Source organism: Trichomycterus rosablanca, chromosome 21 (genome assembly GCF_030014385.1).
Source record: "Trichomycterus rosablanca isolate fTriRos1 chromosome 21, fTriRos1.hap1, whole genome shotgun sequence".
NCBI lineage: Eukaryota > Metazoa > Chordata > Actinopteri > Siluriformes > Trichomycteridae > Trichomycterus > Trichomycterus rosablanca.
The window spans coordinates 17900140-18044318 of NC_086008.1; the positions used below are offsets into that span (position 1 = coordinate 17900140).

Consider the following 144179-nt stretch of genomic DNA (forward strand, 5'->3'; position numbering starts at 1 on the left):
ATACTTCAGCATACCAAGATATTTTGGATAATTGTATGCTTCCAACTTTGTGGGAACAGTTTGGGGAAGGCCTTTCATGTTCTAACATGCCCCTGTGTTGGGTACAGGCGTGGTTGGGTGAGTTTTGTATATAAGAACTTGACTGGTCCTGAGAGAGCCCTGACCTCATCTAATATCAATGTCTGACCTCACAAATGCTCTTCTGGATGAGTATGCCTTCTCAAAAGAGTGGAACCTGTTATAGCTGGAAAAAAAGTGGGCTGTAAATCCTTTTTAATACCTATGGATTTCGAATGAGATGTGTACGTGTCCCAATACTTTTGTTGACATAGTGTATGTTGCTTCATATCACAAAATGTACTTATATTATTAACTCTTCAAATTGCCGATAATATTTTGTCATACATAACTCCCAGCATTCCTAGCTAGATATAAAATCATATATACAAAGGAAACCAGATGTATTAAATCACTCTTGGACGGTGTAGGCATTCCTCCTCTCTGATATGTCCCCCTTTTTTTTCCTCATTGGCCTACGGGGTCCAAAATAACACCCTATTTGTGCTCCAATTTCACATTCCTCTAAGGCAGGTCTAGTTGGAAAAGACATTGTTTTGACTCTGGCCCCTATTGTGCACCTTTCCCTCCCCCCCCCTTTTTTTATAATTCTTCATCAAAGAGTCTTTCCGGTATGTGTACATGGCTGCAGCTGGCTGTGTGCTTTACTCCATTTATTATCTTTTGCAAAATATTATTGCAAATTCATAATCTAACGCTGTGGTATGAGTTTTACTGGTGGTGTGAGGATGCTAGCTCTGATGAATCAGCCTCTCCTGTTAGGACTGATAATTATACACCTGCAGCCCATGCAATATCTGATACCACTACTATTACAGTACAAGCATTAATACAGCTCTGTTTACATCTGTAGTTTTATTTATAAATTTAAATTTAAAATTGTGCTCCTATACAAGACCAAAAAAGTCCACTATCCTAAACAGATTTAACCCTATAACTGATTTGTTGAGTATTTGTGCTATGTAAAGAAGAATGCCCTTACTTTGTAGTTCTACCTGCTTTCACCCTGTTCTTTAATGGTCTGGACCCCCACAGGACCACCACAGAGCAGGTATTATTTGGGTGGTGGATCATTCTCAGCACTGCAGTGACACTGACATGGTGGTGGTGTGTTAGTGTGTGTTGTGCTGCTATGAGTGGATCAGACACAGCAGCGCTGCTGGAGTTTTTAAATACCGTGTCTACTCACTGTCCACTCTATTAGCCACTCCTACCTAGTCGGTCCACCTTGTAGATGTAAAGTCAGAGACGATCGCTCATCTATTGCTGCTGTTTGAGTCGGTCATCTTCTAGACCTTCATCAGTGGTCACAGGACGCTGCCCACGGGGCGCTGTTGGCTGGATATTTTTGGTTGGTGGACTATTCTCAGTCCAGCAGTGTCAGTGAGGTGTTTAAAAACTCCATCAGCGCTGCCGTGTCTGATCCACTCATACCAGCACAACACACACTAACACACCACCATCCATGTCAGGGTCACTGCAGTGCTGAGAATCATCCACCACCCAAATAATACCTAGTGGTCGTGTGGGGGTCCTGACCATTGAAGAACAGGGTGAAAGCAGGCTTAAAAGGTGTTTAAAGAAATAGATGGACTACAGTCAGTAATTGTAGAACTACAAAGTGCTTCTATATGGTAAGTGGAGCTGATAAAATGGACAGTGAGTGTAGAAACAAGGAGGTGGTTTTATTGTTATGGCTGATCAGTGTATACAGGTGTACAGTACAATGAAAATCTTTTTCCACATATCCCAGCTTGTTTGGAAGCTTTGAACCAACAATCTTTTGACACATTGCCCAAAGCTTTACCCACAAGGCTACCCCTCTCTCTAAAAGGGGGCTTATAAAAAAGTACTTGGAGGTTTTTGTTTGAATAGTGATGGTATTTGATTAGTTTGGGAACCAGTGGTGAGAAAATAAATGAGAAAGCTTGGTTTTTATTTTATAAATACAAGGGATGGAACTCATACCCTTGGCACCAATCATTGATCCCCAATCTGTGTCCATGGCACATGGAAGAGTGGCATGCACTTTTATAATATGGGCCTTCTAGTACCACCAGTAATGAATGTTTTAAGCATGTATGAGGCTTTTAAAGATTGTTGCTGCTTTATTGGCTCAGCTAACAAAAAGTTTAAAGTATGTCTCAGTTAGTCATTGTAAACCTTGAAATTAATTTAGAAAACATATAAAGAATGCCCAACACTAAGAAGAACAACTGGATCTGCATACGATTTTACTAAAATATCAATATACTGTATATAAATGACACTTTATAAATATGGAACTAATATACAGGTATATATATATATATATATATTTTATATATACATACAGTTGATATAACAGTTGATAATACAATACTTCAGCTGTCTGTATACTACCTACAGTTCTTCATATATGCTGTCACCTCACAGCAACAAGGTCCTCCGTGTGGAGTTTGCATGTTCTCCCCGTGTCTGCCTGGGTTTCCTCCGGGAGCTCCGGTTTCCTCCCACAGTCCAAAAACATGCAGTCAGGTTAATAGGAGACACTGAATTGCCCTATAGGTGAATGGGTGTGCCCCGTCCAGGGTGGTACTGTGTGCCCTGCGCCCATTGAAAAGCTGGGATAGTCTCCAGCAGGGCTCATTTATCTTCTAACATTTTGCGAATGATTGGCACATAATTGTGGAGTTTTGATAGCTTAGTCACCCTCAAGTTTCTGTAGCAAATACCCCTCAAGTTCAGTTTTAAATACTCAAACACTCCTATTTTTAAGTAACCGGGCACTCTGTTGAATTTGAAGCAGTGCAGGGTAATATTGTGTTGATGTTAATGTTTTTTCTTTTCTTTCTGGCATTTCAGTTAAAGGCCTGCTGGCTAGATAAGATCAGTAAATAGAGATGTTCACCCTGCGCTAGTTTGTTGTTTTTCCATTTATCTTGGTAGCCCTGCATGGCCCTATCAGGTAAGCTAAGTGGGCGCCCTTATAATGTGCTGGCAAGAGGGGGAAAAACGCATGGGGGAGGTTAAAAAAGGAGGGGGTAACAGCTGTTCCTTATACAGAAACTTTTTTAACCTCCATCACTTTGCTCAGGCGAGTCCAAAGTTAAAAGGGCCCCGCTGCCTCGGAGATGACTCTTGACCCTTTTTCCCTCCCCCACGTGCCCACTCCTTCTCAATTTCTCTGACTCTTGTCTCTTGTCCTGAATGGGTATTGGTTTACAGACTCAGATCAGGGCTTTCAAGCAGCAGATCTCCGGGCAAAAGCTCTCAGTCCTTCATTACAGCGCGCCGATGAAGGATGGCGCTGGAATCCGGTGCAATCACTCGGTCGATAACCTTCCTCAACGCACCTGATGAACGATTGGCCGGAAGACGAGGAATTTTAATCAGAGATTCTTGACATTCAGTTTGGGTTTTTGTAACAGAGTCCGAGCCAGGTGTGTGTGTGTGTGTGTGTGTGTGTGTGTGTGTGTGTGTATGTGTGTGTGTGTGTGTGTGTGTGTGTGGGTCTCACATCCTTGAATACTGGCAGTCCGTGCCAGTGTGGTTTTATTAGGCTGAATCAAGTTACCCATAGTCTAAACTGAAGTAAGCCCTAGCTAGAGCAGATGTTAAATATTTGGAACTGATGGTATCATTGTGAAATACAGTAAGCCAAGAAAGTCATGGGAAAAATTTTACATTCCAAGAACCTGCACAAATAGTTATCTGATTATTAACAAATTATATAAAAATAAACCATACATTTCTAAAATAAGCTCTATACCTGTAGCTGGGCTACATCACTGGCCTATAGCAAGAGTGGTGGGCTGCATAAATACAACAACAAATCAGAAAAAGTTGGGACAGGATGGAAAATGCAAAAAAAAAAAAAATATGCAGTGTTCCTTACATTTACTTTGACTTTTATTTGATTGCAGACAGGATGAACCTGAGATATTTCATGTTTTATCTGCTCAGCTTCATTTCATTTGTTAATAAACATCCATTCCTGCATTTCAGGCCTGCAACACATTCCAAAAAAAAGTTGGGATGGGGGCAATTTATGGCTAGTAATGAGGTGGAAAAAACTAAATAATGATGCGATTGTAAACCGGTGATGTCAACAGGTGATTGTAATCATGGTTAAGTACAAACGGGTTTGGTCTTTAAACAGCAAAGATTCACAGAGGATCTCCAGTTTGTCCACAAATGTGTGAGAAAATGATTGAGATGTTTAAAAACAATGTACAGTGCATAATATCATTAATCGATTCAAGGAATCAAAAGGAATTTCAGTGCATAAAGGCCAAGGGCGCAAACTGAAGCTGAACGCTTGTGATCTTCGATCCCTCAGACGGCACTGCATCAAGAACCGCCACTCAACGATAGCTGATATAACCACATGGGTGAGGGATTACTTTGGCAAACCTTTATCAAGCTCTACAATACAGAGTTACATGCACAAATACCACTTAATACTTTACTGTGCAAAAAAAGAAGCCTTATGTTAACCATGTCCAGTTCCCTGGGATGGGAGGCAGCTGGGATTGACAGTCACACAGTGGAAATGTGTATTGTGTTCAGACAAATCAGTATTCCAGATCTTTTTTGGGAAAAAAAGACAAAAAAACATCCAGACTGTTTTTAGCAACAAGTCCAAAATCCAGGGTCTGTCATGGTATGGCGCTGTGTCGGTGCCCTTGACGTCAAGACGTCGTCTTTTCCAGGGACGTCCGTGTATTTTTCAACAAGACGATGCAAAACCACATGCTGCACACATTACAGAGGCATGGCTGCGGAAGAAGAGGGTACGGGTACTGGACTGGCCCGCCTGCAGTCCTGACTTGTCCCCAATAGAGAATGTGTGGAGAATTTTGAAACGTAAAATTTGACAACGACGACCCCGTACTGTTGCACATCTTAAGACGTGTTTGCAGGAAGAATGGGACAAAATAAAAGCTGAAACACTAAATCGCTCGGTCTTCTCGGTGTCAAAACGTCTTTTAAAACGTGTGGTGAAAAGGAATGGCAACATTACAAAGTGGTAAATGCTTTACTGCTTTACTGTACAACTTTATTTGGAATGTGTTGCAGGTTTGAAATGCAGGAATGGATGTTTATTAACAAATTAAATGAAGTTGAGCAGATAAAACATGAAATATCTTGAGTTCAAACTGTCTGCAATCAAATAAAAGTCAAAGTAAATGTAAGGAACACTGCATTTTTTTTATTTGCATTTACCATACTGTCCCAGCTTTTTATGATTCGGGGGTTGTATCAAATGTAGCTTTAATGGCTTTACACCCACTAATAATCTGATAATTAATTGAACGCATACTAGCATGTGTCTTGGATATTATTATTAGCCCCACATCTGCAAAGTCACCTTTGTTGAATGAGTAATGATGTCATTTGGCAAAATCTGTGGTTATCAACTGAAAAGGGCAAGTGTGCAGACCTTGGAAGGTTTATATTAAAGCCAGTTGGCATTGCTCTGTCTGGCTCAGAGGACCAGCCAATTGGAAATGACTTTGGTAAGAACAACCCCAGCATTGTGTTACATCTTAACAGGAACCACACTGCCATGGATATTGCATTTTATCATTAGCCGGCTTGTGTTTTACCACAGTGTGAATTTTGCTCTGTATTTACGTGTCCACATACAAGCTGGTTTTAAAATCCTGATTCTTATTAAACCCTCACAGAAACCCTGACATCCACAACTCAACAGATACATTTGTAATTCGGATCTGCAGAGTGAAGCATCGAAAACTGAACACATTTTGAGGTTAGGTTGGCCTATCTGATTTCAAACAAGTGATTATAGCCTCTGGGGTAAGGAAATCATCATCAGTCTAACAGACTAATTACAGTGTTCGTTCTACATAGCCCATTTAAGAAGGAGAAGGTCTGTAAATCGTTTTGATATGGCGCGTGCACTTGTTTCGCTGTGGGAAAAACCACAACGCACATTCAGCTGTCTTCGGTTATTTGTTCAGTGGTCTGGGCAGGGAATGGCATGCCCATGGAAATCCTCAAGGAGAAGAAAAAAGTGTAGCTGTCATTCCTTACTCTGTAACTCGAAGAACAAATATGAAGACCATTTCCTTTTAGATGTCAATGTTTTTCCACTTTCCACTGAAACAACTACACAGATTATTGTGCATTCCTGTGTTCATCGTGTTTGTGCAGTACAGCTAAACCTCATGTTCTGTGTTTATTATGGTGAAGTACAACCAGTTAGCAGAACAACAGTGCACTGGATCAGTGCAAGGAAAGTTCACCATGGCTTTTGGTTTTCACTGACACATGAGAAGCCCGTGCGGTGTGTCGGGACGGAATCTCCTGCTTCTGGCAGAGATTCAGAGACTTCTAGGGCCGTGTAAGGAATTGTTAATGCTAAGCTTCACGACTGTGTTCCAAGGCGTCATTCTGATCTCAACCTGCTCTTGGGTAACTTTTAAAATCATGTGGGTTTAGCCATGCGTGAAAGTAGTATATAAAGCGGTTAAATTTAGAGACGACGTTGTTTCAGTCCTTCTGAAGGGGGTACCCATAAAGTTTCAGTGATGGAAGAACATGGAGTGCTCTTGACTTTATCCATATGCTAATCAAACAGGTCTTACGAGATAGGCCATAACATTAAAACCACCTCCTTGTTTCTACACTCACTGTCCATTTTATCAGCTCCAATTACCATATAGAAGCACTTTTGTTCTACAATTACTGACTGTAGTCCATCTGTTTCTCTACATACCTTTTAGCCCCCTTTCATCCTGTTCTTCAATAGTCAGGACCCCCACAGGACCACCACAGAGCAGGTATTATTTGGGTGGTGGATCATTCTCAGCACTGCAGTGACACTGACATGGTGGTGGTGTGTTAGTGTGTGTTGTGCTGCTATGAGTGGATCAGACACAGCAGCGCTGCTGGAGTTTTTAAACACCGTGTCCACTCACTGTCCACTCTATTAGACACTCCTACCTAGTTGGTCCACCTTGTAGATGTACAGTCAGAGACGATCGCTCATCTATTGCTGCCGTTTGAGTTGGTCATCTTCTAGACCTTCATCAGTGGTCACAGGACGCTGCCCACGGGGCGCTGTTGGCTGGATATGTTTTTTGTTAGTGGACTATTCTCAGTCCAGCAGTGACAGTGAGGTGTTTAAAAACTCCATCGGCATTGCTGTGTCTGATCCACTCATACCAGCACAACACACACTAACACACCACCACCATGTCAGTGTAACACTGCAGTGCTGAGAATGAAGCACCACCCAAATAATACCTGCTCTGTAGTGGTCCTGGGAGAGTCCTGACCATTGAAGAACAGCATGAAAGGGGGCTAACAAAGCATGCAGAGAAACAGATGGACTTCAGAGAACTTCTATATGGTAAGTGGAGCTGATAAAATGGACAGTGAGTGTAGAAACAAGGAGGTGGTTTTAATGTTAGGGCTGATCGGTGTATATATAAGATCTATATATACTAAAGTCCACTGTGGGCTGTGTTTCACTTCAAACATCATTCCAGAAGCACAACGAAATGCCCTTAATTCAATTGCCAGTGACTTAAAGAACTTAGAACCCCTTTCAGCCATACTTTAGCCCTTCTTTGTCCCTATTTCTAAACCAAACACAGCACCAAAAAGGGGGTCAAAGGGGAAACGGGGCCAATTCACTTCTTTACCTCTTTGATATCAACCCTCGTGTCAGACACCTGTTTTGCCGCCCCCCTCCTCCCCATTTTTTAAAATTTGTGTTTACTTTGGGATGTGTGTGTTTGCTTCAGGCATTTTGCAGCTCCGGTGAAGTTAGGGTGACCAGTAAGATCATTCACATTCTTAACCCTGTGGCCTGTGGCCTTTAAGCCAGAACGGGAACAGCTGAATGGGAAACGGTTGGGTGCGGGACTAGCCCAGCTCCTCCCCTAAACAAACTGTTTAATTAGTGATCACAGGCAGCCTGGAATACTTCCAGGTCGAACCTATGATGTCCTGTTATTGTTTTGATGTGTGGGGAAAGGGGTCTAGTTTGCGTGCTATCATTTGCCAACGATACGGAGCCTCGTCAAACAGTTCATGCCGTTTTAGTGAAGAAAAATCAGTGGAATGTTCGAGAACATCCGAGATGATTCGACTGTCAAGACCGCAAGCATCAAACCGTAGGATCAAAGCTGGCCGGCTGAGAGTTTCCCTTTTGTTCTTACACCATCACAGTGGGTCATCGCTCTGTTCTTCTTTTCATCTGCCCCTCAATGGAGGCCAAACCCCATGTGGCAACGATAGCCGAACTCTGTTCTCCAGCTGAGCAGAAAGTCAACATTCTTTCTTGGAGAACCAAAAGATGGGGATCATTTTTGCTTGATCGGACATAAGAAAACAATTTCTGGTGTTATGAATGTAATAGCAAGCGAGTCGTAGTCTATATGGGTTATAAATCTTGCTTGATCATATCACTTCCTGCAGTCTCTCTGTTCTATCTTAATTCTTAAATACACACACATACCAGCAGACTGAAAATTATGCAACCATGCAGGATAATTCCCTGAACTGCAATGTCAAAGAGCTAATCGTGTCAATACAAGCAGAAACAGCATGAGATTAAAGAAACTTAAACACCGTTACAAGAGTGAAAAGCTCGTACGGCTTCTGCTAAACCCGCCGTTTGTGTGAGCATTGTGTGATCGCACTTCATACACTTTGTGTATCAGCTTCCAAATCCCTCTCAAAACCGACAGGAATCTAGTTATTGACTAAAGTAATCCTTACTAAGACAGTGCAAATATCGACGCCTTGAGCTTAATCCTTTGCTAACAGTTTAATCTGTGGCAATTTGCGCTTGTATTTGGATCTGAGAAGTTTAATATTCATTGTTTAAAATGATCGGAGTATAAAAGCTTAGAAAAAATTTAATATTTTACGTCATGGTTAGGATCATGATCTATCAGCCAAAACATTAAAACCACCTCCTTGTTTTTACACTCGCTGTCCATTTTATCGGCTTTATTGGCGGGTCATTCTCAGCACTGCAGTGACACTGACATGGTGGTGGTGTGTTAGTGTGTGTTGTGCTGGTATGAGGTTTTTAAACACCTCACTGTCACTGCTGGACTGAGAATAGTCCACCAACCAAAAATATCCAATATGTGTGTTGTACATAGCGTCCTATGTGTTCATTTTCACTTGTTTGATCAGCGGAAGGGATCTGCCATATATCAGATCAGAGCTATTTTTCTTACTAAAAGGAGTGTTCATGTGGAGTGAGATGTGTCCCAGTGATGTAGTGAATAGCACATTTTGTGTTCGAGTTGTAATGAGTTACCATTTTCCTTGTGTGTTGTTCATAGTGACCTATGTGTTATTAAATTTCGCTTGTTTGATAAGTGGGAGGAATCTGCTATATATCAGATCTGGCCTTTTTTTGTGCCCCTGTAATTCACAAGAGCTCTTTTTCTTAATAACAGGGTTAATCTCTCAAAAGTAAATGAGTGTTATGTTTCCTTACGTCTTGCTGACGCTATAGTATTTTATTACTACTGAAAGTTGTAGTTTAAAGCAGCAGTCCCGAGCCTTTTTTTGCACCATGGACCGGTTTCATATAAGACATAATTTAACGGACCGGCAGCGGTGGGAGGATTTAAAATAAAATAACTATAGAATGGAAAATCAGTGGGATCTCTGAGCTTTTTTCAATGCAACGAGACGCTGCTCCCACCTAGTGGTGATTGGAGACAATAACACCCGAAGAGTTTCGGAAATTTAATTGCTCTTGTAGCAATCTGTAATTATTTATTCTTTCTGTGCTGATCCACGGATCGGTAACGGTCCGCAGCCTGGTGGTTGGGGACCACTGGTTTAAGGTATAACATTTTATAAACTTATAATTCATTGGGTTGTATGTGATCACAGAAACACTTTGTACCCCTGACATTAAGAAATATGCACAAACAACATGTAAATATGCATTTAAAACATGTAAATACTTTAAGATAAATATATTGTGTAATTGTCTTGTAAGGGATTTAATCATTATTGGTCCTTTCTGCCACATCATGTATTTACATAATTCAGTGAAACAGTACAGCAAAATATTCAAACACCTTTATTGTTAGGGTGTAATGGAGGTATTTTAAATGTGCATTATACAGGCATGTTGCGAATGCTTATTGACAGAACTGAACAACTGCTCTTAGACTTCCATTAAAGCTTTGTTAGCAGATTTTCAGCTTTTTTGTCCATTATTATCACCCATAGACAAAATACTTGCACTTATTCTTTTACAACCTCAAATCAGAAAAAGTTGGGACAGCATGGAAAATGCAAATAATAATAATAATAATAATAATAACAATAAAAACACATTCTTACATTTTCTTTGACTTTTATTTGATTGCAGACAGGATGAACCTGAGATATTTCATGTTTTGTCTGGTCAACTTCATTTCATTTATTAATAAACATCCATTCCTGCATTTCAGACCTGCAGCACATTCCAAAAAAAAAAGTTGGGACAGTAAAGCATTTACCACTTTTCACCACACTTAAAAGACGTTTTGGCACTGAGGATACCAAGCGGTTTAGTCAAAGTAAATGTAAGGAACACTGCGTTTTCCATACTGTCCCAACTTTTTTTGATTTGGGTTGTATAATATTTAAATATCCTGTTGCGAGCTCACTAAGAAAAGAAAATGAAACCACCTCAAACCATCTCAGTTTGATCTGGGCATGTAAACATTTTACAAATGTCAGAATTTGCATGTAGAATTTGTTAACAATATGTGTTACATTCTTGTTACCACAGAAACAGCTAAACCTTTTTGACCCATGTTCATTACACCCTGACATGAGCATGAGCTCATTGTCTAATGTCATATTTAATTAATTTCCAGCTTATTTTTATTTGTGGTCTATAGAGACTATGAAATATTGATGTTAGGTAATGGAGAGAGCTTTTTTTTAATGTCAGTTTGCAAAATTTCTGGCCAACTGAGGTTTGTTTTTACCCCAAGCCAGGATTTTTTAAATCTACAACAGAAAAATGACTTCTTTCCCTGACTTGAATGAAGTCCAAGTTAACTCAGTAGAGCTGGTTTGTTTCAAGATAATATAGATGGATCCCGACGAGGAAAGTTTTTCAGCTTTCAGCGATAGCTGACTGTCAGCACATTTTTTCCTTTTCATGATTCGTCTGGATAGATTCAAAATGAATGTCTTGCATCTTAAGTACACAATGTCAAAACATGATGCTTTTTTTAAATGAACTTTACAAGCACCCATTGCTATAAATGAATTATTAGAAATGCATTGTATGCTTTCAAGTTTGTGGCAGTTTGGAAAGGGTTTCAATGAAGGGTTGAAATGTGGTGTTGGCTTTATGGGACCCATAAGCCTAGTGGGAAGAGCTTTGGGCTATCAATTGGATGATTGCCGGTTCAAATCCAGACTATGCTATGACTGACTGTAGTCCATCTGTTTCTCTGTATGCTTTGTTAGCCCCCTTTCATGCTGTTCTTCAATGGTCAGGACTCTCCCAGGACCACTACAGAGCAGGTATTATTTAGGTGGTGGATCATTCTCAGCACTGCACTGACTCTGACATGGTGGTGGTGTGTTAGTGTGTGTTGTGCTGGTATGAGTGGATAAGACACAGCAGCGCCTACACACCAACCAAAAATATTCAGCTAACAGCGCCCCGTGGGCAGCGTCCTGTGACCACAGATGAAGGTCTAGAAGATGACCGACTCAAACAGCAGCAATAGATGAGCGATCGTCTCTGACTTTACATCTACAAGGTGGACCAACTACGTAGGAGAGTCTAATACAGTGGACAGTGAGTGGATACTGTATCAGCGCTGCTGTGTCTGATCCACTCATATCAGCACAACACACACTAACACACCACCACCATGTCAGTGTCACTGCAGTGCTGAGAATGATCCACCACCCAAATAATACCTGCTCTGTGGGGGTCCTGACCATTGAAGATCAGGGTGAAAGCAGGCTAAAAAAGTATGTAGAGAAATAGATGGACTACAGTCAGTAATTGTAGAACTACAAAGTGCTACTATATGGTAAGTGGAGCTAATAAAACGAAAGAAGTGCTTCCATAGTAAACATTACCTTACTCTAGTTTAAGTATACAAGATACAAATCTGCTAAAAACCCTGTTGTTTTTTTTTGGCACAAGAAATGAAGAAGAACGTTAGTAAGTAAGTACATGTCAGCTTAAGTGCTTAGTAAAGAGGTGATGAAGGTTTTTAATCGTCTTTTGAAGACAGTGACAGACTCAGATGTTCGGACAGACCAGGGAAGCTCGTTCCACCACTTGGGTGCCAGTACAGTCAAGAGCCTTGATGCTCGTCTTCCTTGAGTTCTGGGTGGAGGATCAAGTCAAGCGAGACTAGTGGCTCGGAGGTTGCGTGGTACCGAGCGAGGTTTTATTAGACCTCGAAGGTAGCTTGGTGCTGGTCCATTTTTTGGCTTTGCAGGAGAGCATCAGTGTTTAAAACTAAATGCGTGTAGCTACAGGAAGCCAGTGGAGGGAACACTGCAGTGGGGTGATGTGGCAGTGTTTAGATTGGTTAAAAACCAGGCGGAGTTGCAGTAGTCCAGCCGTGACATTACAAGCGACTTGCCAAGAATCTGAGTGGCTTCCATGGAGAAAAATGACCGAATCTTCCTGATGTTGTAGAGGAGGAACCGGCACGATCTTGTCATGTTGGCTACATGAGGAGAGAAGGTCAGCTGGTTATCCAGGACCACACCAAGGCTTCTTACATTATCAGATGGTCTGATCTGGGAGTCATGAGGAGAGATGACAAGGTCCTGGGTTGGAGATTGATCTCCAGGAATAAGTAACGGCTCTGTCTGGAAAGGTTCACCACTGTTCCAAGCTTTCACCATTTGTGGATAGTAGCTCTGTTCTGATAAGGGCACTGTGGTTCACTGGAGTCCTAGAGCCTTAGCAATGGCTTTGTAACACTTTCCAAACTGGTAGATTTCACTGACTGTTGGCATCTGTTTTGAGAGGTTCCAGCCTGCTTTACATTCAATGCCAGGCAGGTTCTATTTAAGTGATGTTTGGATTCAACAGGTCTGGCAGTAATCATGCCTGGGTGTGGGTAGTAAAATCAAACCCGACTGTCAATTTAATTTGGTTAACTGGTTGATTTAGTAGCTAAGTTACTTTTTCACATAGAGCCAGGTAGGGCTGAACAGTATTATCCATGTCTAACATTAAAAGTAGTTTGATGATCTGGAACACATAAGTGTAACAAATATCCAAATCTGAGAAGGGGGCAAATACTTTTTCACAGTACTCTACATAAAGTAAAGTAATATTACCAGTTGGTTTTACAGATAGCTTGTTTTGAATACCACAAGGGATTAAACGGGTGACTTTGTAGGCCAGGAAAGAACCACAGGCCTGTTAGCTTGAGGCTTGCGGCATGCTGAACCTCTCTAATATTATTACCATAGCCGACCCCTCAGATCCTCCACAGGAAACATCTGAATGAGAGTGAAGAAGGCGAGACTGGAAACAGCTGGCCAGGACTTCTCAGAGCAATACGGCCCTGCAAATTATATCCACAGTAAGGATCCTAACCGTATGCAGACACACCAGTGCTCTTACTAGACAACCTTAGGAAAGCAATCGGCATCAAACAGGATGTTGAACAAACAGGAAAGACATCTGCGGGAGAACCTGATGAGGTTGTAAAATCCTGGCGTTCGCTGTTGGGCCTTGAGCAAAATCAGCTGAAGGTTATGCACCATGGGCCCTTGAGAAAACTTGGCTTTTTCTGACTCTTGCGTCATCCCACAAAACCCCATCACTTCTTGGCTGACGTGCAGACCCATCTCATTAAAGTGGAAGGAAAATAGTTCTGAATGGTCGTCTGTGTAATGGTTAAAACCAAACAATGTTACAAACAGAAAGCTATGGGCTGTATTTAAAGATGGTAATTTATTAATCCATTCATTCATTGGTCTGGTTTACCACTGCTTTATCCTAGTCAGGGTTGAGGTGGGAGTAAAGATGGTAATTAAGGTGAGCAAATTAAATGCAGATATGTGGGAGTAATACATATGCCTGCACAAAACCTCAGGCTGGGCTGACTGTTCATCTTGCAACGTGGCAAACCTAAAGCATACAGCCTAAACAACACTGGAGTAGCTTCAGGGCAAGTCTATTGAATGTCCTTGAGTGGCCCAGCAATAGGCCATACTTAAACCATACCAAACATCTCAGATGCTTCATATGCAGTTTGACAGAGCTTATGAGAATCTGCCATGAAGAATGAGATAAATCACCTTAATCCAGGTGTGTAATTTTAGATTTTTAACCAAGAAGACTTTAAATAAAAGGTCTGAGTACTTTTGTGAATAGATTTCCAATAGATCACGATGGGTAATCAATTGTAGATCTAAAACAGAATTATATATGTATAAGAACAAACATAGCACCCGTTTTAGTGTGGTAGTGTGTGTTGTGCTGGTATGAGTGGATGGAGTTTTTAAACACCTCACTGTCACTGCTGGACTGAGAATAGTCCACCAACCAAAAACATCCAGCCAACAGCGCCCCATGGGCAGCGTCCTGTGACCACGGATGAAGGTCTAGAAGATGACCGACTCGAACAGCAGCAATAGATGAGCGACCGTCTCTGACTTTACATCTACAAGGTGGACCAGCTAGGTAGGAGTGTCTAATAGAGTGGACAGTGAGTGGACACAGTTCTTAAAACCTCCAGCAGCACTGCTGTGTCTGATCACACACCACCACCATGTCAGTGTCACTGCAGTGCTGAGAATGATCCACCACCTATGTAATACCTGCTCTGTGGTGGTCCTGTGGGGGTCCTGACTATTGAAGAACAGGGTGAAAGCAGGTAAAAAGGTATGTAGAGATACAGATGGACTACAGTCAGTAATTGTAGAACTACAAAGTGCTTCTATATGGTAAGTGGAGCTGATTAAATGGACAATGAGTGTAGGAGGTGGTTTTAATGTTATGGCTGATCAGTATCGATGTGACGAGGTGATTCTTGTCTAAGAAAAGAGCATTTTCTCATCAGATGACGATACATCTTGTACAAGGCTGCACCATTTTAAAGTTGCATCAGACACTAAGAAGAAAAAAACGTTTTTATTGGTCTTTTAAGGGAAATCTGACTAACAAGGAATGATATTGCTCAATAGAATTTTTTAGTTTATATGTTTATCCATTTTTTTATTTCGCAGCTTAGATACTGTGGAAGAAATAGGGGAGAAATATCTGGCCTGGAATAAGCCGGGTCAATTGCTAGAGGCATTTTTCCTCTTTTCTGCTTTGATGTTCTTCAAAGACAGGATAAATCGCTTTCAATAAAGACACTTCATATCTTTGAGGCTGGAGGCATTGAAAAATTCTTCATAACTGACAGTATTGGAATGGAATTAGCAAAGTTCCTTGAGAATGTAATCCATGACAAATTAATAATTCATATCTTCTTCGAAAACGTTTAGGACGTAGGCTTTACAAGATGCTTTTTGCTAAGTTAATGCGTATTAGACTTACAATTAGGTTAATCGTCTGCACTTTAATCAGATCCCGGTATTGCATTATTGATTTAGCACGGTACCCCAGGAGCTGGCTCCTTAGCCCAGTGCCATAAATCTCACAGTCTGAATTATAACTAATATCCCTTTTCTAAATCTACTAAGAAAGGCAAATAAAATCAGGTAAATAAAAATACAAGCCCAAATCAGAAAAAGTTGGGACAGCATGGAAAATGCAAATAATAAAAAAACAAGTTTCTTACATTCACTTTGACTTTTATTTCATTGCAGACAGGACCAACCTGAGATATTTCATGTTTTATCTGCTCAACTTCATTTCATTTATTAATTTATTAATAATCCATTCCTGCATTTCAGGTCTGCAACACATTACAACAAAAGTTGGGACAGTAAAGCATTTACCGCTTTGTAATGTTGCTGTTCCTTTTCACCACACTTAAAAGACGTTTCGGGCCGCTCATGTGGCGCAGCGGTAAAAACACGCGCTGGAACCAGAGCTGAGATCCCGAATACATCGCATTGAATCTCAGCTCTGACTGCCGGCTAAGGCTTAGAGGCCACATGAACAACGATTGGCCTGTTGTTCAGATATGGGTGGGATTAAGCCGGATAGGGTCTCTCTCTTATAACTAATGCAATTACGACTTCTGCTGGCTGATTGATGTCACATAAGGGTGTGTGTCTCCGTACACAGTGCTGAGCTGCACTGCACTCGTCAAAGTGTAGGTGATGAGATGCATACGGCATGCTGCCCACGTGTCGGAGGGGGCGTGGGTTAGCTTCATTCTCCTCAATCAGAGCAGGGATCGGCGTTGGTGAAGAGGAAGCCTTTTCGTTTTAAAATCCTCCACACATTCTTTATTGAGGACAGATTAGGACTGCAGGCAGGCCAGTCCAGTACCCGTACCCTCTTCTTCCGCAGCCATGCCTTTGTAATGTGTGCAGCAGGTGGTTTTGCATCATCTTGCTGGAAAAGACGACGTCTTGTAGGCAGCACATGTTGCTCTGAGATCTCAATGTACTTACAAAACTCTCTGTCTGCACTGTCTGCAGTCAAGAAAAAGTCAAAGTAAATGTAAGGAACACTGTGTTTTTATTTAATTTGCATTTTCCATACTGTCTCAACCTTTTTGGGGCTGTAGATATTATGATTAAGGCAGTTGTACTGTAGACTAGTGGTTAAGGTACTGGACTAGTAATCAGAAGATTGCTGGTTCAAGCCCTAACAACAACCAGGTTGCCACTGTTGAGCCCTTGAGCAAGCCCCTTAACCCTCAATTGCTTAGACTGTATACTGTATCAGTACTGTAAGTCGCTTTAGATAAAAAAAAAAAAAGCATCTGCTAAATGCTAAAAATGTAAATGTAGTAATTAAAATGTACAATTAGGCTGCTCAGGTGGCGCAGCGGTAAAGTACGCTAGCGCACCAGAGTTGGGTTTCTAGATACATCGTATCGAAACTCAGCTCCGCCTTTCCGCACAGGACTGATGAATGACATTGAAGGGGGTGTGACCCTCCGTGTCTCTCTGTGTATGAACTCGGCTCGTGCAGGTGAAAAATGCAGGCTGTACTGACTGCGTGCCGGAGGGGGCGCAAGTCAGTTGAGTGGCGTCCTCAGTCAGCGGCAAAAAGGGTCAAATCAGTACAGAGGAATCAGAGTAATTGGACACGATTAGAATGGGGATAAAAATTGGGGGAAAAAGTAGAATTAAGTAGAATTAAGTAGAATTAAAATGAAAATGCAATTGTCTTTTGGCATTGTTTTTCTAAAGATCTGCCCAGATATCCCATCAAAATAAAAAATTTTTGCAATTAAATTTTTAATTTGTAACATATAAAAATACATTAAAACCAGCTATTCATAATTTTTTATTTTCTAGTCATCTAGTTTAGTTTCTAGTCATATTTTATGGCCAAATACAAAATAAAAAAAGCTAATAGGGAAGAAAAATCAAGCTTGACTTTAACGTTGCCTTTTTATAAATATGTCATAATATGTGTGAAAGCTAAAATCAAAATGCATAGCAATATGTGGCATATCTGACAAAATGAAAATGCAAAATGGATAAATCAACAGCAAAGAGACAGTTTGCGATCCAGGTTTTGGCATGGACATGCTTGAAGTGTCAAAATAAACGGATAAGATAAACGGAAAGGAACACGGGCGCTGTCTGCTATTGATTTACTTTGTGTTTCTCAACCCAGTTCAGCAACATGTAAATGGAAACTATGGAACTGTCTGAAATGTCCAGTGGAATCTGCTCACAGCTTTTTGTTAGAAACAGCTTCTGAGATAACAAGGTTGCTGTATTGGCAGGACAAAGATTATATATTACTTATTCTGTAAGGTGGTAGAGGCAGCAGATCCGCAACTGACTTCATTATTGCCTAGACATGCAGAGAGGTGTGTGATTGGCCTTCGTTTCATGTTGGTGAACTCGAAAACGAGAAAGCGAAATGGGAAACAAAAATGAAATCACTAGTAGATGAAGCCAAGGTTTGTTGCTCGTTGGCTTTTTCTTTTGCTACTTAATCCCAGGAGACCCAAGCAATGAAAGTGTCTTCAATTTAACATACGTTTTTTTTCTGGGAGGGAGGGGGGGTATCTGGAGGGTTTAACAATCACGTCTGTACAGCAGGGTTAAGGGCCTTGCTCAGGTGCCAAACAGTGGCAACCTGGTAGTGGGAGGAGGGGGCTTGAACCAGCAACCTTCTGATTACTAGTCCAGCACATTCACTTTACCAATTAATGACTGATAAATTTCAGGCTTGGTTAAATCCAGTATAATGCTATAGTTGATGCAAGTCAGCTGTAAAGTTTGATGGAGGAAGTCCAGTGGTACCTTGAAACTCAACGTCAATTGGTTCTGGGAGTGGCGTTTTTATTTAAAAGGCGTTGAGTTTCGAGGTATTTTTTCCCCATAAAGATGTATGGGGAAACTTGTTAATGCGAAAGCTTAACGTGACTTGTACTGAAACGAGCGAGGAATTTCATTAGTGGAGAGAACTAATGAGTAATAATAATTAAGAGAGGTTTAAGGTTTAGTATTTCGTTCTTTTACTACATTAAGCTTTTTTGAATTCTAAGCATTTAAGACTCTCTGAAAAGCTGATTCTTACAATTTCTCAGCACCTCGAGCTCTAACACAAGTTTAAAAGTGAAACTACAGCTAAACACAGATACATGTGGGCGCTTTCAGAGTGGTGTTGACGGTTATTCATGTCATATTCACACTTTGATGACGTCTCACTGCACCGCTCAAGCCAAATGCTGAACAGAAGCACCTGTTCATTTGTTAATTTGAAATTAAATAAATCTTTTTTTTTTTTTTTTTTTTTTTTTTTTTTTTTTTTTTTTAAAGCTGAACGTGTCGAATTTAAGGTAAACATTAAGTTTAAATGTCTCGACGAAGGGCGTTGAGTTTCAAAGATTTTGAGTTTAGGGGTTGAGTTACAAGGTACCACTGTATACTAATTTGGGACTTTTTAATAGCTTATAGGGCAAAATTGTTCCAGCAAAAGAAAATCGTCTACTTTTTTCGTCCCCCCCTTCCTTTGCTCAATCAAATGTGGCTCGCCATATATTTACTACATTTTGTTGTCCGGGCTTTATGCAATTAATTAAACTTTAGTCATTGCCCCCTGATATTCCACAGCTGGTCAAGACCAGACATTCACAACCGTCACATTGAAATTATGATAAGGTAAGTCTGAGATCAAATATAAACACTACATACCATCAGCAACATGTATTTATAAAGCCTATATTATTTGGCTGTATGTTTCATCATTGTAGTCTGTGGCCTGTGTCCAGATATGTAATTATTAATCTGGCCCTCAGTGGGTAGAAGGTTCCCCACCCCTGCCCTACACCTTTTAGGATTAGTTAGAGGGCCAAACGTAAATAAATATGAGCGAATCCTTAGTCACGTTTCGCAATACAGCGGAAATTCCTTTTCAAAGAAGTAGATTTGGTTATAGCTGCAAACGAGTGACCAGTTTAATGTCCATATTTAAAAGTATCCATAGTGTATTAAGATATCCTTTATTTGTCATATATACATATACAGGTGTACAGTACAATGAAATTCTTTCTTCGCATATCCCAGCTTGTTTGGAAGCTAGGGTCAGAGCGCAGGGTCAGCCATCGTACGGCGCCCCTGGAGCAGACGGGGTTAAGGGCCTTGCTCAAGGACCCAACAGTGGTTGCATAGCAGAGCCTGGATTTGAACCGCCAATCTTCCGGTTGATAGCCCGAAGCTCTACACACTAGGCTACCACTGTCCCATTATTGCATTTGTGTGTGCTGTAAGGGTCCATTCCTAAAAATAGTGCACAATGCTATTTAAAGTCTTGTTTAACATTTAGTATTTGTCTGTTTATTTACTCTTCCCAGCTTCTCTTTGGTGATATCCATCAGTAAAGCATTATCTGACTGGTTATATATCTCGAATGGGCCCAGAGTGTTTCATTTTCGACTGAATGCCAATCTATGCTAAAGCTTTAGGGTCCACTGCATAGCAAACCGTGGTTTACACTGATGCCTGTCCTTTCAGTCTCTGGTAAAAAAGTAAAAAAACTGACTGAGCTAAAGACGCTCATGGCATGGCCTGGGGAGGGACTAAACAGGAGATGTAGAGATAAGAAGAGGTCTGTCGTAACTTGCATGTTGACTCTTCAGGGAGAAAAAAAAAGAGGCAAAACATGGCTAAAGGAATTCCTACAACATTTAAGAGGCGACTTAGAACATGGTTTTAAAACATACTGATTATTGTAGTACATCATTTATATAGCAAATATTTGTAGCCTACACATATCCCAACCTTCATGTCCTCATAATGGTATCTCATAATACTACTACAGCCAAGTACCTGCCAATAAACATGTAGCTTGTATGTCTCTATTTATTCTGTATGTATTTAGTCTTATTAACACCATTATGATGCCAGCAATGTATTTAATTGCATCAAATCTGGTCCTGTGGAATGGCCGCCCAGATCACCCGACCTCTCACCACTCGACTTTTATCTCTGGGGGTCAGCACTGCATCGTGGAGGCTTGTGACAGCATTTCTCCAGAGATTCTCATGCGGGTTCATGAAGATTGGATCCAGCGCCTTCAGCTCTGTGTTCAGCACCAGGGACAACACACTGAACACGTCAAATAGCTGTGCATCACGGGGGACGTTGCCGGTTGTTCTTGCAACTTTCTGTGTTGATAACTTTTGAACCACAAGAGATATTGCAAATCTGATTGCGGCGATCGATTTCTGAGGAAATTCTGGTCTTCTTTGATATGCTACATGACCACCTTCCTATTGGAAAAACTTGCCCTTGATCCAATATGGCGGCTTTCAAGATGGCGGCCATGTTCCGGACATAGCCTAAAAGATAGGCGACCTCACTCATTACTTGCTGGGGTATTCAGATATGTCATTTCCACTTTCGTTTCTGAAATAAAAGGGTGTCCTACGACTTTTGACTCACCCTGTATAATATGACTTTTGACATCCTTCCCAAACCATATGTGTCCTACTAAATATGACATAGCAGTGCACAATGATGTTATCAGTATTCTGACAGTATTTGGGGTTGTCTGATTCTCCTCTTCGTTTCCAAGAGGAGACAAATGGAGACTGCAGGCAGGCCAGTCAAGCATATGTACTCTGTGCCTTCAAAGCTACAGGTATGGCATGGTCTTGCTTAGATAACCATGGACATCTGGGAAGATTACGCCACCTTGATGGCAGCATTTGTCTCTCTAAAACAGTGGTCTCCAACCACCGGGTCGTGGACCGGTACCAGTCCGTGGGTCATTTATTACTGAGCCATGGACCAATACTGAAAACCCTGCTTCCATTTCAAACACATGGGTGTTTATCATCTCATATCACCCCCAGGTGGAAGCAGGGTCTCGTTAGTAGCCGATTATGTCTACTGCAGGGACTGCCAATTGTTGTTGCTAGCAGATCTGAGATTCGAACTCTCCCACTGCATCACCTGGTTGCCCATAAGCATCTATTTCTATTGTATATACACCAATCAGCCATAACATTAAAACCACCTCCTGGTTTTAACTGTGAACTGACTGTTCATTTTATCAGCTCAACTTACCATATAGGAGCACTTTGTAGTTCTACAATTGTTCTACAATTACTGACTGTAGTCCATTTATTTCTCTACATACCTTTTAAGCCTGCTTTCACCCTGTTCTTCAATGGTCAGGACTCCCACAGGACCACCACAGAGCAGGTATTATTTAGGTGGTGGATCATTCTCAGTACTGCAGTGACACTGACTTGGTGGTGGTGTGTTAGTGTGTGTTGTGCTGGTATGAGTGGATCAGACACAGCAGCGCTGCTGGAGTTTTTATATACCGTGTCCACTCACTGTCCACTCTATTAGACACTCCTACCTAGTTGGTCCACCTTGTAGAGACGATCGCTCATCTATCGCTGCTGTTCGAGTCGGTCATCTTCTAGACCTTCATCAGTGGTCACAGGACGCTGCCCACGTGGCGCTGTTGGCTGGATATTTTTGGTTGGTGGACTATTCTCAGTCCAGCAGTGCCAGTGAGGTGTTTAAAAACTCCATCAGACCAGCACAACACACACTAACACACCACCACCATGTCAGTGTCACTGCAGTAACTTTCCACATTCTGTTTTATTGTGTTTGCTAAAAAATTAAGCCTTATTTGCAATAATACTAGTTTTAATACTAATTTAATATTGACCAGTGTAGTTACAGAGGTCCTACAGATTTTTTGTAAATACTATAACCAAGAGTCAGGTTTGATAGATCAATTAACTATGAGTGAATGGAAAATTTAGCTCCAGTTTTGGGGTCAAGGTTTAAATTTGAGGATCTTTTCACCACCATAGCACCATATCATTTTCTCTTAGTGATGGTATCTAGTGTTTTTTTTTTTTTAACAAATTAAATTGAATTTGTGACTTTTAATTCAATGAATACTTCATAAATACTTAAATTTAGTCATAGCTTAATGAATTTTTTTAAGTTGACATCTCAGTCAATTTATCTAGATTAAAAACTCAGCATTCACATTAGTGGTGTGCGATACTGCAGAATTTGGTATCGATCCGATACCAAGTAAATACAGGGCCAGGATCGCCGATATCGATCCGATACCGATACTTTTTAATTATAAAGCGGCTTATTTATTTTCATGTAGGGAAGAGCAGTGTGTCATGATTTATGAGGTGAATGTATCATCAATAAGCTTTGACTAGTAAATGATTTTGTGTTCGTTTGTTAGTCATGTGCATGTGCAAACCCACTAAAGTTTAACTTTAATGAAGTCTGGGGTTTTTGTTGAGAAACAATTATTTACATTTTCAGCATTTAGCAGACGCTTTTATCCAAAGCGACTTACACAATGAGCTGAACACGATGAGCAATTGAGGGTTAAGGGCCTTGCTCAGGGACCCAACAGTGGCAACTTGGTAGTGGTGGGGCTTGAACCGGCAACCTTCTGTTTACTAGTACCTTAACCACTGAGCTATCACTGGCTTATAATTATATAAGAAAACATAATTCCCCCTCTCATTACACTCTGGCTTTTCGTAAAATAAAGTACAGAAAATATTAAAGAACGTCAATTCTTTTTCAGTAGAAGGTTTTTGTTCGTAAACAATGATATAATACTTATATAAGTATTATATAAATATAAGTACTTTCTGTGTCGCTTAGTCACATGACGGCATGACAATAAAACACAGCGGAGCAGGGAGGAGTAAAGTGTGTGTGTTAGATGTGAAGGAGCGCTGTTTGCACACATACACACAAGGACGGATTAAGGATAGTCTGGGCCCCTGGGATCCCCCAACCCCCCCTCCAAAAACATAAATGAATTAATACATTAAACAACCTGTCAATAACTAACCCTAACACAAGAATCTATTTTATATAAGTTTCTTTCTACTCTTCTTTCTTGCAAAGTCATCCACTAACTCATCAAAATTAAGCTGTCTGACCAAATCTGATTCAATGGCCAGAAGTGACAGTGAGTTCGGGCGGTTTTGGCGCATCCTAATCCTGAGTTCATTCTTAATACGAGCCAGTTTGGAGAATGAACGCTCCCCTTCACAATTTGTGATAGGCACAGTCAAAAAAAGTCTAAGTGCTATGTAGACATTTGGAAAGGTTGACTGTAAATTCAAATTGATCATGGTTTTGAGCATTTTACTAGGACATTTTTCTTTTTCTGTTATGAATGATTTGTATTGTATCAATTCATCTGTCAGGCTCATGTTCAGATCTGAAGGATATGCTGCAGCGAGTGAGTTAGCCTTTAAAGTGAGCTCACTGTTGGACATATTGTCAGGCATGAAAAGAACATCAAATAGCTCAGTTAAGTGTGTGTATGCATTCAAACTGCTTGAAATTGCTTGTCTTAAATTTAAATAATTGCAAAATTGCTAAATTAATTTGTGTCTCTGCGCTTAAGAAAAATTGAACATAATAATTTTGAAACAATACAAATTCAGAAACATTAAGTAAGGGCCTGAATCGCATATTTGCAACAAAACGTCTGAAATATGGTAGCTTGCCTGGCAATTTGTAGGTCCCTAGAAAGTCAAGGAGCCATGGTAAACGACTTCTATGGAAGTCAAGGGCCCCATAGCAGGGGCCCTCGTGATCAAGGGCCCTCTAATGGTATGCCCTGCTCTTCTCTAGGGCCCCCTGGTACGGGCTCTCATAACCAATATGCCCCCCTCTTTCCTAGGACCCCTAATAGCCAGAAGTCGAAGTCAGAGCAGTGCCACAACGCCTCATCCATTTTCATAAGGGGCCCAAAAGCAAGGCTAGGGCCCCCAAGAGGCCCTGGGGTCAAAGTCCCTAATAGTCAGAGGATCCTTAAAATGGAGGGCCCTCGGAAATAAAAATATATTGTATCATAAATGTTGATAGGCATCGCAAAATGTTTTGGGCCAGGGCCCCCCCTGGGCCCCCTGACCTCAAGGGCCCCTGGGCACTGGCCCGGTCAGTAATCCAGCCATGCATACACACACACACACACACACACACACACACGTCTACTTTTGGATAAAACGTGAGGAACGTACTGAATGTAGCGGAGAAAAAACTGAAACTAAAGTATCGATCCCATCATGTTAGAATCGATCCGATTCCGATACCAACGTTGGTATCGATAATATCGATATTTGGCTCGATCCGCCCACCACTAATTCACATGAGAGGCCCAAAATGCGTACCATTTTCTTGACCTAACCTTGCCTCTCTTGTGCAGGTTGCTATTTATTACCTATCCAGTCCAGCCTACGGGTTATTAGAAACCTCAGGATTTAAGCCTTAGCCAGGACCTCATAATGCTAATGTCATTTATTTTAGTATTTCAATTTCCTTTATCTAGCCTGAACCTGTTACTCTATTTTCAATTTCCCTTAGACATACCAAAGACGGGAGGTTTCTCATTCGCAGGGTTGGCGGACGGCCAGGACGGCCAACGACGGACCGAAACAATTATTTAGTGCAGATGTCGAATGTCCGTGAGAGAAAACAGACCCGGCTTGTGCTAAGATATTTGGGTTGGAAACGGTCGTGTCGCCATGACTGGTTTGACAATATGCTAAATGGCCAAAAGTATGTAGACACTGGAACATCACGTATACACCGATCAGCCATAACATTAAAACCACCTCTTTGTTTCTACACTCACTGTCCATTTTATCAGCTCCACTTACCACATAGAAGCACTTTGTAGTTCTACAATTACTGACTGTAGTCCATCTGTTTCTGTACATACCTTTTTAACCTGCTTTCACCCTGTTCTTCAATGGTCAGGACCCCCACAGGACCACCACAGAGCAGGTATTATTTAGGTAGTGGATCATTCTCAGCACTGCAGAGACAATGACATGGTGGTTTTGTGTTAGTGTGTGTTGTGCTGGTATGAGTGGGTCAGACACTAAAATCAGCATACACCGATCAGGCGTAACATTATGACCACTGACGGGTGAAGTGAATAACTCTGATTATCTCTTCATCACGGCACCTGTTAGTAGGTGGGACATATTAGGCAGCAAGTGAACATTTTATCCTCAGAGTTGATGTGTTAGAAGCAGGAAAAATGGGCGAGCGTGAGGATTTGAGTGAGTTTGACAAGGGCCAAATTGTGATGGCTAGACGACTGGGTCAGAGCATGTCCAAAACCGCATCTCTTGTGGGGGCTGCAGTGGTCAGTATCTATCAAAAGTGGTCCAAGGAAGGAACAGTGGTAAACCGGCGACAGGGTCATGGGCGGCCAAGGCTCACTGATGCATGTGGTCCGATCCAACAGACGAGCTACTGTAGCTCAAATTGCTGAAGAAGTTAATGCTGGTTCTGATAGAAAGGTGTCAGGATACACAGTGCATCGCAGTTGCAGGGCTGTTTTGGCAGCAAAAGGAGGACCAACACAATATTACGAAGCTGGTCATAATGTTATGCCTGATCGGTGTATGTTGCTTTAAAATCTTAAAGATTTTGAAACATAGCAGAGAAATAGTTTTCTCTCAGACACCTAAGTATGGCAATGCTAAAAACCTGTCTGTTTTAATGAGGGCTGACAGTTATTAAGGTATTCTGGGATTCTAGGCCCTTTGTTTGCGTGTGTGTGTGTGTGTGTGTGTGTCCCGCATTTTTAGGGGTCACCAGAGTAGATCATTCTGGTCCACATACCTGATTTGGCACAGTTTTATGCTGGATGCCCTCCTCCATTGTTGGGCCTCTGAGCAAGGCTTTTAAGCAGCCCTCAGTTGCTTGCACTGTAGTTGGCTATAATTGTAAGCTGCTTTGGATTAAAGCGTGTACTGGACGCCATTAATGTACAAAATACATGCAAACTTAAAACACTCAAGTAGTGCAGCGATCAAGCAAGCTAGCACATCAGAGCTGACATCTCGAACTCACTAGTTCCAATATCAGCTGGGCGACTATACAGACAATTAATTGGCTCGTCCGTCAGGTATAGATGCCGGAGGGGATTCTCATAACAGTTATGACCTCGATGATGCCCGCACAGAGACGGGGGATGAGGGGGATCGGTGTGTGACTCTCCATGTGCAAGACTGAGCCCTATTATTACCTATTAACTATAAATACAGTATTATACACTGATCAGCCATAACATTGAAATCATCTCCTTGTTTCTACACTCACTGTCCATTTTATCAGCTATACTTACCATATAGAAGCACTTTGTAGTTCTACAATTACTGACTGTAGTCCATCTGTTTCTCTGCATGCTTTGTTAGCCTCCTTTCATGCTGTTCTTCAATGGTCAGGACTCTCCCAGGACAGCAGCAATAGATGAGCGATCGTCTCTGACTTTGCATCTACAAGGTGGACCGACTAGGTAGGAGTGTCTAATAGAGTGGACAGTGAGTGGACACGGTATTTACAAAAACTCCAGCAGTGCTGCTGTGTCTGATCCACTCATACCAGCACAACACACACTAACACACCACCACCATGTCAGTGTCACTGCAGTGCTGAGAATGATCCACCACCTAAATAATACCTGCTCTGTGGTGGTTCTGATCATTGAAGAACAGGGTGAAAGCAGGCTAAAAAAAGTAGAGAAACAGATGGACTACAGTCAGTAATTGTAGAACTACAAAGTGCTTCTATGTGGTAAGTGCCATAGCCAGTTAGCCAGATTGTAAGGAACTGTATTTTTCTCTTCAAAGTCTGAGTGGTGTTGGATGTGGGTACTTATTTAGAAAATAAGATCTCCATCCTCATATAATTAGCAAGTGATTTATTTTTATTTCTTTAATACCTGTTTAACAACAATACTATGTTGATTCTATCACCCCCATATTGCCCCACAAATCAATGGTCATGATACTGCGAAATTAATTCAGTGACAAATAATATATAAACTTGTAACCTAGACTCTGGCTGTGTCCCAAATCACACTCTACTGCACTAAATAATATCATACATTTTACAGCAGGCTTGGAAATGACTGGGAATCTCAAAAGGATCTGTGCTTTAGAATAAAGGATTCTTTGTTGATCAGCTCAGCCTGCTGGCACCGAGATCCTAACCAGGAAATGAGGATATAAGATAAGACTTGAGTATAAGTACACCACAAATAGTGATATTTCAGCAGTATGCAGTTTGGAATTCAGGGTCTCTATTTCAGAACACTTCTTCTTGTGTACGCCCTTCGCCTGGAGCCTTTTCTATCACTTGTAACATTCCTTATTTAATTTAGTAGCACATTGTACAAAATATGTAGAAATCCATTTTAATTATTAAGTACAGAACAAATCAGTTATATTAAATACATGATATGCTTCCAACAATTTCCAACAAGTTTTATTATTATTATTATTATTATTATTATTACTATTATTATTATTATTGTTATTACTATTATTGTTATTACTATTCTTATTATTATTATTACTATTATTATTATTACTGTTATTGTTATTACTATTATTATTACTATTATTATTATTACTATTAATATTATTACTATTATTATTATTAACATTATTATTATTAATATTATTACTATTATTACTATTATTATTGCTATTATTGTTATTACTATTATTATTATTACTATTATTATTGCTATTACTATTATTATTACTATTATTATTATTATTGCTATTATTGTTTTACTATTATTATTATTATTATTATTATTGTTATTACTATTATTGTTATTAACATTATTATTATCATTATTATTATTATTACTATTATTGTTATTAACATTTATTATTATTATTACTATTATTATTGTTACTATAATTATTATTGTTATAATTATTGTTATTACTATTATTAACATTACTATTATTATTATTATTATTATTTATAATACTAATATTATTATTATTACTAATATTACTATTATTATTACTATTATTATCTATGCTTATTATTATTATTAAGCAGACGCTTTTATCCAAAGCAGCTTACAGTACAGTCACAGTATACAGTCTGAGCAATTGAGGGTTAAGGGCCTTGCTCAAGGGCCCAACAGAAGCAACCTGGCAGTGATGGGACTTGAACCAGCATCCTTCTGATTACTAGTCCAGTACCTTAACCACCTCTATATAACCGCTATATATCAGAGACAGTGGTAGAATAGTAGATAGAACTTTGGACTATCAATTAAAAGGTTATGGGTTTAAATCCCAGATCCTTAACCCTGTCAGCTCCTGGGTGCCATTTAACAGCTCTCTGTGCTCTAACCTCAGCTACCAAACAAGCTGGAATATCCTGTACTCAAGATACTCAAGCTGCAGGCGACCATGCGCACACAACTTTTACCAGATGTCTTTAGGAAACGCTTTCTTACACACAATAAACTTTCCATCAGTGTTCATTTTTGTCCATCTGGGCTTACATAAATACAGTAAGTGTTATTTCGCCACTGGGATTTGTGTATACATCTCAATGATGCATCGCATGTCTTCTTTTCCCAGCACACACATACAGTAGGCTTGTGTATACAGAAGGAAAGTGAGTGTGTAACACGAGCTGTGGCTGCAGCAGCAGTTTCCAGTTGTGTTTGTTTAGTGAAAATCCTCTTGGCTTGTGCGGTGTAAGCTAGAAACCAAAAGTGAGTGTAAGATTAGTGTCTGCTGTGCATTTAAACAGGAGTAAACTGTATTAAAAAAAGCGAAATTTAGTATTTAGAATAAAAGCAGATTTGAAAATAGCATTTATTTATTGTCTGTTTTACCACAGCTTTATTCACCAGTTCATTACAGGGCAAACACACACACACACACACTCTTTCACAGGCAGCTGTTACTGAATCTGGTCATTGGGAAACTAATTAAAAGTAGTAGTTATCCAACAATGTAAATGTGAATTGTTATGGGAATTATTGCTATAGTGCTAGTTATAGCCCTGACTAATATTAGGTAATATTACAGTGGTACCTTGTAACTCGACGTCCCCTAAACTCGGAATCTTGACGCATTTATGTGGAGATATTTGTACCCTTAAACTTAATGTGTTCATCTTTTTTGTTTATTTATTTATTTAATTTCAAATTAACAATGAACAACCACTTTGTTTAGCGCTCGGCTTGAGCGGTGCAGTAAGACATCATCAAAGTGTGCATATGAGTACGAATAACCATCAAATTCACTCTGAAAGCTTCACATGTATCTGAGTTCAGCTGGATTTATCTCCTGTTTCACTTTTAAACTTGTGTTATAGCTCGGGGTGCTGAGAAATTGTAAGAATCAGCTTTTCCGAGAGAGTCTAAAATGCTTATCATTAAAAAAGCTTAATGTGACTTAATGTATTAAAAGAATGTCACAGAAACACTAGACTCTTTTAATTATTACTGCTTGTAAGTTCTCTCCACTAATGAAATTCCTTGCTCGTTGTTTTAGTACAATAAGTCATGTTAACCTTTTGTGCACCGCCACACTCTATAAGAAATAACGGTACAGCAAGTGCAAAAGCTACTGTGCCGCTTCTCATGTGAATGCGCCTTTACTTAATGGAGTACGGTATTCCAAGATCAAGCATCTTTATTGTTAAGAAGCATAAGGAAACAATAAAGAAGTAAAGCTAAAGTGCAGGTTTTATTGTATTTTTATATTGATTTTTAATTGTATTTTAGTGTTTTTATATTATATTTGTGTTCTTTTTAGTTTATACGTGTCAAAACAAACCTTATTATTTTACAATAGCCTAAAATATATGCAGTACCACGAGACCATGGAACGCATTAACAGGTTTCCCATACATCCTTATGGGAAAAAATATCCTAAAACTCAATGCCTTTTAAACTAGGGCTGGCTCGATACCATTTTTATGTTCGATACCGATACCAATACACTCTCAAAAAACTAAGCAGTAATAATACGTCACAATGCACCATGGTTAAACTAGCTATCTAAATAACGATGCTCAGACTGTAAAACAAATATTCTAAAGGAATAAATACAGAACCTACAACATCACACTTATACAAAATTGCTGTTTTTATTATAACTTTTACACACAGAACATTTAGCAGCATTTTTGGCTTGTTTAACAGCACCGTACAAACATTTAAAATAAAATTTAAAGTGCAACTTTATCTGTATTTAACAAATAAATTATAATTTCAATATAAAATTCTAGATCTGTCAACTCTCAAGTCTACACCTTGAAGAGGCAGCGAAAAAATTATAAAATAAATAATAAAAAATATTATTTATAAACAATAAAAATGAAACAATTAAATAATAAAAAATAAACAAATCTTGTCCCGGCTCGGAGATCTAATCTAATCTGGATTTAATCTAAAAACGTGACGGAACTTTGACGGAAAATCTCAGCCAAACTCTGCGTCAGTTCTAATTGGTCCATCAGGTTTGATTGACATCCACATCTTCCAATTGTAGACACTTTGAATGACACGCCGTAAAACACGCCGTGTTTTAAAAAATACAAAAATGTGGCAGTAGTAGATGATTTTTTTTAATGCTAAAAGTTTAAGTAGATCAGTGTGTTTTAATTTCTGAATGGCCTTATTTACACTGAGTGTTATTTACATTAAGCAACAGTATCGGATCGGATTACATGTTTTTTTTCCTTCCGATATCCGATCATGTGATTTGGGCCAATATCGGACCGATACCGATACAGCCCTATTTTAAACTCAGCGCCAGTCCCAGAACCAATTGACATCAAGTTTCAAGGTACCACTGTATTGCTATAGTGCTAGTTATAGCCCTCACTTTATAATATTATTAACTAATATTAATCTTACTTGAACACATTACATGATTATTTGAATAAAACAATAAAATCAACATATGAAACATTCTTTTTCTACATGAAATGAACGTTGCATACAAGTAAAGGAAATGTCTAAGCCTACTAATCATTCCTATTAAAAACATACAAGGTTTCGCCCTGACCCTGCTGTCTAGTTGGAAAAAGGCTAGGCTCCGGGCGCTGCCCTTTCTCCATCTGCTTCTCATTTTGACTTCGAGTTGTCTAATGAAACCTGACCATTTTTAAAAGATCCAAAGTTATGGGCCCATCAGTAAATACCATATTCTGCCTTTGAAGTCAGCCAGTCTATGGAAAGTGCTAAGACGTCATGTGTTAAAGTTATGACCTGATTCATTAAAATTTATCTACTCTGCTTGACGTGGCTTGTTTTTAGTGCATGTGTGCCTTGATTTATTCTGACAAGCTGCAAGCCAGCACGTTTTTTTAGGCTTTGCTCAAATGACAATTTCTTTTTGTATTTTTTTTAGTGTTTTTAATGCCTTGTAATGTCAAAATACAGACTACAACATGCTTGTGTAGGTGTCAGTTGAGTCTTTTATGACTCTATTAAAGTAAACTAAAGACAATGGCATGAACTTCATCATGAAGTAGTCTTTGCTTAACATACTGAGCCTGATTTTGATTCACTTTTTTTTGCAAAAGTGAGGTTTAGTCTATTAAATCAACATAAAAAACACATAATATTGCTTTTTGATTATATATTACTGGGTTAAGTTACTGGGTTCAGTTATTCTATTTCAACAATCTGAAGAATGTGTCTCCCTAAAGGGCAATTTAACTGACCTGGCATCTGTCAGACATTCATTCATTCACTGTCTGTTTTACCACCGCTTTATCCTGGTCAGGGTCGCGTTGGGTGCAATTCACGTGCAATAAAAACCCTGGACAGGTCACCAATGCATCACAGGGAACACACACACTTATACCGAGGGCAATTTTGTATCTCCAGTTAACCTGACTGCATGCCTTTGGACTGTGGAAGGAAACCAGAGCACCTGGAGAAAATGCACACAAACCCCACCAGGACCCAGATCGCTCCAACTGGGAATCTAACCCAGGACCTACTTGCTGTGATATTTGCTTTAAATTAAAACTTTCTTAGCATTTTCCAATATCAGTCAATAAATGAACCTTTCTGTCTTAATGTGGTAAAGCACTCATGACCAAAATATCAAACATTAGAGCTGTTGTTAATAATAAAACATTTTCACTGTATATTTCAAGGCTTTTAATTTTAAAATTCCAAGCAGCAGCTTCAAAACTCTGTTATTTATATTACATTAGCATTATTTTATAAATGATAAATTATTTACTTGAATTCTGTAAATATGTAAATATATCTATTGAATATATCTATGTGTAAATACATAAGTAAATATAACTATTGAAATCTGAAGTCTAGGTGTGATTTAATGATCTGGTCTGGGGTTTACTTAAATGTATACAGTATATACAGTGTATCACAAAAGTGAGTACACCCCTCACATTTCTGCAGATATTTAAGTATATCTTTTCATGGGACAACACTGACAAAATGACACTTTGACACAATGAAAAGTAGTCTGTGTGCAGCTTATATAACAGTGTAAATTTATTCTTCCCTCAAAATAACTCAATATACAGCCATTAATGTCTAAACCACCGGCAACAAAAGTGAGTACACCCCTAAGTGAAAGTTCCTGAAGTGTCAATATTTTGTGTGGCCACCATTATTTCCCAGAACTGCCTTAACTCTCCTGGGCATGGAGTTTACCAGAGCTTCACAGGTTGCCACTGGAATGCTTTTCCACTCCTCCATGACGACATCACAAAGCTGGCGGATATTCGAGACTTTGCGCTCCTCCACCTTCTGCTTGAGGATGCCCCAAAGATGTTCTATTGGGTTTAGGTTTGGAGACATGCTTGGCCAGTCCATCACCTTTACCCTCAGCCTCTTCAATAAAGCAGTGGTCATCTTAGAGGCGTGTTTGGGGTCATTATCATGCTGGAACACTGCCCTGCGACACAGTTTCCGGAGGGAGGGGATCATGCTCTGCTTCAGTATTTCACAGTACATATTGGAGTTCATGTGTCCCTCAATGAAATGTAACTCCACAACACCTGCTGCACTCATGCAGCCCCAGACCATGGCATTCCCACCACCATGCTTGACTGTAGGCATGACACACTTATCTTTGTACTCCTCACATGATTGCCGCCACACATGCTTGAGACCATCTGAACCAAACAAATTAATCTTGGTCTCATCAGACCATAGGACATGGTTCCAGTAATCCATGTCCTTTGTTGACATGTCTTCAGCAAACTGTTTGCGGGCTTTCTTGTGTAGAGACTTCAGAAGAGGCTTCCTTCTGGGGTGACAGCCATGCAGACCAATTTGATGTAGTGTGCGGCGTATGGTCTGAGCTGACCCCCCACCTTTTCAATCTCTGCAGCAATGCTGACGGCACTCCTGCGCCTATCTTTCAAAGACAGCAGTTGGATGTGAGGCTGAGCACGTGCACTCAGCTTCTTTGGACGACCAACGCGAGGTCTGTTCTGAGTGGACCCTGCTCTTTTAAAACGCTGGATGATCTTGGCCACTGTGCTGCAGCTCAGTTTCAGGGTGTTGGCAATCTTCTTGTAGCCTTGGCCATCTTCATGTAGCGCAACAATTCGTCTTTTAAGATCCTCAGAGAGTTCTTTGCCATGAGGTGCCATGTTGGAACTTTCAGTGACCAGTATGAGAGAGTGTGAGAGCTGTACTACTAAATTGAACACACCTGCTCCCTATGCACACCTGAGACCTAGTAACACTAACAAATCACATGACATTTTGGAGGGAAAATGACAAGCAGTGCTCAATTTGGACATTTAGGGGTGTAGTCTCTTAGGGGTGTACTCACTTTTGTTGCCGGTGGTTTAGACATTAATGGCTGTATATTGAGTTATTTTGAGGGAAGAATAAATTTACACTGTTATATAAGCTGCACACAGACTACTTTTCATTGTGTCAAAGTGTCATTTTGTCAGTGTTGTCCCATGAAAAGATATACTTAAATATCTGCAGAAATGTGAGGGGTGTACTCACTTCTGTGATACACTGTATATATACACACACCAATCAGCCATAATATTAAAACCACCTCCTTGTTTCCACACTCATTGTCCTTTTTATCAGCTCCACTTACCATATTTGTAGACACTGACATGGTGGTGGTGTGTTAGTGTGTGTTGTGCTGGTATGAGTGGATCAGACACAGCAGCACTGCTGGAGTTTTTATATACCGTGTCCACTGACTGTCCACTCTATTAGACACTCCTACCTAGTTGGTCCACCTTGTAGATGTAAAGTCAGAGACGATCACACATCTATTGCTGCTGATTGCGTCGGTCATCTTTGAGATCTCCACCAGTGGTCACAGGACGCTGCCCACGGGGCGGATATTTGGCTGTTGGCTGGATATTTTTGGTTGGTGGACTATTCTCAGTCCGGCAGTGACAGTGAGGTGTTTAAAAACTCCAGCAGCGCTGCTGTGTCTGATCCGCTCATACCAGCACAACACACACTAACACACCACCACCAGGTTATTGTAACTACAGTGCTGAGAATGATCCACCACCTAAATAATACCTGCTCTGTGGTGGCCCTGTGGGGGTCCTGACCGTTAAAGAATAAGGTGAAAGCAGGTTAAAAAAAAGTATGCAGAGAAACAGATGGACTACAGATGGAAGTGGAGCTGATAAATGGACAGTGAGTGTAGAAACAAGGAGGTGTTTTGTTTGTACAGGTTTGAGTAATACTATAAAATGGTATACATGATCACAGTTTATACAATTAGGTTTAACACAGTTCAATTTAAGTAAACCCCACACCAGATCATTAAATCACACATAGAGGTAATCCAGCCAAAACACCTGCATTTTAATAATCAGGAGGGCTGAACTATTTGCATGTGCAATTTATAGCAGTTCCGAACTCACAAAGTAAATCAGTCTTAGCGTCAGAGTTTTTATTATCCCCTCGGACAGCTTTAGTTTACGCTCATGCTCTGCGAGTATGAGTACAAGCATGCATGGATACTTTACATGCACATCTGTTGATATAGAACTGGCACTGTAATTTAATATTACGACCGCAAGAATGATAAATGAGTAGACGAGCAGACAGTAAGAGAAACGGCTATTTTAGCACAGCCTGTCTTCCCTGACATCTGTATGTTTGACCCGAGCCTCACCTCAGCTGGGGCTTCTAGATTAAGATCTACGCTTAAAACCGGCCCTGTGACAGCTTGCAGTGATAAACTAGTGCTTCTCTCTGGTTATGAGCCTCCCAACTGTTTCGGATAATGAAGAACAGTAGTCATGCAATGCGGAGTGTGAGAAATGTCAGTCCATCCATTACACCGCGTACGTCATTAGGAGGGGGTTACATTAGTAAAGGGAAGACATGCAACACGGTACTTATGCCCATTAGGAACTACTCTGTGCTGCCAGGCAAACCTTTTTAATTTATGTTTCTGTAGCATAATGTACCATGTGATGTTTAAAAAAGTAGCTAAAAGTAGAGGAAACCGTTGATAAGTTGTTTTAGTGTAAATGTATGTTCTAAATTGTGTAGTTTTTTCCAAGTGGACAAACAATGTAATCATAAGTTCACCACGTAGCCACATATACCTCAATAAGCCAAAACATTATGACCACCCAGCTGATATTCTGTCAAAAAGCTTTGATTTGTCGAGACATGCACTATAAGATATACTATGTGCTCAAAATATTGAAACACCTCTTTTTTTTAGCTTAGTTAGTCTTGTTTAGCCTAGTTTAGCCTTGTTAGTCTAGTTTAGTGTAGTTTAGCCTTGTTTAGCCTAGTTTGTCCCGTCCTTTGTTATTAATAAATCTTTAGTTTTGTTATCTCTGCGTGTGTGTCCGCCCTTCCTGTCTCGTCTAGCCCCATCGTGACACTTATCCTTTAATGGATGACTGTTTGTGGGGCTGCCTGTTTCAAAGATACTAACCTAGTGATCTATCATAACTATATGGCCCTTATCAAAGTCACACAGGTCTTTATGCTGCCATACTTGCTGCTTTCAACGTGTGTACTGCGAGTAACCATCAGCCCACTAACCTGAGGTATACTTTTATTTTTTACATGTATGGTATTTAACAGACCCTTTTATCCAACGTGATTTATTAGTGTGATGGAATACTATCCAAGCAAGTGAGGGTTAAGGGTCTTGTTTAAAGCATGGCTTAACCGGGTACTTTCTGATTAGTAGATTAGTATGTTAACCACTGAGATACCACTGCCCTTATTTATTTATTTACTTATTAATACACTCATTTATTTATGTATCTTCATCTGGGCACAAGACGGGAATCTACCATAGGTACAGGGTACAGATGGATTCCTGTCTTATGCCAAGTGTTTTGGGCTGATCTAGAACCGCCACAAATGACCCGGATAAGGCAGTAGTTGTAAATAAATTATTTATGTATGATTAATTCAAAAGTGCTAAATATTTTATTGTGAAAGCTCTGTATAGTTGAACATCCACATAAGATCACACCAATGGTAAGATGCCTAATATTGTATGTGCTGTGGTTTCCCATTCCCAAATCACTTAGTTATACAGTGCAACCCAACCCGAAGCTGACGTTGAGATTACAGACCCACTAGCTCTTAGAAATCTTCAGAACAATGTACACTCGCTGGCTCTGAGAGGAAGAACCTTATAAAGTAACGGAAAGGACGAGGGGATTTGAGGCTCGATCTGCTCAGCCGCATTGCCTAGTAATATAAGCAGGTAGAGTTCTGAGAAGTAAGTGCATAAATGACAGTAACGAAGTCTGTAAAACTGAAGTGCTGTCCAACGGCGGGATGGATATAGAGTTACAGATGGATCTGCGTGGTATTATAATCAATCCTGTGCCAGCTGGCCCACTGTAGATCAGACCAACTTCTAATGTTACACTTTAATACTGTAATCACACCATTACCGGATTCTTTTCCCATTAATAACATGGAACAATGTGCCTTACTGTTTTTGTGCTTGAAACAAATGTAGCTCAGGAAATGCTGATGTATACTTACATTTGTTTTTACCTTGTTTTATTTATTAATTCTTGATTTGTTTGTTTTATAATTATGTCATTTAGCAGGCGCTTACAATTGTGACCAATACTATCCAAATAATTAACCTTTATTTAACCAGTAAAAGCTTTATGCCTGCCCACAGAATCCCAAAAAATTACCGAAAGGCAGTCTATAAATCAATACCCATCTAAAGTCATTTGTGGTGTCCCGCAGGGCTCTGTTCTAGGACCTCTCTTATTTATAATTTACCTTCTACCTGTTGGTTAAATATTTAGGAAACATAAAATCCAATTCCACTGTTATGCTGATGACACCCAACTATACTTATCCACTAAACCTAATGCTTTCCTCCCACCTTCTACCCTACCTGACTGCTTAAGCGAAACTAAAAACTGGTTCTCTAATATACTGTAGATAAAACTCTCCCTGTAGGAACTAAGACCACCCGCCAAAACCCAATCGTTTACTTTGAACTTTGAAAACTCATCTTTCTTTCAAAGCACACATCAATAACATTACACGATCTGCCTACTTCCACTTAAGAAATATCAACCGCCTACGCCCGTTCCTCAGTCAAACAAGTACTGCCATTCCCGTCCATGCGCTGGTAACATCCCGAATTGACTACTATAATTCAATCCTATTCGGCTTACCTCAGAAATCATTACAAAAACTCCAACTAGTCCAAAACTCATCTGCACGGATTATCTCTAGGCCACCCTCAACTGAACACATCACTCCAGTTCTCAGACAGCTTCACTGGCTCCCCGTAAATTATCGCATACACTTCAAGATCTTATTATACATTATACATTCAAAGCTCTACATGGTCTAGCACCCTCTTACATCTCCGATTTACTCCAAGTCTACAATCCCACCCGCACTCTTAGGTCGGTTTAACAGGAGCTGTTACCTGGTATGAGTATCCTGAAAAATCTTTTATATGTTTTATATCAAATAAAGACAATTACAACATGTAGACATGTCTTATGTTTTTACTGCCATTTTGACAAGTAGAAACACAGCATAATCAGACCTGTTATGCTTTTACAAAGCAGATGTCCCCGTAACTACCAGTCCATTGTGATCACTAAATACCTGCTGCTATTGTATCCTCCAGAGTCTAGGTTTGGCCTTTCATCATGGTGAACAGGAAAAGTGAGCCATGAGGCAATCTGATTACAGGGTAGAAGCAGTCACCTCAGAGTTTTAACGACTATAACTATATAGGACTGTGACTAGGACTATATGACCGTCCTGGGAACGAGCGCATGGGAAGAATAGCGTGTCTGTTACAAGCTGTTGCCTGAGGGCTTGGCTCAGATTAAAGCCTTTGTAAGAGGTTGGATCGATGGCTTCGGGTGAGGATGGCAGAAAGCCACATTTGCAAGTCTGTGCGACACCGTCGTACTTTGATTAGAGCGAAGGTTAATGTGAAGCCATATGCCAAAGGATGATGCCATGCTGATTTATGTCAGGAGGGTTTAGGTGTACACATTCTGTGATGCAGAGGAACCAAAGAGGTCATGTTTTTACACTGTTTTGTCTTATTCCAAGTCCATGGTATCACTCCATCAAAGCGTAACATTGCTAATGATGCTACATAATAAAATACGTTCATTTATTGTCTTTTTAACCATCACTTTATCCAGTTTAGGGATTGCAGTGAGTACAATTCATCGGGAAAAAGGTAGAACAGGTTGCCAGTCCACCACAGGGCAAACACACACACACACACGGGGCAATTTTTCCAATTAGTATCTCCAATTAACTTGACTGCATGTCTTTGGATTGTGGGAAGAAACCAGAGCATGCAAACTGGGAATCGAACCAGGACCATGCCGCCCTAACAAAATACACTCACTCACTCACTGTCTTAACCGTTTATCCAATTAGGGTCACGGAGGGAGCCTATCCCAGCTTTTCAATGGGCGCAAGGCACGCAGTAACACCCTGGACGGGGTGCAGTTTATTAAATGACAGCGTGCAGTATTTTGTGCGGTTTTCATCTGAAGTTGGATATCGAACCAAACTTTGTTCAGGAGTCCTCTTGGATGGTTGGGATTACATGTGTTAGATTCCCAGATCATTTTCTCATCTGCGGGTGAAATCGATGGATGATGGGTCGTTTTGTTTCTGCCTGCGCGTCTGATTGTTTTAATTGTTTTAAAGGCTTAAACTCAGGGTCATTCTTTAGACACCAGGAACGACTAAGTGGAGGTTCGTTAAGGTACCTGTTGAGCCCCGTGCGCAGTCCGAGATAACTGCTGCTACTATAGGGCTCACCTTTTGCGGCACGGATAGAGCCATAGAAGTGTCGAAGTATTAAGTTCAGCTCAGCCTTTTCAATTGTCGTTGAGTGGCGTCCTCAGTCAGCGGCAAAAGGGTCGAATCAGTATAGAGGACACAATCAGGGTAATTGGACATAACTAGAATAGGGATAAAAGTTGGGGGGGGAAAAATTGATAAAAAAAAAAAAAAAAAAAAAAAAAAAAAAAAAAAAACTTCCACTCGTGGACAGATGATCTTACATTTTTTAAATATTCATAGAGTATTTCCTGTGATAAAAAGCAAGATTCTGGTACAGCAATGTTAGTCTAATTTTTTGCTACTCTTTTACAAATCCCTGTTATGCGCAATGTCTTCTGTAATCGAGTTATTGACACGGAGCCTTAGTCGTCACTATAGGCGTCTGCAGTTCATTTGCTGTTTCTTAGCTTTTTGGAGAAGCTTTGGTAGACTAGACACTCTGGATAGGTTTACCAATTTAGAGATGATGGCTCTCGCTGTGGTTTGGTGGAATCCTAGAGCCTTAAAATAGCTTTGTAACCTATTCTCATTTCGGAAAGGACTTTTCATTTCCAGCTGTTCATTAGTAAGCATTACAAACTGCTGGGGATTGAGGGGCCCTCTATTAGCTGGAGGAATGTAATAAGTCAGCGGGAAAGTTTTATGATTATGTATTGTTGCACTTTTATAGTGTTTCCTGTTGATTTCCAGTAATTCAAAGAGTTAGCAAGACTACCCTTAAAATCCACACTTGTAGTATGGACAACTTTAAGCTATGACCCACCCCCACTCCCACCACCTACATTCTGTATTCATGTCCAACATCACAGTTCGTACTTGATAAAGAGTTTGCACTTCTAAGAGAGCTGTAATAGAGCCAAAATGCATATGGTGAACATCCTGTACAGTCCAGTGCATGTTAAAGCTCTTTGATTTAAACCATAAACAGATGTTAGTCAACTTTCTTGGATGTTTTAGAATAGAAAAACATGCTGAAATGAGTTTATTGTATGCCACTTAAAGTTGATATTAAAGTGCCGCTCAGGTGGCGCAGCGGTAAAAAGAAACGCGCTGCAACCAGGGCTGGATTCTGAGAAGCGTGGTATCGAATCCAGCCTTGCTTTACCGGTTCGAAGCTGAGTGGCTGTATGAGCAACGATTGGCCGGTTGCTCATGTGGGGGGTGGGACAAAGAACCGGATGTGGGTCTCTCTCTGTCAGAATGCGATTGCGTTCTCTGCCGGCTGATTGGAGGCGCTTACACAGAGATGGGAGGGGGTGCCCTTAGGGTGTGTCTCTCCGCATGCAACGCTAGGTGGCGCCAAACTCGTCAATGTGTGGGTGGCAAAGATGCATCTGGCTGCTGCTCGTGTTTCGGAGGGGATACTAGGGGTTAGCTTCGATCACCTCCGTCAGGGCAGGGTTCGGCATAGACAGAGAGGAAGCACGATGCTAATTGAACAATTGGATGCGCTAAAAGGGGAGAAAAAGGGGTAAAAAAAAAAATAATAATAATAATAATAATAATTTAAAAAAAAGTTGATATTAAAGTAACGAGGCATTTAAATTCATAAAGAAGACGTCTGGAGCACTGATGTCAGTAATGCGTTACTTAATAACGCGTTACTCTAATCTGACCACATTTTTCAGCAACAAGTAATCTAACGTGTTACTATTTCCAATCCAGTAATCAGATTAAAGTTACTTATCCAAGTTACTGTGCTTTACTATTTTTGCGTCTCGGAGAGTGACGTCTGGCCTATGCGACAATTAAGTCACGAGCTGCGTCCGGAATCGCATACTTACAGAGTATGCACTAGATTGGAGGAAGTATGCACTACTCGGCCGGTAAAGAAGTTCATACTTTCAGTACAGAAGTGTGCAGTATGCACACAACACCGCTACGTACTACACGTGGGGACGTGATGACGTGATGACGTAATATCACCATAGTTACAGACTCATTACAAACCCCACTCGCCAAAATGTTGGATATTTATCGTCTTTTTGTTATTTATTTGTCTCTAAAAATGTTATTTTATTTATCTTACTTACACCTGTGAACAGAGGACTTAGTTTTCCGCTATCTTTCTTGTTTCTTATTCCGCTTCAATCGCCTACGCAGCTCCAGTTGCTTTACGGCAGCTGCTGAATGTAACTAATAAAGTAACTTGTAATCTAACTTAGTTACTTTTAAAATTAAGTAATCAATAAAGTAACTTTTTAAAGGTAACTATGCCATCACTGGTCTGGAGAACACAACATACCATGACAGAGGGGGAACTGCTTTTAGCATGGACCGATTGCCAGCTGTAATAACTCAGTCTCTCGTATATTACTGGCCGCTAATGCATCACTCCCGGAATGTTTCTATTTCCAATAAGCTAAAACCCAGTATGTCGGGGTGGACCAGGGGAGCTGTATTTATGAGCTGGGTACCACGCTAAATTATGAGAAGTACGTTCGTTAAGCAAACTCCCAGTGACGCTAATCTGAAGAATGCTGACTCCCTTCTGAGGTCAGTAATTGGCTTTTCTCTCCTCTCTCGCACACACACTCCGTCTCTATCTCACTCGCTCGCTCGGTCCCGTCCCACACAGCAGGTTTGGACCTGTAACGCATGCACTTTGAAATACACCCCCCACCCTTAACATGCTCTCTCGGAAACTTTATACTCTCCCTGCTGTGCTACTCATGCTCCAAGCAACAGAGGTTCCGGTAAAGTCCTGCAATGATCATATGCACTGTGTGGCTGTATGTTGCCAATGCTAATGTTTTCTGCTGTGTTGCTTCATGTTATGAGAAAATACATACAATATTTGGCCATAGGTATGTGGATACCTGACCATGAGCTTGTTGGACAAAACATTTCCAACTTATTGGCCATTAATATGAGGACAACAGCCTCCACTTTTCTGCCAAGGATTTTCACAAGATTATGGAATGTCTCTGTGATTGTGCCGTTCTGTGACCAGGTTCTGATGTTGTACAATAAGGCCTGACTCGACTGCCGATCCAGTTCAACCCGAAGTTGTTTGTTAAGGTCAGTGAAGTTAGGGTCATGGCTCTGTGCAGGCCATTATGGTCATCATGGAACAGAAAGGGGCCATCATAAAATTACTGCCATAAAGTTGGAGAACCATATACAGTGGTACCTTGAAACTCAACGTCAGTTGGTTCTGGGAGTGGCGTTGAGTTTCAAGGTATTTTTTTTCATAAGGATGTATATGGTCCTGTGGAGCTGCATATATTTTAGGCTAATGTAAAATAATGAGGTTGTTTTTGACACTTATACACTGAAAACATTACAAGTATAATATAAAAACACTAAAATACAATTAAAAAATGGTTAGATACGATAAAACCTGCACTTTAGCTTTACTTCTTTATTGTTTCCTTATGCTTCTTAATCGTGGAGATGCTTGATCTTGGAATGACGCATTCCGTTCAGTAAGGGCGCATTCACATGATAAGAGGCAAAATAGCTTTTGTGCTGGCTGTGCCGTTATTTTGTAAGCAGTGTGCCATGCACAAAGCTTAACGTGGCTTATTATACTAAAACAAGCGAGAAATTTTATTATTTTTGAGCAGTAATAGTTTAGTTTAGTAGGTTTAAGTTTTCCTATGTCATTCATTTAATACTACATTAAGTCACATTAAGCTTTTGTTACGATAAGCGTTTTAGTCTCTCTGAAAAGCTGATTCTCACATCTTCTCAGCACCCTGAGCTGTAACACAAGTTTAAAAGTGAAACAGGAGGAAAAAATCCAGCTAAACACAAATACATGTGAACGCTTTCAGAGTGGATTTGACAGTTATTCCACACTACTTTGATGACGTTTTGCCACACCACAAACCAAGCGCTGAGCAAAGCAGCAGTCGTACATACATTGAGTTCAAAGGTACAAATTTCTTGATGAAAGGCGTCGAGTTTTAAAGATTTCGAGTTTAGGGGACGTCGAGTTGCAAGGGACCACTGAATTTATTTTATGTCATTGATTTTATACACCCATTAGCAGAGTGTATAAACATGACCAACATGAGTATCACAAACATGGGAAGAACATGCCAACTCTTTATAGTCAGTGACAGGAAGTAAGATTTTAACTCCAATCCTCATAACCCTGATGCTGAGTGACATTCACAATGTCTACTGTGCCACCAATGGACATGCTGTTCATTTAGTAGAATATTGCTTAATAAATTTATAAATTAATACATTTGTTTAACATTGCTTAATAACCGTAAAAAATCGTAGCATTTAATAACATCCAAAACAACACAAAAAATATTTAAAATAAATAAATAAATAGATCACTGGAAACAAAAAAAAATTCTAAAGTCTTTCATTTTCTTTTTTTGTTTAATCAGGGTTGCATTTTTTCCATTGATAGTCTGGAATTTTCTAGTAGTTTCAGTCACATCACAGACCCCCTAATATGTCCAAAAAAAAAAAAATATATATATATTTTATATAACACCACTGGAGAATCTGAAGAACTATTGGTGGCATTTATTTATTTATTTATTAGGATTTTAATGTCATGTTTACACACTTTGGTTACATTCATGACAGGACAGGTACTGTAGTTACTGGCTACACAAGCTTCATTAGTTCACAAGTTTAATGTCAAACACAGTTACGGATAATCTTGTATCTCCAATTCACATCACTTGCATGTCTTGGGACTGTGGGAGGAAACCGGAGCTCCTGGAGGAAACCCACACAGACACTGCGAGAACATGCATGGTGGCGTATTCACATTGTAAAGATTAGAATGTCAGAATGTCTACCTGTCTGCTCTTATTTTATGTGCAATACATTTCTTGAAGCAAAACATTCTGGTATAAGTTTATAATAAATTCTAATATAATAAAACAAATAAATAATGATACATACTTTATCCTGGTCAGGGTCCTGGCAGATCCGGTTGAACTATGTAACACTGGGTGAAGGGCAGTAATACCCTGAATAAGAAATCAATCCACCCCAGGGCATTAAAAAGGGTAAAGTTAGACTCCTGTTTTGATTTCTTAATTTTTATATACATTTTTTTGTGTGATTACATTCAGGGTTTCTAAAAAAAATGTATATATTTTTTAATGAGGGGTGTTTTCCATAACTTTCCAAAAGGACGTTTCATTTTAGTTACTTCATGTCTGATTTCTTTACAATTTTTAATTTAATTTCATGTTGGAAAACAAAAACCCCAAACAATTAATTTATATAAAGAGTTTATATCTGAAAAATGTAGTTGAATATTTTTAATTCTCAAAATCCCAAAGCAAATTGTGAAAACGACAAAACCCACACAGGAACAAAGCAACGAAGCCCATAAATGCCACAACATGACTTAACAAGAGCCCAAAGAATGTACTTTAGCCAAGGGGCAAAACTAATAGGAAGTTATCGCTAAATCAGCATTTATTAATTTTACCATTCACCTATAAATTGAAGTGGCAGCTGAACGCTCATAATTCTCTTATATTGCCGCTGTTGCAGTAAAAAAAAGCTGTTTAACCTGAGCTATTCACATGAACATATGTGCTTTTTAAAATCTGTGTGCAAGTTCAAGTCTGTGAACAATTTGGCTGTGCGACATCCAACCTCAGCGGGAATTATAAGCCCATTTAGCTCAGGCCTATCTGGCTCTCAGAGAAAACTCATGTTAATGGTCATTTTTGTAACAGCTGCATCTAAAAAAATCCTTTCACCAGGAACAACGGGGTCCAAGTTTTTTGGCAACGCTTTTAGAGCTGAGGCTATGTTCCAAATATTTCCCAACAACCCCCGTACCTCCCCCTGATGTCCCGTTCCTAATCCCCTCAAAGTCCCCAGCCAGGAAAGAAAAAAAAAGAGAATTGCAGAGCAAGAGAAGGGGAGGGAAAGAAAGCGAAAGCTTACTGCAATTAAAATTTATTTAGGGCTTACAAGAAATCCTTTCACTGGTGAATAAATCAGACTCGAAATGACATGGCTCAGGTGGAAGCGCTGTTTCTTCGGCGCTGTTCTGGCAGGGCTCTTGTCTGCCTTGTCTCCCTGTAATTATCCACTCCCACCTCCAGCTTTTTGGGGGCCTCGGTTTGGAGCAGGAACGCCCCTCGACTGGGCCCTGGAAAAATTCACCCCCTACATTTCTCAGTGTTTTATTTTTCTTTGCATGTAATCATGTCGTAAAAGCGAATGCCAGTGCGGCCCGGCAGTTCCGTTCGAACGGGGCTGATGCAACGTACCGCGAGTGCAGCAGATCTACGCCTCAGGCTCACACTCAGCTTGTACAGACGTCGTACAACAGAAGAACCTCCAATTAAACACTGTGTGTAGTTAATTAGATGCTAATTTGGATCTCGTGATCCCAGTCTTCCCCTGACAAAAGATACTAACAATTCTCAGAGCTATTTAAAAACTATATGTTCCGCTCCGAGTAGAATTAGTTTACTAGCTCATAACGTATGCTGACAAATGTAATTGGCTCAGGTTCCTGGCACCCACAGGCTTTGTCATCATTGCTGTGATTACCATGTCACCTGTAATTTAAACCTAAGCTCCGTAGGGGCCAGAGCAAGTGTAATGTTCTCCTCCAGTTTGCATGTCAACACATGGTGAGATTGTTGCTCAGCAGGTCAACCCAAGCCCCGGGCAAAAAAACCTCGCATGTATCAGGACCCAGCACTGCTTGTATTACCTGAAGATGTCAAAGAGGATTTTGTCCTCCAGCTCAGTTCTGGAAAATTCCTTCACAAGTTATTTCAATGATGACAGGATTTACTTAGACAACATGCAACACTTTTCTTGAAATAAAATCAATCAAAACAGGCATCAACTGCAAAACATTGTAAGAAAACACTATTAAAGAATTTTAAGAGTATACTTTCTGATGTGTGGTAATTTAAAATATTCTAAATTATTATTTTATAAAAATGATATTACATAATAAAAATGTTAAAATTATAAAAAAATTGCAGAAGTCTAAGGGAACAGATGAAGTTACTGTAAAACTTTCTCTTGAAATTTACAAAATAAAAAATAGAACTGACAAAATGATCTGCCCTTGCAAAATAAGTAAATACTTGTAAATAAATAAATAAGTAAGCAAGTAGGTAAGCAAACAAGTAAATATAAAATATATGAAATAAAATATAAATAATAAATATAAAATAAACATTTTAATTACATTGACTTTTAAAATGTTTTTAAATTACTTAATAAATAATTAAATTATTTATATTAAATTATATATATATATATATATATATATATATATATATATATATATATAAATATATATATATATATATATAAATATATATATATATATATATATATATATATATATATATATATATATATATATATATTATATATATATATTTTTTTTTTTTTTTTTTTTTTTTTATATTTTCTAATAAGAAATGCAAATGTCTTTTGAATTTACAAGATAAAAAATAGGACTGGCAAAATGATCAACCTGTGCAAAAATAAATAAATAAATTACATTGAGTTATAAATGTATTTAAATTACTTAATAAATAATTAAATTATTTAAATTATTTTTTTAATGAGAAATGCAAATGTCTTTTGAATTTACAAAATAAAAAATAGGACTGGCAAAATAATCAGCCTGCACAAAAAATATAATGTATAAATAAATTACATTGGTCATTGTATTTGTAAATATAAACACATTTAGAAGTTGAAGCCTACAACACACTCAGAAAAGTTGGGACAGAGGTGTGTTGACCACTGCGCTCCATCACCTTTCCTATTGATGAAATTTTTTAACGGTTTAGGAACCGAGGACACTAATTGTTGCAGTTTTGCAAGTAGATACTGACTTTATCTGCTCCACAGTCCATGGTCACCGTGGTCTGATTCTCTTCTTCATACTGCACCATACATTTTCAATAGGAGACACATTTGGACTGCAGACAAAAGAGGGGCATCGAACTAGGCATCGAACTAAGGTCTCAGTGGTTGTAAGCTAGCGTGATAGGCTACAGAAATTTGTTTTCATATTTTTACTGAAGAAAATTAACAAGCATTAATTGATCTTTAATAATTTTATATACAGTACATTGTGAAGTACTGTATTACAGACTAACGCACTTACTGACACACAAACACCTAAAGGCAATTTAGAGTAGCCAATCTAACGACCAGCACGTTTTAGGATGCAGAAAGGAATAAAAGGAACTGACACATGATTTTTTAATCTGAATTACAAGTTGTAATTAAGCACGTTTACTTTGCATTAAAAGCACATCAATCCATCGCATGAATTTTGGTGGCAGTGAGTAGGGGGATTGTGAGGGCTGCACATAAATCCATGGTTTTGGAATAAGACGTCCAACAAACTCATGGTCATCGTACTTTTGACCATATGGTCAAAATTAACTAACAGTATTTTTGGCTATTAGACACCTCGGAAGAAATGACATACGTCCACTCTTCTTAATAAACTGGAAAGTCCCTCATTTTCCATCATTTTTACATCATGGTTGTTAACACCACAACCAGACCTTTACATAAATTGGCTGCAATATTATTTGATTGCATCCGTCAGAATTGTATAAACAAGAAAGTAATAGAGCTTTGCGCCAACTCCGAGCAGGAAAACCTGACGACCAGAGGTGTTTTCTAAGGGCGCTAGAGAGTCGCAGCATGCGAAGAACAAAAGCCCCCTTTTTCTTGCCTCTGCACATCTGTCCAGAGCCACCGATGTAATTGCACGTGTTAGTCCTGGTAATTGACAGCATAAATACAAGACTGTCAAAACTCGACTGTTGGTGACATGCTTGAGTGTGATTCATTGCTCTTGCAGCTGGGAGAGAAAGTAAAAATGATTTCTTTTCTTCAGTCTCGAACCTCAAGAGACAGCTACGGCTAAGTGGACGAAGCCGCGTATACCTGGCAAGTTAATCATTACATCATTGCAAAACTGTGATGTAATAATACGCTCCATTGTTCTCAGTTTCAAAGCGTTAATGTCTATTGTCAAAACTGTGGGACTCAAAGTTCCACAGACGCACTTCAAAACATTGTGGAAAGCGTTCCTTGAGGGGTTTTAAGTTTTAGCAATCTTGACAGCTTGGCAAACACAATGGATGTTACTGCTAAGTTGAGAAATCTTTACAAGTTTAGCACATAAACCATTAGATCTAGAGATCTCTGCAGATCTTCAGCTATTAATCTGGGGTTTATTACACTTTATTAGAGAAGAAGTTAAACATCTCTCCCAGGACCACTACAGAGCAGGTATTATTTAGGTGGTGGATCATTCTCAGCACTGCAGTGACACTGACATGGTGGTGGTGTGTTAGTGTGTGTTGTGCTGGTATGAGTGGATAAAAAACTGCAATGCTGATGGAATTTTAAAACACCTCACTGTCACTGCTGGACTGAGAATAGTCCACCAACCAAAAATATCCAGCCAACAGCGCCCCCTGGGCAGCGTCCTGTGACCACTGATGAAGGTCTAGAAGATGACCGACTCAAACAGCAGCAATAGTTGAGCGATCGTCTCTGAATTTACATCTACGAGGTAGACCAACTAGGTAGGAGTGTCTAGGACATGGTATTTAAAAACTCCAGCAGCGCTGCTGTGCCTGATCCACTCATACCAGCACAACACACACTAACACACCACCACCACGTCAGTGTAACTGCAGTGCTGAGAATGATCCACCATCTAAATAATACCTGGTCTGTAGGGGTTCTGGGAGAGTCCTGACCATTGAAGAACAGGGTGAAAGCAGACTAATAAGGTATGTAGAGAAATAGATGGACTACAGTCAGTAATTGTAGAACTAGCAGCTGTACAAAGTGCTTCTATATGGTTAGTAGAGCTGATAAAATGAACAGTGAGTGTAGAAACAAGGAGGTGGTTTTAATTTTATGGCTGATCAGTAATATATATATATATACTGTATATATATATACAGTGTATCACAAAAGTGAGTACACCCCTCACATTTCTGCAAATATTTCATTATATCTTTTCATGGGACAACACTGTAGAACTAAAACTTGGATATAACTTAGAGTAGTCAGTGTACAACTTGTATAGCAGTGTAGATTTACTGTCTTCTGAAAATAACTCAACACACAGCCATTAATGTCTAAATGGCTGGCAACATAAGTGAGTACACCCCACAGTGAACATGTCCAAATTGTGCCCAAAGTGTCAATATTTTGTGTGACCACCATTATTATCCAGCACTGCCTTAACCCTCCTGGGCATGGAATTCACCAGAGCTGCACAGGTTGCTACTGGAATCCTCTTCCACTCCTCCATGATGACATCACGGAGCTGGTGGATGTTAGACACCTTGAACTCCTCCACCTTCCACTTGAGGATGTGCCACAGGTGCTCAATTGGGTTTAGTCCATCACCTTTACCTTCAGCTTCCTCAGCAAGGCAGTTGTCATCTTGGAGGTTGTGTTTGGGGTCGTTATCCTGTTGGAAAACTGCCATGAGGCCCAGTTTTCGAAGGGAGGGGATCATGCTCTGTTTCAGAATGTCACAGTACATGTTGGAATTCATGTTTCCCTCAACAAACTGCAGCTCCCCAGTGCCAGCAACACTCATGCAGCCCAAGACCATGATGCTACCACCACCATGCTTGACTGTAGGCAAGATACAGTTGTCTTGGTACTTCTCACCAGGGCGCCACCACACATGCTGGACACCATCTGAGTCAAACAAGTTTATCTTGGTCTCGTCAGACCACAGGGCATTCCAGTAATCCATGTTCTTGGACTGCTTGTCTTCAGCAAACTGTTTGCGGGCTTTCTTGTGCGTCAGCTTCCTTCTGGGATGACGACCATGCAGACCGAGTTGATGCAGTGTGCGGCGTATGGTCTGAGCACTGACAGGCTGACCTCCCACGTCTTCAACCTCTGCAGCAATGCTGGCAGCACTCGTGTCTATTTTTTAAAGCCAACCTCTGGATATGACGCCGAACACGTGGACTCAACTTCTTTGGTCGACCCTGGCGAAGCCTGTTCCGAGTGGAACCTGTCCTGGAAAACCGCTGTATGACCTTGGCCACCATGCTGTAGCTCAGTTTCAGGGTGTTAGCAATCTTCTTATAGCCTAGGTCATCTTTGTGGAGAGCAACAATTCTATTTCTCACATCCTCAGAGAGTTCTTTGCCATGAGGTGCCATGTTGAATATCCAGTGGCCAGTATGAGAGAATTGTACCCAAAACACCAAATTTAACAGCCCTGTTCCCCATTTACACCTGGGACCTTGACACATGACACCAGGGAGGGACAACGACACATTTGGGCACAATTTGGACATGTTCACTGTGGGGTGTACTCACTTATGTTGCCAGCTATTTAGACATTAATGGCTGTGTGTTGAGTTATTTTCAGAAGACAGTAAATCTACACTGCTATACAAGTTGTACACTGACTACTCTAAGTTATATCCAAGTTTCATGTCTATAGTGTTGTCCCATGAAAAGATATAATGAAATATTTGCAGAAATGTGAGGGGTGTACTCACTTTTGTGATACACTGTATATACAGTATATATATATATACATATAGACACATATTGCCCACCACAAGTATGCAAAGGTCATTCAGTTGTTGATGCAGACCCTGCTAAAGTAGACCAAGGTGAGAAAGCTCCCAGCACCAGTTTACCAGAAGTAAACCAACAACATTAACCAAAATTACCTTCATAGTGAATTTCTATCATAACCCCTGTCGAGGTGATTCCAGAGAAAAAATAAAAAGCTAAGAACCACTGATTTATTTCATAGTACCTCAACGCTCTGTTTACTATTTACATTTTCAGCCTAGACCTAATAGAATCACATTTGTCAAGTAAAGAATTGTGTTAGCTTAGCCACGCTTTGCTCTTTTGTCTTGTCATCAGTATCACGGCTAATTATGGGCCTTCAAACAGAAGCACATTTGCAGCTTCCAGGTGTTGAAAAAAAGCCAACTCAACTTCAATCATTTCAGAAACAAAACCGCAAATCAAGAGTCCTGCAAATCTCTCAGCATTCGACTTTCACACATAGGGCTTTTCCACCAAAAGAACCATGGTTCTTGAACCGGTTCTGTTCAGGTTTCTTAGAACCTTGGTGTTCTGTAGAGAACCGACGCGTGTTTCCACCAGTTTTTAAGAACCAAGTCTGCGCCATCATCGGTGGGCGTTACTTAATGAAAATTAAGTAGTAATATCATGGCGGAGCACGTAGATTATGTGTGAGCATTCGTGCTGCTGTTACAGATGTTCGTTGTTATGTAAAAAGCATCGATCGGCTGTTGGTGATAAGAGGACGTGACGTGTTTCTCTCAGTTGTTTTCTTTAGTTCATTGACGTGAGAAGCGTTTTGCGCTCCGGTTTCACCGCGACTCTCGACACAAATAGCAGATTTGCTTCGAAATAACCATCAAATCTACTCTAAAATACAACACATGTATCTGTGTTAGCTGATTTTACTTCACGTGTGGTGTTTATGCAGCTCGGGGTTCTGAATCTTCTCGGGAGAGTCGAAAAAGCCTAACGTAAAAAATAAAATATAGCCGCTCAGGTGGCGCAGCGGTAAAAAGACACGCTGCAACCAGAGCTGGATTCTGAGTACATCGTATCGAATCCAGCTCTGCCTCCCCGGTTCGAGGCTGAGTGGCTGTATGAGCAACGATTGGCCGGTTGCTCAGTTGGGGGGCGGGTCAAAGAACCGTATGTGGGTCTCTCTCTGTCAGAATGCGATTACGACCTCTGCCGGCTGATTAGTGGCGCCTGCACAGAGATGAGGAAGAGTGCCCTTAGGGTGTGTCTCTCCGCATGCAACGCTAGGTGGCGCCAAACTCATCGATGTGCGGGTGGCAAAAATGCATCCGGCTGCTGCCCATGTTTCGGAGGGGATATGGGGATATGGGTTAGCTTCGATCTCCTCGGTCATAGACAGAGAGGAAGCACGATGCAAAAATTGAACAATTGGATGCGCTAAAGGGGGAGAAAAAGGGGAAAGAAAAAAATTAAATAAAAATAAAAATAAATAAATAAATAAATAAAATAAAACATAACGTGGCAGAATGTACTAAAAATATGACGCAGAAACACTACTTTTCTCTCCGTTATTACTGGTTATAAGCGCTCTGTACTGCCCAAATACGTTTACCACGTCATATCACACAGTTCATCTTTTTTAAGACGCTTTCAAAAAATCTGAGGCAAACTGGATCAAAATCCAATCAGGTGAACTTTAAAAGATAAAAAATGCAGCAACAAGCTCCATACGAGACACCAGCATAGAGTTTTAGCAAAGCACCCAAACCTCGACACTCTGACACGCCCACAGATGGACGTCACGGTTCGCGCTGAAAAACCAAGTATTCTGTGGTGCCAGATTGGCCCGCTTGTTCGCTTTCTGGAACCTCTTTTTTTCAGTGGGAACCGGTTCAAAATCAAGCTCGCGAACCAGAACCGTTCCGCGTCGGTGGAAAAGGGGTCGACTAAGACTGGCACAAGACCTAAATAAACACTGCTGACAAGACTAAGTGCTGAGCATACAAAGGATTAGGAGGTGGATAAAAGCAGGAGGAAATGTGCCGAGCTATTGTTTGTGGCAAGCGAAGAGAAGTCAGGTAGTTTGCTTATGCTACTGTTCACTGTCTCTACAAAAGTATGTGGACAACCCTTAATTCTCTGTTCTACTGAATTCAGAACTCGGCTCTGCCATCCGGCAGGCTGGGCGCCCACACGAACAACGATTGGCTCTTGTTCGAGAAAGGCGCAGAAGGGGGATTCCTCATAACTGACGCTGGCTGATTGGCACCCGCACATAGACGAGGGATAACGCATTGATCGGGGTGTGGCTCTCCGTACACAAAGCTGATCCACGTGTGAACTCGCCTCGTGAAGGTAAAAAGATGCAGTCGGCTACTGCACACCTGTCGGAGGGGGCGTGTGTTAGTCACGGCTCTCCTCAGTCAGAGTGGGGGTCGACATCAGAAGAAAGGAAGCGTAATGCAATCAGGTAACTGGATACGACTAGATTGGGAAGAAAACTGGGGAAAATGCAGAAAAATTCCTACTGACACGCTCTAAATCAAAGGTTAAAGGATGCAGTCGGCTACTGCACATGTGTCGGAGGGGGTGTGTGTTAGTCACGGCTCTCCTCAGTCAGAGTGGGGGTCAACATCAGTAGAGAGGAAGCGTAATGCAATTGGGGAAAAAGCAAAAAAATAGGCACAAATTCCTACTGACATGCTCTAAATCAAAGACAGAATACAGCGCAAGTAATTGATGGTTAAGGGCATTGCTCAGGGACCCAACAGTTGTAGGCCTTGAATCAGCAACCTTCTGATTAACAGTTCAGTACCTTAAACTTTAAGCTGTCACTGTTTAAATGACCTTAACAGATCATTTTTATTTCCTTTTGCCCCTAATACAGTATAAAGGGTAGTGTAGATATTTCGGAGTCTACAAATCCCACACCCAAGTGATGTCTGTGCCATCCCTCGTACCCTCGCCTGCTGGGAGAGTGTCATCTTGAAGGCCGTACTCTCCGGCATGAATCGTGCCCCCCTACCGCCCCGTTGCTACTTGACCATGCCTGGCATCCTAAGCCCACAGCCTGTGGCGCTTTCGCACTGGCACCCCTGGCATTCTCCTGGCCAGGCATGGCATGCCTGCTAAGAAGTGTGACAGCAAGACCTGACAGCTCAGAGGCCGGGCCGAGAGACACGCTGTCACCGGGACACAAAAGAGATCGCCCGACGCATAAGGGGTCCTCGACGACGCACCGATCTCCCGCTGGTGGATTAGGCGGACCTGACCCGACAAAGGGGCATTCTGCGAGAAAGACTGTGTTAAATTGGGCATCAAATTTAACATTTGGTCACAGGGTCATAAGTATGCAAGGGTAGATTCTGGAAACAAAAGAGTTCATATCGATGGCTGAGAAATAAATGAGGGAATATTTTCGGCCTTTAGGGCAGGATGAAGCCCCCTATACATCCAATAACAAGACTTGCAATGCGTCTCATTCATTATCATTATAAAGGGCTGAATAGAACATGGTTTTGATCGAGCAGGGATTGAAGAATGCAGCTGTTCTGTATAGTTCTCGTATAAAGGACCGGTTGCTAAATCAATTTGGCATCTCGCCCAAATTACAAGAGCCTAATTAATCCCAGATTTGAGATGGACACATAGTTGGACTGGAGACATTGAGAGTCGATGGGGTTTCTAATCGCCCATGAGCTTTGCAGCAGATTTGGAAGCGACTAAAAGCGAAGCTTGTTCACAGAAGATCAAGTTCATTAAATGAAGACAGCAGGTGGATATGCTCGCTCCAAAAAAAAAAAAAAGTCAAGAGCTCAAACATTTAAGAACTAGTATTTCACCTAGGATTTTAGCTGTGGTTCTTCTGGTCAAGCTTACACTTGAGGTGTTTTTTTTTTTTTTTTGCTCTTTCTGACCAGTCGTGTTTTTACTTCATGTCAAAGCCTGCACTACAACCACACTAGCAAAACACCACAGAAACCCCTGCGTGAATTCTGCCGGGCTTCGGCTTGCAGCGAACACACCGTCGTTCTTAAAACTGCTCATACATTATACGAGCATAAGTTCTGAATAATGAATTTAGCTTCTGTATTTCAGCCAGACAGGTGCAGGTTTAGGATGAGTTCCACCTTTCCGAAAAGCCGTTTGCCAAAATTCGGCTCTGCAAGTAACTGTGTGTTTATTGTAGAGTGGAAAAGTTTCTACCCGGGAACCAACAGGCCACACAAACTCAATGAACTAAATTGCTGAAGTGCTGAAGTGGCAGTTCCTTACTTCCAGCACTTACTGTGGGGCATCAGATCGCCCCTAAAAACAACAAGGACTGTTTACATTTTGCATTTACAATTTTGGCATTCAGCAGATGTTTTTATCCAAAGCGACTTACAATTGAGACTGTGTACATTGCAAGCATTTGAGTGTTAAGGGTCTGGCTCAAGGGCCCAACAGCAGCAACCTGGCAGATGTGGGACTTGAACCAGCAACCTTCCGATTACTAGTCCGGTACCTTAACAGCTGAGCTCAACTGTCCTATAAGATTCTTTTATTTAAATTTACATTTTTGGCATTCAGCAGATGTTTTTATCCAACACGACTTACAATCGAGACTGTATACATTGCAAGCATTTGAGTGTTAAGGGTCTGGCTCAAGGGCCCAACAGTGGCAACCTGGCAGATGTGGGGCTTGAACCAGCAACCTTCCGATTACTAGTCCAGTACCTTAACCGCTGAGCTCAACTGTCCTATTAGATTCCTTTATTTTTGGCATTCAGCAGATGTTTTTATCCAACACGACTTACAATCGAGACTGTATACATTGCAAGCATTTGAGTGTTAAGGGTCTGGCTCAAGGGCCCAACAGTGGCAACCTGGCAGATGTGGGGCTTGAACCAGCAACCTTCCGATTACTAGTCCAGTACCTTAACAGCTGAGCTCAACTGTCCTATTTACATTTTCAGCATTTAGCAGACGCTTTTATCCAAAGCGACTTACACAATGAGCGGAACACAATGAGCAATTGAGGGTCAAGGGCCTTGCTCAAGGACCCAACAGTGGCAACTGTCCTATTAGGTTGGTGGACTATACTCAGTCCAGCAGTGACAGTGAGGTGTTTAAAAACTCAATTAGCATTGCTGTGTCTGATCCACTCATACCAGCACAACACTGAGAATGTGCTGAGAATGACCCACCTCCCAAATAATACCAACTCTGTGGTGGTCCTGGGAGAGTCCTGACCATTGAAGAACAGCATGAAAGGGGGCTAACAAAGCATGCAGAGAAACAGATGGACTACAGTCTGTAGTTGTAGAACTACAAAGTGCTTCTATATGGTAAGTGGAGCTGATAAAATGGACAGTGTGTGTAGAAACAAGGAGGTGGTTTTAATGTTATGGCTGATCATTGTATATCAACATCTAGCCTTTAAAACAAGTTCCCAGACGTTTTAGTAGGTGTGTTAATGTTGTTTAGAACTGTAAGTTTCCAGTTCAAGCGGTGATGATCTCTGCCCTGGATGCAAGTGGAACGCCTGTCGTAATCACTCGTCTATATTAAGAAACGACAATGATTTCATCACAAACAGACATTAATAAGCAATGACCTCAGGAGCTTTACAGGCCTTGCAGCTTGAGTAGACTATACTTTTAGTGTTTCATGAGATCCAGGTTGCCACAGCAATGACACAGAGGTCCGGTCATTACCTCAATTTTGGTAGTGTTGTTTTTTTCTTCCCTAAAACGTGCGCACAAGAGATGCATTGATGAAGTCCAGGGGTGAAAACACGTCACCGTAATTGAGGCTGAAGTAGCCGGCTGTCTCGCGGAAACTCCGCACGCAAGCGGCGTCTCGTCTGAATGCAGCGTACCCCCGAGACACAACAGGTTTTGACATGCGTTTGCATTCCAGCCAGCCGAAAACGACCTAATGAGCATCGTCCTGGATGTGGAATTAAAAGCCCAAAGAGTCTTTCGCGGGGTGTAACGTGCTGTTCCGTCTTGCCGTTTGCCAAGTCTACGAGGAGTGTGTTTGTTCCAGCTGTAGTGCGCGATGTTTCATTTACGTATGGTAATTTCAGGTTTTGTTAATTTGTGCTGCATCCAGATCCCACATGCTATAAAAAGTCGAAATGCACGTCGTTCTGCAATGATGTTGCATCCTGTAAAAAGGGAAACATGGAGCGAGTTGCCTGCAAGGCAAATATTGGTGTGTGGTTGAGGTTTGTGGTAGTGTGTGTGTGGATGTGTGTGTGTGATTGGCGTAGTCAGATGTTTAAGATCTCTAATTGGCCATTAAACCAGTAAAGTTCATTTTTTTACCCTTCACTTAACCTTAAAATATATAATTAATCTTTTAAACACTACTACACTACACTACACTACACTACACTACACACCTTTTTGATGATGTCAAGTGTACTAATTATGGAAATCACACAAAATTAGGAGTGAGCCGTAACATCATACTAGTAATCAACTACAGTCAACCCTAGTGTAGTGAATTTTACAATAGACATTGTTTTAAAAGCAACTTTTCAGCACCCAGGACCGACAGACCAAAAACCACAGCTGAGCAAGCCAACGGTGACAGTGGCAAAGAAAAACTACACTAAAACACTGATTGGCTGTTGTTCAGGGATGGGAAAGCCGGACCAGGGTTCCTCATAACTGGTGCAGTTACGACCTCTGCTGCAGAAATGGAGAATGATACTGATCAGGGTGTGGCTCTCCGTGCACAAGGCTGATCCGCATATGAACTCGCCTCGTGCTGGTGAAAAGATGCACGTGTCAGAGGGGGCGTGGGTCAGTTGCGAAGCTCGTCAGTCAGCAGTGGAGGGTTGTATCGGTAGAGGTGAGGCGTAAAGCAACCTGGGTAATTGGATACGACTAGATTACGGGAGAAAATTGGGGGGGATACATCTGAGAAATAGAAATACAGGAAGAAACCTTGATAAAAACCAGACTCAGCGGGGATCCACATTCTCCTTCTAGTATCAGTAGGCAGGAAACAACTCAGGTTGCCAGTCCTCCTAGAACTCCTAGAGAAAAGGACCCAGACTGCTCCAAATGGGAATCAAACCCAGGACCTTCTTGCTGTGAGGTGACAGTGCTACCCACCATGTTTCCATTTTTTAGGATGATAATGTCGACAAACACACGTCTCATGTCAACATGATTTACTGGTGGTCCCATGAAGACCAGAATAAACTGAAGCTTTAAATTAAATGGCCTCACAAATCATCTCATTTAAACCTCATTAAATATTATGGAACCATCTTCACTTCACATTTTTCTTTATTTAAAGAAGTGGAATTTTTTTCTTCTTTAACATTCCAGAACAAACTGTGCAAGACGACTGTGCAAAAAAAAAAAACCTTATGTTAACCGTGTCCAGAAGCGGCGTCGACTTCTCTGGGCTCGGAGGCATCTAGGATGGACCGTCACACAGTGGAAACGCGTATTGTGGTCAGATGAATCAGCATTCCAGGTCTTTTTTTGGGGGAAAAAATGGACGCCAAGGACCATCCAGACTGTCATCAGGAACAAGTCTAAAAGCCAGGGTCTGTCATGGTATGGGGTGTGTCGGTGCCCTTGGCAAAGATCGTTTACACTTCTGTGATGGCAGCATTAATGCAGAAAAGTACATTGAGGGACGTCCATGCCTTTTTCAACAAGACGATGCAAACCCACATGCTGCACACATTACAAAGGCACGGCTGCGGAAGAAGAGGGTACGGGTACTGGACTGGCCCGCCTGCAGTCCTGACCTGTCCCCAGATGTTGCACATCTTAAGATGTGTTTGCAGGAAAAACCTGAAACATTAAATCGCTCGGCCTACTCGGTGCCAAAACATATTTTAAGTGTGGAGAAAAGGAATGCCAACATTACAAAGTGGTAAATGCTTTACTGTCCCAACTTTTTTTGGAATGTGTTGCAGGCCTGAAATGCAGGAATGAATGCTTTATTTGCGTTTTCCCTGCTGTCCCAACTTTTTTCTGATTTGGGGTTGTAATATTACATAAAACAGCACAAATCCACAGACTAAACCTGCATAGTTCAGGCTTGTGGTGGTAATGTTGGTGTGGTGAGTGGTATCATGACTAAGATTGTCTACTATTACATAAATAACAATTATTATATACAATTACTATATAATTAATATATATAATTATGTAAATTAGACACACTAAAATCACACTTTGTCTCTGGAAACTGGCTAGTTAGCTGTATGTTATTACATACATATAATTATACATTGGTTCAAAACAATTAGAAGTTAATAATGAAAACCTGCTAGGCTAACTAGCCACCAGTCATCGTGTTTGCTATTTGCTGGCATTTTCTACATAATTTACACTTATTTACATTTTACTGTTCTATTAATTCTATGCAATTCTTTAAATTTCTTACACCACTAGTGAGATGACCCTCCAAATGACCAGATTCGCATTACCATCTACCATTTATGCTAAAAGACACGAGCACTATTTTCATGGCTTATTCTACTAAGGTGGGCGACGACTCCTACCTAGCTAATCGAATTAAAATGTAAAGGGTTTTTACTCCATTGGATAAAAAAGATTGATGATTTTACCCACTCAATAGATGTAAAAAGCGAAGCAGGGTCTTTTATAGTGGTGTTAAATATGGATAACTGTAGTGCAGATGCCAGGCAGGTCCTTCCTGTGTTGCTAAGAGAGCCCCCTAGCTGAGTGGCTACCATAAACGACATAGGGAAGGAGAATGGGGGGGTTAGAACGCCTCACGTGGATGTACAGTTTCAGCCACATTAGACATGACTGGATGCTCCTATTCCTGTAAAGAGCTGTCTGGGTGGTCCGGTTCAGTTTGCGGGGGGATTGTTGGACTTTAATACTGCTACGTATTAGCACCACCGGTGATGATTTATGCAGCTGTCAGCTTGGACTTCATCAGCCTCTTCGGTCCTGGTGAGTTGTAGGCTTCTAGGTTGGGGCCTAAACCTCCATGCCTTTTAGATCAGAAGCTAATGTAAACCATGGGCCGAGGAAGGGGGGGAAATGTAAAAAAAAAAGGTGTTGGAAGAAAAAAATAAACACAACAGGGGAAGAGAACACCCCGTTTGGACCTCTTGTCTCTAAACCTCTCCTGGTTACATATTCTTAAAATGTAAGAATGTGTGTGTGTGTATGTATATACTGTATATATATATATATTTATATATATATATATATATACAGGGGTTGGACAAAATAACTGAAACACCTGGTTTTAGACCACAATAATTTATTAGTATGGTGTAGGGCCTCCTTTTGCGGCCAATACAGCGTCAATTCGTCTTGGAAATGACATATACAAGTCCTGCACAGTGGTCAGAGGGATTTTAAGCCATTCTTCTTGCAGGATAGTGGCCAGGTCACTACGTGATGCTGGTGGAGGAAAACGTTTCCTGACTCGCTTCTCCAAAACACCCCAAAGTGGCTCAATAATATTTAGATCTGGTGACTGTGCAGGCCATGGGAGATGTTCAACTTCACTTTCATGTTCATCAAACCAATCTTTCACCAGTCTTGCTGTGTGTATTGGTGCATTGTCATCCTGATACACGGCACCGCCATTGGATGCACATGGTCCTCCAGAATGGTTCGGTAGTCCTTGGCAGTGACGCTCCCATCTAGCACAAGTATTGGGCCAAGGGAATGCCATGATATGGCAGCCCAAACCATCACTGATCCACCCCCATGCTTCACTCTGGACATGCAACAGTCTGGGTGGTACGCTTCTTTGGGGCTTCTCCACACCGTAACTCTCCCGGATGTGGGGAAAACAGTAAAGGTGGACTCATCAGAGAACAATACATGTTTCACATTGTCCACAGCCCAAGATTTGCACCATTGAAACCGACGTTTGGCATTGGCACGAGTGACCAAAGGTTTGGCTATAGCAGCCCGGCCGTGTATATTGACCCTGTGGAGCTCCCGATGGACAGTTCTGGTGGAAACAGGAGAGTTGAGGTGCACATTTAATTCTGCCGTGATTTGGGCAGCCGTGGTTTTATGTTTTTTGGATACAATCCGGGTTAGCACCCGAACATCCCTTTCAGACAGCTTCCTCTTGCGTCCACAGTTAATCCTGTTGGATGTGGTTTGTCCTTCTTGGTGGTATGCTGACATTACCCTGGATACCGTGGCTCTTGATACATCACAAAGACTTGCTGTCTTGGTCACAGATGCGCCAGCAAGACGTGCACCAACAATTTGTCCTCTTTTGAACTCTGGTATGTCACCCATAATGTTGTGTGCATTGCAATATTTTGAACAAAACTGTGCTCTTACCCTGCTAATTGAACCTTCACACTCTGCTCTTACTGGTGCAATGTGCAATTAATGAAGATTGGCCACCAGACTGGTCCAATTTAGCCATGAAACCTCCCACACTAAAATGACAGGTGTTTCAGTTATTTTGTCCAACCCCTCAGGGGTTGGACAATGAAACTGAAACACCTGGTTTTAGACCACAATAATTTATTAGTATGGTGTAGGGCCTCCTTTTGCGGCCAATACAGCGTCAATTCGTCTTGGAAATGACATATACTGTATATATATATATATATATAAAACACAGAAAATTTTGTAAAATATTTTAGATTAATGACTATTTTATTTGGATAACATTTTAAATGAGTGACATTTTGTCATAAGGTACGTTTAGCATATGGCTAACCATTTCTTAAGTTACTGAGGATCTGCATGTGGACCCAGTATGAGGTCTATGAGGCAGGTTGTTGACAGACAGCAAACTGAGTGTTAACTGTCATTAGTTATGGCCACCGAGGATACCAAGTGATTTAGTGTTTTAGCTTTTATTTTGTCTCATTCTTCCTGCAAACACGTCTTAAGATGTACGTACAACAGTACGGGGTCGTCGTCACATTTTTTGTTTCAGAATTCTCCACACATTCTCTATTGGGGACAGGTCAGGACTGCAGGCAGGCAGGCCAGTCCAGTACCCGTACCCTCTTCTCCCGCAGCCATGCCTTTGTAATGTGTGCAGCATGTGGTTTTGCATCGTCTTGTTGAAAAATGCATGGACGTCCCTGGAAAAGATGACGTCTTGAAGGCAGCACATGTTGCTCTAAGATCTCAATGTACTTTTCTGCATTAATGCTGCCATCACAGGCTGCCTGACACAACCCCATACCATGACACACGCTTGTTTTTGGACTTGCTGATAACAGTCTGGATGGTCCTTTTCGTCTTTGGTCCGGAAAGACCTGGAATGCTGATTCATCTGTTTCCACAATACATGTTTCCACTGTGTGATGGTCCATCCTAGATGCCTCCGAGCCCAGAGAAGTCGACGCCGCTTCTGGACATGGTTAACATAAGGATTCTTTTTTGCACAGTAAAGTTTTAAGTGGCATTTGTGCATGTAACTCCGGTATTGTAGTGCTTGATAAAGGTTTGCCAAAGTAATCCCTTGCCATACTGTCCCAACTTTTTCTGATTTGGGGTTGTACTTGGATTCTCTCATCCAAGTTCAGAAGCTCTCTCATTTCTGGTATTTTTTGTGGGTATTCCCTGCTTCTCACTGTTATGTAAATCGCACATTACAACCTCATTATCCATCAGAGAACGTCAAACATGGGCAACTCTATGAGTACCATACGTCTCTTTCTCGCCACTCGTTATGAAGTTGTTAGTGTTGCCATGGGCCATGTCTAAATTGGCCACCAGATGGTCATTAAGTGGGAATTTTTTTGCAAAGAGATCAGGGGTCACCGGCAAGATCCTGGCGAGCCTTCTGATTGAAGATGATTTTTTGACAGATGATTTATTTGCGTCATGTCTTTTAGAAAGACCCGGACTCAGTGTTGCCAACTCCTTAGTAAGGAAAGTAGCTATTGGCTGTTCTAAAAGTCGCTAGAAGTCGCTAAATGACGTCATCGCCTAATTTGCATAAGGTCCATTTGCGTGTAATTGACGCTGTAGAAGAGAGGAATAACATCGTGGGAGAGACAAAAAGTGGGTAAAAAACACCCTAAATATGTTTAGAACTACAAATGATTCGTGGTTTGTTTTTGTTTTTAAGATAACACTGAGCTACTCTGGGCAGGGTTGCCAGATTGCGACAGTAATTTTCAGCCAAAATGCATGAAAAACGCCCAAAACACAGAAAAAGCAGATAATGTTTAGCATTTCACAAATAGTAAACCAGTTAAACCATCACGATGTACAAATTAATATCTTAAAATGTACAGATCAGTAATTATACATTATTAAGGACAAATTATTTTTGCTTGCATGTCTTTGAAGTAGCCTGCCAAGTGTTTAAAATGCATTATTTATGATAGGACACACAAACCTTTGCAAGTAAATAAAAATAAACTTGCAAGCAATGAAAGTTTAACCTGTCGTACATGTGAGAGGTTATATATACGAGACTTGCTTACCTTCATATCCAACTCAAATCACTTATCTAACATGAATCAGTGTATTGATGGGCGTGGCAACGGCGTCTTGGACTGGAAAGAATAACCTGTCAATCAAACTTTTGACAGCGGGTTGGATGTGGTGGGAGAAGGTAGACCTATTTATATTCCACCTGCTTTAGAAAGCAATAGTTTTTTTATTTACATTTTAAGCCGCCAAAATGATGACAAACCAGCGCAAATTTTGTCCACCTGCCAGAGTGTGTTTTTCCCCGCCAATTTCCAACAAAATCCGCCCATTTAGGTGGAAAACCGGCCAATCTGGCAACACTGACTGTGATACTGACCGCCCGTGAGTGCTTTGGGACGGCGGAGGGGCTCACGGCAGGATCAATCAACTGCAGAACGATGTGTGTGTTCACGTTCGAGTCTCCAAAAGTCTCCGATAACACCAGAAAAAGTCGCTAGATTTGTCTCTAGTCGCTACAAGGGTCTGAAAACTCGCAAAATTTTGCGACAAAGTCAATTAGGGCTATTAAACAAGTACACTACAGTATATGAAGCATTCACAGAACAAATCATTCAAATCAGTGTAACAGGATCCGGCTATTTAGAAAATAGGACTAGTTTGCCGGTTGTTATTGAGGAACGCCTGTCAAGTATGACATGACTCATTTATTCAGTTTAAACTCCAGCCTGGTTTAAAGAGTTAGCTGGCTTTTTAAAACCATAAATACTCTTTATCCTCTAACTCCGAACCACAGAAAATAGAAAAAGCCACACTTATGGCAGATGTGGGTTTCAGTTTGGATGGTTTAGATGCGTAATTGTTCTGCAATGAAATAAGCTCGACTTATGATGCGGTCTGACTGTGGGCAAACGTTGGGCTTCTCTGTGTTTCTTCATGGGTTAGACCCACAGCACTGGCGGTCAAGCGGCGCTGGCACGGGCGCAGGGTGTGACGCCGTGACTTTTAGCCGGACTACGGTGGTTTCGCTTAATCCCCATCGGGTCACGACTTAAGTCGCGGCCCACTTTTCTTTGACAGTTTCAGAGAGAAGGGGCCTCATCTGAGGTCACCATCAGACTTTCCAGATGTGGCCGTGCACGATCAAACAGTTCATAATTAGAACCGTATAATTTGTAGACGTTATGATATTAAAGTTGGCAGTTGGTTTGCCGAGCAAAAACTAACTTCGCGAGCGGCTGACCATAATTTAAGGTTCTGTTTGCAGTCCTGCCAGGAGTTAGGGAGCCTTCGGAAGTAGAACATTTAACTTTTGCTAGAGCGTGTTCCAAGGTACTACAGGAGAGTGTAAAATCTGCGGTACAATCCATATTTACTCAAAGAAACTGAAATGAGAAAGGAATGAGGATTACCTTGTACTTATTGTTGTAATACCACCTTCTAGTTTCTACACTCACTGTCCATTTTATCAGCTCCACTTACCATATAGAAGCACTTAGTAGTTCTACAATTACTGACTGTAGTCCATCTGTTTCTCTACATGCTTTGTTAGCCCCCTTTCATGGACCACCACAGAGCAGGTATTATTTAGGTGGTGGATCATTCTCAGCACTGCAGTGACAATGACATGGTGGTGGTGTGTTAGTGTGTGTTGTGCTGGTATGAGTGGATCGGACACAGCAGCGATGATGGAGTTTCAGAATTATTGTGATAATAATATTAAATATATTAATTATATCCTCCTGAGCCCCAGCAATTCATTTTTGTCCACTGTGGGGGACACAGACATCCCAAGTTGCAAAAACTCATTTCAGGGAGGTACCCCCGGACCTCGACCCCGACCCTGACCCCCCAAGAACAAAAAACAAACAAAAAAAAAAGCTAAAAAACCTCTCGCACACACCAAAGGATATGGGTGTGGATTTAGGAGCTGCTAACTGAGCTACTAAGCTAACTGTTCGCGTCACAAACACGTGTACTACATAGTGTGAAAGATAAGAGATTTATGTTCCCTACATAGTGCACTAGATCGTATATTAGAAAAGAATTTATGTTCCTTACTTAGTGCACTAGATAGTAGACTTATGTTTCTTACATAATGCTTTAGGTAGCGTATTAGTTAACGGATTTAGGTTTCCTACATAGTGCAGTAGATAGTATTTTAGATATGAATTTATGTTACCTACGTAGTGCACTATATAGTGAATTAGACAATTGGTTTATGTTCCCTACACAGTGCACTAGATTGTATATCAGATCACGGATTTATGTTCCCTACATAGTGCACTAGATCGTATATTAGAAAAGAATTTATGTTCCTTACTTAGTGCGCTAGATAGTGTACTAGATAATAGACTTATGTTTCTTACATAATGCTTTAGGTAGCGTATTAGTTAACAGATTTAGGTTCCCTACACAGTGCACTAGATTGTATATCAGATCACGGATTTATGTTTCCTACATAGTGCACTAGATAGTGTATTAGATAACGCATTCATGTTCACTACATAGTGCACTAGAAAGTGTAATTACATGATTTGTTTTCCTTACATAGTGCACTAGATAGTGTATTACATAATTAATTATGCTCCCTACATAGTGCACTAAATTGTATATCAGATTACGGATTTATGTTCCCTACATAGTGCACTAGACAGTATATTAGACAATTGATTTATGTTCCCTACACAGTGCGCTAGATTGTATATCAGATAACGGATTTAATGCGCGTGCACGTGTGTGTCGCTCTTGGCCGCTCGTTCTAGATTCCGGGAGATTTGATCTGACTTGAGGGCATCAGGGAGCCGCTGTGTACATGCGAGAGACTCCCGGAACTTCCGGGAGACTTGGGATGTCTGGGGACATGAGTCTGAGATCTCTAACTCGAGCACTACTGTGCTGTATAGGGTACATCCTGGGCTTTTTAGGAATGTCACATTTGTAGGGGTGTGGCAAGCAAACAATGCTCACTTTCTTTTCAAAGTGGCTGCCATCTCATATTCCACATTGTATGGCAACATCAGTTTTTTTGCTAAAATTATGTTTTTGGTCCAAAATACAATATTTATTCAATGTCCTTTGTAGTGGACAGCAGGACTTACTACCCCCTGTGTTTAGCCTATTTCAATACAAGAAAGCATAGGGCATTGAATTAATGTGTTTCATTTACATTTACATTTTCGGCATTTAGCAGACGCCTTTATCCCAAGCGACTTACATTACAGTTACAGTATACAGTCTGAGCAGTTGAGGGTTAAGGGCCTTGCTCAAGGGTCCAACAGCAGCAACCTGGCAGTGGTGGGGCTTGAACCAGCGACCCTCTGATCACTGGTCCAGTACCTTAACCACTAGGCTACAGCTGGCTGAAACAATTGCTAAGAGGTATAATAAGTCAGTGATATCAAGGAAATTGTATGCTTTCAACTTTGCAACAACAGTTTAGGGAAGGCCTATTCCTGTTCCAGCATGACCTTGCCCCTGAGCATAAAGACATGGGGAAGTGAGTCCTGACCTCAGCCTTACCGAACAGCTTTAAAATGAACTTAAACATCAGTGGAGGCTTTTTTGACCAACCAGTATCAGTGCCCAGCCATGAAAATGCTTTGACGGAATAGGCACAAATTCCCACAGACATTCTTTTAAGTCTTGTGAGAAGCCTGTCTGTTTTTATAGCTGAAACGATCACACAGGTCGATTCTAATACTGATTTTAATAATGCTATTTGCACCCTGGTGTAAGCAGCAAAGTGTACAGTTTGCACCCTGGTGTAAACAGCAATTTATACTATTTACACCCAGGTGTAAATATCACAAGATTACAGATAAGTTCACTATTTTTTATATTATTTTCAGATTGTATAATATTTTCAGATTGTATTATTTACATTATACATTATCTACACCCAGGTGTAAAATAGCAATATATACTGACATGCCAAAAGTCTTGGTTCAGGAACTAGAATCATGTTAGGTACCCCTTTAGCCTGGCTAAGTGCAGCAGGCATTGGTTCCACAAGTGGATGGAAATATCTGGAGGGGTGTTGACCCGTGCCATCTGGATAGCCACTTGTAGCCATTTGTAGGTGCAGGATCTCTGGTCCCTCTATGACATATTCCCAGTACATGTGACACTAGATTAAGGAATGTTAAATGTCCCACCCGTCTGGTACCCACAATCTTGCCTCACTCAAACTCCATTAATTCGCATCGCCTTGCCATGAGCACACTAGCCAGTGGTCAGCCTTACTCACAAGATAATGCCTCACAACTTATACAGATATGGGCATTCCCAAGCCGTCCCCAGGTAACGCCACTTCATGATCAATTTACTGCTATCCCTTGACCTTTAGCATGTCCATGTATAGTTTTTATATATCATTGTTAGACAAGCGCAGTTGTTTGTTTGCTCTTTTTCTTTTTGGGGTACGAATAGCTGTACTGTGTGGGGAATGCTATGTGTACCCGGGTGTAAATAGACACTCCGTTTTTTTTTTTAATGGGATGATTTTAATGGATCATGGTCAGGTGTCCAAATACTTTTGGCCATATAGTGTATGTTGCTTCGGATACAAGTGAGTGAATGTAATTTCTCTACATAGATTATATTGTTTTTCTGAAAAACTGGACTGTATTCTAAATTAAGTGTTTAAATGAATGGAGGCCTTTCCAGGATATGGTACTACCTTGTGCCCAATGTCTCCAGATGACACTAGACTGATCGCAACTATGACTAGAATGAAGCTGTTATTAAAAATAAATGAAGGAACCGGTCAGTATTCCATTTCATTACTACAAACTAATAAGGATATGAAGCAAATATTTGGAAGCTTACATGTTTGTGTATTCAGTCCATTTTCGCAAGCCCTAGAGCTCCACTTTAGTCATCTCAGTAATACTTTAATTTGTGAACCTGCCCAAGAGCTGAAAAACAGCTCAATGGACCATTCTGCCTCTTCATGGCCAGGTGCCGAGTGTAGGATTTGGGAAGGGTGCAGCTTACACACATAACATTCCTGTATAAAAGACTCATGGTACAGTCTGAAGGTCTCTGGTGTACATCAAATCTAAAGTCAGGAGCGGAATGAACAATGTACTGACCGCAATAAAGCTATACACTATTATACGCTCTTAATCATTATGCTGAATTTATCACTGCACCTAGGAATAAATAGTCACAAAGTTCTGTCTGGGTGAAGGGATTGCCCTAGTAGGTCTACCATATAGACCTAAAATCAAGGTCTAGGTTTTATAATAACTCTATATAATTTTTATGGTCCCAGTCAATTATAGACGTACAGAACAGCACAAAAATTCTAGTTTTATTTAGTATTTTAGTATTAAAGTGTCAAACTGTTGTTTGCATTTGACAATCAGTGTAGGTGATGCCCTGAAATAAACTGGCACCTATCTGTGGTGCTCACTTTGGGCCCAGTGATTCTGGGTGCTGCTGTACCAACTGACTAACAAGCATTTAATATGCATGAAGTAATAAATGAGTTAATTTTAGTGAATGTTGAATTTTAACGTGTTAGTACACCCGGCTTTATTGAATCTTTTGATATCAAGTATCTTATTAAAACCAGCGTGACCCTGACCAGGATAAAGTGGTGGTAAAACATGAAAATGAAATGGAATAACAGTCCTGAGTTTACTAAGTTTACAAAAACAAGTGTACCATACAGGGGCGTAACTACAGGGGTGGCAGGTGCACTGGGGCCCATGGTGGGAGGGGGCCCTCCACGACATGAACTCAACCCCCCACCGCACTGCCCCCCCCCCCATTGGCTGCACTCGCCAGGTCATTATTATTATATATCAATATTTTTGTTAAGTAAAATATTAAAATAACAAAAGACAATGAAATATCAGAATACACGTGTCTATATATATATATATATATTTTGTTGAGGGGGCCCAAAATTTTTTTGCACTGGGGCCCATGAGCTCCTAGTTACGCCACTGTTACCATATTAAAACCATACTGGGTATTAAGACATTTTTATTTATTGATTAAATAAAAAAAACATTAAAATAATAAAAGAAAAAATTATATTATTATCGCTATTATTTTTTTAGATTATAAAAATGATAATGAAGATTACAATGATAATGCATGTCCAATATAATAAATAATTTAATTTTCTTTTTAATTGTTATTGTCTTTTGTATAAAAGACCGTTGCCGCCACCTAGAGGTAAATAAAAGCAGTAGCATGTTAAATTAAGCTTACCACAAAAAGAGTTTATGACTCAAGCAGAACCATTTATATTGTTTAATTGTTCAGTTTTAAAATAAAATGTTAATTTTGCATTAACAAATAACTCAAATTATAAGTTATACTTAACATAGTACTAAACATGGTCAACCACAACCACCCAAATAACAAAGAAATTGGCTACAGTAAGTTTGACTTACAGAAAGTTTGAAGTCACTTTGCTTGACTTCCTTAGGTTGTATGCATATTTACTGATTTACTGGAGATTTCACCTTAATCATTGACATTATATGACATCTATGTCATATCTAAATCAGTGAGATATGTCGGGAAACATTGATGCAGCACAGCTCTAATGACTCATGTTTGATTTTTATTTCATCGTGTTGATAGTTGCTGTTTTTGCTGGGGTTTTTTTATTTGACTTACTGAAGATTTTAAGATTCGACAAGAAGATTCTAAAAGAGCTAATGGTTTCAGAACCATGTCTTATGCTTTAGGGTCCACAGAACCACAGTAAGAGACCTCAACTACAAATCTAACCAGGTTTCCCAATGACTCAGTAATAATAAAATACAATAAAATAACAGGATCTACATATATTTATGAATATGAAATTTGTAAATGAATCCATGTTTTCCTATCATTCCTAATAACATATTTAAAGATGTCCAAAAGTATAGTCTTTGGCAGACTCGCTTATTCAGATTTAGAGAACTGCTTTATACAAACATTAACGATCCCTGTTTTGTGTCCCAAAGCTTAAGACACTGTACATAATATTATGGGGAAATTAATACATAGCCAGTGGCAGTGTCCTGCACATTTGTGCTTTTGTACACATTTTTTTTCAAATTTGTCTTACTGAATAATTTTAGATTCAAACAAGAAGATTCTAAAGGAGCTAAGGTTTTCAGAACCATGTCTTATGCTTCAGGGTCCACAGAACCACAGTAAGAGACCTTCGGCTACAAATCGAACCAGGTCTGACCTGCAAAAATTTTCCAAGGACTCAGAAACAAATAATTCAAATGAATTTTAGAATATAAAAATATATTCAATTTGCAGTTATTGCTGATATAACTGGTGCAATCAGTTATGCAGTTACTTTTTCAATATAAATGTATGCAACATAAGGAGTATGGCACAAAATCAATAAAGTTAATCCATAAAGTTTATTTATAACGTTGCTATTTACATTTACATTTACATTTTCTGCATTTAGCAGACGCTCTTATCCAGATATAAGTTAGAACAATGTAAATATACCAAATGAAGTAGTAAATCTCAAATAAATGTACAGTAGATTAGTCTATATTAAAAAACTTAATGAACTTTGTTATACAGAGGTATGATGTTGTATGACGTATGCTTTAATAAGTACTGTTTATTGTTTGTGTCGTTCATGGAACTTATAGCTATAAAAAGACCAGAGATTCGGAACAAAAAGCATAAACTTCATTTAACCACACTGAAAAAAACAACTTGTTCTAGATGTGAACAAATTCTGTCGACTAGATTGTAGAGAAAAGTAGCATTTCAAGATGTTCAGATACAGTCTGAGGTAGACGTGACTAACACATGTCAAGGCAGCTAAATACCAGTCCAAGGCAGTTAAAAGGTTACCTGATTTAGCACCAATAAACTGTTACTACTGATTTTTTTTAAATAAGCACCAATGATAAAACAGCAAGTGATGTGTAGTTGAGGAGATGCCAGTATGTTCAAGTTTTAAAAAAAAAAAGAGCACAAAGGGCAAAAAGAACAAATCATTTTAAACCATGTGAACCATCTGAACTGTGCTATAGTAAACAAATCCACAAGGGTTCAATCCTGAGTGTGAGGACGTCATGTCCTCGATTACACCTGCTGTGACGACTGGTATGTACGATTGAATAAAAGATACGATGGACTGAGACCATGGTGTGTTTTGAATAGGAAGGGCAGGAGCCTTTAAACCAGCAGTCCTCAACCTTTTTTGCACTTTTTGTTCATATAAGATATAACTTCACGGACCGGCGGGGGATTTAAAATAGAATAACTATAGAACTCTATAAGATCAGTGTGAATCCTGAGCTTTTTTTGCTACAATGAGACGCTGCTCCCATCTAGTGGTGATTGGGGACAATAACACCCGAAGAGTGTTGGAAATTTAATTGCTCTTGTAGCGATCTCTAATTATTTAATCTTTCTGTGCGCCCGGTAATAAATGACCCACGGATGGTGGTTGGGGACCACTGCTTTAAACCATGCATATCCTGGACACAGTATGCACAAACCCCATTTACAAAAAAATTAGGGAACTTTTTAAAAATGCAATAAACAGTAAAACTGTAATTTGTAAAATCGCTTGTACTTTTTATTGAACTAATTGTTATTGTTTTTTATTGACAAGTGACAAACCTAATAGAATTGTGTTATTACATATGACTAATATGCATATATGGGAAGGTACCACTGATGCAGAGTCTTACATTGGCATTTTGGAGAGACATATTCTGCCACCAAGATGCCAGAAACTCCATGTGTGTTTTAGCAGGGCAATGCCAGACCTCGTTCTTCACAAGTTACGACACCATGGTTACACAGACACATGGTGTGTCTGCTAGACTGGCCTGCCTGCAGTCCAGATCTAGATCATGATTAAATATCATGATGGTCTCCTATTGAAAACTGATTGTGCATTTTAAAGAGGGGAGAATTAGACAACAGCAACCACAGACTATTGAGCAGCTCAGGTATTATATACAGCAGAAATCGGCAAAAATTAGTATATTTCCAAATAATTAAAAACAGCACCCACCCACAACCCCAATTGGATAAGCGGTTAAGAAAGTGAGTGAGGGAGGTATCACAATCAATTTTTATATTTAACAAAAAATATATGTAATTTTGTCTGTTAATTAAAGGTTCAAGATAAATCGGCAATTGACAGATATAAATTTTTATTGCATTTTTAGTGTCCCAACTGTTCTGGAAATGGGGTTTGTAAGACTATACACTCATAACAAATATGAGGATCTACATATATTTATGAATATGCAATTTACAAATGAATCCATGGTTTTTCTATTATTCCTAATAACGTATTTCAAGAGGGCGGCACGGTGGCTAAGTGGGTAGCACCGTCACCTCACAGCAAGAAGGTCCTGGGTTCGATCCCCAGGTGGGTCCGTTCTGTGTCCAAAGACGTGCAAGTGAGGTGAATTGGAGATACTAAATCGCCCATGACTGTTTGATATACCCTTGATGAATGAACTGATGAACCTTGTGTAATGAGTAACGTACCGTTCCTGTCATGAATGTAACCAAAGTGTGTAGACATGATGTTAAAATCCTAATAAACAAACTAACCCAAAAACACATTTCAAGATGTTCAAAAATATAGTGTTTGGCAGACTCGCTTATTCAGATTTTGTGAACTGCTTCATACAAACATTAACAATCCCTGTTTTGACTCCGTCCCAAACCTTATGACACTATACATACTATTATAGAAAAATACTTTACCCTCATAATGTCATAATGTTATGCCTCGTCGGTGTACATTTCTATTCAGCACCAAATAAATATTTAATAATATAACCTCCAAAATTTTGAATGCTGGGAGTTGTGTTGGCATTGTGTTTACTCAGAACATGTAAAAAAAAAAAAATCACATTTTTAGGTTCAATGGGATTTTAAACACCTCTGTTGGGAGAATTACTTTCCACTTAAGCTGCACACTCATGAATGTCAAGTAAACGTTGTTTTTTTTTTTGCACTACATCCTGCCTAACAATCATGTCATTATTTGCAAAGACTTTGTCACTGTAGTTTCTTATGCAGTGTCCAGTCCAAGCTTCAAGTAAGCCAGGGTTTCAAGTCAAACTGGTGCAGCTAGCATACCTGATTCTGGCTCATCCAGAAATATTATAAAATGCTTCTATTTTGCATTGCAATAAAGTCAGTAACAGCATTACTGCTCATTAAAGCTCCCTTATTGGGATATTCTTATCTTTGCAAATTGGCTCCATATTTCAGTTCCATTTTTACTTGCCATTTTAATTCACACTTCAAATTTTGTTCCATTCCTGCATTATGGTTTTGAACTTGTCCAGGTCTAAGATGATTTGGCTGGTCAGATTAAAACGTATGCAGGCCATTAGCTGGAATGTCACAGCTTCTACTGCCGTCTGTGGCTTTGCCAACTCACACCAGTGCTCCTCCAGTGGAGTGAGTTCTCCATCAGGTATCTGTAATGAAATCAATCATTTAGAACAAACGTTAACACTTTTACAAATACTCGTCTAATCAGAATTTTACCATTCAGGTACATTTGCAGTGTCAAAGATCTTCTGCAGTTACTTTGCTGCATAATTTTGAAAAAGTGAATTTGAAAGAAGGAAGTATAATTCAACTGTTTTACTGGCAATGTAAGGATGACATGTTGGTAAATCCCCTTTCATGCTGTTCTTTAATGGTCAGGACTCTCCCAGGACCACTACAGACTACATATTATTTAGCTGGTGGGTCATTCTCAGCACTGCAGCGACACTGACATGGTGGTGGTGTGTTAGTGTGTGTTGTGCTGGTATGAGTGGATCAGACACAGCAGCACTGCTGGAGTTTTTAAACACCTCACTGTCACTGCTGGACTGAGAATACGCCACCAACCAAAAATATATCCAGCCAACAGCGCCCCGTGGGCAGCATCCTGTAACCAATGAAGAAGGTCTAGAAGATGACCAACTCAAACATCAGCAATAGAAGAGTGATCGTCTCTGACTTTACAGCTACAAGGTGGACCAACTAGGTAGGAGTGTCTAATAGAGTGGACAGTGAGTGGACACGGTATTTAAAAACTCCATCAGCGCTGCTGTGTCTGATCCACTCATACCAGCACAACACCACCATGTCAGTGTCACTGCAGTGCTGAGGATGATCCACCACCCAAAATAATACCTACTCTGTAGTGGCCCTGTAGGGGTCCTGACCATTGAAGAACAGGGTGACAGCAGGCTAAAAAGTATGTAGAGAAACAGATGGACTACAGTGCTTCTATATAATAAGTGGAGCTGATAAAATGGACAGTGAGTGTAGAAACAAGGTGGTGGGTTTAATGTTTTGGCTGATCAGTGTATGTGTGTGTGTGTGTGTGTGTGTGTGTGTATATATATATATATATATATATATATATATATATATATACAGTGTATCACAAAAGTGAGTACACCCCTCACATTTCTGCAAATATTTCATTATAGCTTTTCATGGGACAACACTATAGACATGAAACTTGGATATAACTTAGAGTAGTCAGTGTACAGCTTGTATAGCAGTGTAGATTTACTGTCTTCTGAAAATAACTCAACACACAGCCATTAATGTCTAAATAGCTGGCAACATAAGTGAGTACACCCCACAGTGAACATGTCCAAATTGTGCCCAAATGTGTCGTTGTCCCTCCCTGGTGTCATGTGTCAAGGTCCCAGGTGTAAATGGGGAGCAGGGCTGTTAAATTTGGTGTTTTGGGTACAATTCTCTCATACTGGCCACTGGATATTCAACATGGCACCTCATGGCAAAGAACTCTCTGAGGATGTGAGAAATAGAATTGTTGCTCTCCACAAAGATGGCCTGGGCTATAAGAAGATTGCTAACACCCTGAAACTGAGCTACAGCATGGTGGCCAAGGTCATACAGCGGTTTTCCAGGACAGGTTCCACTCGGAACAGGCTTCGCCAGGGTCGACCAAAGAAGTTGAGTCCACGTGTTCGGCGTCATATCCAGAGGTTGGCTTTAAAAAATAGACACATGAGTGCTGCCAGCATTGCTGCAGAGGTTGAAGATGTGGGAGGTCAGCCTGTCAGTGCTCAGACCATACGCCGCACACTGCATCAACTCGGTCTGCATGGTCGTCATCCCAGAAGGAAGCTGACGCACAAGAAAGCCAGCAAACAGTTTGCTGAAGACAAGCAGTCCAAGAACATGGATTACTGGAATGCCCTGTGGTCTGACGAGACCAAGATAAACTTGTTTGGCTCAGATGGTGTTCAGCATGTGTGGCGGCGCCCTGGTGAGAAGTACCAAGACAACTGTATCTTGCCTACAGTCAAGCACGGTGGTGGTAGCATCATGGTCTTGGGCTGCATGAGTGTTGCTGGCACTGGGGAGCTGCGGTTCATTGAGGGAAACATGAATTCCAACATGTACTGTGACATTCTGAAACAGAGCATGATCCCCTCCCTTCAAAAACTGGGCCTCATGGCAGTTTTCCAACAGGATAACGACCCCAAACACAACCTCCAAGATGACAACTGCCTTGCTGAGGAAGCTGAAGGTAAAGGTGATGGACTAAACCCAATTGAGCACCTGTGGCGCATCCTCAAGTGGAAGGTGGAGGAGTTCAAGGTGTCTAACATCCACCAGCTCCGTGATGTCATCATGGAGGAGTGGAAGAGGATTCCAGTAGCAACCTGTGCAGCTCTGGTGAATTCCATGCCCAGGAGGGTTAAGGCAGTGCTGGATAATAATGGTGGTCACACAAAATATTGACACTTTGGGCACAATTTGGACATGTTCACTGTGGGGTGTACTCACTTATGTTGCCAGCCATTTAGACATTAATGGCTGTGTGTTGAGTTATTTTCAGAAGACAGTAAATCTACACTGCTATACAAGTTGTACACTGACTACTCTAAGTTATATCCAAGTTTTAGTTCTATAGTGTTGTCCCATGAAAAGATATAATAAAATATTTGCAGAAATGTGAGGGGTGTACTCACTTTTGTGATACACTGTATATATATATATATATATATATATATATACAGTATATATATATATTGGTGTGCCAAACTAAGTTCCTGGGAACTAAGGTGCCATTCTCAGACTAGAGCCTACCAACATTCAAGCACAGAGGTGGGTCAGTGATGTTGTGGGGAGGTATTCTGATGCAGGAACTGGCTACCTTAACTATGTTACTGTGATGTGTCAGGGTTTTTCTGATGGCAAAAAGGGGGCCAACACAATATTAGGAAGGGGGTCATAATGTTATGCCGGATCGGTGTATTTGGTCAGTGGTGTCACTTTTTGAAGGGCTAAATAATTACATTGTGGACAAACACAAAAGATGGGTAGAGTTATGTAGTTAGATACAAAGTACACCTACATGGAATGTATCTGATAAAAAGGTTTAAAACTGTAGGTACATGGTAGGTACACCTAATATAACAAAAACTGGTTTTAACCCTTTGATGCACAACCTGGGTCAAAAGTGACCCAACTAAGTTTTTATTTTCTATATCTTTGCAATAAATTAATTTCGTCATTCAAGCTTCCATGAATTCCTCAAATGACTTGTTTTTGATCATCACAAATCCTTATTTCAGTTTTATATTTTTTACTTTTTTAATAAAAATCAGTTTTGTATCACTACCCTTCTAATGCACAACATAGTAAACTTATGTATTTACTATGGAATTTGACAGAAACTACTGACATTTTTAAATCTTTGTAGTCAAAAACATATTTACTGATCTTTTGAAAGACAACCAAAGATTAGGCTCTTGAATCTTGAATATGTCCAATACTATTTGCTTGCTAGCTGTTTACATATTCTAGTATAGCTAGCTTTTATTAGCTAAGACAGCAAATACATGAATAACTGACAAATGTGCATATGAAAATATTCTTGAATGGATGAATATGGGTCATTTTTGATGCTTTTTTGATGCTTAGCTTGTGCATCAAAGGGTTAAAATAAACATGGGCAAAAAAAACAACACAAAAATGCCTACCTCTGCAGCCATGTCCAACAACCACATCCTCTCTTCTTCCGAGAACTCCATTGCAACACTGAAACTGATAAGTTTAAAAACAACAGTGTGATTTGTTTGTCAGAGGGGCAAAGGTCTAAACTGTAGGCTAGAGATTTTGTAGAAAACAAAATGTATATTTTGTTAACATTTTGGGTTTTTTTTATCTAAAAGTGTGTAAAACCTTAAAGCAGTTGGTACAGTTGGTTTTGGGGATCTGAGTTTGAACCTCATCTTCGGTCACTGTAAAATGTGTATGTGCACCTCATGTTCTTATGGTATTTTACAGAAGGCAGGTTGATTAGCTACCCCTCAGATTACCTGAGTAAATGGGTAAATGTGTGATGTCTTGCAATGAATCAGTAAATAGTCCTAAATGTAATCTTGCCTCGCGGCCGTGTTTCTGGGTGGCTCAGTCTAGACCTCTCATAAAAGGTAGTATTTTTTATATAAAACACATGTTTAAGCGGAATCCTCCGGGTGCGCCGGTTTCCTCCCACAGTCCAAAGACATGCAAGTGAGGTGAATTGGAGGTGAATTTTATAAACAGAAATCCTCAGGAGACAGTCAAAGCCAACTACACTATAATGCCAAAAGTATTCGCTCTTCTGCCTTCACCCACATATGAACTTGAGTGACGTCCCATTCTTAATCCATAGTGTTTAATATGATGTCGGCCCACCCTTTGCAGCTATAACAGCTTCAACTCTTCTGGGAAGGCTTTCTGCAAGGTTTAGGAGTGTGTTTATGGGAATTTTTGACCATTCTTCCAGAAGCGCACTGATGTTGGACGAGAAGGCCTGGCTCACAGTCTCCTCTCTAATTCATCCCAAAGGTGTTCTATCGTGTTGAGGTCAGGACTCTGTGCAGGCCAGTCGAGTTCTTCCACACCAAACTGGCTCATCCGCGTCTTTATGGACCTCGCTTTGTGCACTGGTGCGCAGTCGTGTTGGAACAGGAAGGGAGCAAAGTTGGGAGCATGAAATTGTCCAAAATCTCTTGGTGTGCTGAAGCATTAAGAGTTCCTTTCACTGGAACTAAGGGGCCGAGCCCAACTCCTGAAGAACAACCCCACACCATAATCCCCCCTCCACCAAACTTTACACTCGGCACAATGCAGTCAGACAAGTACCGTTCTCCTGGCAACCGCCAAACCGCCAAAAGACTCGTCCATCGGATTGCCAGACGGAGAAGTGTGATTCGTCCTCCAGAGAACACGTCTCCACTGCTCTAGAGTCCAGTGGCGGCGTGCTTTACATCACTGCATCCGACGCTTTGCATCGCACTCGGTGATGTAAGGCCTGGATGCAGCTGCTCGGCCATGGAAACCCATTCCATGAAGCTCTCTACACTGTTCTTGAGCTAATCTGAAGGCCACATGAAGTTTGGAGGTCTGTAGCGATCGACTCTGCAGAAAGTCGGCGACCTCTGCGCACTATGCGCCTCAGCGTCCGCCGACCCCGCTCTGTCATTTTACGTGGCTAACACTTCGTGGCTGCGTTGCCGTCGTTCCCAATCGCTCCCACTTTGTTATAATACCACTGACGGTCGACTGTGGAATATTTAGTAGCGAGGAAATTTCACGACTGGACTTGTTGCACAGGTGGCATCCTATCACGCTACCACGCTGGAGTTTGTAGAAGCACTTGATTTCATACACCTGAATTCAATGATTTGGATGGGTGAGTGAATACTTTTGGCAATATAGTGTATGTCTAGATGTCAAGACTGTTTTCAGTGAGTCATATGAATTGACTCTGCAATGGGAGTCGGCTCAGCAGTAAGAGTCGGAATCTCCCAAACGACTCTCCTTTCAGTTGCATTGTTTATGTTCCTCAAACTCAGCAAAAATTGACCACCAGTGACCTATATTTTGTGTTTTTGCAATAGAGTATAGTATAAATCCACTTTGTGTTTTTTTTTTTGTTTTTTTTTTACAAGGATTGATTTTAAAATATGCGAATTGATACATCACATCACAGAACGATTCATTCTGGTCATTTATAAATTCCCTCACATAATTTTATAACATAAGGGATTAAATGTAAATCTATATGAGTTCAACTAGTCTAAGTTAGAATATGTTTATCAATTTATGTTTAATGCAATTTTAAGTATTTGATTTAAGTGTAAAAATACTTTATAATGTGAGTCGACTCCCAGCGTTTACTAAAAACAGACAAATGATTCACATACGACCAATTATAACATGACATTAACATTTAACCTAATGTTTTCTGCATGTTTAATGTGTGGTGTAGTTTAATATGTGCTTATTTCTGTTTTAGTTCGTGTATGCGGTATATTAAAGTATATACACAATATAAAAGTAATAATATAGGCTTATAACTCACCTTTATAAATGCAGTTCTGCACCTATTCCGAAAATATTCGAATATCCTGATGCTGCATTTTGTGTACAAATAACCAAACGTGGTTTAATCTGCTATTGTAATGGATAATTTATGATGAATTAGCAGTGTATTGTACTACACCGTGTAGTCTGATATTACTGTGTTTACCACACAGCAGCAGTTTCTCAGAAATCAGCTGACTCTCAAAAACAGAAAGTGAAAGTGTTACTTGTTTGTTTACTACCGATCATGCTTTATATTGCACATCTGCCTGCTATTCGTGTTTCTTTCGTTTCGTTTCGTTTCGTTTCGTTTTCGGTCCGTTTTCGGTCAGTAAACATCCAGAAATAAATACAATTGCACGCACCGACTCTACAGTACATAAGAAACAAACTACAGTACAATCAAATACATTAGGAAATAAAGTCCTGTAGTTAATTCTAATTTAACGCAAATTCTTCTGAGGTGAAGTACAAAGGGAGCGTCTACAAAATGCATGATGAGAGGTTGTAGTAGTTACACATGTAGTAGTTACCTAGTGACAGGTACTGCTGACTACACCTGTTTTAGAAAAGAAAAGTCCCACAGTATACTTAAAGTAATAAATCATGTAATTAAAACATCTTACATATTAAAAACACCACACATTAAATATGCAGAAATCATGAAAAAATCAATAAATGTTAACTGGTTGTAGTACATTTACATAAAAGGTTGTAGTACATTTACATTTTCAGCATACGCTTTTATCCAAAGTGACTTACATTACTGTGACAGTATACAATCTAAGCAATTAAGGATTAAGGGCCTTGCTCAAGGGCCCAGCAGTGGCAACCTGGCAGTGATGAGGCTTGAACCGGCAACCTTCTGAACATGTTTTCTGGTTGGATGCACTACTTACCACCACTACATCAGAAAATAAACTTAGTACAGTATAAGTACAGTTAAAAAATCATAATACTTAAACACTAAAATGTAAAATAATAATGGTTGTAGTGGTTACCTAGTTGGATGCACTGCTTACTACCACTACATAAAAAATAAACCTAGTGCAGTATAGTTAGTGTAAAAAATCACAATATTTAAAAAAAAAATGAAAATTTTAATATAGTAATACTTACTACAACTGCAGTAAAATTTTAAAGTTCTATGGTACAGGTGCAGTAATGAATCATAATGTTTAAAAAAATCCAATTTATTACATACAAAGTTAAATATAATGAACGTTGTAGTGGTTATCTAACAGATACAGTACTACTTACTGCAACTGCATTATAAAATTAAAGTTATCAATTATAACAGTAAACCATGTTTAGTTAGTCAGTAATGGAAGGCAGTTTTTAATATACGGAGGATTATATTTAGCAGTCCTTGTCCTGAAATAGTAAAATACAACCGACCTTTTGTATACAAATACAAATAATTACAATTCAACCGACCTTTACAAATTTGGACTTTTCTTTTTTATCAATGTTTATAAAGTAAATTTTTGTAGTAATACATTTATAACATCATGTCAGTTTAATTAAACATGAAATATAATTAAATATACAAAAATACAAAAACATGTGCATAGAGGGGCCCTTTTAAGACTACTATAAGGTTCAGGTGTTTTATTACTTTTAGTGGATTTCAGGAGCTTTTTGATAATATTGATGTTATGGAAAATTAGCTTAATTAACAAATTATACACTTAACTGTAAGACCAGTTGTATTAATAAAAATAAAAAAGTATTCAGATCTGTTTAAGAATTTATTACATTTTATTAGTAGAGTTTAATGTAATACATGTTTTTATATTATTATAATATATTTAATTTATATAGAGTAAAATAATTTAATTTATGACTAATAATTAACTATTTAAAATAGTTGAATTTGTTTTACTAATAAAGCAAGATAATTAAAAGAAATACAAATGAGTTTATATAAATTCATGATTGAAATATAATCCGCAGTATTTTCTTGGTCATACCCCATAATTTTTCTCTGAATCCAACTATTGCTATTTCCCCCATTTGCAATTTTCTTGCCACTTGGAAAAACTGTTCCCCCGCACTGTCCAAATACAGCTGACACCAACATGCAAGTTCACCTGCAAGAGGCAGAGTGTTACAGAGAGCCCTTTCATGTCCTCCCCGAATACCCCACTACAAGTGCAGGCACCTCAAACAGACAGCACAGAACAGACCTCCCTCGCTCATTTAGCAATGATTTTTTTTTACTACACAAGGCAAGACTTCATATTTGAATTAATATAAAAAGTTAAATAAAGGCTTAATCCATAATATACTGTATCTTCTACAGTAAATGTTTTTTTATTATTATTATTTTGTACTGCAGGTGTAGGAAGAAGTATGTCACTAGGTAACCACTACAACCTTTATGAAATTAAAATACACATTTGATAAATTTGTGTGATTTAAAAAGTCATATTGCTGGTCCCACTCTGTAGGACTCTAAATTTCTAAAGCAGGTGTAGTAAGAAACACATGTCACTAGGTCACTACTACACACTTTAATGTATTTGTGACGGTTGTTCCCTTCAGGCACTACATGCTCCTGTTGTACTTGGGCGCAGATGAACGTTACGTTTAAAAATTTGTATTAAATGAAAATGAACAAAGTAACTTTCTTGTCTACAGCAGAGTACGATTTACAATTTTGGTCATTTTTGAATGTTTATTGACCAAAAACTAGCAAAAAAAAATCGAATATTATGACTTGATATTATGATAATGACTTAAAGACTGTATTAAAACATTTAAGGATAGTGGACCATTATGTACTTGAAACAGAACATGGACACTGCAATGATTCACTAACACAAACCATATAGAAAACCAGACCAGAATGGTATAAGCTTTGTTCCATTGGTGTACAAGTTGGTTCCGCAAATACAGGAACCATATTATTGATGCTTATAGAGGTTCTACTAGTTAATTACTGGGGTAGCGCTCTGGTGGTGCAGTGATCTATTACGCAAGCCCTCCACTGATGATCCCATTTATCAGCTGGGAGGGTGTTTTACAGACATGACTGGCTATGTCTGAGGGATGGCGGCGGGTGTGATCATGCTTTGGAACCAGACCCAGTGCAACCGTGACCAGGACAAAGTGGTTGATAAAAATGCAAAGACAATATTACTAGGATTTGCACACTTTTTTTGTAAAAACCAGGGCAGTGAATGATTAAATTAATGTGTTTAGTAAGTCATAGTATACAGTAGATAGAACATGTTTCTTACGAATTAAATAAAGTAAATAATACAGACATGAAAGTAATCAACATATTTTATTTGAATTTGATTTGAATAATACATTTATTTACTGCCCTAAACAAATTCCCCAGTAAAACTGGACATACATCAACAGTTGGAACCTAAACCTGTAGATGAAAATAAAAACATGATGTTTGAATATTGCTAACCGTCCTAACTGACATTGAGTGCAGCTGCTTGAAGAAGCCTGGAGCAATGTAACATAAACGTGATCGACATTTCGGGTTAACACGATCAGTTTTGCCTAAAGACGTCAGCATGTGAAAGCCCATCCCTGAAGTTTAGAAACATTTCGCTGGCATATCGGCACTGAAGAAAACAGCAGTGGCTCAGAATTCCTCTTCGGCGTTGCGGGTTCTTGAGGCCTTGAGCTGTTTCAGGCGCTCCATGCAGTCGGTCAGGCTTCTCTCGCCGTGGACCTTGTTGTCTCTGGTTCGCACGTTGACCGTATCGCTGGTCTTTTCCTTCTCTCCCACCACTGCACATGAAAAATAAGCATTAAAAATTAATAGATAAGTTATAATATAATAATAAATAGCTCTTTTTTTCAGATTAAGTGGGTTTTATAAATACAGATGAACAACAATAAACAGTTATTATAAACTGCCATTTGACTCAAGATAAGACTGCTAGTATGGCTATCACACATCAGTGCAAGAGACACAATGCAGGTGTTGCACCAAATTCTTCAGGACTCGGATACACCGATCAGGCATAACATTATGACCACCTTCCTAATATTGTATTGGTCCCCCTTTTGCTGCCAAAACAGCCCTGTGAATGTAACTTTGCATTAAGATAGACATGATAGATGCTCCCATCATGCGAACTGTCAACAACAACTGAGCAGTAGATAAATCTGCCGGGACTACAAACAACTACATCCTGATCCCAAAACACGTGATGCACCTGTAAGGGCTTAATAATTAGCACAAGATACTTCAGGTCAGCTGGGAGTAGGGAGAATCTGCAGGGCCTTTAAACTTACTAAGGAACCATAGTAAACGGATACTATCATGTCACCTGTCAAGCTGTTTTGAGGCATGAAGGATATTTAAACCTTCATATCAACTCATGCAGCAAATGCTTTTAAAAACGCCTATTAAAATTATTTGTTTGGTGATAAATGTTTGTTTGGTTATTGGGATTTTAACGGTAGTCACTCATTACACAAGATTCATCTATATCGAACACAGTCATGGACAATTTTGCATCTCCAATTCGCCTCGCTTGCACGTCTTTGGACTGTGGGAGGAAACCGGAGCTCCCGGGGGAAACCCGCGCGGACACGGGGAGAACATGCACACAGAAACTCCACACGGAAAGGACCCACCTGGGGATCGAACCCAGGACCTTCTTGCCGTGAGGCGACAGCGCATATACAGTAGAACGGCATATAGAACACAGTTAGTTCCCGACTCTACAATCTGATTGGATGAGAAGCTGTCCGACTGCGCTAATGGTTGGCTTTTCACACCAAAACTGTATCACTCCCCTCATGCGTTGCCAAGTAACAACGAGCTTTACGAACACAAACTGTATTACAGCAGACTAGGGAGTTACTGTTACTAGGTTACTGTTCTTAGGGAGTTAATGTTACTACTGTTACGGTTGAAGAGCAACAAAAATGCCCTTTTATTTCTATTGCTTAAATATCATTCAAGTGTTATTGTAGTTAGTTAGTTTGTTTATTAGGATTTTAACGTCATGTTTTACACTTTGGTTACATTCATGACAGGAACGGTAGTTACTCATTACACAAGGTTCATCAGTTCACAAGGTTATATCAAACACACTCCTGGACAATTTAGTATCTTCAATTCACCTCACTTGCACGTCTTTGGACCGTGGGAGGAAACCGGAGCACCCGGAGGAAACCCACGCAGACACGGGGAGAACATGCCCGGACCGCCCCACCTTCTCGCTGTGAAGCGACAGTGCTACCCAAGTTAGCCCTTATTGTAGTTAGGAAGGTTTTATTGTCTGATTCACTGAGCGGGTCTGATCTGATCCGATCTCACTCACCCAGTATGAAGTTGTACTGAGCCAACTGCGCATTTCTGATCTTCTTGTTCAGAGTGCAGCCTTGGTCCAGATCTACGTCAGTCATCAATCCTGCACTATGGAACTCGCGTTGCACCTGCATCGAAAACACAGGGGATGCAGTGTTAGCTCCTAGTTCAAGTCAAGTCACAGAATTTTGACTAAGAAGGGCAGTGCTATTTTATTTACAATTAATTAGATCATTTTCTATACTGAATAATGCTGTTTGTGTTGATTAAAACATCCATAAACATGCATTCTTTAGGCTTTAGCTCCTGTTTCTTAAATGAATGCAGAAAAAAAAACACTGAACTGAAGGTTTTTGCACATTATTATATAGCCTGTTTACTGAAGTTAACAAAAAAAGACAATTGAATGAACATGTGGCTGAAATGAAAAGCGGTTCTTACTCTTTGGGCATACTCCTCACAAGTGGGTCCAACAGGCACGACCATCACCTGGCGTGGTGAAAGCCACAGAGGCCTAGTGCACACAAAAGGTATTTATAGTCACTAAGTTATGATCAGACCTGTAAGTGCAAATTGCAAAATATATTCACACACCAGAGAATGTCTGTATTGCATAGTGTATCACATCTAGTGTAAAAACTCAAAGCAAAGATGCAAATATACACCCCAACACTCAAAAATAAGGATTTTTTTTTTACTGATCTAAACTTGTGTGGTTGGGCATTACACTGGGCATTGGCAATAAATGCAAAGTAAAAATTCTCAAAAGCCATACAGACACAAAAACATATGTTCAATTCCTTTTTTGTCTGTTTTACCACTGTTAAGGGTCGCGGTGGGTCCGATTTATTGGGGGAAAGACAGGAGACACCCCAGACAGATCACCAGTCCATCGCAGGGGCAGACACACACAAACACACACCCGCACCAAGGGCAATTTTTAGTAGCTTCGATTAGCCTGACTGCATGTCTTTGGACTATCTTTCTTTTAACGCCGTGTTTACTCTTGTGAGTTACATTCAGGACAGGAAAGGTTTATGTGGGTGCTTTGTATCCGTTAGGTAGTCTCTGATAGTATATGTGTATTCCTAATTTAATTTAGTGATTGCAATGAAGTTTAAAAGCTTTTCTGCTTTTTCAAGGTTAAAAATGTCTTTCATTGTTACAGCTGTGGAGAATTTTTGTCTTTCCCTTTGGTATTTAGGGCACTCAGTTAGTATGTGTTTAATCGTGATGGGTAATTGGCAGGATTCGCATTGCCGGGCATCCTCGCCCTTTGATAAGTAGGAACGTGTAAGTCTGGTGTGTCCAATGCGACATCTAGAGTAGATAACTCGATCTTTACCTTTTCCTGGGTATGATTTCAGGTGGATTTTTAAGTCAGGGCATATTTCATAAAGCTTGTTCTGTGTTAGTGTTCCATTCTGTCTGCCATTTGATAAATATATATTGTTTCACTAGAGGTATGGTTTCTCAATTCAGAATAAGTACAAAACATACACATTTATATATACCCCACAGCACCTTTTGATGTACTACTGGTAATAAATATAGCCTGGGTGTGTACATACCACTTCCCTCCATAATTCTCTGTTAGGATGGCAATCATCCTTTCCACAGAACCCAGAATGGCTCTGTGAATAATCACTGGCCTCTTCTTATCATCTCCATCATGGCTACAAACACAAACGTTAAATGGTTAAAGAACAAGAAATTGGTTTGGATATTTACGTGTAATACAGCTCGGTTACCACAAGGTGCCACTGTTGCGTTAATAATTACATTATTACATAATTATTAATTACATAATTAATAATTTTTTATTGAGTTTACGTTTTTTAGTATCACCCATTGGTAACAGGTGTGCATCAGCAAACAAGTGGCAAACTCCATGTTAATGTCTTAAAACAAGCTTAAGGTTAGCTATCCATGTACGAGTACATTTGGCCATCTAGTGTATAACTACTGTACGTTAATAACCCAGGAACTGACAGATACAACAACACAGGTACAGTTTCTACCTCACAAAGGTCAGATTAAAACGGATGGGGAGCTGGAAGTCCAGTTGAATGGTGGCACACTGGTGGTATCTGCCTATAGCGTCCTTGATCTCGATGTCGATCTGAGCAACATGAAAGTAAAGTTAAGTGTCATGTACTGTATATGTTGGGAAATATAGAGTGCTTAGTGACTTCTGGTTCTTTTACCTTTGGTCCATAGAATGCACCATCTCCAGGGTTTAATACCCACTTCTCTCCAAACTCATTCAAGCTGTTCTCCAGTTGCTGTGGAAACCAATGTAGGAGCAAATGATTGACTAATTATTGAAAGGTTGCTGATTGCATTATTCAGACTGATTTGTTAAAAGCTCTGTTTAAAAGCAGAAAACAACTGAATAAGAGCAGAGGGTCGTTTACATGTGTTTTGTTTTCTTTGTATTTAGGGGTTGACACATCATATTATTATAGTCCACATACCTGGTCTGGCACAGTTTTATGTCGGATGCATTTCCTAACGCAACCCTCATTTATTTTTTATCCGGGCTTAAGAGCACACTCACAAGTGAACGTCCGAATGGCTAAGCTGTTCGGCCATATCACCTTCAGACATAGCCAATCATGTCTGTGTAGACCATGTGTGGGCATTGTACAACCGGCCCGCTTGAGGTTCGTGGCAATTAAAAATCAGACGTACATCACACATGCAATACAACAGGATTGTTTTTGACGGGAGCGCTGTGTATCGGGCTTCACCGTAATGCGAACAGAACTGAGTGTGATTGACGGTCGAGTTTTTAACAAGACATGAACTGCTGAATTATTTATTTACTGAAGTCAGGTGTAAAGCTGTTTAAGGATCACAATTTAGGCTCTAAATCGCTGTTATGGTTCTAAACTGAGAAATACATGAACATGAACGATGCAGATCGTCACACCTGAAGCTTCACTAACTAAACTACAGTACAAAAGCAACACGGACTTTTTATAAAGTTGAACACATCCAGAACCGAAGCAGTCAGGACCAGCTTTGTGATTTTAAAAAGAATATCCAACAATAACAAAGGACTGAAAAACAAATGAGGTCATTAGACTCAAAACAAAATAGTGTAAAGTTTAAAAAGCTGCACATTTTGTTCACATTAGTTTTTTTGCATTTGTTTGTTTAAATAGTAAAATAATGTTGATGTTTTTACTCTGCATACTTCTAACTGTCTGATTGTAACATCTAAACATGCTTTTAATAAAGAGTGAGCAGTTGTAGCCTAGTGCTTAAGGTACTGGACTAGTAACCAGAAGGTCGCTGGTTCAAGCCCTACCACCGCCAGGTTGCTGCTGGCCCCTAACCCTCAATTGCTCGGACTGTATACTGTAACTTTACTGTAAGTCACTTTGGATAAAGGCATCTGATAAATGCTGAAAATGTAAATAAAGAGATAAAATTAATATTGAGCAAAATTAAGTTCACCTCATTGGTCCGGCCCTCCACAACAGTCCCAGTTTCTTATGTGGCCCCTTCGAAAATTTAATTGCCCACCCCTAGTGTAGACGCACAACCGGCCAATAGCACAGCTGAGATTCAAACCCCGGAATTCAGCAGTAGTGGGCTAGCGCGCATTTCCTCAGATATATTTAAGACATTATTACAGTACGTGTTGCACATTATCATGTGCAGTATTTAGTCAACTTGGGAACAAAACAGTCGCACCTGTAGTTAAATAAACACGGAACATAATAAGCCAATTGTAACAGTGTTTAGATTTAAGCTTTTAATGCAAAAAAAACAACAACCGGGTTGCAGCGACGTGACAAAGTGACCGGCTGTCATTCCTTTTCAATTACGCAAACACTGCCAACACAATGGGGGCGGAGTCGGTGACATGACACAGTTGTTTATTTATTTAATTAGGATTGTAACGTCACTTTGGTTACATTAATAACATGGAGTAGTTCACAAGTTTAATGTCAAACAGTCATGGACAATTTCTTATCTCCAATTCTTCTCGCTAGCACGTCTTTGGACTGTGGGAGGAAACCGGAGCTCCCGGAGGACACCCAGGCAGACACGGGGAGAACACGCAAACTCCACACAGAAAGGACCCGGACCGCCCCGCCTGGGAATCGGACCCAGGACCTTATTGCTGTGAGGTGACGGTGCTACCCACCGGGGCATGTGCCGCCCGTGCAACAAAGTTAAACAAATCTCACTCCTTTTTTGGTTCCTAGATAATAGTTCCTACTCGAGATGGAATAGTCGCCATGTCTAACTTCTACGAATAGACGGCAGTGATGGCAAAGAACCAACACAGTAAGTGATACACAGGGATGACATTTATAGACAAGCAATTTTTTTAATTTTAGCAGGAACACATTTAATTTGTGGTAAAAACTGGGTAGGAACGTATCTGATTTGTATCTAATTTGTGGTGAAACTGATTTGTCTACGCTCTGTAGATACTAGCCAGTAAAGTACACAGTACCGCCAATGGCATTTCCTTTATTAGTGGCTTCACGTCGGTTAAACCACAGCGGCCAAACGCCCACAGGCAATACTAACGCTGCCTGTGTGGGTGCTGGGTAAAATCGAAGTTGTGTCATCATTTGTGTCCACGAATCATGATTTAATGAATCGTGCAGCAAATAGCACTACGACGAAATGGAGCTTACATTCGCAGTCTGATCCCAATCCAGGCCTGGCACCTTTTAGACCGATTATTTTCACTGTTTACGTTTTCCAAAAATAAAGCAATTAGAGCCACGGGTCTCGTTTACCTTCTCAGCCTGATCCCACACTTCTGGATCCCCCAGGAACTTCTCGGGTCTGGTGGAAAGGTTCAGTTTGAAGGTGAAGCCCAACACGTCGTACACCGCCCGCAGGAACTCCAGACAGCCCTTAATCTCAGACTCAATCTGAGTGATTGAAAATGTAACGGTTATTAAAAGAATACGAATATACTGTATATTGTATGATTCAGTATTTCTTAATATAGGGTATTAAAAAGCAGACATAATTTCAGAGCTGAACTTCTGAGAATCAGTAATACATGCACGTGAGAATGAGTGTGAATGAGTGTGTGTGCTTGTTTTGTTAGGATTTTAACGTCATTTCTTACACTCTTTGGTTACATTCATGACAGGAACGAACAGAATACACAGGTTACCACACAGGTTACCATCTGAGAACGTTTAAAGCACTAAGCGGAACGCTTTCCTTCACACATGAGCATGGAAACTGAATCACTGAGTCAATGAGTCAGAATCGACTCTTCAGACAACTCCGATTCAGAGATTCAGATGTATGAACCAATCAGAACTTCGAATTTAGCTCTCTCTTCATTGGTTGTTGTATAATTGACAGACACGCTTTCATTATTAAATGATAGCAAATCATGATCAAATATTAAACGTTTTCGGGATTTTTTCGATGCTCATTTATTGGAAGTAAAACGGAGCAGAAATGTGATTGAGAGATTCTGCTGGTTTGTTTAATATAAATGTTGTCAATATTAATACAAATACAGCCTTATAATAATTAGGGCTGTCAAACGATTAAAAATTTTTATCGCGATTAATCTCAGAATTTCATAGTTAATCACGATTAATCGCATTAAATAAAATCTGTGTAAATGTTATAGAAAACTAGGATTTTTAAGTGAAATGTTACCATTAAAATGGTGAACACATTTTATGCTAAATGTACTGATGTTAAAAACTGCTGGGACAAGAGAAAACTGTAAGGGAGTTTTATTCACTCACATACTAGGCAGTAATACTATCCAGCAGAGACCCTTGACTTCGTATAAATGTCAGATTGTAGGTTAGAATTTCTCCATCAGCAAACATTGTAGATCAGCGGTACTTCAGGTGGGATAAGGCGTAGTTATTGTAACAGACTTTTCTGTGCTTGTATCGTGACAATGGTTTGATGGACGTTTCTACACGGAGTGTGTTTTGACCCTTTGGGGCTTCCATAGTTCATGGACTAGCGTGCTTGACTCCGGTATTCAGTGCCGTAACAGATTAAGTTAATAAAGTGTTTTGCTCCCGACAACTTGTGAATATACCGTGTATTTATTTCTTTATTATGCAAGTGCATCCCTACGACGCTCGGTTATATTATTTTAACAAACCGCAAATGAACAACGGTGGCAAGTCCGACATTAAAACGTTGGTTCTACCAGTCAAGTCTCGACATGAACTAGAATTTGCGTTAACGGCACTATTTTTTTTAATCGCGTTAAATTGAGATCGCGTTAATGCGTTATTATCGCGTTAACTTCGACAGCCCTAATAATAATACAAAATACACTGTAATTAGTCAGAATTGATCAGAACTACAATGTTTTGTGTTTTTAAGAGAACTTATAAACAATATAGGGTAAAATACGAGCAGTGACCTGCCATTGTACTTTAAGTTTACATTATATCGATATAACGTTTTTTAGCCATATTGCCCAGCCCTACTGGAAGTGATGCTTCATTTAATGTACATTTATACCTTAGATTTCCTGAGTGTCTGCGAAACAAAGGTGTTTTTAAAATAAACTTTTTAAAAAAGTGTTCTTATTAGGGCTGTCGAAGTTAACGCGATAATAACGCATTAACGCAATCTCAATTTAACGCGATTATAAAAATTAGTGCCGTTAACGCAAATTCTAGTTCATGTTGAGACTTGACTGGTAGAACCAACGTTTTAATGTCGGACTTGCCACCGTTTTTCATTTGCGGTTTGTTAACATAATGTTACCGAGCGTCGTAGTGTCGTAGTAATGCACTTGCATAATAAAGAAGCTGCCAGTCCTCCATTCACGTAACGCTAGGACGGACACTTCAAAATCCTCCTTTTGGAGTGAACTGGTTTCATTTTTGATCAATATTATTTACCATTGGCTCAGGTACATGTCAAAACAAATGCTTTGTATTTCATTGGTTTAACAGCCTCATTTCACTGCTTACAGCGCTACCACTGGCCAATCGGAGAAGGTCCGCCCTCTAAATGCTAGTCTGTGATTGGGTGGTTGAATTTCGCCCGCCCTCTCTGTTTTGTAAACACGGCTACCTGAGTCAATCACTCAGCTCTCATGATCAGGAACGCGGTGAAAATGCCAAAAAGTAAACTTTTGAGGCAGCGATGAACGGACCTAAATATGAAAAGACACAACATTTAGTGAGTAAAACAGTCATTTGTTATATAATTCTTGCTTAAATTGGTCAAAAACTCTGTTATATGGGTTCTGGATTCATTCTGTGTGTTGCAGTAGCATGTCCCCCTGTTCCTAATATGATGTCCGGCTTTTTGGGGTGTTATGTCCTCCTTTTTGTTACTATGAATCTGGCCACCCTAGTCTAAACACACTCAGTTCGTGTAGAAACGTCCATTAAACCACTGGATAGTATTACTGCCTAGTATGTGAGTGAATAAAACAGTTTTCTCTTGTCCCAGCAGTTTTTAACATCAGTACATTTAGCATAAAATGTGTTCACCATTGTAACTGTAACATTTCACTTAAAAATCCTTGTTTTCTATAACATTTACACAGATTTTTTTTAATGCGATTAATCGCGATTAACTATATGAAATTCTGAGATTAATCGCGATTAAAAATTTTAATCGTTTGACAGCCCTAGTTCTTATATATCGCGAGTGAATATCGTTATCGCAAAAATATCCCAAAATATCGTGATATTATTTAAAGGCCATATCGCCCACCCCTAGTTAATAAGATAAATAAACAGAATTTTTGCAATGGCTTTGAACTGATAAGGATCACAATGAGACTGGCTTAAGGTCTGAACATGAGTCACCATGGCAACCCTTCGACGAGACCACACACTACTGATGTCTATGAGAAATGGTGAGGATTATGTGAAAGGGCAGCACCTGGTCCATGGCGCAAAAGATGTGTGCGTCGTCCTGTTGGAAGCGGCGGACACGGGTCAGGCCGGTCAGTGCTCCGGAGAGTTCGTTGCGGTGCAGCACACCAAAATCAGCCATACGAAGTGGCAGCTCCCTCCAGGAACGAGGGCGATGATCAAACATCAGACTGCAAGAATGAAATCAATATTTAAACAATCGATTAAAAAATAAAACACACAGGCCCGGCTACATAACTCTACTGGCTTCCTGTAACCTCCCAAGTGACAAATAGACCATTCCCCATTCCCCACCCCCACAGCTTTAGGCCAAAGTCTGTCTTGATGCACTGACAAGTGCACCATATAATGACTAGACTGTTCACCACCAACCCCAACACCAGACACAGTCAATCACGACGTCTGTCCCCTGATCAACCTAACCACACTAATGCATCATCATTATTATACACACTGACTAAAACAATAACTTATTTTAATATTAATATATTAATACCAGTGTCCAGGGCAGTTCATGGGTTTGAGAGCAAAGATCTCCTTCTCCACCTCAAACGAGAACATGTTTTCGCTATAGTGCTGCCAGTGGCCAGACGTCTGCCATAACTTGCTGTTGTAGATGTTTGGAGAGACCACCTCCTGGAAGCCCCTATTCCTGTACTCGGACTGTGGGTCAGAAACACAAACAGCTGCCACAAACTCGACAAGAGGACGAGGTTCCAGTTCTCAAAATGTACAATGATAAAAGGACTAGTAAGCTAGTGTAACAGACTGCTGTGCCACGATACACACCGATCAGCCATAACATTAAAACCACCTCCTTGTTTCTACACACATTTTCCATTTTATCGGCTCCACTTACCATATAGGAGCACTTTGTAGTTCTACAATTACTGACTGTGGTCCATCTGTTTCTCTGCATGCTTTGTTAGCCCACTTTCATGCTGTTCTTTAATGGTCAGGACACCCACAGGACCACCACAGAGCAGGTATTATTTAGGTGGTGGATGATTCTCAGTACTGCAGTGACACTGACAATGGTGGTGGTGTGTTAGTGTGTGTTGTGCTGGTATGAGTGGATCAGACACAGCAGCGCTGCTGGAGTTTTTACATACCGTGTCCACTCACTGTCCACTCTATTAGACACTCCTACCTAGTTGGTCCACCTTGTAGATGTAAAGTCAGAGACGAGCGCTCATCTATTGCTGCTGTTTGTGTCGGTCATCTTCTAGACCTTCATCTGTGGTCACATTGGGCGCTGTTGGCTGGATATTTTTGGTTGGTGGACTATTCTAACACACCACCATGTCAGTGTCACTGCAGTGCTGAGAATGACCCACCACCTAAATAATACCTGTTCTGTAGTGGTCCTGTGGGGGTCCTGACCATTAAAGAACAGGGTGAAAGCAGGCTTAAAAGGTATGTTGAGAAATAAATAGACTACAGACAGTAATTGTAGAACTACAAAGTGTTCCTATATGGTAAGTGGAGCTGATAAAATGGACAGGGAGTGTAGAAACAAGGAGGTGGTTTTAATGTTCTGGCTGATCGGTGTCTATCCTTACCCTTATGAACTCCACCAGCATGTTGTAAATGTAGGCCCCCTTCGGGAGGAAGAAGCAGCTCCCAGGACTGAGATCATGGAAGAAAAACAAGTCTTGCTCCTGGAAACACAAACAGAAAGCGGTTCTCTCATTTGTATGCAATACATGTTGCGCATAGCATGATCACAAACTTGAAAGTCGTAAAGAGAAACCCAAACAAAAAAACTGACAGTTCTCCGATTAGAGCGTTCGCTTTGGTCGTGACTAAACAGTCCCAGTGTGCCCACAGGCAGATGGCACATTAAGGAGACAGACATCTGCCAGCTTTACCCCAGTAGATGCGCTACTAGCGAACACGGAGCACACGAGAGCACTACGAGGCTCCAGAGACCACGGTTAAAGCGAGAACGCGGCCAGCTCGCAGGCCAAGCCATTAGCACGACGGGAGCCTCGTTACTAATTAGGTTTTCTGATATTCAGATGGTTTATAACCCATTGTTTTCTTTTTTTTTTAAACAGAACTGTGCTACAAATCAGATGTCATTTGAAGGAAAGCCTGGAGATTTGAGTGTATTTTCTTTTTCTGTTTGCTAGACTAACACTGAAGGGGTGTCGGAATAATGCATTTGCATACCAGACACTTAAAATATTAATATTGTAGCCAGTAAGAGCTCATGAGCCCCAGTGCAAAAAAAAAAAAAAAATGTTGGGCCCCCCTCAACAAATTTGTTGAACGCACATGTATAAACCGGGTGCTGCGTTCTGACTGGCTGAGCTGAACGTCACTCACATATCGCCGCTACAATATTATAATACTATAATAATGACCTGGCGAATGCAGCTAATTGGGGAGCAGTGCAATGGGGGGTGGAGTTCATGTTGTGGTGCACCTGCCCAACCGGTAGTTACGCCACTGATTGTAGCCCACGATGCAAACGACGTTAACCAATCAAATGTAATTCACTGTCGGTCTGGTGACATCTGCTGGTAGTTTGAACCTGTAACATGTAGCAGATTAAACTGGTTCCAGGTTCCACCGGGAAACACTGAGCTTCACCCAGCGACTCCCTGCCCTGAGATAAAGGCGGTCAAGTCTGTGTGGAAACCCAAACGAGCGATAGCACTGATTGGCAGTGATGGGCTAACGTAGTAGACCACTGCGCCTCGTGAGCGTAGGTAAAATAATATACAGTAGAATGAATTGTTTCATTTCCCTCCTGTATCATTGTAGTAAAACCTTCTGCTCATTAGGTAAAGCTGCCTGAGCAGAGATGAGATTTAAACCCAGGTCCCTGAAGCTATTTTACATAATGATCAAACATCTACACTACCTGATGTGCCACTGTGCTGTCAAGAGCACATTTCAGAATCCCTATTTTGCCACTTACTGTAATAAGCATCCCAGGTTAAGACATGCTTACACATGGTGCATTCACTTCACCAACTGATCATTACTGACCAATATTGGGCGTTGGTAAGATAATATAATGAACTGATTCAATTCCCTCCTGTACCACTGTAGTAAAACCTTCTGCTCATTAGGTAAAGCTGCCCGAGTAGAGGTGAGATTTAAACCCATGTCCCTGGTGCTTACACATGCTTACACATGGTGCATTAACTTCACCGACTGATCGTTATTTACCAATATTGAATTGTTTTTACTCATATTTCTTATAATATGCCACTGTTTGAGACCAACTCACTACTGACCATGTTTTATGTTTTATTTTAAGCTGGTAGAAATAAGTCTATCATTACAAACAGTTCTACACCCATAATTTGGCCATAATTCACATTAAAACGTGTATTTTTTCTCTTTAAATTTAACAGACAATTGAATTCATCCACACCCGTCCCAGTTTGCGGTGGTCTCGGTTCTTGGCCTCCTCCTGGAATTTCTCCCACTCCTTCAGCATTTTGGGGTCAGGGAAGGAAATGCCATAGATGCGCTGCAGTGTCTCCATGTCAGCCTTGCCCTCCCAGTACGTGGACGAATTCTGCAATAGAATTGATAGAAAACGTATAACACAACTGGCCCAGTTTCGTGTAACCGGCTTGGTACTGGTGAACTGACATAACCAAAGAACTGTATATATAAAGTATTGAAATGTTTTAGATGAATAATAGATTGTTCTACCTTATGGATTTTCAAGGCCTTGATCTTGCCAGTGTGTCTTACGTGAGGGCCTCTGCACAAGTCAATCAAGGGGCCACACCTTCAGAGGAACGACAGTGAAAACATCCCGCACGATTGTGTAAATTTAAAGTCGGAATCATAAAGCATACTGTTGGTTTTACATTGTGTCTTAATTAATCTGTAAACACCTTTATTTGACAGCGTATCAGTGATTCATTCAGAAAACACTGGGCAAATGGGAATCCACCTTGACAGACCGATAATTACTTACTTTACTCACTTACACCTACAGGCAATTAAAAGTAGCCAAATCACATTCTACATATTTTTGAAAGGCAGGACCAAAACCAGAGTACTGGCTATGTCTGAGGGGGTGGGATGGCCGAAGCCCTGAAATGGACTAGTGCCCTGTTCAGGGTGTATCTGCCTGGCGCCCAGTGTTTTCCGGTGGAGCCTAACCTAAAAAATTTAATGACTTAATTTAATTAAATGACTTGATTTAATTCAGGAACCATCACACTATGCATCTCCCACACTGCTAGTTGCACCATCGTGCCACCAATCTCTAAAATGATAATAAGCATTCCCAGCGAGTCCACAGCGCCGTTATTGGCCAGTCGGGGGCCTACATACAGACGTGACTGGCTATGCCCGAGGGGAGGATGGCCGAGGCCCTGTGATTTATTGGCGTCCTCTCTGGGGTGTGTTACTGCGTTGTGCCCAGAGCGTCCAGGAAAACCGGACCCGCCATGACCCAGACAAGAATAAATCAGTGTTTAAGAAAAAAAAAACTGAAAATTTTGTAAAACAAAAAGCCCTTTAATGCAAAGAGATAGAGTGGATTGTTACAGCACTTATATCCAGTACACCAGAGTGCGCTGTTCATAAACAGTTGCTAGTAAAACCACAGAGGGGAGAAGACAAGTCCTGCTAACATTTCCTCTGGCTGCAAGGCAAGACATCTGATAAAGTGAGTTTTCAGTTTTGTATATCTCAAATTCTAATGGATTTAGTTATTAATGAGACAAGAAACTACATTCCAATCAAATTTGTTGCTAAAAAGAGGGCCAAGTGTGGTGTAGAGTGGATGTTTTGTCTAGGCCATTCAGGCCTAGTGAGAGGCTCAAACATGCTGAGTAGAGTAAGTGTTGTAATCTTTACTACAACGTGGTGTGGTCTGTTTTAATTAGAATCTTTCCTAAACCGTTGCGTTTAATATAAAGCCAAATTATATTTAAAGTTTTGCTTTTATTAATAAATGTTATAATAGGAATGGTAGAAATCTTTTCATTAGTTGCAAAGGTTCAATGGTTTGGCATGGTGTATAATGTGACATGGATTTTCTACAAAGTGCATTTAAAATGTAATCGTATATCATGCTAGGTAAACAACACTCATACAGTACCAGTCAAAAGTTTGGACACACTTTCTCATTCCTGTGGTTTTTCTTGATTTATTTTAATTTTAATTTTTTTATTAATTTAGTTAATTTCTGGAATTTCTTGCTTTTTTAATGTGTTTGAGACCATCAGTTGTGCTGTGCAGAGGTAGAGTTGGTAAAATATAAAACATTCTGGTTTGTTTATTTATTTATTTATTTTTTAAAAAAAAAACCCTTTTTACCCCTTTTTCTCCCCTTTTAGCGCATCCAATTGTTCAATTAGCATCGTGCTTCCTCTCTGTCTATGCCGAACCCTGCCCTGACGGAGGTGATTGAAGCTAACCCGTATCCCCTCCGAAACACGAGCAGCAGCCAGATGCATCTTTGCCACCCACACATTGACGAGTTTGGCGCCACCCAGCGTTGCATGCGGAGAGACACACCCTAAGGGCACCCTCTCCCATCTCTGTGTAAGCGCCTCCAATCAGCCGGCAGAGAACGCAATCGCATTCTGACAGAGAGAGACCCACATCCGGTTCTTTGTCCCACCCCCCACATGAGCAACCGGCCAATCGTTGCTCATATAGCCACTCAGCTTCGAACCGGTAAAGCAAGGCTGGATTCGATACCACGTTCTCAGAATCCAGCCCTGGTTGCAGCGCGTTTCTTTTTACCGCTGCGCCACCTGAGCGGCGACAACATTCTGGTTTGTTTAACATTTTTTTGTTCACTACATAATTCCATATGTGTTCCTTCATAGTTTGAATGTCTTCAGTATTAATCTACAATGTAGAAAATAAAAATAATCAAGAAAAACACTGAAGAGAAGGTGTGTCCAAACTTTTGACTGGTACTGTGTATATACGATATATACAGTATATACACACACACACACACACACACACACACACACACACACACACACACACACACACACGGATAGATAGACGGTGCAGGGCAATTTTGGGATTTCATAATATACATTGGAGTCCTGATTTACAGCTAAATATCTAAATTCAGGTGTAGCTTATTTAAGCATAGAATATAAAAGGAGTTGGTAACCCAACATAGTAGAAATTTGGCTGCTTTTAACAAGCAACTAAATACTAAACCAGGAATAAAGCACATTAGTACTGACTACTCATTGTATTAGTCAAGCTTTGATTCACATTTTTTGTCCTTTGCCCTGAATCTAATCACTTTCAATTCTCCACAGCAGTTCCTCTGGGGCTTTTACTACCCCCATGCTGGCCGAGAAGAGTTACAGACGAGCACTCGCCCCCTCGGACATGTGTGAAGTCACCGGCCGCTTCTGTACACCAGCCAGCTGTTGATTCTCACAGAGAGTCTCACTAGGATGGCACATGGACCAGACAGTGAAGTGATCTGCTGAGCACCCAGGAAGGCAGGTAGGACCACTGAACTAGAACACTCGTGCTTTTTGAAGTGGTGGGCTTGCATATCAGACTGCTGTATCATCCGAGCACTAGAATGTTTGATTTTTAGGAAAGCTTTCACATCATCATAGCAAGAAGGTCCTGGGTTCGATCCCCAGGCGGGGCGGTCCGGGTCCTTTCTGTGTGGAGTTTGCCTGTTCTCCCCGTGTCTGCGTGGGTTTCCTCCGGGTGTCCGGTTTCCTCCCACAGTCCAAAGACGTGCAAGTGAGGTGAATTGGAGAAACTAAATTGTCCATGACTGTGTTCGATATAACCTTGTGAACTGATGGATCTTGTGTAATGAGTAACAACTAGAGATGGACCGATCGGGGTTTTTGGCACCATCTCCGATCTCCTTTCAGGGACATCGGCCGATAGCCGATTAGCAGTAAATAAACTTAAAAAGAGCCTCACAGTAAAGATAAACCAGAGCAGCGCACGCGCGCGTGTGCCTTTAGAAGATACGCTTTGTTCACAGTATCGCTATAAGTGATTCATTGATTCATGAGTTGATTCGTTTTTAAGTGAAGCGTAAGTTTCTCTTCTCAGTTATCTCTCCGTGTTTACTGTTATTAATTAAATGTCGTGGTTTTAAATAAACACCAGCTACTACAGAACATTCTGTGTGACTCTCTTACATTAAAAAGCTTAATTAAACTGCTATTACCACAGATCTGTAACCGAGTCAGACTCGTTCCGTCTAAGGAGCTAAAAGTTTTCTAAAAGTTTAGCAGATGATCCTGAACTAACGAATTTGGTAATGAATAAACTTTTGCCTCGGATTGGCTCTGTAACGTCTTCTGTTCTCATCTACATCACAAGTAAGAACCGCTTACGATTTACCAAAGTGAACCAGGAGTTCATATAACGTGCTGATAGAATCGACTCAGATGTGACCGGGTTGAATTATCTTTTTAAAGTAAATATTACAATCAGCAAAATTACATCGTAAGAGCTTTCACTGTGGTTTCTGTACGATTGTTGATGAATGGTGATGTGATGGTTGGTGCTTCGTAGCTCAAAGTCTGGATCAATCCACTGAGCTGTTAACTTAACATGGTCTTTATATATCACACGATCGGATCGGCTACTTTTAGGAAATATCGCCGATCGCCGATAGCATATTTTGATTAAAAATCGGCCGATACCGATTCGTAGCCGATCGATCGTCCCATCTCTAGTAACAACCGTTCCTGTCATGAATGTAACCAAAGTGTAAAACATAATGTTCAATATTTTGGTTGCATATTTATATTTGCAAAAGCTGTTATGATCGTATTTAGTTCCAGAACACTCACTATTTATACATGGAGTACATCATAGAGTACATGCATGCATGCATTAGCACCCAAGGAACTCATATGCTTACAATATTATGATAAAATAATGGAATGTTATTTAAAATATTTAAACATTAGGTCCATGTTTTTTTGGGTCTGTGATTCAATGATCAGAAAAGATGGTGCATGCCCATATCTGATGGTGACAGTGTTACAGTTTTTACATGTTGTTTTAACCAGGACAAAGAAAATCTGAAAGGCCCTTACATCACATGTATAGTTTTGATGCACATCCAGTGCCATAGATATTAATACCACCATATAAATGGCACCTGGGCAAGTGTTTCTTACCTGTAAACTGTAGTGGTTGGGGTGGTAACTTTCTCATTCAGGATCCTACACTTAAACTTGTTGTACTAGAAAACACAAACACAAACTTCAGCTAAGCCTGGGGAATATGTCCTCGTTTCTGAGCGCCCACGCCTCCCAATTTTCCCTCCTGACTCAAAGGCGAAGCTCCTACCTTGAACATTTCAAGAAGAGTCTCCTTCTTTATCTCCAGCCTCTCAAAGGGCTGCTTTTCCTTGATGATCTTCTTACACAGGTTCTCAAGACAGGGGAAGTCATTGCTCGATACGCCCCTAAAAACCAGAAATTGAAAATAAAACGGTTGCGCGCTCATGAATAAACATGAGCCTTGCAAAAACACATTTAAAGGCGGTGAAAAGAATCTCCAGACGTCTCTCAGACGGCACATTCAGAAGGAACTTTCCGTATTAGTAGGCACTTCATTGGTCTTTTTATTTTTTAGAGCTGACACATTTACACCATAAACAAGGTGCATCTTGACAGTCGAATCATCTCCCTGAATATTATTAGCATAAATTCGCTTTTTAGTAAAAATAAAGAAATAAATACACAAGTGCTTACTGTTATTATTGTTCCTCCATAATAATTTAAATCCCCCACTCACAAAAAAAGGTCAAATAAAATAGTTTAGAACAAATATCTGCCATGCTTTATTTATACTGAAGGGCAGATTCGTCCTTAAAATTAAAATTCCTTTAACACCTACTGAATATTCAGCCATCAACAAAAAATTCATTAAAATGATAATAGCTGACCTTGTGCTAGGAAAAAGAAATGCAGTTCTAATCCTATTCAATATTCAGACCCGGTGCATTATTTCTCCATGATGGTTATTAGACTGTCTGGTAAACAACTGCCTAAGAATTTGCTTTCCATAGAAATGCTATGCAAACGGCATAATAATCACTAAAGGGTTGCAGAGGTGAGGTTAAAGTGAATTTAGAGGTTTACACACATGGGGTGCAAAAGCATCTAGCCTTACTGATCCAAATACAGTATGCTGGAATATAGATGGGTGGAAATTAAAAAAAAAAAAAGTTTAGGTAGTTTTCGCACCTTCCTTAAATACTCAGATACTAAGCCTTGATCCCACAGTTTGCTTAGGTAAGAGTATAATGACAAGGATTACACAGTCCATCTAAATACTAGCTAGCTTTTGATGTTTGGTCTATGTAAATAACAAAGTGGTAATTAAATGTGGTATTAAATGTCCTTATTTGCTTAGTGAATTGTTGTATGTTTCTATGCTTCTTTACCATTTTTTTTTTTAGCTGCTACTGTGTTCATTTGGGGATCACTGACAGTTGCACCTCCCAATGACTAGGCTGTTTCAAATCACCCAACAGTTGCCCCAGCCTACACATTAGCCAATCATATCCATGCTAATGTACTTCATCGGTGTGCCACCTGTGCGGCTTGAATGTTTCTTAGCCTTGCATGCCACTTATCAACTGTTCATGCAAAGCTTTTCCGTCACACCGGATATTAACCAATCATATCCATGCAGACGTCGGACCGACCTGATCTCTGCCGTGGCGGGTTAGTGTAATACACGGCTGCGCCACCTGAACAGCTTTAATGTTTCTTAGCCTTGCATGCCACTGATCAACTGTTCATGCAAAGCCCACCGATCATATCCTTGCAGATGCCCAACCAGTGGATCTCAGCAGTAATGGGCTAGTGTATCACACCGCTGTGCCACCTGAACGGCCTTAGAGTTTCTTTTCTGTCCCACCAGCTTGCTAACTGCGAATGTAATTGCTTTAGTGTTTTTTAGGTTGTAGATACTTGTCCATTCCTCACTGTGTATGCACCAGTAGGTTATCCTGTTCTTTTAAAAACCTAAACAGCAGGTACTGTATATATAGTCTCTGAAATGTATCTGCTAATCATAGTGTCCTGTTCAACATGTTCAGCCATCAGATTAATTGAAGTCCGAATGTTAGAAATGTTCCAATGTTGTATTCTCTTCTTTCTAAGGGGACAAGTGAATTCAAAGATCCTGTCAGCAAAATGCCCCACCATGGCATGACGAAGCCACTGGACCCTTCTCTGTTGGGGTTAAGCATTCAGGTCTGTGATGTTTTTCTGTATAGTACACAATAATGCATTTATCCACTATCCAAAAAAAACAACGTGTCGGAGGTGGTGTGTGTTAGTCACGGCCCTCCTCGGTCAGGAGTGGAGGTCAGCGGCAATAGCGAGGAAGTGAAATGCAATTGGGTGATTAGAAATGGTAGGTTAATTGCACCATGCAAAACATATGTGCAAAACACAAAATCACTTACGTTTCCCTATACAATGATGTTTTTGTTATAGTAATTTCCCCCTATGGGGAGTTGTTTGCCTCATGTACAATACAGATGCTCCATAATACTACGGTAGACATTTAATAGCAAGATACATATGCCAACACTCACTCGTTGTCCAGATACATGTCGTAATAGAAGCCGTTTTCAATGGGAGGTCCATAACACAGGCAGCCTCCATACACTCTCTCCATGGCTTCACCCATAATGTGAGCGCTGGAGTGCCAGTACACCTAAAAAAAATAAAAGCACTTTATCAAGTTCTGCCAAATATGTACAGTAACAGACCTGAGACTGCAAAAAGTAGCTACTGGGATCGACAACGGCATTACTAATGTAGATTGTAATTGATTTATCATTGATTTACACATCTACAAAAGAACTAATGTTATGTGTCCACACAAGCTAACATGAATGATCTGAGATATATATGGACAAAAGTATTTGGACACCTACACAACTCCAGGAGCCGTTATGACATCCTATTGTAAAGTCATAGATTGGCATTAATATGGAGTTGGTCCCCCCATTTCAGCTGCAACACTTTCCACTCTTCCGGCAAGGCTTTCTCCAAAATGTCGGAGTGGGCTTCATTTAGAAGATCATTTATGGGTCAAATGTTATTGTTTGATCCCGAAGGTGTTCGATGGGGTTGAGGGTCAGGGCTCAGTGCGGGCCAGTTTTGTTCTACCACACCAAACTCGCCCAACCACGCCTTTGTGGACCTTGCTTTGTGTACTTTGGCACGGTCATATCGGAACAGGAAATATAATAAGATTTCTCTTCACTGAAACTAAGGGGCCTAGGCCAACCTCTGAAAACCAACCCCATAACATTATCCCTCCTCCTTCACCAGACTTTACAGCTGGCACAATTCAGTCAGGCAGGTAGGTTTTTTTTGGCATTCACTAAACCCACACTTGTCCATCGGACATATTCGTCACTCTGATATGTTCATGCTCCTCAATTATTCACTTCCAAGTGTTTCAAATGACTTTTCCTGCAACACTCTGAGGAGTTCTGTACATTATTGAATTCTGAAGTAGCCTCCACTTCATTTTCTGTCTGATTTAAAAGAATAAATTTTGTTTAGTTGAATTTAGTGTATACACTCACTGCTTGCGCTTCCTCGTCGTCAAACTTGAGAAGCTGCAGGCTGCAATCTCCTTCCAATGGTCTGTCCAAGTCCCACACAACATTGTTCACTTTGGAAATTACCGTGTTATCAGCAAGACCTTGGCTGGATATTGACAATTTGATACAGGAAAAAAAAAACACATTAAGAATAAGCTTTAAGAATTCATTTATTTAATTTTCTGATATTAAAGTTAAGCATCTAAGCACCGGCTGATACTGAAACGGATCCTTTAAGGACATCCTCACAAAAAAAATCAGGCTCTGAGCTCAGAAACCAGCAGGTTAGACAACATTTCTGAGGGGTGCTGATTGGATGCTTTAAAATATATAGTGTCCTCTGTTCTAGTCAGTTTATACATTTATCTACACTTCATTCTGATCAGAAACACTGAACACTAAGCGGAAACACAAATTAGTGACGATTTCAAGGCAACACGCTATGCGTATTGGCTATTTATAGTAGCAATTTAACCTTCTTAACTTTGTTTTAGTTGGGAGAGAAACAAAACCAAGCACTGTACTGTCAGCGGACTTTCCGGGTGCCAGACTGGGTCCTGAGTTTTAGCGATCTGATAGCACTACAACATTTTAGGCCAGTATCAGCCATGATCAATATACTCGGTGTTGTACTGGGACATTCATTCACACCTCTGTGAATTTACCCCCTTTTGATTGCTATTGCTGACCTGATGCCACAGGCGATCTGGTAAGGTGTGGTCTTCCAGGACTCGGCGTCCACAACTTTCCCATCGGGCAGGGTGATCTTGATGGGCTTGCTGTCCTTCTCGGCCCTCTCGGCCATCAGCGCGTCATGTTCAGCTTTCAACTTGTTGTACGCGACCAGGCGATCTTCTATGTACTGAGGTGCTGGGTTCATCTACAGGACAAATACATTTTAGAAAACTAATGCTCTTGTCACCTGCCAGAAGAATTCGCTCAGATAATGCATGGATATTAATTCTAAAATTATTTTTATGATCACGATCGCCTTTTTGACCACAAACAACATTTAAACATGCACAGTATCAGTATTCTCAGAGTTCTTGCTCTTTAAATGTGTAAAATGCTATGTCAGATAGCTTTGTTGTTTGTTTGTTTGTTTTTTTCTTTCATGTTATACCATCGCTTTATCCTAATCGGGGTTGTGGTGGGTCCAGTTTCCCTAAAACCACTGGGCACAATGCAGTAACAAACCCTGAACATGACACCAATCCATCGTGGGGCCTTGGCCACCCCCCTCGGACATAGCCAATCATGTCTGTATGTAAATAGCATTGCTGAGAATTCGAACCCTGGATCACAGCAGTAGGAATTTAATGCTGCGACACCCAAGCAACTTCGTTGGATTACGTGCATTTTAAATTAGAATTTAACCAGGATCATGAGCACTAATATTAACTTAAATAAATACGCTTTTTGAGTTCTGTGCTTTTGAGAAGCATCTTAAAAATCTCACAGATGTTTTTATCCTAGCATGTGCAATAATGTGCAAGCACATGAATCTGGTGAGCAAGTAATATTAAAGGTTGTGGCGTTAATCTATTACGATTATAAAAACCATTAATCCGACCCACTGACTGTATGAACGCTTTTGGCTTTCCAGAGTGACTCATAGCAATTACCTTAATTTAGGAAATCGGTAGTTAGGATTATTATAAGCTAACATCATGATTTAACTGCTGAGCCTTTGTAATCAGGGACTTATTTAAAAAAATTATTATACTCTCTTGACTGATCAGGGTGTTTTATATAAGATGACGACCTGTACTGCACTAGGTCTGTACTGCAACGTCTTCACGGTGAAATGTGAACCATGTCTAATTCAGCAGTCTGATTAGCCTGGTCACTTCTCTTTTTTTCCTTCTCTCTATAGAAGATGAATGCAATGTTTTTTTCCCCCCCCCCAACTTTTATCCCCATTCTAATCGTGTCCAATTACCCTGATCGCGTCCTCTATACTGATTCGACCCTTTTGCCGCTGACTGAGGACGCCACTCGACTGACTTGCGCCCCCCTCCGGCACGCAGTCGGTACAGCCTGCATTTTTCACCTGCACGAGCCGAGTTCATGCACCGAGAGACACTGCGCGCGGAGGGTCACACCCCCCTCGATGTCATTCCTCAGCCCCGTGCGGGCGCCGTCAGTCAACCAGCAGGGCCCGCAGTCGTACCAGTTATGAGGACCTGTGCTCCGACTCTACCCCTAAGCCAAACGTTGTTCATACTGCCGCCCAACCCAGTCGGAAAGGTAGAGCCAAGTTTCGATACGATGCATCTAGAAACCCAACTCTGGTGCGCTATGCGTACTTTACCGCTGCGCCACCTGAGCGGCCGATGAATGCAATGTTAATGTATCGTCATTGACTAGAAGTTGAAACCTAATTCCCAATTCCCAATACTACTTAAAAAAAAAAAAAAAAAAGCTGCAATTCAATATTCATTTTTGTTACCGACCCCGTACATACCCCTGTACCATCCTAGGGGCCGTAACATACAGTCACAGCCATCTGCAGATCTAAATGTAGAATACGTATTTACACTGTTGGTCAAATTAGTTCAAAACCAAGTACAGCAGTGGGAAGTACTTTGTCTCAGACCTTTGTATTACAAACCAGATTTGGGTGTCCCTTAGCAAATAATGACACATTAGTCGTACTGCTCTCATCCCAAAAGTGAAATTAAGCTAACGTTACAAATGTGATCAGAGTGAAAGGGGAAATAGATTAGATTTAAAGAATTAAAACACTGACTGCCCTCGAGGTTAACTACCTCATTCTTGCCGCCACTGTCTCCAGTTCCTTTGTTTTTCTTCTTTGTTCCATCTTTACCAGCATTACCCTGAGAAAAGAAATAAGAAATTAAGTTGACTGTGACTATCAGCACGCCACTCCTCGTTATACTGTAAAATAAATCAGGAGTAAGTAGAGCTCGCAATATACATACTAGGGATGCATCGATACCATTTTTTCCCAACCGAGTACGAGTACAAGTACATGTATTTTTGTACACGCCGATACCGATACCTATTTAGAATGATGCAATCTGGAGCATTATGGAATAGTGTAGTTTTTAGTGTAAAATAGTGCAGTGGAACAGTTGCTTGGGTTGCCATCACTAATTGTAAAAAAAAAAAAAAAAAACACCGCACAGCCATCATTGAGAAAGCTTCTGACAAGCTAACGTTAACGTTCATTAATAAACGCACGTAATTAACGTTGTGCACATCATACATGCGATGCGATTCTGCTGATTGAAATATTTACTTTAAAAGGATAATACAGTCCGATCCCATCTGAGCCGATTCTATCAGCACATACAGTACATTCGTGGTTCACCTCGGTAAATCGTAAACGACTCTGAGTCGGCTCCCGCTCTGTGGTAAAAACCAGTATAATTAAGCCTGAGCTTTATAATGTAAGCGAGTCGCACAGAATGTTCTGTAGTAGTTGGTGTTTATTTACAACCGCATCATTCATTATAACAGTAAACACGGAGAGATGACTGAGAAAAGAAGCTTACGAAAATGAGTCGACTCCTGAATCACTTGTATCGACACTGTGAACAGAGTATTGAACACAAACACGTCCTATAACAGCGGTCGCTGCTTTTGTAACCGGTTATCTTCGCTGTTAGCTCTATTTTAAGGTTTTTTTTTGTCAAACGGAACTGAATAACATTAAACGTGTATGTGAGCGTGGTCAGTGAGAATAATTCAATCTGTCTCCCGTGGGTAAAAAATGAATTGCTTTAGTTTCAGAAGTAAAAAAATCTCGTAATGTCACGCCCCCCGGTCAGGCACTCGCGCCCCATAGGTTGAAAATCCCTGCGTTAACGCAGCAACGTGCACTAGGCACAAGGTATCGGATGTTTAGTATCGGAGCCTCGTTTGCGAGTGCGAGTACGAGTTAATGAGCACGGTATCGGGCAAATACCCGATACTAGTATCGGTACTCATGCATCTCTAATACATACGCTTACTTAATCATATTGGTGCACCTTGTAAGTATACAACTAGTGACAACTACATCAGTAAATATGTACAGTTTATCAGCCACATTATCAAAAGAAAGGGAACACCATAAGACCCCCACAGACTACAATTTGCCTCAGAGCAATACTAATCCTTTTTGAAATGCTTTTGTTTAAGCCCCGAAAAAAGCTTCTGCTTAATTTAAGTCATTTATATATGTGGTCAGTTCTTGGTCCATGTTTCCATGATTGCATCACACAGTTTCTATAAATTAGTCAGAACATTCAGTGAAAGTCCCCTTCTTCCACATACTAGGAGTGCTCCAGAGGCTATTGAAGTACACTAAAATCATTGGCATGATTAAACATTATACAGAAAATAACATACAGTAATACAATATTTAAAAACTCATATACGAATGAAGCAAATAACGTTTGTCATTTGCCAGCCAGCACATTTTATCTGTTAACAGTCAATAAAATAATGTACTGTATGTGGAAGACTTATATTGGAATAGAAAATTATTATGAATTTAATAGACATAACATATTTACATTGATTAGCGTTCTAGATTTGATGTGAGTGAGCCAACTGTAGTCAGAGATTCCTCTCTTTGGCTAACGGGATTGAAACCTGATGTGGTCTACTGTTGTTCTAGCCTAATCACTGTCTTCAAGGTTCAATTTTACATACGCTTAAAGATGCTTTACTTTTCACCACATGTAAAGATTATTTGATTTACTACAGTGTACTACAGCGATCCTGTTTTTTATCTTTTCAGCTTCAGCCAGCACCATAACTAGAGATGGGACGATCGATCGGCTATGAATCGGTATCGGCCGATTTTTAATCAAAATATGCTATCGGCGATCGGCGATATTTCCTAAAAGTAGCCGATTCGATCGTGTGATATATAAAGATCACGTTAAGTTAACAGCTCAGTGGATTGATCCGGACTTTGAGCTACGAAGCACCAACCATCACATCACCATTCATCAACCATCGTACAGAAACCACAGTGAAAGCTCTTCATGACCTAAAATAACATCATTAACGTTGTGCATCACACATACGATGTAATTTTGCTGATTGTAATATTTACTTTAAAAAGATAATTCAACCCGGTCACATCTGAGTCGATTCTATCAGCACGTTATATAAACTCCTGGTTCACTTTGGTAAATCGTGAGCGGTTCTTACTTGTGATGTAGATGAGAACAGAAAACGTTACAGAGCCAATCAGAGGCAAAAGTTTATTCATTACCAAATTCGTTAGTTCAGGATCATCTGCTGAACTTTTAGCTCCTTAGACGGAACGAGTCTGACGGTCGGTTACAGATCTGTGGTAATAGCAGTTTAATTAAGCTTTTTAATGTAAGAGAGTCACACAGAATGTTCTGTAGTAGTTGGTGTTTATTTAAAACCACGACATTTAATTAATAACAGTAAACACGGAGAGATAACTGAGAAGAGAAACTTACGCTTCGCGAAAAATGACTCGTGAATCAATGAATCACTTATAGCGATACAGTGTACAAAGCGTCTCTTCTAAAGGCACACACACACACACAAACACGCGCGCGCTGCTCCGGTTTATCTTTACTGTGAGGCTCTTTTTAAGTTTATTTATTTTATTTACTGCTAACCCCCCCCCCCCCCCCCCGATCGCAATCGGCTATCGGCTATGTCCCTGAAAGGAGATCGGAGATCGGAATCGGTGCCAAAAACCCCGATCGTCCCATCTCTAACCATAACCATTAATAATAGATGAAATGAACATTATAACTTGTTTGTCCTGCAGCGTAAACTTTTTTCTTAAGTAAAACGGTACCCAAAGGTATGTTTTAATAAAGGAATTAAAAAGAAATATTAAAACAAAAAACTAAAAAAATTTTATGGGTGGTTCCTGAATCACTCGGGTTAATGATTTGAATCTTTGTACTGAATCAGGAATCATGAGTCTGAAATCTCAATTAACCCGGATCCTACAAGTCCTCAGACTGGCTGCTGGCGAGTACACAAGGCGAGTGAGCAGGCTCACTGGAAACACGTTATGTGGCTGATTTTATGCACATGCTATTATTATTATTATTATCAGTAGTAGTGGTATAGATTAGTAATACATCATATTTTCTTGTAAGCAAAACAACAACAAAATATAGTTATTATTATTATTATTAAAATGCAAATGCTTACAGGCTACTTTAGGACTGTACAACTTAAGGAGTATCATAGCCCTTCTCCATGGTAATTTACTGACTGTTTGTTTTGGTGCCACTGTGGCTGCCTGACTGGGTCAAGTTACCATGGCAATTTGTTGTTGACCATCCTCCTTGAACTCTTGACCCATTAATATACCCATCTGATTGGTAGGTGAGTCCGCTCCTTGTCCCTATCCCCCATGATCAAGATTCCACTTAGAAAAAGTGTCAACTTGTCACTGACAATAGAAGTGTGAGGTGCCAAGAGAATTAAGAAAGAAGGATTTATTTACAGTAAATCAATCGCAATCAAGATGTCAGTACTCGGGTGACTCGGGTGAACCAGATCACATTACTGAGTGACTCAGATTAACCCGAGTCCATAAAATGAACCGAATTTACCACCACTACTCCTGATATTACTTACATTACATACCAGTGACATTCCTACATTTCTGTAACACGACATTATGACGACTTTTTATTTTATTTTTTTTTGCAAAAAATTATTTGGTAAATAAACTGTTAACAGAAAGCCATGTTAAACTGATATGGATTTTGCGTTATTATTATTATTATATCTGATGTTATTTAAGATACATAATAGAATAGGACTGTTTTGAGCAAGGTCATCAGGATAGGAGAAGCAGTACCAAAACGAAAGGAAAACTAAAATCAACCCCCTACGGACCCTCTTAGAACTGATATTAGTTACTCAATTCGTTTAATTTTCTTACCAGTGACATTTATTTCTATTATATAACTGGAACACATTTTTTAATAGTTGTATAAAGCCACTAATAAAACTACATTTGACAAAATGAATTGTTCATACAGCTATTTTAAACAGTTAGATATTTTTTGCCTTTAACATGTGCTTCTACAGTACATTACTAGAACACATTGATTATACAAATATTAACAAGATAAATAAATAAATAAGACAGTAATTGGGGAAAACAAAGCAATATAAAAAAGAAAGCAAAACCAAAACGATCAGCTTTTGTTGATTTCAATACAGTGACATTCACATTTATAACTGAATTTACTTACTTAATATATGACATTATATTCTAATAACATTAGTATAATGTTTACTAGAACACAACACACTATGATTAGATAGATAGATAGATAGATAGATAGATAGATAGATAGATAGATAGATAGATAGATAGATAGATAGATAGATAGTTTAACAAAGAAAACTTAAACAAATACAAAATAAGGTAAGTAAGTAAATAAGGTGCATTAATACAGCATATGGTATGCAACAGAAAAACAGCATGTGCAAATTGTGCATCTGGTACATGTCTATTCTTATAAACAATATATACAGATATATAAGAATAAATATAGAGATAAGAATGTTATGGTTATAAATATCTACAATGTATCAGTTATGGGTATATATATATAATAGAACATAAATAGAGATTGTGTATCAGATATAAAATATGTCAGACATACAGTGTATCACAAAAGTGAGTACACCCCTCAAATTTCTGCAGATATTTAAGTATATCTTTTCATGGGACAACACTGACAAAATGACACTTTGACACAATGAAAAGTAGTCTGTGTGCAGCTTATATAACAGTGTAAATTTATTCTTCCCTCAAAATAACCCAATATACAGCCATTAATGTCTAAACCACCGGCAACAAAAGTGAGTACACCCCTAAGAGACTACACCCCTAAATGTCCAAATTGAGCACTGCTTGTCATTTTCCCTCCAAAATGTCATGTGACTCGTTAGTGTTACTAGGTCTCAGGTGTGCATAGGGAGCAGGTGTGTTCAATTTAGTAGTACAGCTCTCACACTCTCTCATACTGGTCACTGAAAGTTCCAACATGGCACCTCATGGCAAAGAACTCTCTGAGGATCTTAAAAGACGAATTGTTGCGCTACATGAAGATGGCCAAGGCTACAAGAAGATTGCCAACACCCTGAAACTGAGCTGCAGCACAGTGGCCAAGATCATCCAGCGTTTTAAAAGAGTAGGGTCCACTCAGAACAGACCTCGCGTTGGTCGTCCAAAGAAGCTGAGTGCACGTGCTCAGCGTCACATCCAACTGCTGTCTTTGAAAGATAGGCACAGGAGTGCTGTCAGCATTGCTGCAGAGATTGAAAAGATGGGGGGTCAGCCTGTCAGTGCTCAGACCATACGCCGCACACTACATCAAATTGGTCTGCATGGCTGTCACCCCAGAAGGAAGCCTCTTCTGAAGTCTCTACACAAGAAAGCCCACAAACAGTTTGCTGAAGACATGTCAACAAAGGACATGGATTACTGGAACCATGTCCTATGGTCTGATGAGACCAAGATTAATTTGTTTGGTTCAGATGGTCTCAAGCATGTGTGGCGGCAATCAGGTGAGGAGTACAAAGATAAGTGTGTCATGCCTACAGTCAAGCATGGTGGTGGGAATGCCATGGTCTGGGGCTGCATGAGTGCAGCAGGTGTTGGGGAGTTACATTTCATTGAGGGACACATGAACTCCAGTATGTACTGTGAAATACTGAAGCAGAGCATGATCCCCTCCCTCCGGAAACTGGGTCGCAGGGCAGTGTTCCAGCATGATAATGACCCCAAACACCCCTCTAAGACGACCACTGCTTTATTGAAGAGGCTGAGGGTAAAGGTGATGGACTGGCCAAGCATGTCTCCAGACCTAAACCCAATAGAACATCTTTGGGGCATCCTCAAGCGGAAGGTGGAGGAGCGCAAAGTCTCGAATATCCGCCAGCTCCGTGATGTCGTCATGGAGGAGTGGAAAAGCATTCCAGTGGCAACCTGTGAAGCTCTGGTAAACTCCATGCCCAGGAGAGTTAAGGCAGTTCTGGGAAATAATGGTGGCCACACAAAATATTGACACTTCAGGACCTTTCACTAAGGGGTGTACTCACTTTTGTTGCCGGTGATTTAGACATTAATGGCTGTATATTGAGTTATTTTGAGGGAAGAATAAATTTACACTGTTATATAAGCTGCACACAGACTACTTTTCATTGTGTCAAAGTGTCATTTTGTCAGTGTTGTCCCATGAAAAGATATACTTAAATATCTGCAGAAATGTGAGAGGTGTACTCACTTTTGTGATACACTGTAGGTATGGATGAGTATAGTACTGGTAATATAGAGATAATAATAATAATAATAATAGCAATATATGTAGATAAAATAAAATAAATTATAACCGATATACATACAGGTATGAAAACAAGAATGTAAGAATGTATGATCTTATTTTGCTGCAAAAACTCTTCATAAAAAAAGCTATTTTCAAAAGAGAAGTGTTATATTTTTACATGTTTAATATCATAATTATCATTATGTTTTGAAAAGTCAGCATTTAATTATAAATGAGTAGAAGTGACTGACAGGCAACATGCTCTTAAATAAAGCGTGTGGAGCAGCAGGCTAGCTAGAAGGCTAACTACAATAACTACAGTATTTTATACAGCTGTTACACAGTTACCTTCTTCCCTTCGTCCACTTGCAGTTCCTTCATCTGTTCGGAAACAGCCTCGTCCGCCATTCTGAAATAATAATGAACTAAATAATACAAATGTGTTAAACTTGAGTTCTGAAGCGCTCCTGTGTCTTCACCGGCACAACGTCTCCCGGATATAGCGCCACACAATACCAATGCTGATGCAACATTATGGTAATGGGCGGGCCTCGTTTTGACGGACAGCTTTTATAGCCACTGGTAATGGAGTATTGCAGAAATAGGCGGGCTCTAGTGCAAACTGACAGCAGATTACACCAATGACTGATGGACACTGACATGCAGTGTGTAACTTTAATAAATGTTACACCATTCTTATTACATACAGTACAGTAGACCCTTGACTTACGAATTTAATTGGTTCTGAAGGGCTGTTTGTTAGGTAAACTTATTTTTTCCATAAGAACCCCCCCAAACCACCCCCTTACCTAACCTTTCTGATGTCTTAAATTGTCTTTTTTGTTATAAATACAAGTATATTTTCCCTTAATAACCCCTTAATAAAACAATAATAAACAACAATACACAGTAGTACTGTACAGTACATAAAAAACACACCACATTTCAGTACAGTACGTGTGCTGTACCATACACCATAATACATTTCCTTCTTTTTTAATAAAATGTATCTACCAGAAACAAATAACTCTCATATTTCTCTATTATTTTGTTGGTGTAATTGCACAAAAGAAAGAATACTTTACTGAGCCGAATTCCTTCTTCTCTCTTACTCACTGTCCCCTCTGTCTGAAACACAGTGACACCTACTGGCAGGAGTAATTATACAACACACCAACGCTTTCTCTGCAGCTTCTTTTTGGCCATTTTAATATAGAATTTTGCGAAATTCAAAGAAAACACCGAAAAAAAAACACCGTCCGCTGTCCGAATGTTCGCTCACTGTGTATACATGTAGTCGACTTGTTCGTGACGTCACGTGTTTCGAGAATTTCGGTTCGTAATCCGAAATTTGTTCGTACGTTAGGTTGAAAAAGATCGTTCGTAACCCGAAATGTTCGTATGGTAAACCGTTCGTAACTCATGGGTCTACGAAATTCACTAATCACTAAAATTCTAGAAAGTTAAAATAAATGTTAATGTAGAAAATGAAATGCATGTTATTCAGTGAAAACTTTATGAAAGCTGGCCAGTACATTCATTTTCTTATCCGCTTATCCAATGGGGGGGGGGGGTTCGTGCTGGAGCCTATCCCAGCTTTTCAATGGGCTCAAGGCACAAAGTAACACCCTGGACGGGGCGCCTGTCCATCGCAGAGCAGACACACATACACTCATTCACTTTATAGGGCAATTCAGTGTCTCCAATTAACCTGACTGCATGTTTTTGGACTGTGGGAGGAAGCCGGAGCTCACGGAGGAAACACACACAGACCCGGGAGAACATGCAAACTCGACACAGAAAGGACCCGGACCGCCCCGCCTGGGGATCGAACCCAGGACCTTGTTGCTGTGAGGCGACGGTGCTACCCACTAAGCCACTGTGCCGCCCTGTGGCAAATACATTAAACCCTAAATCCAAAAAAGTTGGCGCAGTATGTGAAAAGCTAAACAGAAACAGAAAGCAGTAAACTTGGAGGTGATGCAATTGTGCTCGGGTATGAAAGCAGCATCCAGGATGTCATGTGTCATTGCTCGCTAGAAAGGAGTCAACGAGAAGGTCAACAGTTTAAAACGGTTTCTCAATGCTGTTAGGCAGAGTGGAAGAGTTTATGGCAATCTGATAAGTTAGATTTTTAGATTATGGAAATAATCAAGGTTGTGTTTTCCTAGGGCGGCACAGTGGCCTCACAGCATGAAGGTCCTGGGTTCGATCCCCAGGCGGGGCGGTCCGGGTCCTTTCTGTGGGCCCACTTTTGGGCCCACTTTCGAATTAGTCTAACAAAACTCATTGCTGGAGCCTGTCCCAGCTTTTCAATAGACGCAAGGCACACAGTAACGCCCTGGGCGGGACGCCAGTCCATCGCGGGGCAGATACACACACACACACACATACACACACACCCATTCACCTATAGGGCAATTCAGTGTCTCCAATTAACCTGACTGCATGTTTTTGGACTGTGGGAGGAAGCCGGAGCTCACGGAGGAAACCCACGCAGACTCGGGAGAACATGCAAACTCGACACAGAAAGGACCTTGTTGCTGTGAGGCGACGGTGCTACCCACTAAGCCACCGTGCCGTCCTGTAGCAAATACATTAAACCCTAAATCCAAAAAAGTTGGCACAGTATGTGAAAGAGTGGCAGAGTGGAAGAGTTGGTGTCAATCCAACAAGTTAAATTCTTAGATTATGGAAATGATCAAGCTTGTGTTTTCCTACACAAGGAGGTAAATGATTCAGGTCAAAGGTCAAAGGTCAGTAATACAGGGTTTATTGGGGCCGGGGGCCGGGTTGCAAAAACTAATTTCAGGGCGGTACCCCCGGACCTCGACCCCCCAAGCCCAAAAAAAAAAAAGCTAAAAAACCTCTCGCACACACCAAAGGATTATGGGTGATAACAGAACTTTTAGGGGCTGCTAACTGAGCTACTAAGCTAACTGTTCGCGTCACAAACACATTAATGTGTACTACATAGTGCACTAGATAGTGTGAAAGATAATAGATTTATGTTCCCTACATAGTGCACTAGATCGTATATTAGAAAAGAATTTATGTTCCTCACTTAGTGCACTAGCTAGTGTACTAGATAATAGACTTATGTTTCTCACATAATGCTTTAGGTAGCGTATTAGGTAACGGATTTAGGTTCCCTACATAGTGCACTAGATTGTATATCAGATCACGCATTCATGTTCACTACATAGTGCACTAGAAAGTATAACTAGATGATGATTTGTGTTCTTTACATAGTGCACTAGATAGTGTATTACATAATTAATTATGTTCCCTACGTAGTGCACTAGATTGTATATCAGATAACGGATTTAATACGCGATCGGGAATAAAGTCTGTGTCGCCTGCGTGCGCGTTTGTGTCGCTCTTGGCCGCTCGGTCGAGATTCCGGGAGATTTGATCTGACTTGAGGGCATCAGGGAGCCGCTGTGTATATGCGGGAGACTCCCGGAACTTCCGGGAAACTTGGGATGTCTGTTGGGCTTTTTCTTTTAAATACTTTTATAGAAAAATGCATTTCATACATTGCTTATCTTTAAAATACAGGTGATGAATATACATAAAAAGTAATTTTTAACATTGAATGACTTTACATAGAAAGTTGGGCTTAGTTATTAACATGAATAGCCTTTAAGTATGTATCTTCAGGGAGATAATGCCCCTAGAAAAACATGAAAGAGTCTAAAGAGCCTAAATCTGTTTTTGTTTGTTTAATTCTACCCATTTTTACCACTTGGGATGAGATTAGCTTTAACAGGTGATGCAGGCAAGTTTCTGATGGGGGGCAGAAGGCTTTTCAAAACTGCCAGACTCAAAGGACAGGCTAATGGCTTATGCAAATCAACATTGAGCTCGGTGGTAATTTATTCAAAGGAAATCATATGGGCCACAACCTCACTCTAGTCTGTACAGAAAGGGATTTTCTCAGCAGGAAAATAAAAAAAAGGATGGATAAAACTAACAAATTATGTTTGGGGATTATCTTCTTGCATGATGTCCTTATGCTAATTGCATAAATGCTTGGTGTACCAGTTTTTAAATTGATTTCTAAGGTCTCAGACTTCAATGGATTTTATGCTAAATGAGTTAGGTAAAAAGCCATTTTAAAGTGACCCTGAAGTAACTTCAAAACATAGTCTTAACTTTAAAGACACAATGGAAATGAATACTACAGTCTGTTAAAGCAAACGGCATGTGACGAAACCAGGTAGATTTTCCTAAAAGACACACAGTTTATGTCTATGTAGGGAACATAAATCCGTTATCTGATATACAATTTAGTGCACTATGTAGGGAACCTAAATCCATGAACTAATATGCTACCTAAAGCATTATGTAAGAAACATAAGTCTATTATCTAGTACACTATCTAGTGCACTAAGTAAGGAACATAAATTCTTTGCTAATATACAAACTAGTGCACTATGTAGGGAACATAAATCTATTCTCTTTCACACTATCTAGTGCACTATGTAGTACACATTAATGTGTTTGTGACGCGAACAGTTAGCTTAGTAGCTCAGTTAGGTTTTTTAGCCTTTTTTATTTTTTATTTTTGGGCTTGGGGGGTCGGGGTCGAGGTCCGGGTCCGGGGGTACCTCCCTGAAATGAGTTTTTGCAACTTGGGATGTCTGTGTCTGTGATTTTTTTTTTTTTTTTTTAAAGGTTTAGCTACTGGTACCCATTTAAGATGTTTCTCTTGATGCATGCTCAATGATCCAGGTACACAAATCCACAAAGTTACTTACTTAATTACAATGGTCATGTGTGCCCCTCACAGATGATTGGGGTATAGCTCCTATAACGGCGTCGTAAGATGGTGAGAGATGTACTCTCAGGTTCAGGGATGGTCGTTCCCTCTTCACGTAGACGGCCTCTTTGCCTCCCCGTTCAAACCAGCGTTCCTCCTTGTCAAGGATCTGCACATCTTCATCATTAAATGAGTGGCCGCTGGCTTGCAGGCGAGTGTAAACCGCGGAGTCCTGGCCAGAAGAGGTCGATCTTTAATAAACTGCATTAATAACCATGCAACTATGTTATTGAACTTAAATGAATAAACAGCTGCTTTTTAACAAGACCACTAACAAGTGCTATTATGGTCAGATAATAAAACATCAACTATAAGGATAAAATGCTCACTTGCTGCCTATTATATCCCACCCACTATCAGAGTTATTCACTTCCTCTGTCAGTGGTCATAATGTTATGCTTGGTCGGTGTATATTTGCTGCTCTAAAAGTCCACAAACTCGCCCTGCCTAGCGTTCTATCTTCACCTCGCCCAGTTCTCCATCATGTTTGCTGAATGTTGCCCAAAATCCCCAGTGCTCCATTTTTTTTTTCTAGTCAGCAGAAACAGCTCTTCTATCGCCCTCTGTTTAAAACCATGCGACATGCTCGGCCTTTCAAATAAGAATACCCAAGATACACTGCACTATGAATTCTGGATGCAAATGAATGGACGTAAGTGACGAGGTTAGACCTTGTGTGTGCAGTTTTTTTTTTTTGTGCAGAGGAGTGGTGGAAGGTAACCTTGACGTTTTCCTTTCCGAGATGCAAACTCGGTGGGTGTCATTTCTGTTCCACACGGCAATCGGTTTTCTTCTGGGTGCACATTGAAATACAAGTCACTCTGCGTTATCCTGATTAGGGCCGTGACGGTTCTGGAGCCTACCCAGTACCATAAAAGGTGGTGATAGTAAGTATGCTTTGGCTATAAGTAAGGCCCTACCTAATTTACAGCCGTAAAAAGTGTGCTTCTCTACACACGTGATCACCTCTCTGTAGTCTGTGCTGCGCCTCAAAAGAACAAGCAAAAAAAATGTTTTTATTGAGTTTAGTAGTGATACATCAACATGATCCACAGAAGACGTAGAGACATGTATACACATGTTTGCACTCATACCCAAATTATCCCTCTGCAATCTGTCAACAACGTGTCTACCCTATCTCCGCCCCCCATTAGCCCTTTATCTAAACGATGTATGTTCCCCTGATTAGAATGATGTTTTATGTCTGTGTGTGGGGGGGGGCCTGCCAACTAAATCTAAATGTGTGTCGCAACATAATTTAATTAAACGCATACACACTACACTACTACACACACCTGCAAACGCATGCACAGGGGGAGTAAAATAAGTCTCCCGGAAGTTCCGGGGGTCTCCCGCATATACACAGCGGCTCCCTGATGCCCGCAAGTCAGATAAAATCTTCCGGAATCTCGACCGAGCGGCCAAGAGCGACACAAACGCGCACGCAGGCGACACGGACTTTTTTCCCCGATTGCGTATTAACTCCGTTATCTGATATACAATCTAGCGCACTGTGTAGGGAACATAAATCAATTGTCTAATATACTGTCTAGTGCACTACGTAGGGGACATAAATCCGTTATCTGATATACAATTTAGTTCACTATGTAGGGAACATAAATCAATTGTCTAATATACTGTCTAGTGCACTATGTAGGAAACATAATTAATTATGTAATACACTATCTAGTGCACTATGTAAGGAACACAAATCATCATCTAGTTATACTTTCTAGTGCACTATGTAGTGAACATGAATGCGTTATCTAATTCACTATCTAGTGCACTATGTAGGGAGCATAAATTCATATCTAAAATACTATCTAGTGCACTATGTAGGGAACATAAATCCGTTATCTGATATACAATTTAGTACACTATGTAGGGAACCTAAATCCATTAACTAATACGCTACCTAAAGCATTATGTAAGAAACATAAGTCTATTATCTAGTACACTATCTAGTGCACTAAGTAAGGAACATAAATTCTTTTCTAATATACAATCTAGTGCACTATGTAGGGAACATAAATCTATTGTCTTTCACACTATCTAGTGCACTATGTAGTACACATTAATGTGTTTGTGACGTGAACAGTTAGCTTAGTTGCTAAGTTAGCAGCTCAGTTAGGTTTTTTAGCCTTTTTTATTTTTTATTTTTGGGCTTGGGGGGTCGGGGTCGAGGTCCGGGTCCGGGGGTACCTCCCTGAAATGAGTTTTTGCAACTTGGGATGTCTGAATAAGCAATAACTGCTTGTCTCTCTCTCTCTCTCTCTCTCTCTCTCTCTCTCTCTCTCTATATATATATATATATATATATATATACAGTGTATCACAAAAGTGAGTACACCCCTCACATTTCTGCAGATATTTAAGTATATCTTTTCATGGGACAACACTGACAAAATGACACTTTGACACAATGAAAAGTAGTCTGTGTGCAGCTTATATAACAGTGTAAATTTATTCTTCCCTCAAAATAACTCAATATACAGCCATTAATGTCTAAACCACCGGCAACAAAAGTGAGTACACCCCTAAGAGACTACACCCCTAAATGTCCAAATTGAGCACTGCTTGTCATTTTCCCTCCAAAATGTCATGTGATTTGTTAGTGTTACTAGGTCTCAGGTGTGCATAGGGAGCAGGTGTGTTCAATTTAGTAGTACAGCTCTCACACTCTCTCATACTGGTCACTGAAAGTTCCAACATGGCACCTCATGGCAAAGAACTCTCTGAGGATCTTAAAAGACGAATTGTTGCGCTACATGAAGATGGCCAAGGCTACAAGAAGATTGCCAACACCCTGAAACTGAGCTGCAGCACAGTGGCCAAGATCATCCAGCGTTTTTAAAGAGCAGGGTCCACTCAGAAAAGACCTCGCGTTGGTCGTCCAAAGAAGCTGAATGCATGTGCTCAGCGTCACATCCAACTGCTGTCTTTGAAAGATAGGCGCAGGAGTGCTGTCAGCATTGCTGCAGAGATTGAAAAGGTGGGGGGTCAGCCTGTCAGTGCTCAGACCATACGCTGCACACTACATCAAATTGGTCTGCATGGCTGTCACCCCAGAAGGAAGCCTCTTCTGAAGTCTCTACACAAGAAAGCCCGCAAACAGTTTGCTGAAGACATGTCAACAAAGGTCATGGATTACTGGAACCATGTCCTATGGTCTGATGAGACCAAGATTAATTTGTTTGGTTCAGATGGTCTCAAGCATGTGTGGCGGCAATCAGGTGAGGAGTACAAAGATAAGTGTGTCATGCCTACAGTCAAGCATGGTGGTGGGAATGCCATGGTCTGGGGCTGCATGAGTGCAGCAGGTGTTGGGGAGTTACATTTCATTAAGGGGCACATGAACTCCAATATGTACTGTGAAATACTGAAGCAGAGCATGATCCCCTCCCTCCGGAAACTGGGTCGCAGGGCAGTGTTCCAGCATGATAATGACCCCAAACACACCTCTAAGACGACCACTGCTTTATTGAAGAGGCTGAGGGTAAAGGTGATGGACTGGCCAAGCATGTCTCCAGACCTAAACCCAATAGAACATCTTTGGGGCATCCTCAAGCGGAAGGTGGAGGAGCGCAAAGTCTCGAATATCCGCCAGCTCCGTGATGTCGTCATGGAGGAGTGGAAAAGCATTCCAGTGGCAACCTGTGAAGCTCTGGTAAACTCCATGCCCAGGAGAGTTAAGGCAGTTCTGGGAAATAATGGTGGCCACACAAAATATTGACACTTCAGGAACTTTCACTAAGGGGTGTACTCACTTTTGTTGCCGGTGGTTTAGACATTAATGGCTGTATATTGAGTTATTTTGAGGGAAGAATAAATTTACACTGTTATATAAGCTGCACACAGACTACTTTTCATTGTGTCAAAGTGTCATTTTGTCAGTGTTGTCCCATGAAAAGATATACTTAAATATCTGCAGAAATGTGAGGGGTGTACTCACTTTTGTGATACACTGTATATATATATATATATATATATTGTATTACATAACAAAAATGATTGATGGCTTGTTTTCTTTATTTGTTCATTGTGCATTAATGTGTTGGTTCTGCTCCTTTACATGCAGGAGCAGATTGTTTGTTTACATGTCTCCTTTTTTTCTTTTTAGTAATGATATGTTGTTCAAAAGTTTTATTTTCAATTACATTTTATCATATTATCTTTAGTTTTAATTAGTTAAAGTTATTTACCTCAAATTAAATAGTAAAATAAACTGAAATTTTGGAAAAGTTCAATTATGAACCATTGTCAGCTGCTTTATTTTATATATATTATTTTATAATTATTTTATATTTTATTATATTATTTTATATAATTTTATTTTTAATATATTTTATAATTTATTTTATCTCTATGGGAGAAAATCTGAGCACTTGGAGGAAACCCACACGGACACATGGAGAACATGTAAACTCCACAGAAAGAAATATTATAAAATACTGCACAAGTAATAAGAAGCAATATAATACAATAAATACAAATGCATACATAAAAGAAATGTAAGGAGATACAAATATAAAAAATTATATTCATACCTATGTACATTTTTGTTCGTAGTCATTTTTGTAAAAAAAAAAAAAAAAAGGCACATTCACAAATAAATAAAATAAAAACAAAATTGTTCAGTCTGAATAAAAGAGAATTTTACTTTAAATGATTTACAAAGTGTTTAATAAAACCAACAGGATAAACACCGAGATGATCATTTATAAAGGACAGTTTGACTACACATGCCGGGATGAGACAGCAGGTGTCAGTAAATGCACTGTGAATTTCAGCTTTCGGGTTTCAAAGAGACGTGCGGCCCTTGGGTCGTGCTTCTGTCCATTACGGGTTCGAATCTCACGGGCTTTTACACGGGACTGTGTCGCGGTGCTCATGGCCGAAGCCTTGAGATTAATTAATGCTTTGCTCAGGGTATTCCTACCTTACGCCCAATGGTTCCCTGTGGAACCAGACACGCAGCGACTCTGACCAGGATACAGCGGGTGATGGAAACAATTTGTGCTTTTAATATACAGTACAATTATTTTAATTAGTTGATTCCTAAGATTGTGATTCATTTTGGTGTTAATCATCTGATCTATCTATCTATCTATCATCTGATCTATCTATCTATCTATCTATCTATCTATCTATCTATCTATCTATCTATCTATCTATCTATCTATCTATCTATCTATATCTATCTATCTATCTATCATCTGATCTATCTATCTATCTATCTATCTATCTATCTATCTATCTATCTATCTATCTATCTATCTATCTATCTATCTATCTATCTATCTATCTATCTATCTATCTATCTATCTGATCTATCTATCTGATCTATCTATCTATCTATCTATCTATCTATCTATCTATCTATCTATCTATCTATCTATCTATCTATCTATCATCTGATCTATCTATCTATCTATCTATCTATCTATCTATCTATCTATCTATCTATCTATCTATCTATCTATCTATCTATCTATCTATCTATCAATCATCTGATCTATCTATCTATCTATCTATCTATCTATCTATCTATCTATCTATCTATCTATCTATCTATCTATCTATCTATCTATCTGATCTATCTATCTATCTATCTATCTATCTATCTATCTATCTATCTATCTATCTATCTATCTATCTATCTATCATCTGATCTATCTATCTATCTATCTATCTATCTATCTATCTATCTATCTATCTATCTATCTATCTATCATCTGATCTATCTATCTATCTATCTATCTATCTATCTATCTATCTATCTATCTATCTATCTATCTATCTATCTATCATCTGATCTATCTATCTATCTATCTATCTATCTATCTATCTATCTATCTATCTATCTATCTATCTATCTATCTATCTATCTATCTGATCTATCTGATCTATCTATCTATCTATCTATCTATCTATCTATCTATCTATCATCTGATCTATCTATCTATCTATCTATCTATCTATCTATCTATCTATCTATCTATCTATCTATCTATCTATCTATCTATCTATCTATCTATCTATCTATCTATCATCTGATCTATCTATCTATCTATCTAATTTATCTATCTATCTATCTATCTATCTATCTGTCCAGCCGTCCATCCGTCTATCCGTCTATCTATCCATCTATCTACAAATGCTCTTTTGAGTGATTGGACACAAATTTCCACACATTTATGAACCTTGTGGAAAGCCCACTCACAAGAGTGGAGGCTGTTACAGCTGCAAAAGGGGGTGGGGGGGTAATTGTCAATATATTATATATAGGACTTGTACAAATAACACGCATGTAGCCTTTTACATTTTATATTGCCTTTTTTACTCTGCCAGCTGATATATCACACCAACATTCTCTAAAAATTCATCAGCTCATGAAGCATCGTACATAATTCATAACCCTGATATTCAATTCCAAGTATTTATAACTTTGTTTATCCTGTTATTTTGCTCTGCGGCTTCACCTTTGACTGAGGCCAGAGAAATAATGAGCTTGTTATTAAATCAATCAGCCTGAACCTGAATATTATTTCTCAGGACCCTGAGTGTGAGTTTTTACTATGTGGTTTCCAAATTTGTGAGTACTACTTTATGAAAGGTAAGTGATAAATTAAAGTAAGCTTCTATAATTACCTATAAACATACTATAGAACCGTAGTCTATGGAGAAAATTAGAACTGGATTTGTTTTGAAGTAGATTTTAGTGAGAGGCTTAAGATTTGTATGAATTAAACCTCTGACAAGAACAGACTTTATTAATTTAGGATAAATCAGCGGTAAAACATGAAATAAAATGAAAAAATTTACAAATTTAAATATGGCACCAGTTGCATGTCAGGGTGCTTATGTGGTTTAATTAAAATATTTTAAATTCATTTATTTGAGAGCCGTTCAGGTGGCGCAGTGGTAAAACACACGCTGAACACCAGAGCTGGGATCTCGAACACATCGTATGGAATCTCAGCTCTGCCTGCCGGCTGGGCTGAGCAGCCACATGAACAATGATTGGCCTGTTGTTCACATAGGGGTGGGATATTAAAGCCGGATAGGCACTCTCTCATAACTAATGCGGTTACGACCTCTGCTGGCTGATTTATGGCGCCTGCACAGAGACGAGATAAGAGTGTATTGATCAGGGTGTGTGTCTCTGTGCACAGTGCTGATCCGCATTGCACTCGTCAAAGTGTAGGTGACAAAATGCATACGGCTGATGCCTACGTGTCAAAGGGGGTGTGGGTTAGCTTCGCTCTTCTCAATCAGAGCGAGGGTCGGCATTGGTGGAGGGGGGAAGCATGATGCAATCGGGCAATTGTATGCGCTAAAAGGGAGAAAAAGGGGAGAAAATGCATAAACAACATGATATACAATCTAGCGCACTGTGTAGGGAACATAAATCAATTGTCTAATATACTGTCTAGTGCACTATGCAGGGAACATAAATCCGTTATCTGATTTACAATTTAGTGCACTATGTAGGGAACATAATTATGTAATACACTATCTAGTGCACTATGTAAGGAACACAAATCATCATCTAGTTATACTTTCTAGTGCACTATGTAGTGAACATGAATGCGTTATCTAATACACTATCTAGTGCACTATGTAGTGAACATGAATGCGTTATCTAATACACTATCTAGTGCACTACGTAGGGAACATAAAATCATATCTAAAATACTATCTAGTGCAATATGTAGGGAACATAAATCTGTTATCTGATATACAATTTAGTGCACTATGTAGGGAACCTGAATCCGTTAACTAATACGCTACCTAAAGCATTATGTAAGAAACATAAGTCTATTATCTAGTACACTATGTAGTGCACTAAGTAAGGAACATAAATTCTTTTCTAATGTACAATCTAGTGCACTATGTAGGGAACATAAATCTATTATCTTTCACACTATGTAGTGCACATTAATGTGTTTGTGACGCGAACAGTTAGCTTAGTAGCTCAGTTAGCAGCTCCTAAAAGTTCTGTTATCACCCATAATCCTTTGGTGTGTGCGAAAGGTTTTTTCCCCTTGGGCTTGGGGGGTCGCGGTCGAGGTTGTGGTCTAATTTAAATATTTTAAATTCATTTATTTGATTAATTTTGAAATAGACAGAACTGCCTAAAACAGAATAAGAAAAACTGCTGAAAAAATGGGTACCACTGTCCTAATTCAAATGTTTACATTGTCCTAAGCTTAGAGGCTGCTAAATGCTGAAATCAAACGTAACCACCAAGAAAACCAGCCTCATGGTACACTAATTTTAATTCTACCATTTAAAAACACAGTGAGAATTGGCACCTGGGATTCAGCAGCAGTCGAAAGTGTGTAGTAAAAATAATTCCCTCTTAAATTACCTGCACATACATCATGGTTTAAGGAAACACAAATGCCCTAAACATAGACATTCATTTTAACTATAATATGCATACAATATAAATACATTTATTGTTTGGCTTAATACAGTTTTAAAGGTGCTTGGTTGAAACAGTGGTAAAAACATGCTAGCATACCAGTGCTGACATTTCGAACTCGTGAGCATATACAGCCTATATGGACAATAACTGGCTTGTTCAAATCAAAGGGTGGGCGAACCAGAGGGAATTCTCATTACTGCTGCAAGTACAACTTCTGCACAATTAGACGGGGGATAATGGAGATTGGTGCGTGACTCTCTGTGAGCAATACAGATCTTCAAATGAACTGTCTGGTGCAGGTGAAAAGAAGCGTTCTGAATTGTATATCAGATAACGGATTTATGTTCCCTACACAGTGCACTAGATAGTATTTTTGATATGAATTTATGTTCCCTACGTAGTGCACTAGATTGTATATCAGATCATGTATTTATGTTCCCTACATAGTGCACTAGATTTTATATCAGATCACAGATTTATGTTCCCTACATAGTGCACTAGATAGTGTATTAGATAACGCATTTATGTTCCCTACATAGTGCACTAGATAGTATAACTAGATGATGATTTATGTTCCTTACATAAATGCGTTATCTAATACACTATCTAGTGCACTATGTTCCCTATAGTGCACTAGATAGTATAACTAGATGATGATTTGTGTTTCTTATATAGTGCATTAGATAATTAATTATGTTCCCTACATAGTGCACTAAATTGTATATCAGATAACGGATTTATGTTCTCTACATAGTGCACTAGACGGTATATTAGACAATTGATTTATGTTCCCTACATAGTGCGCTAGATTGTATATCAGATAACGGATTTATGTTCTCTACATAGTGCACTAGATTGTATATCAGATCACAGATTTATGTTCCCTACATAGTGCACTAGATAGTGTATTAGATAACGGATTTATGTTCTCTACATAGTGCACTAGACGGTATATTAGACAATTGATTTATGTTCCCTACACAGTGCGCTAGATTGTATATCAGATAACGGATTTAATACGCGATCGGGAAAAAAGTCTGTCGCCTGCGTGCGCGTTTGTGTCGCTCTTGGCCGCTCGTTCTAGATTCCGGGAGATTTGATCTGACTTGCGGGCATCAGGGAGCCGCTATGTATATGCGGGAGACTCCAGGAACATTAGTCAGCCTGGAATTCTATTCAAATAAAACCTTTTGGCTCGGGTGCGTGGGGTCTGAGTTCTATCAAAGTATGTTAATGCAAACCACAATGTGACAGGTATTAATTAGCACTGTGTAAGAGTAGGGAACATAGGAGCATAATCTAACGTGCTTAAAAATGTCATCTAAAAGCATCCTGTAGGAACCAGTAATGCATAATTCATCCCCTTTCAATGTAAAACTGCTTTCATAAAGGGAAGGCTGACATGAAACGGGAACTTAACTCACAATTTATTGATTAGCCGTTTAGCCGCCCTGGGCTTAAGATGTACTTTGATTTACCTGGATGGTAAATCAAGAAAATGAACCCTTATTTTCAGATTAAATACAGTATCATTATAGAGTTTTCCCATGTCTATGTAGCAGACATCCCAAGTCTCCCAAAAGTTCCGGGAGTCTCCCGCATATACACCAGCGGCTCCCTGATGCCCGCAAGTCCGATAAAATCTCCCGAAATCTAGAACAAGCGTCCAAACACACACACACACACACTTTCTTCTCGATCGCGTATTAAATCCGGTATCTGATATACAATCTAGCGCACTGTGTAGGGAACATGTTTAATATACTGTCTAGTGCACTAAGTAGGGAACATGAATTCATATCTAAAATACTATCTAGTGATAGCTCAGTGGTTAAGGTACTGGACTAGTAAACAGAAGGTTGCCGGTTCAAGCCCCGCCACCACCAAGTTGCCACTGTTGGGTCCCTGAGCAAGGCCCTTAACCCTCAATTGCTCATTGTGTAAGTCGCTTTGGATTAAAAAAAGCGTCTGCTAAATGCTGAAAATGTAAAATGTAAATGTAGGGAACATAATTAATAAACGTTAAATTAATGTGGTTGTGCCGCTCAGGTGGCGCAGCGGTAAAAAGAAACGCGCTGCAACCAGGGCTGGATTCTGAGAACGTGGTATCGAATCCAGCCTTGCTTTACCGGTTCGAAGCCGAGTGGCTATATGAGCAACGATTGGCCGGTTGCTCATATTGGGGGTGGGACAAAGAACCGGATGTGGGTCTCTCTCTGTCAGAATGCGATTGCGTTCTCTGCCGGCTGATTGGAGGCGCTTACACAGAGATGGGAGAGGGTGCCCTTAGGGTGTGTCTCTCCGCATGCAACGCTGGGTGGCGCCAAACTCGTCAATGTGTGGGTGGCAAAGATGCATCTGGCTGCTGCTCGTGTTTCGGAGGGGATACGGGTTAGCTTCAATCACCTCCGTCAGGGCAGGGTTCGGCATAGACAGAGAGGAAGCACGATGCTAATTGAACAATTGGATGCGCTAAAAAAGGGGAGAAAAAGGGGTAAAAAAAATGGGATGTCTGATGTAGTTCTGGTTTCCTACCTCCTTTAAAAACCTAACAGTAGGTTTTTAAACCTGAATTGACTATATTATATTGCTCCTAGCTAAGCTAAGTAAGGCCTTGCAATGCATTGTGTATTTGTGCTTTGCACCTATTGTGACTGGGATTGGCTCTGTACCCCATGAACTAATTAAATCCATTATTAAAGATTAATTAGTTTGCACATCTCCAGTGACTGGAGTCCAATCCGTGCCTTTGGTTGAGTCTGGCAGGATTTTTCCATACCCCTGTGTTTTTCCCCAGGCACTGTGTATTGCTCTCACCTTTACCTTTTACCTTATGTATATACACCGATCAAGCATAACATTAAAACCACCTCCTTGTTTCTACACTCACTGTCCATCTTATCAGCTCCACTTACCATATAGAAGCACTTTGTAGTTCTACAATTACTGACTGTAGTCCATCTGATGTTCCACATACTTTTTTAGCCTGCTTTCACCCTGTTCTTCAATACCCAGGACCCCCACAGGACCACCACAGAGCAGGTATTATTTAGGTGGTGGATCATTCTCAGCACTGCACTGACATGGTGGTGGTGTGTTAGTGTGTGTTGTGCTGGTACGAGTGGATAAGACACAGCAGTGCTGCTGGAGTTTTTTAACACCTCGGTGTCACTGCTGGACTGAGAATAGTCCACCAACCAAAAATATCCCGTGTGCAGCATCCTGTGACCACTGATGAAGGTCTAGAAGATGACTGACTAAATCAGCAGCAATAGATGAGCGATCGTCTCTGACTTCACATCTACAAGGTGGACCGACTAGGTAGGAGTGGACAGTGAGTGGACACGGTATTTAAAAACTCCAGCAGCGCTGCTGTGTCTGATCCGCTCATACCAGCACAACACACACTAACACACCACCATGGCCAGTCTCACTGCAGTGCTGAGAATGATCCACCACCTGAATGATACCTGCTCTGTAGTGGTCCTGTGGAGGTCCTGACCATTAAAGGACAGGGTGAATGCAGGTTAAAAAAAAGTATGTAGAGAAACAGATGGACTACAGTCAGTAATTGTAGAACTACAAAGTGCTTGTATATAGTAAGTGGAGCTGATAAAATGGACAGTGAGTGTAAAAACAAGGAGGTGGTTTTAATGTTATGGCTGATCGGTGTATGTTAATTTTATTACTATTTAATACAGAAATCATTCATTTTATTTCAAATCATTCAACAAAGACTACAAGCTAGTATTTAAAGAGCTGTTTAGCTATGTTTAAAAGGGCTCATCCTTATATAGCATCTTCAAAAGTCTGTGTTGGTTCTGAACCTTTCATTACGGAAGCATTGACAAGGTTCCATGCTCATGTACCTCGGCGTTCAAGTGTAAACACCCATTTCCTTTTCAAATGACTCCTCTACAATGCTGGTGACTGAGAAACACTTGAATAAAATTGGAAATTCTGCTCTTTACTGGAGTGGTAGTTCACCACGTGTCTAGCAATCCTGTCATGGTTCACCCCTGTGGTCGAATTTTATCAGTAGGCTGTTTATCTTCTCTGCAATAGTGGGTGGCTGGATGAAAATGCATCGGCGTTATCTCGTGTACACGGCCCTAAAGGGAGAAACACAGCTCTTAATGTTGGGCTGTTGACAGCTTCTGGCATGGGCATGAATTAGTCTTTAAGTTGTTATGACAAGCCAATTTTATATTCTCACTGTGGAAACTATTTATGGATATTGACCCTAATGCTTCTTTAAGCACTAGTAATAACTCCACAAACTCCTTGCATGATTTGAACGTCTTCCCCTTCAAAATTGTGCATATGAATCTTTACGCTGTTTAGTCAGACAGAAAATAAAGTAGTAGCAATTTATAATAAAGCAGACATCCCAAGTTGCAAAAACTCAGTTCAGGGAGGTACCCCGGGACCCGGACCTCGACCCCGACCCCCCCAAGCCCCTCAATTTTTTTTTAAAAAGCTTAAAAACCTCTTGCACACACCAAAGGATTATGGGTGATAACAGAACTTTTAGGAGCTGCTAACTGAGCTACTAAGCTAACTGTTCGCGTCACAAACACATTAATGTTCCCTACATAGTTCACTAGATAGTGTGAAAGATAATAGATTTATGTTCCCTACATAGTGCACTAGATTGTATATTAGAAAAGAATTTATGTTCCTTACTTAGTGCACTAGATAGTGTACTAGATAATAGACTTATGTTTCTTACATAATGCTTCAGGTGGCGTATTAGTTAACGGATTTAGGTTCCCTACATAGTGCACTAGATAGTGTGAAAGATAATAGATTTATGTTCCTTACTTAGTGCACTAGCTAGTGTACTAGATAATAGACTTATGTTTCTTACATAATGTTTTAGGGTAGCGTATTAGTTAACGGATTTAGGTTCCCTACATAGTGCAGTAAATTGTATATCAGATAATGGATTTATGTTCCCTACATAGTGCACTAGATAGTGTGAAAGATAATAGATTTATGTTCCCTACATAGTGCACTAGATAGTGTGAAAGATAATAGATTTATGTTCCCTACATAGTGCACTATCTAGTGTGAAAGATAATAGATTTATGTTCCCTACATAGTGCACTAGATAGTGTGAAAGATAATAGATTTATGTTCCCTACATAGTGCACTAGATTGTATAATAGAAAAGAATTTATGTTCCTTACTTAGTGCACTAGATAGTGTACTAGATAATAGACTTATGTTTCTTACATAATGCTTTAGGTAGCGTATTAGTTAGCGGATTTAGGTTCCCCACACAGTGCACTAGATTGTATGTCAGATCACGGATTTGTGTTCCCTACATAGTGCACTAGATAGTATTTTAGATATGAATTTATGTTCCCTACGTAGTGCACTAGATAGTGAATTAGACAATTGGTTTATGTTCCCTACACAGTGCACTAGATTGTATATCAGATCACGGATTTAATACGCGATCGGGATCTCTCTTGATGACTCCCAGATCAGACCATCTGATAATGTAAGAAGCCTTGGTGTTGTCCTGGATAACCAGCTGACCTTCTCTTTTCATGTAGCCAACATGACGAGATCGTACCTGTTCCTTCTATACAACATCAAAAACATTCTGTCATTTCTCTCTATGAAAGCCACTCAGATTCTTGTCCAGTAACTTGTCATCTCATGGCTTGACTACTGCATCTCCCTCCTAGCAGGAGCTCCCATGTCCACTATTAAACCCTTGCAACTCATTCAAAATGCAGCTGCTCACCTGGTCTTTAACCAACCTAAACACTGCCACATCACCCCACTGCTGCACTCTCTTCACTGGCTTCCTGTTTTTAACACTGATGCTTGTCTACAAAGGCAAAAATGGACCAGCCCCAAGCTATCTTTGAGATCTAATCAAACTCCACTCCGAGCCACTAGTCTTGCTTGACTTGATCCTCTACCCAGAACTCAAGGAAGACAAGCATCAAGGCTCTTCTCTGTACTTGCACCTCGTATCATTCTCAAGCTCTCCCAGCTTGCTTACTCTAGAGGTGGAACGAGCTTCCCTTGTCTGTCTGAACATCTCTGAACATAATAATCTCGTTGTCTTCAAAAGATGAGTAAAGACCCACCTCTTTTACCCACTCTAAACTAGACATACAGTATTTAAACATATGGATATTTGAGCTTCATTTAAACATTGAATCTCTAGGATGCGCCAGGATGCATCATCAGTGATGTTCCTGGGGTCATCGGGGGTTTCGGGTCTTTCAACATCAGACCCCCTCACTCAGGTGACCCATCCGGGGTTGATCAAGACCCAGATTGCATCCCAGCAGCACCAATCCACGGGCTCGCCCTCTTTAGTCAAAGCCATCGTGTGGCTCTCTCTGCGGCTTCCGTTATAGAACGTATGGCTCCCCTCTTAGCAGCTCCAACCACTCCTAGCCCTGCCAGAGCTTTGCAGTTTGAACGCCCAGCAAACCCCCGGCAGCCCACCTCGATAGGTTCGCAGTGAGCCTGCCAGCCCCTGCTCCTGCACTCCTCCACCACGTCTTGGTATTTCGCTTGCTTCCTCTCGTGTGCCTCCTCCACGTGCTCTTCCCATGGCACAGTCAGCTCCCACATGACCACCTGCTTGGTAGCATCTGAGTAGATGATCAAGTCTGGCCGCTGTCTTGTCTGGGCGAGGTGTTCGGGGAACTTTAGTTGTTTTCCCAGGTCCACTCTCAGCTGCCAATCTGGGGCTGTGGACAGCAGGCCTGAAGTGGCCTTGAGGTCAGGGCAACCAAGGTTTCTCCACACTAAATATGTCTTTTCATGCTGAGCCACTGTGCCACCGTTTGTCTTGATTAAAAGTCATTTTTGATATAGTACCAGCAACATGAGCACATACAGTATAAGTGTAAAACAGTAACAGTGTGTGTCAATAGAACTTGTACCTCACCATGAGAAATGGCTCAGCATTCATGTTCAGTAATATTCCTTCCTAATTTTAGATTGTTTTCAAGCCATTTAAGCTTCGTGAGTAATCATATGAATGCTCGAATAGCCATTTGATGTTCTAGACGGATTGTCTTTACTCAAATGAAACTCAAGTGTCGAGCCTCTTTAAAATGCAGCAGGTACGTTGGTTCTATTATCCGGAGTAAGGCATATTGCCACCTTCAGCAGCAGCGTGTGAGGGAGTGCCATGTCAGCAAGTCCTGGGATCAAACTCCAGTCCAATCCAATTTGTCTGTTTCTTGAAGATTGAAAAGGCTTCAGTTAATCTCATTTTGCCCGTTTTTCAAATATCTGTGTATCACAAAGCTCCCAAGTTACATCTACCTCTATTTTAAAAAAGATATTTTATTAGTAAAATATGTGCCAGTGAAGAATATATTTAACAATTCAAGACCAGCAATGTAAAGCAAAATCGACGCTCTAAGAAAATAATAAACCTTTACCCTTAGTAAGAATAGGATATATGAACATTTATGTCACTGCAGTGCTGAGAATGATCCACCACCTAAATAATACCTGCTCTGTGGTGGTCCTGGGAGGGTCCTGACCATTAAAGAACAGCATGAAAGGGGGCTAACAAAGCATGCAGAGAAACAGATGGTCTACAGTCAGTAATTGTAGAACTACAAAGTGCTTCTATATGGTAAGTGGAGCTGATAAAATAGACAGTGAATATAGAAACAAGGAGGTGGTCATAATGTTATGCCTTATCGGTGTATATCCTAATAAATATTACACATCGAAGTGTTTTTATTTCTATCCACAGACCATTTATTTGACACAAAAAATAGCCCATGGACATTATTACATCTCCCAAACCTTGCTGAAAATTCATTATTAAATTCCAAATCAGGCTTAATCCGGTATGCACTTACCTTTATTTACCTGCATCTCCCTCACATTTCTCATTCAAGTGTGGATTGCAACCTTATACTGATTGAAGTTACTGCCTGGCAGACAAGGATGCACTTTTGTGCTTTAATTAGCAAAGTCTTGAGAAATGAGTGCTGCAATCCAGCAGAAATAGTTCATTTATCTGAATTTGCCACTTGTGCTTCATTAACCCAAAAGCCATGGGACAGGTTTCATCCTGTTGGATTAAACTGGTGATATTGAGCGAGCAGTAAAATCTTAAGTAATGAAAAATGTTCTGCAAAGAGCTTTAACAGGACTTAAATCCACGATAAATAGGTATTCTTACATTTAATACATGAATGCATGTTACCAGTGGTAGCCTAGTGGGTAGGGCTTTGGGCCGCCATGCAGCCACACAAGCTGGGATATGCAAAGAAAGAATTTCATTGTACTGAACACCTGTATATATACACCGATCAGCCATAACATTAAAACCACCTCCTTGTTTCTACACTAACTGTCCATGTTATCAGCTCCACTTTATAACTTTTAACCTTTATAAGCTGGCATGGTAATTATAATTGTTTAGTCTATTTTTATCTGTTTTTTTCTCTCTTACTCTGTTTTTTTATTTGGTTTCACTTTTTTAACATAATGTCTTATGTATGCTTGTTCGATGTACAGCACTTTGGTCAACGTAAGTGCTTTATAAATAAAATGTACTTACTTACCTACCATACAGAAGCACTTTGTAGTTCCACAATTACTGACTGTAGTCCATCTGTTTCTCTGCATACTTTGTTAGCCCCCTATCATTCTGTCCTTCAATGATCAGGACCCCCACAGGACCACCACAGAGCAGGTATTACAGTATTTGGGTGGTGGGTCATTCTCAGCACTGCAGTGACACTGACATGGTGATGGTGTGTCAGTGTGTGTTGTTCTGGTATGAGTGGATGAGACACAGCAGCGCTGATGGAGTTCTTAAACACCACACTGACCACTGATGAAGGTCTAGAAGACGGCCGACTCAAACAGCAGCAACAGATGAGCGCTCGTCTCTGACTTCACATCTACAGGGTGGACCAACTAGGCAGGAGTGGACAGTGAGTGGACACGGTATTTAAAAGCTGATCCACTCATACCAGCACAACACACACTAACACACCACCACCATGTCGGTGTCAGTGCGGTGCTGAGAATCAATCACCACCTAATTAATACCTGCTATGTGGTGGTTCTGGGAGAGTCCTGACCATTGAAGAACGGGGTGAAAGCAGGCTAAAACAGTATGTAGAGAAACAGATGGGCTACAGTCAGTAATTGTAGAACTACAAAGTGCTTCTATATGGTAAGTGGAGCTGATAAAATAGGTTTTAATGTTATGGCTGATCGGTGTATATGAATGTATTAATTTTAATTATAATGTTAAAGTAATTACATGTAAATGTCTCTGACTTTAATTCAATATTGCACTTAAGACTAAAATAAACTCCTGCTAGTAACTGTCAGTTTAAGGGAGGAGAAAAGCAAGTACTGTATGTAAGCAAGTTTTAAAAGCCTTTGTCAGCCTTGGCAAACTCCTACCCACTTTGCAAATCGTTTAACGGCACTGTTTCACAATCATTTCAGTCTTACAACCATTCTCAATTACTGCCTTAATAGCTTAAGAGAACACTAAATTGATTGGTGCAGAAAGAAAAAAGGCTATTTGTGTAGCTCAACATAAAAAGGAACAATAAACAAGCAGAAATGTGCCGGCAATAAATGATAACGATTTAAGAGCGACATGCAAATGCCCTAAAGATAAGACCCGGATGCAGGGCGCTTAGGGTGACTTTGACTTTCAGCAGGGTGTCGCAGAATATCTACACACCTGATAAATCGTGGTCCGTATCTCGGATAGTATAATCTCCCAGTAGGTAATGGAACAGTCCAGGACAAACCTGGTATAGCAAGAGTAGAAAAAAAAAACTAATCTTGTAATGGCAGAAGCTTAAGCAGAGCCAAAACTCACGCTGAACTGTGAAAATGTCACAGAGCCAAGTTCTAAAGTGCTAAACATTTAGCTTAAATGTTGACAGGAAAGAACTGACAGATAACTGACAGATAACTGACAGTAATCGTTTATTTTGCTGATGATTACAACACCCCTTTGTATCTTTCCTCCTCTCAAGGGCCAATTTTAGCCTATTTAAAACTGCATCATGAAAGATTAATGAGGCTGTTATCTCAGCAGGTATCCAGCCATTATCCTGCTCATTTGACTACTTTGATGATTCTAGCTACACTATTTTTAGAAGAAACCACTCCTATCAGAATTCCTAATCACACTGATCAGGTGATGAGTCAAAATAACAGTTTAATTGATTTGCATCAAGTGATTATTCTCTCCAGTGGGACAATGGGATCCAAATCATGTCATTATGTCAAATACCTACAGTATGTGATGGATTGCCACCCTGTCCAGGGTGTTCCTCATTTTGCCCAGTATTACCTAGTGGAACCGGACCTGCCGTGACCCTGACCAAGATAAAACAGTGCCTCTATGTTTTCCTTTTTTCAAAGCATTACTGTGGAGTTCACCATCACTCACCTGATGAAGTGTAATTTAGTATAATAACGGCGATATTATTGGTGGTCACTTTGGTGGTCACTTCTTTATAACCGAACCATGTATAAGTAAATGTAACCTTATTTAGCATTGTAAACAGAAGTGTAGACCAGATCTAGCTGCTTTATGAATGTCACATTGCAGTATGATGGGGTTAGTTCAGCAGTTAAGGTCAGCAGGTCTAGCAATTGGAAGGTTGCAGCTTCAATACCCACTACTGCCAAGTTGCCACTGCAGACATTTCAGGGAGGTACCCCCAGACCCGGACACCGAAATCCCCCCCCTCAAAAAACCCCCCCAAAAATTATTAATAATATAAATAATAATATATATTATTTTACATAATGCTTTAGGTATTATTTAACGGATTTAGGTTCCCTACGTAGTGCACTAAATTGTATATCAGATCACGGATTTATGTTCCCTACATAGTGCACTAGATAGTGTATTAAATAATGCATTCATGTTCACTACTTAGTGCACTAGGAAGTATAAGTAGATGATTTGTGTTCCTTACATAGTGCACTAGATTGTATATTAGACAATTGATTTATGTTCCCTACATAGTGCACCAGATTGTATATCAGATCACGAATTTATGTTCCCTACATAGTGCACTAGATAGTGTATTAGTTAATGCATTCATGTCACTACATAGTGCACTGGAAAGTATATTAGACAATTGATTTATGTTCCCTACATAGAGCCCTAGATTGTATATTAGACAATAGATTTATGTTCCCTACATAGTGCACTAAATTGTATATCAGATAACGGATTTATGTTCCCTACATAGTGCACTAGATAGTGTATTAGATAACGCATTCATGTTCACTACATAGTGCACTAGAAAGTATAACTAGATGATGATTTGTGTTCCTTACATAGTGCACTAGATAGTGTATTACATAATTAATTATGTTCCCTACATAGTGCACTAGATTGTATATCAGATCACGGATTTATGTTCCTAGACAGTATATTAGACAATTGATTTATGTTCCCTACACAGTGCGCTAGATTGTATATAAGATAACGGATTTAATAAGCGATCGGGGAATAAAGTCTGTGTCGCCTGCGTGCGCGTGTGTGTGTGTGTGTCGCTCTTGGCCGCTCGTTCTAGATTCCGGGAGATTTTATCTGACTTGCGGGCATCAGGGAGCCGCTGTGTATATGCGGGAGACTCCAGGAACTTCCGGGAGACTTGGGATGTCTGCCACTGTTGTGCCCTTAAGCAAAGCCTTTAACCCTCAATTGCTTATGTGGTATACAGTCATAACTGTGAGATGGTTTGGATGATTGTTAAATGTCATGAATGTAAATGTATTCTATTTGCTGCTTCTGAAGTTAATAGTGAAAACACAGGAAGTCAAAAAATACATGGACGTCCCTGGAAAAGATGTCGTCTTGAAGGCAGCATATGATGCTCTAAGATCTCGATGTACTTTCCTGCATTAATGCTGCCATCACAGAAGTGTAAATGACCTTTACCAAGGGCACTGACACAACCTCATACCATGACACACCCTGGCTTTTGGACTTGTTGCTGATAACGGTCTGGATGGTCCTTTTCGTCTTTGGTCCGGAGCACACGGTGTCCATTTTTTTCAAAAAATGACCTGGATACACATTTCCACGGTGTGATGGTCCATCCTAGATGCTTCCGAGCCCAGAGAAGTCGACGCCGTTTTCTTTTTTGCACAGTAAAGTTTTAAGTGGCATTTGTGCATGTGACTCCATATTGTAGTGCCCATGTGGTTATACCAGCTATTGTTGAGTGGCGGTTCTTGATGCAGTGCCGTCTGAGGGATGGAACATCACAGGCGTTCAGGTTAAGTTTGCGCCCTTGGCCCGAAATTCCTCCCGAATTCTTGAATCGTTTAATGATGTTATGCACTGTAGAGCAAGAAATATGCAAATCCCTTCCCTGTTTGCTTTATTTTTATTTGAGATGTGTCTAAAATTTCATTGTAATCTATTTGTTGCTTTTTGAATTGACCTGACATAGTTTAAAATGACACACATCTGGATCTACAGGGTTCACAATTTATACTGTTTAGTTCATCAAAGACCAAGACATGGAAGTCCATGGAACTGTGTGTGGATCTACACCCTCTAATTGAGGCAGAACAGTCAGGTCGAAGGCTACAGTATATAATATTCAATATTTAATTTGAATGTTCCCAGGACCACATGGTGGTGGCAGCATTATGCTACGAAGGTGCTACTGAAGGACAAAGGAACACCTCGTTGAACAGCATGCTAAACTAGATGTTATGCCACCACGCTATTCAAACGAACCTGCTACGTTCAGAAGCCTAGCGCAGGCCTGTTCTTATGACGAACGGGCCGCATCAGGACCTCATCATGCAGTTAGATGAATCAATAGCTGTCATTATCCACAAAGAATGCTTCTCTTAGAATTTAGATTGCTAGTAGCTGTTGAGAATAGGTTGATGGATGAATGGAGTCATTTGGTGGTCGCTTTGAGCCAAAGCAAAGACGGTTGCACAAATAAACTCAACATTAAATTGAAACTGAATGGCTTTCTCAGGAGGTTTTGAAGGTTCAGATATAAGTGAGGCTGCTTTTCGGGGTAAGTGAGCTACACTGGGATTAGTGTTTAGTATGTATTGCTGGTCTGCATTGACAAACAAAATAAGCATGCAGTTGAGTGAAACAGTAGAGGTCAAAAGACCTTTAGTGAATCCTCTTTAACTTATTTTCTTATATCCATCTTGGAACCTACAACCCCAAATCAGAAAAAGTTGGGACAGCATGGAAAATGCAAATAATAATAAAAAAATACACAGAATTTCTTACATTTACTTTGACTTTTATCTGATTGCAGACAGGATGAACTTAATTTATTAATAAATGTATTAATAAACATCCATTCCTGCATTTCAGGTCTGCAACACATTCCAAAAGAAGTTGGGACAGTAAAGCATTTACCACTTTGTAATGTTGCCATTCCCTTTTTGCTTCAAAATTCTCCACACGTTCTCTATTGGGGACAGATCAGGACTGCAGGCGGGCCGGTCCACTACCCGTACCCTCTTCTTCCTCAGCCGTGCCTTTGTAATGTGTGCAGCATGTGGTTTTGCGTCGTCTTGTTGAAAGATGCTGGACGTCCCTGGAAAAGACGACGTCTTGAAGGCAGCATATGTTGCTCTAAGATCTCGATGTACTTTTCTGCATTAATGCTGCATCACAGAAGTGTAAATGACCTTTACCAAGGGCACTGACACAGCCCCATACCATGACAGACCCTGGCTTTTGGACTTGTTCCTGATGACAGTCTGGATGATCCTTGTCGTCTTTGGTCCGGAGCACACGGTGTCCATTTTTCCCCAAAAAAGACCTGGAATGCTGATTCATCTGACCACATACACGTTTCCACTGTGTGATGGTCCATCCTAGATGCCTCGGTGCCCAGAGAAGTCGACGCCGCTTCTGGACATGGTTAACATAAGGCTTCATTTTTTTTGCACAGTAAAGTTTTAAGTGGTATTTGTGCATGTAACTTTGTATCGTAGTGCTTGACAAAGGTTTACCAGAGTAATCCATCACCCATGTAGTTATATCAGCTATTGTTGAGTGACGGTTCTTGATGCAGTGCCGTCTGAGGGATGGAAGATCACAGGCGTTCAGGTTAAGCTTGCTCCCTTGGCCTGTACGTGCTGAAATTCCTCTTGATTCCTTGAATTCAATGATATTATGCACTGTAGAGGGAGAAATATGCAAATCCTCTGATCATCTTTGCTCATCAAAGACTCAGCCTTTCCTGGATGCCAAACCATGATTACAATCACCTGTTTGGAATCATATCATTATTTAGTTTTTCCACCTCATTACTAGCCCTAAATTGCCCCCGTCCCAACTTTTTTTGGAATGTGTTGCAGGCTCGAAATGCAGGAATGGATGTTTATTAACAAATGAAATGAAGTTGAGCAGATAAAACATGAAATATCTCAGGTTCATCCTGTCTGCAATCAAATAAAAGTGCCAACCTCTTCTGATTTGGGGTTGAAAATGTGTCTTATTATACAGTTATTATTGAGTTAATCTAATTCATAATGAAACACAAAATTATAACAAAGATCAGAGAATTCTGCTTTGTAAAAATGTATTTTTGGTAGCGTTTCTCAAACTGCACTGACATTCAGAAGCAGACCTTTCAGCAATGACCTGCAGCTGACATCGAGAGAAGATGCTCCAAGAGATGCTAAGATAACCCAGACTTTAGACACACGGTCACATGAATGACATTTCACAGTCACCGTGGCTAAGAGGTTTAATCTCTGCCCGCATCTCGTATCAACACTTTGATGTGTGTATGCCCTCCTGCAATCACGGTGGGGACTTTGCATTCAAATATGTTCGCCACACCTGAAAATCTCCCTGTAAATGTCAAAAAATAAATAAAGCCAGGCACCGCAGGGACCTTTAAGATGAAGATGTGGAATCGCGGATTGCTTTAAAAGTCATATCGCACCTGATCTTTCGCAGGCCACCGGGAAATTGAAAATCATTTTAGTAGATCTGATGTCAAAGCTATCTGTCATGCTTCTGTGATGGCGTTATGATACATAAGATAAGCTTGTGTTATTATAAAGCACTGTTAAATTAGTTTAGTGTTTTAATGTTTTAATCAAAATACTAAAAAGCTACACTGATCCCTGATATAATTAACATATGTGAAGTAAAAAATAATCTTGATGTTTCTCAAAACAATGTACCTCAGAGAAGGATCGGAAGGGATTTGCATATTTCTCCCTCTACAGTGCATAATATCATTAAACCATTCAAGGATTTGGGAGGAATTTTAGTGCGTAAAGGCCAAGAGCGCAAGCTTAACCTGAACGCCCGTGATCTTTGATCCCTCAGACGGCACTGCATCAAGAACCGCCACTCAACAATAGCTGATATAACCACATGGGTGAGGGATTACTTTGGCAAACCTTTATCAAGCACTACAATACAGAGTTACATGCACAAATACGCCACAAGTGGCGTCGACTTCTCTGGGCTCGGAGGCATCTAGGACGGACCATCACACAGTGGAAATGTGTATTGTGGTCAGATGAATCAGCATTCCAGGTCTTTTTTGGAAATATGGACACCGTGTGCTCCGGACCAAAGACGTAAAGGACCATCCAGACTGTCATCAGGAACAAATCCAAAAGCCAGGGTCTGTCATGGTATGGGGCGGTGTCAGTGCCCTTGGTAAAGGTCATTTACACTTCTGTGGTGGCAGCATTAATGCAGAAAAGTACATTGAGATCTTAGAGCAACATGTGCTGCCTTCAAGACGTCGTCTTTTCCAGGGATGTTGCAAAGTCACACGCTGCACACATTACAAAGGCATGGCTGCGGAAGAAGAGGGTACGGGTACTGGACTGGCCCGCCTGCAGTCCTGACCTGTCCCCAATATAGAATGTGTGGACGGTTTTGAAACCAAAAATGCGACAACGACGACCCCGTACTGTTGCACATCTTGAGACGTGTTTGCAGGAAGAACGGGACAAAATAAAAGCTGAAACACTAAATCGCTCGTTCTCCTCGGTGCCAAAACGTCTTTTAAGTGTGGTTAAAAGGAACGGCAACATTACAAAATAGTAAATGCTTTACTGTCCCAACTTTTTTTGGAATGTGTTGCAGGCCTGAAATGCAGGAATGAATGTTTATTAATAATTCATTGAGATAATCAACCTTTACAGTTTAATACAGTTTAATAAGGAAAAACAACTGGTTTCTGGGTGGCTAGGTTACGCAGTGGGTGGAGCTGTCGCCTCACGGCAAGGAGGGCCTGGGTTTGATTCCCCCGGTCCTTTCTTTGAGGAGTTTGCATGTTCTCCCTGTGTCCTCATGGGTTTCCTCCGAGTGCTCCTGTTTCATAAAGTCCAAAAGACATGTAGTCAGGCCAACTGGAGCTACTAGACATTTCCCTAGGAGTGGATGTGTGTGCCCTGTGATAGACTGGTGACCTATTCGGGGTGTTTACTACCCTCTGCGATAATGCAGACAGAACGCTAGAATACTGATGAAACTGCTGCCGTGCACTAAGAATAAGGTTAATCAGAACCTGTAACAGCAGGTATGATAAAAATGTGTGTGTGCACGCCCACATTTACAATTTCAGCATTTAGCAGACGTTTTTATTCAAAGCGACTTATAGTACTGTGACAGTATACTGTCTAAGCAGTTGAGGGTTCAGGGTCTGGCAGGTGACAACCTGGCAGTGGTGGGGCTTAACCCGGCAACCTTTTGATTAAAAGGTTTTTTTTTTCATTTCATTTTCATCATTTAGCAGACGCTTTTATCCAAACGACACACAGTATTGTGACAGTATACTGTCT

General features: G+C 40.2%; 1 protein-coding gene and 1 long non-coding RNA gene across 2 annotated transcripts; both read right to left on the reverse strand.

Moving 5' to 3' along the window:
• Window positions 1-73883: 73883 nt before the first annotated feature.
• On the reverse strand, window positions 73884-80129 carry LOC134335109 (uncharacterized). The gene is made up of 3 exons (XR_010015545.1): window positions 80048-80129; window positions 77676-77739; window positions 73884-74129 (listed from the first exon to the last, which is right to left on the reverse strand). It is a non-coding gene; the product is annotated as an uncharacterized LOC134335109 (long non-coding RNA).
• A 3193-nt stretch (window positions 80130-83322) lies between these two features.
• tars1 (threonyl-tRNA synthetase 1) lies at window positions 83323-114574 on the reverse strand. The gene is made up of 19 exons (XM_063017631.1): window positions 114454-114574; window positions 107569-107637; window positions 105487-105677; window positions 104780-104903; window positions 103775-103896; window positions 101509-101626; window positions 101337-101401; window positions 96889-96967; window positions 96602-96748; window positions 94773-94871; window positions 93707-93873; window positions 93218-93380; window positions 90109-90246; window positions 87547-87624; window positions 87361-87461; window positions 86911-87015; window positions 85781-85853; window positions 85353-85467; window positions 83323-83805 (listed from the first exon to the last, which is right to left on the reverse strand). The coding sequence occupies exons 1-19, from the start codon at window positions 114511-114513 to the stop codon at window positions 83657-83659; spliced, it is 2163 nt and encodes a 720-aa protein (XP_062873701.1). The 5' UTR covers window positions 114514-114574; the 3' UTR covers window positions 83323-83656.
• Window positions 114575-144179: the final 29605 nt, after the last annotated feature.

Coding starts and splice junctions, on each gene's coding strand:
- tars1 (XM_063017631.1), bottom strand. CDS start 114,513: ATGGCGGACGAGGCTGTTTCCGAACAGATGAAGGAACTGCAAGTGGAC. Junction 87,462..87,546: donor GTGCATTCTATGGACCAAAG/GTAAAAGAACCA, acceptor CATGTTGCTCAG/ATCGACATCGAGATCAAGGA. Junction 87,016..87,360: donor TTTAATCTGACCTTTGTGAG/GTAGAAACTGTA, acceptor TTGTGTTTGTAG/CCATGATGGAGATGATAAGA.